At 42.2% G+C, this 119,698-nt stretch overlaps 1 protein-coding gene and 1 pseudogene across 2 annotated transcripts; both read right to left on the reverse strand.

Annotated features, from left to right (window-relative positions):
* Positions 1-47,843: 47,843 nt before the first annotated feature.
* On the reverse strand, positions 47,844-96,487 carry LOC137641591 (pleckstrin homology domain-containing family A member 3-like). 2 transcript variants are annotated; one of them, XR_011044553.1, is made up of 6 exons: positions 96,330-96,487; positions 76,854-76,975; positions 61,999-62,139; positions 61,710-61,765; positions 53,114-53,196; positions 47,844-52,061 (listed from the first exon to the last, which is right to left on the reverse strand). XR_011044553.1 is itself a non-coding variant. In XM_068374299.1 (5 exons), exons 1-5 carry the CDS (start codon positions 96,472-96,474, stop codon positions 53,184-53,186), a joined length of 477 nt encoding a protein of 158 aa, XP_068230400.1. In that variant the 5' UTR covers positions 96,475-96,487; the 3' UTR covers positions 47,844-53,183. The 2 variants fall into 2 exon arrangements, 1 of the variants encoding a protein (XP_068230400.1); XM_068374299.1 differs by having other exon boundaries at positions 47,844-53,196.
* On the reverse strand, positions 56,238-56,356 carry LOC137641741 (5S ribosomal RNA; annotated as a pseudogene).
* Positions 96,488-119,698: the final 23,211 nt, after the last annotated feature.

A 119,698-nucleotide genomic window follows, 5' to 3' on the forward strand; every position in this document is an offset into this window, starting at 1 on the left:
CTAACTCGAGTAATTTATGATTTTTATACTTTGTGAATTAGACAATATTAGTGCAGCAATGAGGGCACAGATTTTGAAACTAATCTTTTTTGAATTTTAAGAATATTATGAGGTGATAGTATATTAAATTGCAATTCCTATTTATAAAATTTGTCACAAGTTTGGATAAGAAAAGCTTGAGAGATGCCAAAGTCAGTTTTATGCTTGTGTTTCTTCATGAATTTGGTTAGTGAATTATTATCAATGAGGGTCATAATATACTGTAGAGCATAGGAACTTTCTTTTGTCTTTTTTTTTTTTTTAGGTAAAAGAAATATGTCAACACGAGGATTTTAATTTGTTTCAAAGTGATGAAAGCTGTACTTCGTAATCTTAATTACTATTACGTATTTGACTGCAAATGTATCAAAAGATGATCTGGTCTTGCAGTGTAGTAAGATGAAAAAATTTAAGATAAATTAATGCATTATCCATTGATAGTTTGCTGATAAATTTTACCTATGGTCATTATTATTATTATTATTAGTAGTAGTATTATTATTAATATTATTACCGTATTTCCCGTGTCATAAGACGCTACAAGTGGTAAGACGCACCCTTAATTCAGCAAAGCAGTTTTTGGGAAAAAATGAGGATTTTACAAACTAAGCTAGCAGCAATTCATAGGTAGTGTGATTTTTATTTGGCACAGTAAATCTTCACATTTTGGTTGCATTACTAAAGGATCAAGTTAATATTAATTAGTTGCACTCTGGTTATCCCAATTTTATCACATTTCTACATACGAAACCTCTAAACCTATCATAGTTGCCACCATAACTACACATTTAATGTTTGGTGTTTCAAGTATTGTTTACATTAATGGAGTGCTGCCAATGTTCTTAATCTACTTTTTGGTAAATAAGTGAAATTCCAGTAATATTTCCCAAATTCCTGATATAGCTTACAAATTTGCCCACAAAATTAATTATTGATCAAAGAAGTCTCTAGAAATTCCTTTATGTGGAATACTTTTGCTAATGTATGGGATTCTAGGTCTAGTTACTTTTCTTCTGACTTGGTGACACTGCACTCAACTAACAGATGTTTTTACCAAAGTTGAATTCAACAACTGTTTGTTTGTATTATTTTGGAACTCAGGCAATAAAATCGTTAACAAAATATTGCTTTATTACAAAATAAAAAAAAAAAAAATGAGAAAATAGATATATACTGCATAAACAACTAATATGACACAGCGTCGTCTGCTTATAGAAAGGGATTGGCGAGTCATCAGCTGATTACCAAAATAAACCAATAACTCTATACAAGTTTTTCTTAGTGTTAAGACACAGGGTGATTTTTCGGGGTATGTGTGTGGATAAAAGGTGCGTCTTATGACACGGGAAATACGGTATTTATTATTATTATTACTAGCGAAGCTACAACCCTAGTTGGGAAAGCAAGATGCTATTAGCCCATGGGCTCCAACAGGGAAAAATAGTCCAGTGAGGAAAGGAAATGAATAAACGATATAAGTAATGAAGATTAAAATAAAATATTTAAAAAAATTTAACAACCTTTAAACAGATATTTAATTTTAAACTATAAAAGGTGGTTTTAGAATTTGTAATTGCCTCTGGAATGTTTTTTCTGTGTGTTTTGCCCCATCTTTTTCTGGCTTGACATGGACGAATATGAACTAAATTATTGAACAGTTTACCAAAATAAATTAACTTCTATCAAAGGAAAGAACATTACGAGTAGTTTAACAAATAATGAATTGTGGAGTCGTGAGTATTTCTATGTAGGTAATAAAAGTCTGAGGAATATGTTTCTCATTTTCAAATACAGGGTAGCTATCTATTCTAGGAATAATTATATATACAGTAATCCTAAGGACATTTGTTATACTTGATGTTACTTTTTAGACATATCATTTTCTTATCTTTTGTCTTACATTTTACTGTTCTAATATTGTGTGTTGTGGAAGTTGGTAAAAATTTTATTCTACGCATAGATCGAGAGTGGCGTGCAAAAATGTCTTCCATTTCTTGTAATGGATAAATGGAGCTTCATTTCAAATAAGTTTGCACTTAGTTACATCTGAAGAGCTTAGTATAGTACAGTGGGAAATAACATGGAGTTCAGTTCCTCAAGCCACTTATAGTCTGGAACTATTTAACTGGTTGTGTTCTAGAAGTGAAAAAAAAAATAAAATAAACTTGGAATATGAAAATATATTTAAACTAAATTACCTTACTCTCCCATACATTTCATTTGTCATAGACAGTTTCTCTCTGGAACTTAACTATAATCAGTCTAAATTGCTGCTTTGGAAAACCAAAGGTAGTATTAAATATAAAAGAAGATTTAACCAAGTAGGCAAGGAAAAAGAAAACATTTGGCCATTTAATAACCCTCTATATTATTATAGGCTTATTGGTATTGTATACTTTAAAGTTTTCAGAGGTTTGCAAGGAATCGTCCCCATTTCTTAGTAATAGTAAAATTGATGCAAATTCACTTTCATGCTCATTTATTGCTACGCATGTACAAACCTTTTCTACCTTTAAAAGTTGGGGGAATATCTTTAGGGAGCTGAAACAGCTTTTGATATTGTTAATGAGGTAGTTGAAGACAGGTGATGAGCAGGGCAAGCAGCCCTGCCCACTCTCCTGTCAAAGATTAATCTTTTTGAAATTCACAATTACTGTATCCCCATGTGCCTAGTATAGGTTGTAGCATCCCATTAGGGTTGGCATATTCTTTTAGGACCAGGAAGGCCAAGTCTCCTCTAGCATCATTCTTGGCAACCCCCATGTCAGTGCCGGAGAGGCTTTTTAACACTTTGCTCTCATCATGTGCTGAGCGATGAGTTTGACTTGAGGTAGACTTGGGCTTCCTTAGGTCTTGCAGGTCCTTGATGTCATTTTTGAGGGAGCTGGTAGCCAAAGATACTAAACCTCTTGTGTCCTTATTTTAGGGACCTCCCTGTGATTTCAAGGGTGATCCCAGTGCCAATAGTGTAAGTGATCCTAGCAGTGTGCCCTAAGCCAAAGAAGCAGCTAACAGGCTGCTAATAAGGTTTGTGCCCCTGTAGAAGTTGAAGGGTGTAAGTAGGCTCTGGTGCTGGTAAAAGCTGTGTATCGCCCTGGGGCTCTTCATGTTTGAGGTTCCAGCTTCAGTGCTATTTACTCCTGTTCCTGCTATTTCTGCCCTTGCGGCTCTGACCCAAGGGACCGTGGCTCCGACATTCCCTTAACCGGTATTCCCAACCTCTGTGTCAGTTAAGAGTACCGGTGATAGGGTCTACCAATTCCCCTTGTGACTGACCCCAGTGTTGTGGATCTTGTTGGAGCAATCTCATTGAGGGGCTTCGTCATTAATGGTCACTCAGACGGCTAATTCTTTGCTTGCAGAACCTGAGGTGAAAATTAGTAAGAAGAACAGGATTCACCTCTCCTCCCCTTCCCCCTCCGATTCCGATTCTGACCCTCCTAATATGATGTTGATGTTGGAGGTCAGTTGTAGTCACAAGAATAGGGTTCTTGACCACACCACCATTTCTTATGGAGAAGTGGACAGCTCTTGGAGGCCTGCTCCCCCAGGGTTGGGTAGTTAGTAGCTGACCTCTTTACCCTGGTAGGGCCAGACATGCCAGAGATGCATGGCCCTATATTGTGCTGTGCATTTGACACTACCCAGGGTGTTTCCTATCCCCATGGGGTCCGGACCCATGCCCTCATTGGGTTGAGGCCTGGGTGGCTGGCTTGACTACCTTGTTTGCTAGCCTGGCTAAGGATGCACAGCCCAGCGCTTGGCTGTCCACTCAGTTGGCCAGGCTGGTCCATAGCCCATGTAGGCCAAGGCCAGGGTAGCTGGCTTGACTACCCTGGTAGCCAGGCTGCCTGGAGATGCAATTTTTCCATGTTGGAACCCTTGGTTTTAGAGCATCCTGCTTTTCCAACTAGGGTTGTAGCTCGTGTAGTAGTCATAATAATAATAATAATAATATTAATAATGGTAGTAATAATAATAATCCACGGACAAACCTTCGGGTGTGGCAATACCTGTGGGATGGGTATGGAAGGAGGTTTCCACTACCTTGTAGACCCCAATCAGGGACCCCTACAATTTCCAACTTGCAAGGATCCTTGGTATGCACAACCCTTTAGAGGACCACAAATTAACCTGTCAGGAAGAGAGGCAGGAAAAAGCGAAAGGGCGACACTCAAGTTGAGAGTTGCCCCTCTCATGCTGCTGTGAGAAGGGGATGCCTAGCATGTCATAGGCAACCTGGCTTAGGAAAGGGGCCAGGACATAGATAATAAGAGTCCTTTAGGACTTTTATGCAGTACCTCCCCTATCTTGCAGACTGATAGCGTTCGTATCTATCGTTCAGTATCACTGAAAGCCCTGGCATTGTTGCAAAGGTGAAAGGGGTTTTGGAGATGGTCGAGACAACTCGTCGGACTTTTGCAGTCATCTTCTTCTCTTTTCTTAACCATTTTGTACAGCAATTGGGTTCAGGATAAAAATGGTATGAACTGTATTGAGTTCCATCAGACAGGGGAAAGGTGGATCTAAAGAATGCGTACTTCCTCTCAAAAATACCCGTGGAACAGTGTACCGGTTCAAGACAATGTATTTCAGACTGTCCTGCACTCCAGTTTTTCGCTCTTAAGTGTTCTCGCTGATAGTTTAGGTCTCACTTGTATGGGATATGTCTTTGATGTTCTCTTGACAATTGGTTGATCCTGGCTTCAAAGAGGCACTTGTCACATGATTGAGACCTCTGTCTCGCCTTGAGTTGTGATAGTAGGATTGTGATGAATTAGTAGAAGTTGAATCTCATACCCATGAATTAGTTGAAATACCTGGCAATGCTGATAGACATGACAGGAGCGAGAGTCTTTCCATCTGGCAATTGCATCAGTAAGCTCAGAGAGGTAGCGCAATGCATCTGTCCAGGCAAAGCTTTCTCAACATTGGCAAGTCTTTTCGGCCACCTTTCCTCATTAGAGAAGTTCGTTACTTGGGAGTCACACGCATCTCCATCAGAGGTTCCTTCACAACCTTTTGAAGTTAGTATACCCACAAATTCTTTATTTTTTTCCCTCCCTGTGGTTGCTGCTCAAGTAGTTGGTTAGCCAGCCCATCTCTCTCAGACTGAAGCATCTTGTCTATAGTAATGTGTTCAATGCACATCTGGAGGAACGGTAGAAGGGTTAACAACTTTGCTTCTTTCCTTCACCTTGCTTTCGGATGAAGCATTCATGCAGTTATATGCAGGATCTGATGTTGATAGGGTAAGCTACATTTCTGAGCACCCTTTTTTTTTATTAGACTGGATCTATAAGAAGTATTTCTCTCCCATCCACCCATAATAAGGGGAGAAGGATGGTGGAATGAATAACAACCCGTTGCCCATCCTCTGCCAGGTATTTCATTCCGGACTCTCTCTCCCCATCAAGGGAGAAAGATTCCTTCAGCAACCAAGTACTAGGTCCATAATAAAAATGTGTGCTGCTAGGCCCTATCAACCTATTCATCCCCAAGATGGACTAATCGGAGGTTTCTGGAATAGTCATCTCCCCTGCTCCTGTACAGTACCAAGTGGGTTGGCATATTCCAGGGAAGAAAAAGAACCAAACAGTTTGATTCTAGGAGATTTCGTATTCCTCAGTCATCATATTTTATAGTACTGTACAAAAGATTTGATGTGTAGGAAAAAATATATTGTATAAGAAAATAAGATGCATTTTTTATAGCTGTACAGTACAAACCTCAGGCCTTTCAAGTTAAATCACCCTCTCATTCCTGAGTCAAAGGTGTAAAGTGAAGTCTGACAGAAGAGTGGTTGGGTCTTCAAGCCCACGCTCGTCACCTGCCGTTGACTACATTGTTGGGATTTCAACTGCTGTTCCAACTCCACTGAAGATATTCACCCATTTTAAATGACCCAAGTTTGTATAGCAAGGAAAAAAATCACTTTTAAAATGTTATATTATTTCTGTAATCGTACTTCAATTTGAAATTTAATTATGTAATGAAAAGGACTAACTTGAAAACCAATCCCAGCGAAAGGTGGTAAGGTAGTACTTTACTAGATGGTTATTGTCATAATTTAAGGACTTTTCCACCTGCAATTGCAGAATTTTGTGGTCTTATAATTTTTTATAAAAGTATCATTCATAGACATGAGTTTTGGAACTAAGTACATTATTGTTGTAATATAGAGAATAACTGTTGATGTGCAAATTGATAACATCAAATTAGTTTTCTGGGGGTTATCTACTTGTTGACAAAGTGGAAATTTTGAAGGCTTGATTTACTAACTTATGTCTTTGGAATGTTAATTTGAATGGTTTCAAGTGAAACATTCTACTTGTTTAGAGATTGTGAAGTAGTACTCTTGAATTGTACAGTGTGAACTATTGCTAGCTTGATTTTTGGTTTACAGGCTACAGCATTTTAAGATATGTACTTAGTACAGCTATTATCTATTTTATTTTACCTTGTATAATTGGAATACAGTACGTGTCTTGAATTGAACAGACTTGAGTGTGTTGCAGTAATATTTTAGATATAGCGTTTTAAGGTTATAATCAAACTTTACATGACTAGCTGTTTGGAAATTTTGTTGTAATTGGTGATGTTTAGTTACCCAGTACAGTACTTTTAAAACCAAGTAAAATTTGCTGTTTTCTAACTTTGACAGCTTTCATTATTTAATTTTTAGTGAGGTGGAGTTGTTAAAATTGACTATAGCAGGTTAGCCTTTTATTTACTGTGAAATTATTGGTCAAAATGGATTTTTTTCCCATGTCCAGGTTTTATGATAAAACATAGGACAACATTTAGTTGAGAATTATTAGAGTGCATATTTTGTAATCAATACTAATGTACCATGTCTAGTTCCAAGTGCCAACTCATTTCTTATGTTTATTTTAGCCTTCTCTAGCAATGATCCTGATAGTCTTCAAGGTCTGTTAATTATTGTATTGGGTAAGCTAGCTGCAAAGGTGGTTCATATTTTTTAACTGGTATGGAATATATAGTTGTTTGTAAAAACTTCATTTGTGATCACAACTGGTTAGTATAAGAGATGAAACTCTTTGGTTAAATTATGAATTGCCTATTGTAACTATCTTTATTAGTGTGGGTATTGATGACCCTAGAATATTTTTTTGAAATGGTTTACAAAGCCCTCTGAGAAATTAATGTTACTGAAATTATAAGGCAAAAGGCTATACTGTATATTCATACAATCCTGAAGCTAGTATCTTGCCACATAGTTATTATTTTGATGCTGGTTCGTAGATTTTTATTATCCTGTTAATGTAATTCCTTTTTTGCTGTTTTATGATTTGTGGTGCCATTATACCTTTTTGTCTTATTGATAAGATGACGCAAGGATTTGATCAAGTTTTTATGTCATTCAGGTAGGATGGAATAATCATATTCAGATACAGTATACTAAATTGTTCTGTATACAGAAAATGATAATGATTAAAATATATCGACACATGCTTTCTCCTGTGTTGGGCATTTCCAGGATGAGTTTATATGTTTGAAAAGGAAATGGAACAGGAAGAAACTTTGTTCAGAAATATTTTGAATCCATTTTGAATATTGTATAAATTATTTTTTACTATCGAGGTGGTTTCAAATTAATAGCGGCCCACTTCTGTTTTTTCTTTGGATATTACTTAATATCTTGTTAATTCATCACTAGTTGCATTTCAATTTTATTTGGAAGGAAGGGAATTCTTTTAAGTTTTTTATTTTAGTAATTTTAAGTTCTTTCATGAAAGATCTCATTTCTCCTTAATACCACATGATTTTGTAGGTTCATATTGCTTTAATGTGCAAAATTGAAGTCCTGTATGTGTATTTTAAGAGCATGTTCATCCATCTACCGAAAAAAACCATCATATGCCTGTAGTGTATCAAAGCTCTTTGATTAAATCTCTCAAGCTGCATTCACATGACCTGGCACTGCAAGTGGGCAAACATTGTTACCAGGCCATGATAGGGGACAGGATTTAGTGGCAATGGTGTCAGAATTGTAAAAAAGAAAAGTCATACATATGGCAAGAAAGTGCTGCCAGATCTAGCTTTAGCACCATAGCGTTTGTACTTGTTCACCAGCCAAAGAATGGCAGGCAAAATTGAAAACCTACACTTCCATCAAACTTTGGGCTCAAAAGTGAGGTTGTTCCAGTCCAATTACATTGCCAGGGTGAGTAGCAAGATTAAAGATTAACTAAAGAAAAGGGCATTGGGACATGAGTGCTACATTTTAAAAGCACTGCAAGGGTTATCCATGGACTGATTTTACATTTATTGTAAGATAGCTATGAATGAAACTAGAAATTCAAGTACCTCTACTGCACAGGAGAATGGACAGTTAACACTTTCAATATTATTATTTATAGAGATAATAGATCAAATTTCATTTGGCCTAAGACCAAAATAATGCCATACAGTAAACAGTTTAACAGTATTTCTAGAATCATATGTATGTTAGCGTCATTGTTCGTTTCCCAAACTACTACTAATAACACAGCAGTGAAGGTTTTTTGCCTGTTGTGTTCTCACTTCTGACATCACCTGTACTCATTGCTGCTTTCCATTGTGTTATGGTAACTATATTTGCCAGACTGGCACTGCACTGTTGTTTGGGTGCATCCTTAGGCTAGGCTTATTCTAAAGGTTACAGAACTATGTACAGTACCCTAGTAGGATGTTACCAGCAGTCTAGCTGTGAAAGTTGACGAGCTTAAGAGAAGTCAAGAACTCTCGTGTTTAGTTTTCCTTGTTCCATTACCCGATAGGTTTCCTAACATATAAGTAAATTTAAGTATGGTTAATGTTTCAGGAAGGATTTTGGAATTGTAAGAATATGTCCTCTGTATGCAGTTCTCAGCTTGTATGATTGTAGTGCATTTTGGCATAGTGATAAAGTTAATGGTCATTAAGTTGGTATTTTTTTTTAATGTAACTACAGTTGTAAATATTGTAATTTAACAGCACTGATGTAGTAAGATTGTAAATCAAATTGGTTTATGTCTTAAGATACCTAATTACATGTATGTATATAATGAACATTTACTGCTGGATATATATTACATCCAGGTAACCTGTGTATTATTAGGTCACACTTGTTAGAAATAATAACCTGAATCTTTGTGCTTGATTTGATTCTGCAAACAATAATCAGCATGAATCCCCCTAAAAGACCTGTAAAATTAAAGTTAATTTAAATGGAAGGTGAAGGAGCTTTTTACCCAAAAACATTTCAATTTTTTTTTTTTTTATTAATACTTAGGAAAATTTTAGTTATAACACAGGAGCAGATAGAGAGACTTTTTCTCTAAAATTGGAATTATGAAATCATAATTTTTTTTATTGATCTTACAGGTCATAGCCCAATTGATCTAATAATAGTTTGAGTGTTTCTCCTATGAGCCATTTATACTCCTAACATTCTTGTACCATAATACACTGAAAAACTTTGTATTCAAATTTGAAGTCATCTTTGGACATTGGTAATATTTCTCATTTTAAAGAGGTTATACATGGTTCCATGTACAGTATATATAAAATCAAAAGGTTCGACATCCTTCTTTATTTTATTTATTTATTTTTTTTCTAATAAAATAATCTCTATGTTTAATGCATTTTTATAATGAATATTTCAAAATAGGTTTTTGCTCTTTAAAGGAGTACTTAAGTGTTTTTGCTGAGCAAAGGGCTTTTAACAAAAGCTGCACATTGTTCAAAATTATGTAGAGTTAAGTTCTTAGCAATATCAGTACACTGGTGATAATACCATAGACTTGACAGCCTTTAATTTGAATTAGCTTGATTTTTGCAAGTTTCTTATTATTTATTACTTATATGGACTCAAGTTTAAAGGAAAATTCTTGCACTGAAATGTAAGAACCTTCAGGGCAGTCTTGTGATCTAGTTATGATGTGTTCGGCTTGATCCAAATTTAATTTTTGTCCTGTAGTCTTTCCAATTGAATTGGGTGTAACAATTGTATAACACTTAAGAAGTTTTGACAAGGAACGTTTTGAAGTCTACTTGATTGTGGGATCTTGAAATCTCGTTTAAGGTCTCGTGGTGCCAAGTTAAGTTCAGGTTGTTTGACCTATCGATTCAGTGGCTTGCTTCCAGCATTATCAATTGCTTTCTTGAGAACAAGAAATTACTATTTTTTTTTTCTTCAACTTCTAAGTATAAGATTCCTGTTGTAGTCACATTTTTTTATACAATACTATATTATGTATATAGAGCAGTTTTAACGGTAGTTTTCTGAATAATCAGGTCAGGGTGAATTTTTAGAACTGTATTATACACATTTCTCATCATTTGTACAGTATGCTTGCATAGGTGCAGTATTATATTAAAATTTATACTTTACTCTGCTGATATCCTGCTCGGTGGCACAATTGTAAATGGGTAAGACTGAATGGACAATTTTATTATGTCTTAAATACCAACTGTATGAAATTTTGACTTGTAAAATGGATGATTAAATTAGAATTACCATGCTGATATGGATGGGATGCAGGGCTAGAGTTTGTATGTTTATGTGATACTCTGACTCATATTTTTGTATTCCAATAAAAAAATGGTTTGCCCTCAATAGATTTTGGACTGTAATTTTCATCCTTTTGGTAATTTTGAATGTAGTTGGATGTGCCAATTTGGAAATATAACTAAAAAACAAAAGTAAAGCATAAACCATGCTTGACCATATAGTACCTAGCCCCAGGATGAATTATGGTATTAATTTTCTTTCCAGCTCTCCTGTATCTTGATTTTAAGGTTTTTCATTTTTCAGGGATAGTTTTTTCATAGAGTAATTAATTATGCCAATTATAATGGTTTCTTCATGTGTAGAAAATCTGATTATTCAAAACACTCCTTCCATTGAATTTTTTATTTTTTTAATGATGCCTGTTTGTAAAAAGAAATCCTTGTCCTATATTTTCATATTCCCAAGACTTGGTCTTTTGTTAGTGAGAATTTTCAGACTGCAATTACCTACATATGACTAACTTTTGATTTACAAGGGTTTTTACTTTTTCTCAGCTCCCATGTTATCAACACAGGTTGAGAATCAAAGGCATACCAAGTTAAGTACTGTATTTTGTGTAATTTACGAGACCTTGTCTTCAGTGATAGTGTTTTAATGTGATGACTATTCTTACCATTAAAGCATTTTTGGGAGTTGCATATCTAGTGGCAGGGAATATGTTATTTTTATTAATAAAATAAATTTTTGAATATACTTACCCGATAATCATGTAGCTGTCAACTCCGTTGCCCGACAGAATTCTATGGAGGGATACGCCAGCTATCACAATACTAGAAGGGGGTGTATTTACCAGCGCCACCTGTGGCCAGGTACTCAAGTACTTCTTGTTGACACCTCCTCAATTATTCCTCGGTCCACTGGTTCTCTATGGGGAGGAAGGGAGGGTCGATTAAATCATGATTATCGGGTAAGTATATTCAAAAATTTATTTTATTAATAAAAATAACATTTTTCAATATTAAACTTACCCGATAATCATGTAGCTGATTCACACCCAGGGGGGTGGGTGAAAAACCAGTGTACAAGACTAAAGGATAGCTAAGTATCCCGTATTTCATATAATCAGTTATCCACAATAACAATGAAATAATAAGTACCTGGTAAGGAAGTCGACTTGAACCGTTACTCTGCCTTTAATAAGATCGTCTTCCTTACTGAGCGCAGCGTTCCTCTTGGGAGGCTGAATCAACTCAAAGGTGCTAAAGTATACAGGGCTGCAACCCATACTAAAGGACCTCATCACAACCTTTAACCTTGGCGCTTCTCAAGAAAGAATTGACCACCCGCCAAATCAACAAGGATGTGGAAGGCTTCTTAGCCGACCGTACAACCCATAAAAAGTATTCAAGAGAAAGGTTAAAAAGTTATGGGATTATGGGAATGTAGTGGCTGAGCCCTCGCCTACTACTGCATTCGTTGCTACGAATGGACCCAGGGTGTAGCAGTACTCGTAAAGAGACTGGACATCTTTGAGATAGCATGATGCGAACACTGACTTGCTTCTCCAATAGGTTGCATCCATAACGCTCTGCAGAGAACGGTTCTGTTTGAAGGCCACTGAAGTAGCCACAGCTCTCACTTCATGTGTCCTTACCTTCAGCAAAGCAAGGTCTTCTTCCTTCAGATGAGAATTTGCTTCTCTAATCAGAAGCCTGATGTAGTAAGAAACTGAGTTCTTAGACATTGGTAGAGAAGGCTTCTTGATAGCACACCATAAGGCTTCTGATTGTCCTCGTAATGGTTTTGACCTTCTTAGATAGTACTTAAGAGCTCTAACTGGGCAAAGTACTCTCTCCAGTTCGTTCCCCACCATGTTGGACAGGCTTGGGATCTCGAACGACTTAGGCCAAGGACGGGAAGGAAGCTCGTTTTTAGCCAAAAAACCGAGCTGCAAGGAACATGTAGCCGTTTCAGATGTGAAACCTATGTTCCTGCTGAAGGCGTGGATCTCACTTACTCTTTTACCTGTTGCTAAGCACACGAGGAAAAGAGTTTTTAATGTGAGGTCCTTAAAAGAGGCTGATTGGAGCGGTTCAAATCCTGATGACATTAGGAACCTTAGGACCACGTCTAGATTCCAGCCTGGAGTGGACAACCGACGTTCCTTTGAGGTCTCAAAAGACCTAAGGAGGTCCTGTAGATCTTTGTTGGAGGAAAGATCCAAGCCTCTGTGGCGGAAAACCGCTGCCAACATACTTCTGTAACCCTTGATCGTAGGAGCTGATAGGGATCTTACGTTCCTTAGATGTAACAGGAAGTCAGCAATCTGGGTTACAGTGGTACTGGTTGAGGAAACTGCATTGGCCTTGCACCAGCTTCGGAAGACTTCCCATTAAGACTGATAGACTCTGAGAGTGGATGTCGTCCTTGCTCTGGCAATCGCTCTGGCTGCCTCCTTCGAAAAGCCTCTAGCTCTTGAGAGTCTTTCGATAGTCTGAAGGCAGTCAGACGAAGAGCGTGGAGGTTTGGGTGTACCTTCTTTACGTGAGGTTGACGCAGAAGGTCCACTCTAGGAGGAAGAGTCCTGGGAACGTCGACCAGCCATTGCAGTACCTCGGTGAACCATTCTCTCGCGGGCCAGAGGGGAGCAACCAACGTCAGCCGTGTCCCTTTGTGAGAGGCGAACTTCTGAAGTACCCTGTTGACAATCTTGAACGGCGGGAATGCATACAGGTCGAGATGGGACCAATCCAGCAGAAAGGCATCCACGCGAACTGCTGCTGGGTCTGGAATCGGAGAACAAAACAAGAGGAGCCTCTTGGTCATCGAGGTAGCGAATAGATCTATGGTTGGCTGACCCCACAGGGCCCAAAGTCTGCTGCAAACATTCTTGTGAAGGGTCCACTCTGTGGGGAAGACCTGACCCTTCCGGCTGAGGCGATCTGCCATGACATTCATATCGCCCTGAAAGAGCCTCGTTACCAGCGTGAGCTTTCGATCTTTTGACCAAATGAGGAGGTCCCTTGCGATCTCGAACAACTTCCTCGAATGAGTCCCTCCCTGCTTGGAGATGTAAGCCAAGGCTGTGGTGTAGTCGGAGTTCACCTCCACCACCTTGTTAAGCTGGAGGGACTTGAAGTTTATCAAGGCCAGATGAACTGCCAACAACTCCTTGCAATAGATGTGAAGTGTCCTTTGCTCCTGATTCCATGTTCCCGAGCATTCCTGTCCGTCCAGTGTCGCACCCCAGCCCGTGTCCGATGCGTCCGAGAAGAGACGGTGGTCGGGGGTCTGAACAGCCAATGGTAGACCTTCCTTGAGAAGAATGCTGTTCTTCCACCACGTTAGAGTAGACCTCATCTCTTCGGAAACAGGAACTGAACCCGTCTCTAGCGTCATGTCCTTTATCCAGTGAGCAGCTAGATGATACTGAGGTGGAGTCTCCCTAACTCGATGAACAGGGCCAGCGATGAAAGTGTCCCTGTTAGACTCATCCACTGCCTGACTAAGCATCGGTTCCTTCTCAGCATGCTCTGGATGCATTCTAGGGCTTGGAAGATCCTTGGGGCCGACGGACAAGTCCGAAAAGCTCGACTCTGAAGATCCATACCCAAGGAGACAATGGTCTGGGATGGAACGAGCTGAGACTCCTCAAAATTGACCAGGAGGCCCAGTTCCTTGGTCAGATCCATAGTCCATTTGAAAATCTCCAGACAGCGACGACTTGTGGGAGCTCTTAAAAGCCAGTCGTCTGACGGAGCCGGACACAAGATCATGATACTGCTGCACAGTCTGTAAACTGTCAATCATGGGCAAGCGAGGAAGTACAGTGACAACCCGAATCTGTCTAGACTGTCTGGGTCGTACAGACAACTCCTTAACGGGTTGCTGAGGTTGCCGCACTGCGTCACAACAAGTCCCTTCTGTTGGTTGTTGAACGTCTTCCCCGTGACACATTGACTCCGTAAACAAAAAATTCTCTAACAAGGACTAAGCTTGGACTGCATGTCATGCAACACAGCTCAAGGTCTATGGGAGCAGGTGTGGTAACAGACGGGATTAGCGGCTGAAGTGGAACCATTACCTTCCCTGTAAGCATGTTATGCTTAAATAAAAGTCCATAAGAGGTTATGCAGCTAAAGGCTCCCTCCAAATGACAGAGTCCTCAAGGGAATATCAGAAGGAGGGAGAAAAGAACTTTCTCATCTACAGGGACCTTATCCTAGAAAAGCTAAGTTCTCTGAGTGAGGGTTCACTGGTGCAAAAGCAGCAGACTAGAAGGCAACGTTATGAAACTGCTTGACAGTCTAGTGAGTTGGCAACAACCCAAGAAGTGTTGAGAAGCATGCGGTAAGGTATGCAGAGCATGATGTATGCAGAGTATGCTGTATGCAGAGCATGCTGTATGTAGAGCATGTTGTATGCAGAGCATGCTGTATGTAGAGCATGTTGTATGCAGAGCATGCTGAATGCAGAGCATGCTGTATGCAGAGCATGTTGTATGCAGAGCATGCTGAATGCAGAGCATGCTGAATGCAGAGCATGCTGTATGCTGAGCATGTAGTAAGCAGAGCCTGCTGTAAGCAGAGCCTGCTGTAAGGAAAGCAGAGCGTGTGCATGGCGTTTAACATTTCTCAGAAATTCCATGACCAGTGCTAGAGTGCTTTATGCATGCTTGCATGGGGTTTAAACCATGGCCTTAAATAAGATCGTATGAAAATGGAGGTAAGGTATGCTGAACAGCAGAGTCAGAACGAGCTGGAACAACAATAGTTGTGGTTTCCTCTTCAAGACTCCGATGAGGGAACACCTGAGGCTCAGTCTGCAAAGGCTGAATAAAAGACAAGCAGAAGGAAGGCGCATGGGTGGAGGAGGCTGACTCCTAGCATGAGTGGTTGAACCCAAGGGTTGCGCTTGCTGAGCGGTTGGCGGAAGCGGAGTAGCAAGTTCCAGTTCCTGTGGTGTGAGCGGAGCGCGATGAGGAAGAGGCTGCGCAGAACAAGGTAAATGTCTCGCAAGCTGAGGCTCCTGAGGCGCAAGGCTAAGGTGTTGTGGTGCTTGCCTTGTGGAGGGTTGAGCTCGCTGCAGCGAGAGCTGAGGAGACTGACTCATGGACGGGAGAGGTTGTTGTACCTCAACCGAGTGTTGCATCACTGGTGGAGCAGCAAGTGGAGGCGGAGGAAGAGAGGTATAATCCTCCTGATCCCAATGTAAAGGTTGCCTTAAGGAAGGCGGAGGCTGAACACCACAGGGAACAGCAAACTCAGCACGTGGCTCAACATCGTACGCCTGGCAGGTGGAACTGCTGGCAGGTGGTACTGCGATCAGGCGGAGCGAGTGTAGGTGGAGGGAGTGTAGGCGGAGGCGGAGGAGCAACACTCTCAGCCCGACACTCACCCATCAAGTCCGAAAGCTGTGCTTGCATGGACTGTAGTAGAGTCCACAACATCGTACGCCTGGCAGATGGTACTGTGATCAGGCGGAGCGAGTGTAGGTGGAGGGAGTGTAGGCGGAGGCGGAGGAGCAACACTCTCAGCCCGACACTCACGCATCAAGTCCGAAAGCTGTGCTTGCATGGACTGTAGTAGAGTTCACAACATCGTACGCCTGGCAGGTGGTACTGTGATCAGGCGGAGCGATCATAGGCGGGGGGGGAGTGTAGGCGGAGGCGGAGGCGCAACACTCTCAGCCCGACACTCACGCATCAAGACCGAAAGTTGTGACTGTATGGACTGCAGTAGAGTTAACTTGGGGTCGGCAGACACTAAGTTCTGCTGAGGTAAAGCCTTAACAGCAGAGATCTGTTGTGGCAGAACCTTACTCCTCTTAGGCGGAGTGTAATCAACTGATGACTGAGGAGAGTCAGAGCTAACCCAATGACTGCATTCGGGTTGTGAACTTTAACTTCGTACGTCTGGCATAGGTCTGAACTTAACGTTTAAGAGGTCTTGAGACCTGAGACCAGCGTTACTCTGCCTTTATTTTCTCCCCTAATCTCTTCTGCAGACGAGCAAAATAAGGGCTCAATCGTCTGCGGGTGGGAGTGACGGTCTCGGTAAGACACGCCCACAACCACCGAGAATACTTCTGTGCGCCGATCAAGGCCTGCTGAACCCTTATGCCCTTCGACATTGCTTCTCCCCTGGGCTTGGGAGCTTGCAAGAGGTCCCGGACTGGGAGGACGACTGGCGCGCACAAAAGTACCCTCACGCACTAATCACTTATCACTTTGATTTCTGTTTGCACTTATTTCACTGAACTCGAAACTTTAAGTGGTTTGTACCTGAAATACGCAATTCTATCCTTTCTCAAAGTTAGTAATTGCGAAAACAGAATTACAATGTAACAGAAAAATCTAATGAAAGATAATTCAGTGGTTGGAAAGAGACTAAACACTAGATCACTCTAGAAACGTTTAGTTTCTTCCCCTAAAGAGACTAGGGAGAAGAGCAAAAAACGATAACGACGTTACTCGTACGCCTGGCAGGCTTGAATGAAACGTTTATCCTCTCTCTCCCTCCGTCTCTATCTCTCTCTCTCTCTCTCTCTCTTGACTTAGAACCTGAGAGAAGAGCCCAATCATATATATCGTTAAAACATATTATTGTTAAAGGAAAAAACTGAAAAGTTCCTTTATTAGGATCAAAACCATTAAGTTAAGAAAGAATGAACAAAACGCTAGACACGGTTACTCTTACTGCAACGTGAAACCGTGAACATTCTTTCTCTATCGTAACGATAGAGTGCAAGTTGAACGTTCTGAACGTCAACAACTGTAGAGACAAAACAAAACGTTAGTTCAACTTTGAAAACAGTACGAGACTGTCAAAGAAAATCTTTCAAACTCTGTGGCGGAAATAGCATAATATGTTAACAGTAAAAACCGAAATGACGGGCTCAAAGTTATTAACTTCGGTAAAAGACCGCCTACTATTAGGAAGGTCGAATATAAACAAATATAAAAATTAATTTTAATGAGTTTATAATAAAAGGAAGTTAATCGAAGAGGCCTATAAGAGGCGGAGAGATATAAAATAAATCTATAACTTTTGTTAAGCAAAATTAAGAAAGAGAGTCTATACTCTCTTAGACACCAACACTTCCGTCTAAGGGAAGGGTCGGCCATTGAAAGGTGAACGAGAGTTCATACTCTCTCGTCACCATAATTAATCAAATTAATTCCAAAAGCTAACTAAGCTAATATAGAAGTTTCCAGTAAAGCGACAGCCGAAATCAAAGAGAAATACTTCACCAAAGTCGTGAAAATACTCCAAGAACATAAGCGTATCCCAGAACGTCTTGCCGGAAGCACGACAGAGGAATAATTGAGGAGGTGTCAACAAGAAGTACTTGAGTACCTGGCCACAGGTGGCGCTGGTAAATACACCCCCTTCTAGTATTGTGATAGCTGGCGTATCCCTCCATAGAATTCTGTCGGGCAACGGAGTTGACAGCTACATGATTATCGGGTAAGTTTAATATTGAAAAGTGGTAGCTTAGTGCAGTTGTCAGTGACTTTTAAAATCTGTATAATCAGTCTCGCTACTGAACCCAAAGGTCAAGAGATACTGTACTTTAACCTACTAATGGGTCTGCAGCATACCTTCATCCCCTATGTACACACTTTTTAGCCTTCTAATTTACCTCTGTTTCCTGGTTCCTCTTGATTCTTTGTCCCAATGTACTTCATAGTATAAATGGGGTCTTCTCATGGATGTACCACAATGTTGAATATCCTTTCCAGCCCCAGTGGTTTACTATGTGGCTCAAAATCTTATTTAAATATCACTAATCCTGTGAGTTAGGAATGAAGAGGTTTAAGTGGGGCGCATACCCTCAAATTTTCCATCCCAATTGTACTGATATTCATCAGTCTATCTGCTGAGTCATCAACAGCCATTGCCTAATCCTCCCGGATCCTAGCTTGGGTTGAGTAAAGGCTTGGACGCTGAGCATTAATGAATATGTTTGGGCTTTTGAATTTAACGACAGCATGATAACCTGTACCTTGCCTCTTGATTTTCAACAGCAATCTTTAGATATGAATGTAGGTTCTTTCAAGCTTTTTTCAAAGCTAAAAAGACAGGCCAGATCATGTCCAATCTTCCTCGGAGACAATCAGGGCCAACAGTGGATTGCATAATTACTCATGCTTCTTTGCAGTTTCCTCAAGAGAAGGGTGGAGTGAGTCCCATCAATGTCTCTGATGTGGTGCACTGTAGGCATTACTTGACAGTGTTTCCCGCATGCCTTCAACCCGTAGCTGCATTTGCTTTATATTGTACTGTATCCTTGTAATATACTTCACTGCCGTTCTGGTTTGTTTCGTCATTCTTGATGTCCAGCCTCTTAAATTTTACTACAAAATGCAACTCTTAGTTCTTTGCAGTTTCCTCAGAGGGGGTTGGGAAAGTGCCATCAGTGCCCCTATGTGGTGCACTGTAAGCATTACTTGACCGTTTTCTGTATTCCTTCGACCCATAGCTGTACTTGCTTTATATCCTTCTACTTTACCTGTTTTGTTTCTTCATTTTTGATATCCACCCCCTCTCAACCTTTACTACATAGTGCAATTCCTGGATTTAAACAGTTCCAGTTGAGTGCCGAGTGGCATCACGGACCCCCGTGTGGGGCTACATAGCCAAAATTCATAAGTTCAATTCAATCCTTTGGCCTCTAGCTATAGCCTACCTACTCTACTTTATAACCCTCTACTTTACCTCAATTTCTGCTTTTCTTCCATCTGGCAATTCAACTTCTTGACTTCTTGCACCTCAGAGCAGAAGAGCTTTACTGGCCCAAGCACTGACTGTTAGAAAGCTAAAAAAAAATAATTAAAGCTTGGTTGAACACCAAATACATTAGGTAAATATGTAACAATGGCAAAAATCAATGTAGTTGTTGGCTTTGGAAGAAAGGACACAATAAATAATGTACATTGAACAGTACTGCACTACAAATTCATGAAGCAATCGTGTAAAATAACTTTTAAAAGGACTTTGGTAATATTGAAATATATTACACCCCTGGGACACATTTTACTAGAAATATTAAAATACTGTTTCAAAACCTACTTTAAAATTCAAAATGTAAAAAATTTGGAAATTGGACAAATTCACCAAAATGTTCTGTAAAGACAAGGTATTTAATCAGGAATTTTATCACTAAAGGTAACCACAGTATAGGTAAAGATGCGCAAATCATTGTCCTGTAATTAATTTAACAAAACCATAGAAACTTCCATAAATTAGATCTACTGTTTCATAAACTCCTGAAGACTAATCTCCCAGGTTTCTAAAATTCCATGGTAAAATATCTAATATATCAAAATAGACTAAAAAAAATTATTCTAAAATTATCACTTATAAAAAAAGTTAAACTAAAGCATCAAGTTAAAACTTATGCCTGCCCCAAAAAATGCTGGTTTATTCCTAAGTGGATACAAACTTGCGAGTCATTTATACGGGGGTTTACTCCATGTTGATTTTGTACGACCAGACAAAAGAAATAGGTGCTTAATTAGCAACTACAATAGGGCACTGATGTGAGGCAACCTGCACTATTCTGGTCGTCATATTAAGAGGCTGTTTTCTCTTACTGCTATACGAACATGACAACACTCTATACTGGATTATCCTTACAGTGCTTTTTGCTTAATTTCTAGTATCATGTGGACTTGCCTCGGCCATGATATAGCCGTTGTGGTAACTTCATGAGTCTGGTTGAGGTAGATCTTGCATCCTCTATGCCCTTCATGTGATGGTAAATGATGTTCCACAGAATCTCCATGGGAATATTGTAGGAAGTGGCCGTCCTCCCAATGGGAGAAATGTTCCCGTCGTAAGAAAGGAGTTATAAGGGATCATTCCCCTTCCCCATCTCCTGTTGACAGTAATTAACGCTAGCTCTTTTTTGCACCGCCCGTTATTCCCCATTCTGTTCCTCCTTTTCATAGGCCCTCAGGAATGACGGCCGTGATTTACCTATACTGAGGATAATTTTGTTGCATGTATTATCGCCCCATGTGCCAAGTGATCACGAGTCACTCCCAGAGATTGATCCCCTGGCTAGAGCCTCTGCACTTCTGGTGAATGATCCAGTCACAGTGAATTTGGTGGCAGATTACTGTAACTTGCACTGATCTCTCTCACTTTCCACTAGTGAACTTAGTGGTGAGCCCTATACGTCAGTGTTTCTGCAGAATGTTTTTTGCTTCTTGAGGATTTGCCCGTGAAAGCGTTGAAAGTCTTCCCTCATTCCAATGCGAGAACGACACACTCGAGTTGAGACTGCCATTTCCACATGTACCGAGGAATCCGTGTTGGAAGATCCCTATCTTTCACCCACTTGTTCATACAAGTCTGGCTTGCCTCGTGCGCCCAGGGGTCCTTGGCATTGTTATCCTCACAAGAAGTGTCTCCCACTTCTCTTGTTGATGTTGTTCTAACCTCTCTGGTAGTGTCCACAACTCCGACTTCAGTTTGGCAGAATTGTCGAAGTACAGTACCATTGCATCCTCTTCTCCCAAACAGTTTGTACAGAATGCCAAAGCATCAACTGTCTCTTGCGTTGGCACCATGCATGTCAACAGTACATATGACGGTTCCGCTATATACTAAGGCTGACATATCTGCACATACCGCCATCCCTGAGTGTGCTGATGTCACAGAATGCATCACCATCTCAAAATATTAAAGTACATTATTCTTCCTCGCAAAGGCTATGACGCCATTTTACATCATGGAAATTCACGTCCCTAGCGTGTTCTTCCTACCCAACCACATAATTGTGTTGACACTTCTCACATATATTCCCACGTTGACCCAGGTAGCCTCTACCTCAAGAACTCTATTACCCCGTTTGGATCCTTCTTATTCAAAAAAAACCAACGTCATAACAATGACAAGTCTACTACAGTATTTTAACACAACATATGCAAACTAGTACTTTACCTACAGTTCGTACTGCTTCAGAATTTACCCGTTCTACGCAACAGCGAAGATCTTGTGTTCCCGATTTTTCTGCATTTCAGGTTTAAGATAGGAAAATGATGCTGGAGCCTTTACCCCTTTTCCTCGAGTAGTTCCCACATCCACTCAGAATGATGTTCGTTGAAAAATGCTGTAGACACGGCCTTCAGAGGCGCCCAAAGTAGCCTTCCTACTTGTCTCACTGGTCGAACTTCGAGAGAGTTCCCTTCAGATCCCTCTCATATTGTTAAAAGTAGAAAACCTTACCAAAGAAGTGAATATGATTCCTCCCAATCTTTCTCTGTTCCCACTTCTCATCATTCATGCAATGAAATACAAGTGATTAAGGACTTGTGGGGAAGAATTAAATCTTCTGGTGTGGCTCCTAAGAAGAAGCTGCCCCATACTCCTAAACAGGAGCCAATTCTGAAGAGCATGCCCTGATTACCATTGACAACTCTCCGGACCTCGTTGCATGCACAGGCCCCAGCTCTGATGATGTGGCATCCCTTGAGGTACCGGTGTCTGGGTCTGAAGATACCCCTTCTAAAGATAATGAGTCCTATTTGCCACTTGAATGGTTTGGGAGAGACTCCTCGCGTGTAATTAACAAGTAGACGTTGTGCCATTGTTTTAATATTAACTTAATTGCAGAATGCAAGTTACTGCTTTGATGTTTCCCTCTCAAACCAGATCAGTGAATTGCTTGACTTGTTCAAATACTCAGTTTTCAGCACCTGAGAATTCTCTCAAATCAAGTACCTGTAGACTCTTGAAATTGCCACCTCTGTTGCTGTCTAGCCAAAGAAAATTTTATATTGATTCCGAGGCTCATCCGAGCCCCCTACCTATTAACCCTTAATTTGCTAACCTGGTACTCAAGGTGGAAGGCGCGCCAGTTCCTTTAGATCCGCGAACCACTCTCTCTCCGGCCACCAGGGCGCTACCAAAGTCATCCACAGGTTGTCCGCTCTCCTCACCCTGTTGAGGACTTGTCTGAGCATTCCCAATGGAGGGAAGGCGTAAACGTCGAGGTTGTCCCTAGGATGCTGGAAGGCGTCCTCGAATGCCGCCCCCGGACCTGGCACAGGAGAACAAAACACGGGGAGCTGTGCGTTCAGCCTCGTGGCGAAGAGGTCTATTACTGGCGAGCCCCATTTCTGAATCAGAGTCTTGGCCACTTCTGGGTGCAAGGACCACTCGGACCCCACCACTTGACCCATTCTGCTGAGGCCGTCGACCAGGACGTTTCTCTTCCCTGGAATGAATCTGGCCAAGATCTTGATCTGCTCCATTTCGGCCCATTCCAGGAACTCCGTGAGGCCGCACAACTCCTTCGATTTTAGCCCTCCTTGCTTCTTTATGTAGGCCCCCCACCGTGACGTTGTCGCACATCAGTGCCACGGTGTTTCCCCGGAGCCTCTGAACGAACTCTAGGCACGCCCTTTGCACTGCCATCATTTCCAGTACGTTGATGTGCAGGTTTTTCTCTTCGGCTAACCACCTTCCTCTCGCTGTGCTGTCGAGGAGATGAGCACCCCAACCCTCCTTGGATGCGTCCGTGAACAGGAGCATCTCCGGAGGGTCGGCTGCGAAGGGCATCCCCTTGAGGGTGTTCGATCTGTCGTGCCACCACTCGAGGACCTCCTTTGTCTCCGGGGACATTGGGACCACCTTGTGCGGGGAGTCTCTCTGGTTCCAGGCCTCCTTCAGGTTCCATTGTACTCCTCTGAGTTTGAGTCTCCCCTGTGGGACTAACTTCTCCAATGACACGAGGTGGCCTATCAACCTCTGCCAGTACCTGGCTCTCCTGGGCTGACCCGACAGGAAGGGCCGTAGGATCTGGTCCAAGTTGTCCAGTCTCTCCGCGGAAGGGAAGGCTCTCGCCAACAGGGAGTCCAGGACCATCCCGAGGTAGGTCATCCTGGTGGAGGGTATCAGCTGGGACTTCTCCAGGTTGATGGTGATACTCAGGACATTGCAGAACTGCAGGAGCTTTGTGCCTTGCTCCCTCAGTACTTCCCTTGAGGCTGAAAGCAACAACCAGTCGTCCAGGTACCGAATCAGGCAGATGTCCTGTTTGTGTGCCCCGGCTGAGACTATCGCGAAGATCCTCTTGAAGACCTGAGGGGGTGTGGACAGACCAAAGCAGAGGGTCTTGAACTGTAACGTTTGGGTACCCCATTTTACCCTTAGGTACTTCCTGCTGGAGGGGTAGACAGGGATCTGGAAGTATGCATCCATGAGGTCTATGAACATCATTTAGTCTCCTTCCCTCAAGGCCGCTAGGACCGACTTCGGAGTGTCCATCTTGAAGTCGGTCTTGCACACGAACCTGTTGAGGGCTGAGAGGTCTATGACTGGTCTCCAGCCCCCTGTCGCTTTCTCCACCAGGAAGAGTCTGCTGTAGAACCCTGGACCTGGGTTCTTGACTAGTTCTATTGCCCCTTTCGCCAACATCGCAGAGACCTGTTCTTGTAGTGCCGTCCTTCCCAAGAGGTCCTTCGGTGCCAACCTTTCCGCCTGTAGATCTGGTATCCATGCTTGCCAAGAATTTTTGAGGCATCCCCCCACCTGAGGCTTCGGCAGGAGTAGGGGGCCTCTCTCCCTATCTCCTTCGAGAGGCGCGGCCCGAACGACCTCTTCTGGCGGCCGAATAGGAGGGCCTGAAGGCTGACTGCGCAGCCGACATTCCTCTACGGGAGGGCTGCGAAGGTTGCTGCCAGGATGTAGTAGGGGCGTCTCTCCTGGCTAGTTAGGTGAGGCGCGAGGGGGGAGAGGGACGTCAGAGGGTGTCCTTCTATGGCTGGGTCTTCTTGCTGGAGGGGGCCTGGGTTCTCCTGTGCCCTTTAGTTTCCTCACCCTCTCCACCTTCTCTTCCACCTCCTTGAGGGGGAACACTGAGTCGTCCCACAGTGGAAGGCTCCTCAGGGACCTCGCTTCTTTGTCAGGGAGCCGCCTTACTAGTCTGCTGAGCACAGTGTCCCTTTTCCTCAGTATCCAGTTGGCGGTCTGTGCTATGGATTGATAGGAAAGGAACTTCAGGGCCTTACCTCCCGAGCTAATCAGCTCCTTCAGCAAGGGCTGATTCTCCGGGATTGAAAGGTCGTGCGAGGACTGGAACCCTACCAGCGTGGAGGCCCACCAATCCAGCCACGATGACACGTGAACTAAGTCCCTGGCCAGCTCCTCCATCATGGAAGTCTCCGCCGGGGAGAAACAAACCGGGGCAGTGGTAGCCCTCTCCTCTGCGGCTCCCTGTCCCAAGATGGCGACTGCTGGTTCCACCGCACAGGGCCCCACGCGGTGTCCTTCCAGGAGGTTGAACCGGGACTGTGTCTTCATGCCCTGGAGAAGTCTAGAGGCGCTCTGGCTCTTGGGAGCTTTTGCACGGTTGGCCATGATCTTGTTAATGTGCGCCAATCCCAGCTTCACATCTTTAGCCAAAGGGAGGGCTAGCGAGGGCCTCTGTTGTACAGGCGCATCCACCAGCCTGCTGAGGCTCGAGAGCCAGACTTCGTCAGCAGAGGGCTCAGGTTCGTCCAGCCTATGGTGTCGCCTGATAAGGCCTATCACCCCCCTGTATGCTGGAACTTCCGCTGGCGAACCTTCTTCCCCGTCCTCTACATTCTCCGTTGGGCGTCCCAGTTCTCGTGACGGAGGACCTCCGACGGGGGGAGTCGTACGTGGAGGAGGTATCTTCCTGGAGTGGTCCAGTCTCCTCGCTTCAGGCAGTAGGACGGGCATCGCCACTGGAACGGAGGCCTTCGTCCTGGATTTATCTCTTCTTCCGGTGGACCAGGGGTCTGCGGGCTTGCCCGTCCAGGAAAGGAGTTTCTCTTGCTCTGGACGATGCATTGTAGATTTGAGGCCGGGACGCAGCTGCCAGATCGAAGGGTTGACTCTCTCCGCTGAGCGGATGGAGTCGTAACCTACGCGGACTTATGCCTGTCCCTTGGTGCCTGATGAGACGAGTCCCTCCGTTGGTCATACTTACTGCTGGAGACAAAACCTACCGGTGAGCGGGACCTAGGGCACCATCCCGAGGTGCCCGGGACTGCTGTAGCCCCCAGGAGTTGGCTACGGGGGATGGAGACCCGCACCCATTCTTCCTCCGGCGAAACGCTTCTCCTGAACTTTCTCCTGGGGGATCTACAACGCCTACTCACGTGGCGGGATCTTGAATGAGAACGTGAGCGAGATCGTCTCCTGCGGGACCTATCTCGCCGTCTCCTATGGTCCTTCGGGGCTCCGTCTTCCGATGAGTAGGAGTAGGCCTCAACCGAGGAGCCCGAAGACCTGTAGGACCTCGCTGAAGGGCCTGAATCGCGCCGCGTTGCTGGTGGTTCTACATGGTGTTCGGTCGGCGACGAAGGCTCCAGGAAGACGGCCGGGAACGTAGCTGAAGGCGTTGGAGGGGAGCGGGGGAGCTCCTCGCTGGGGAACCAGGTCTCAAACTCCTCTTCCATCCTCAGGGGAGATCTGAAGGGCGTCTTCGGAGGCGCCCACACGAGGGTGTCTGACGGCGGTGAGTCCTCCTTCTCGGCGGCACCCTCGGCTGCTGACGCACCTGAAAAACCTGCCCAGAGGCGGGAGAAGAGACTGCAGCAGTTTTACCCCACATTGGATCGTCCGACGAGACGGGACCTGCTTTCACCAGGGCTCCGTCCCACGAACACATACCCGCCAATCCCTAAGGCCCCCCACTTGCCTGGACCGAAGACACAATCCCACTGTCAGGTAAATCAGACTCCTGGGGAAGGACCGCAGGCTGCTTCACCGCAACAGACTTACCTCGACCCCTACACTGGGTAGGGGAAGACGGCAGAGAGACTCTATCCGACGGGGCGCCGGGCGAAGCGAGAGGCGAAGAGACGTTGGGTTTCCTAGGAGAATGTCGAGAGGCCTTCTTTTTCTTGGTGCCGTATCGCACCCACTGCACCTCATTCCAGGACTCGCACTCCGGACACGTGGCTGTAGGGGAACACACACTACCCCTACACGAAGAACACAAGGAGTGCGGGTCAACTTCGGGCTTAGAGAGGAAAGCGCCACACGATTTGCCGGCCACAGGCCCAGGGCAACGACGGGGATGCTCCATAACGCACTAGTAAGACACCGCGCGACACAGGAACACAAAGGGAAAGGATAGGGAAGCTCACAAAGGGACCATGTGGGGACCGCGTCAGACACAAAGGGTCGCACTGGGTTAAGAGAGAGTGTTGGGATGTTAACGCCGACGCGACCAAAAACTTACTGGAGATCAAGACCTGAGCAAGCATGCTCTCTGACCCCGGGTCGTTTCTGAGCGTGTATCACTCCGCCAGAGATTACCCCGCATAGAAAACGAGAGTAGGGTAAACTACACAAAATTCTGGTCGGATAGGAGGAGATCCCAGATACTCCTAAGAAAGTAGTTCGAGGTAAGTACTCCATGTTAGAACAAATTTATTTTATAATAAAAATACCATTTTTAAATATATAACTTCCCTGGTAGTTACATATATATAGCTGATTGACACCATTGGTGGTGGGTTGAAAACCTCATCCCATTGGGAATTCGTATAATTATTAATAACTAAAATTAGTAGTACTGTACTAACAATCTGGTTCTTACCTGATGAGGAAGCTGACTTCACAATTATCCTCTCTCATTTTGCCTGCATTCCTTAAGAGACTCAGCGATTCACTCGGGGCTGTAAAAGTCTGTGGGGCTGCTACAAGGTCTTTGACCTTAGCGTGGCTAGACCTCCACCCTTGCAAACCTGGCATGGCCATGGATACTGAATCTGACTACCTACTCCAAAATTTTTTAAAACACTATAAAATAAACTTACTTGGCTTGCATCCCAGACTGTGGAAGGCTGCGACAACCTTCACAGATAACCTGTGAACACAAGTACTGTACAAGAAAAAAGACAAGGGTATATATTAAGTTATAAGGAAGAGGCAGTAGACCCTTCTCCAACTACGACGCCGGAGGTAACGTACGGACCCAAGGAACAGCAATCCTCATACTGGGTCTGGACATCTTTGAGATAGTAGTCTGTGAAGATTGATTTACTTTGCCAGAACGTAGCCTCTAAAATTGACTTCATTGATTTGTTATGCTAGTAAGCCATAGAAGTTGCAACAGCTCTTAACCTCATGTGGTTTCACCTTAAGGATTGGGAAATTCCATTCCTCACAATTCTGGTGAGCTTCCCTTATCAAATCCTTGATGAAAAAATATATATAAATATATATTTGCATATATATATATATATATATATATATATATATATATATATATATATATATATATATTGCTATTTAGCAAACACTTTAAATTTCAGAAGCATGGGGCAAAAGGAAAAATTGGTTAAGCCTCTGTACAACTCCCCACATTAGTAGAAACTGACAGGCAGAGAGAGGGAGAGAGCAAATCAGTATATAAATAGATATTAATAAGTTAACTGGAGGGTAACAACCACTGAACTGTTACATTTATACAACAGTGTCAATTATTATTAGATTGATGGAAAAAAAAATCGTAAAACAATATGTTTAAATCAAAGCAACATTCAGAGAGAGAGAAAGAGAGAAGGAAAGACGTAGGGCAGGTGAGGGAAGAAAGGAGAGGGGAGGAAGAAAATGGGGGTTGGAGGTGAAGGGGGTTGTAGGCAGGCGGAGCTCTTCCAACCTGGTGTTCGTTTTCTTGCTTGGCTAATGAGTTTTGCCTCTTGGTATAGGTACAAAAGTCTTTATTATTTACAATAAATGATTCATGATACTCCTATAAATTTCCTTACTGGGTGTAATACACTAGTAAAATCTCGTACTGATACGAGTGTTCGTTACAGAATAATTGCAAAAAATCGCACTTGCACTGTCTGTGAAACCCATAGTAGGTGGGGGTTCTTCTGATACATTTAGAGCCCTTCCTGGAGTTTGGTGGCATCGTCCCACCACTCCAAGTGATTCCTGATCACCAGAGGGATCGGCATCCAATTGTCCAGACTTTTATCTCTTGTCCAAACTGAAGAGGACGTAGATGAAGTCTTCCCATGGACACGAACTGTTCGATCGATGAGAGGGTGCCCAGGAGACTCATCCAATCTCTCACTGAGCAGGACCGTAAGTCTAGAAAATGACGCACCTTTACTAAACAATCTAGAATGCGTTTCGGGGCTGGAAAAGCCCGAAAAACTGCTTTGTGAATTCTCATCCCCAGATAAATGATATTCTGTGAGGGTATTAGTTGAGACTTGGGTAGGTTTAACACCAGACCTAACTGTTGTGTTAAGGACATTGTCATTTGAAGAGCCTCCAGACACTTTACTTGTGATTCCGCTCTGAGTAGCCAGTCATTCAGGTACAAAGAAATCCTTACTCCCTTTAGGTGAAGCCAGCGAGCCATGTTGGACATCACTCGGGTAAAAACATAGGGAGCCGTGCTCAGTCCAAAACAGAGTGCTTTGAACTGATAAGTGGTCTTGAGGAACACGAACCTTAGAAATTTAATGTGGTCCGGGACTATCGGGATGTGGAAATATGAGTCCTGCAGATCCAATGACACCATACAGTCTCCCTGTCTGGTGCCTGCAAGAACTGACGCTTAAGTTTCCATGGCAAATTTTACCTTGCTGACGAACTTAGTCCAGAACAGGTCTCCATCCCCCCGAGCTTTTCGGAACTAGGAAAAGCCTGTTGTAAAACCCCTCCGAGGAGGTGTCCTCTACCACTTCTATGGCTGATTTTGACAGCATAAGGTTCACTTGCTCTTGAAAAGCTGCTGCCTTGTTCCATGAGTGGGATGTTGACAACTCTAAGGGTATTGACGACATGGGAGGTATTCTTAGGAAGGGGATCTTGTATCACTCCTTGAGGACATTGATCGTCTAGGTGTCCGCCCCCCGTTGGCTCCACTCTCAGCAAAAGTGGGAAAGCCTGGCTCCCACTGGTGTCTGGAGATAGCATGTCTCATTTCCTTGATCTGGTTTGCTGTCTTTGGAATCTGCGAGCTTGACCTCCAGCCGCAATCCTCGAGTTCCCCTTGAAGGGGCTCTCCCACAAAAAGGCTGATGAGTGGAAGGAGCCTCCTTTTGATTCTTTGCTAAAAATCTAGGTGGTAGGACTTTTTTTAGCAGTTCTAGAAATAAGATCTTGCGTAGCCTGTTGTGCCAGACTGCCGACAAGTCTTTTACTAAGTCCGGAGGGAAGAGATGATTTCCCAACGGTGCAAATAACAGTTCAGATTTCTGAACAAGGGACAAACCAGAAGATAAAAAGGAACAAAGCATAGCCCTCTTTTAAAGAACTCCTGGCGTGAAAAGGGCGGAAAGTTCGATGGAGCCATCCCTCACAGCCTTATCGAGATAGGCAATCAGATGCATCTGAGCCTCGTTCTTAGGGTCAGTGACCTCTGCGAGAGCTCCTAGAGTCCAGTCCATAAGACTAAAGACTTCTATTGTCCTAAAAATTCCCTTCAGTAGATGGTCCATTTCAGAACTGGACCACATAATCTTGGACTTGCTCATGGCTGACCTACGTGAGGAGTCTACAAGTCTGGAGAAGTCTCCCTGGGAGAAGGCAGGTACTCCCAAACCGAGAACTTTCCCAGTAAACTGAACAAGGGACAAACCAGAAGATAAAAAGGAACAAAGCATAGCCCTCTTTTAAAGAACTCCTGGCGTGAAAAGGGCGGAAAGTTCGATGGAGCCATCCCTCACAGCCTTATCGAGATAGGCAATCAGATGCATCTGAGCCTCGTTCTTAGGGTCAGTGACCTCTGCGAGAGCTCCTAGAGTCCAGTCCATAAGACTAAAGACTTCTATTGTCCTAAAAATTCCCTTCAGTAGATGGTCCATTTCAGAACTGGACCACATAATCTTGGACTTGCTCATGGCTGACCTACGTGAGGAGTCTACAAGTCTGGAGAAGTCTCCCTGGGAGAAGGCAGGTACTCCCAAACCGAGAACTTTCCCAGTCAAATACCACACACTAGATCTGGAGGCCAGTCTAGTTGGAGGAAAAGAAAAAGCGGCCTTCCCTAGATCTTTCCTCTTGGCTGTCCATTGGTTGAGAGTAGAGAAAGCTCTCTTAACTGAAGAAGCAAGAAACATTTTCTTGAAGGAGGCTGTTTTTCAGGGTCTGCTCTTTAAAAACTGAGAAGGCGGGCTCTGTGGCATAGGTTGCGTGAAGTCCTCTGGATATAGAGAAGTTAAAACTGTCAGGAGTTTCTTAAGGTAGGCTGCCTGCAGCGAATCCTGAGATTCATCCTCTAAAATCTCGGCTAAAGGAACATCGATCTCCTGAGCCGAATGGGAAGGAGACAAAACCGCGTCATCCTGTCGGTTAACGTCTTCCCTATAGAATTCATCCTGTCCTGAAGGAACATCGAGAAGGATATTATCCAATTGTGAAGAAGCATCACTTTTATGTTCTACAGGTCTCGAAGGAGAGACAGGTTCCAGTGCTTCCAGAATAAGTTCTTCATGCTGTAAGGAAGCATCAACATCATGACCCTCAAGCTGTGAGGGGAAGTTCTGCTCGCATGCGTCCAGCGTGCGTTTTAGCTGCTGTATGTCAACCGCGTGACGCGAGGAAGCGGTCGCTGCGTGTCCAGAGAGTCGCGAAGGAGACACAACTACTTGTTTATCCTGACTGTATGCGTCCAGCATGCGTCCAGATTGTTGCATGCGTCCATGTTGCCGTGAGGTTTCAGCGTGCTGCATGCGTCCCGCAAGCTGTAAGTCTACCACGAGACGCGGGGCGTTAGAATCGCGTCTAGTAAGTCGCTAGACCCGGACCTTATTGCTTCCCGCAACGCGTTCCAATCGCTGAGAGGGAGCGTTGCTGAGCGTAGGAAAAATACGCTGTCCGATAACTCCTTGTTTAACAGCAGCACCTTTCCTTGGTCTGTTGACGTCTTTAGTTTCTTTTATACGAGACTTCTCTGTTCGAGAATCGTATGCGTCAAACAGGGACGAAATCTACCTCTTTAATTCAGACAGATCAGACACAGTATGAGCGCCGTGTGCGCTAACTGAACCGTGTACTGATCGTTACGAGGGATAGTCAACCGTAGTCGGGTGACTACTAGGGGAAAGTTCCTGTGACATTTCCAGCGCGCCTTGTGCGCGATCTGAACCGTGAATCGATCGCTGTGAGAGATCGTCAACAGTATTCGGGTGGCCACCAGGGGTCAAGTACTTGCGACATTTCCCAATCTAGGGGAGGGGAAGAAGCGTGTAGACGTAAACTGAACACCTTCTTCCTCCGACGAACTATGTGTCTTGCGCGAATGTTTTGGTGCTGACACGTCGTCTTCTGACGAAAGGAAAACCTATGGCGAACACCAGTTACTGCAGGAAGGTTTATTAGGAGACATGCGTCTCTTGAGAGGTCTTGAACGCAGTGGTTGGCGCCAACCACGTCACGGTTTTGTGTCATCCGACGAAGACGCATACTTTCTAACCTTGCCTTTCCAGCGGCGAGGGTGAGCGACCTGGGGATCGTCAACATGATCGCTCGAGGGGACGTTCGTTCGCTGATCAAGGTCTGACATATCCTTTGGCCTTTCGACATTCCTTCTCCCAGGGGTTGGGGAGCATGGAAGAGGTCCCGGGCTGGGATTATGACGGACACGAACGGACACACTCTCCACTTCACTTTCACTATTCACTATTTTGCTTTGCAAGCCACGCACTGCACCCCAAATAACTTCGTTCTCTGAAGTCAGGGAACGAACCTGTGCGCCTAAGGCTGAAATAGCAGCCGTCACATCCTTTAAAGAAGGTTCACTTACCTCCGACACCATAGTAGGGTGTGGGACTACTGCTTTAGGAATAGGAATATTAGAATGTACATTAGAAGGGATAATATTATCAGAAGATCTATTTGAAAGAACACTGGTCGATTTAGACCTAATTCTATCCTTCTCCAGTCGCCTAACATAGCGTTCAAACACATTCCACTCTGAATCAGACAAAGACTTGCATTCAACACATCTGTTAATATACGTACAAACCTGACCTCTGCAACCACTGCATATTGAATGAGGATCAACAGAGGCCTTAGGCATACGAATCTTGCATCCTCTAATACTTTCTCATAGAGTCAGCCATTTTGTTAACAGAGAAAACAGTCCAGGTCAAAATCCAACAGCGTCTATTTAAATTGATAGTGAAAAGTCAAAAGAATATCCAAAAACAAGCAGCGAAAGTCATTAATAATAATCAGACAAAAGGTACTTCACCAAATTGTAGAATTATTGTAGTATTATCAGCGAAACGAATTTCCTAGGTGTTGACTCGATCAACGGCAGGGAATTTCTGAAGAATGTTGGGGATGGTTCTGGTAACCTATGAGAGATGGCGCTCATGTATGACCACGTACTGTCATGGCGGTGATTGCCGTGAAATTTGAATTTCTGCCGTGCTGCGTCGAAACGCGGGATTTAAGCTATATGTAACTACCAGGGAAGTTACATGTTTAAAATAATAAAATTAACTAAAGCTCGATATAGCCCAATAGTCTATATTACAATTTTCCCTCAAAATATCTCTTAAAGGTTTGTCCCAGAGTAAATGTGTCCTCTGAAGATTACAACCAGGACAATCCACTAAAGTATGTTTAATATCCATTGTCACTTGACATATTACAAAGAGAGGTCAGTCTCCCTTCCCCACTCTTCATTAAGTAATTGTGGGTTACATGAGTCATGGTATGACAATGAAACAATATCCAACAGATTATGTTGCCTCAGAATAATATTGGGGAGTAAAAGGGCAGGATAGGATTTTTATTATTATCATTACTTGCTAAGCTACAACCCTAGTTGGAAAATCAGAATACTATAAGACCTGGGGCCCCGACAGGGAATATAGCCCAGCGAGGAAAGATACAAGAGAAACATAATATGTTTCAAGAACAGTAACATTACATTAAATATTTCTTATATAAACTATAAAAACTTTAACAAAACATGAGGAAGAGAAATTGGATAAAATAATGTGCCCGAGTGTACACTAAAGCAAGAGAACTCTAACCCAAGACGGTGGAAGACCATGGTACAGAAGCTATGGCACTACCCAAGACTAGAGAACAATGGTTTGATTTTGGAGTGTCCTTCTCCTAGAAGAGCTGCTTACTATAGCTAAAGAATCTCTTCTACCCTTACCAAGAGGAAAGTAGCCACTGAACAATTAGTGCAGTAGTTAACTCCTTGGGTGAAGAAGAAATGTTTGGTAATCTCAGTGTTGTTAGGTGTATGAGGACACAGGAGAATATGTAAAGAATAGGAGAGAATATTTGGTGTATCTGTAGGCAAAGGGAAAGTGAACCGTAACCAGATAAAAGGATCCAATGTAGTACTGTCTGGCCAGTCAAATGACCTCATAAATCTCTAGTGGTAGTATTTCATCTAAGTTCCTTCCAGATCCCTCTCATATTGTTAAAAGTAGAAAACCTTACCAAAGGAGTGAATATGATTCCTCCCAATCTTTCTCTGTTCCCACTTCTCATTCATGCAATTATCTACAAGAGAGTAAGAACTTACGGGGAAGAATTAAATCTTCTGGTGTGGCTCCTAAGAAGCTTCGCCTTACTCCTAAAAAGGAGCCAATTCAGGAAGAGCATGCTCTGATTACCACTGACGACTTTCCGTACCTCTTTGCATGAAACTTTAAAGAGAGATTAATAAAGTGCCATATGTGGGATGGTGAGGAATAGATGGAGATGGTTTGGGCACTCTTCGCACTCCCCAAGAGAGATTAGTTCACCAACCTTTCAACTGGGCTCCATAAGGCAGTAGAAGAGTTGGAAGTCACAGGCCTTCATGGCTGAGGACTGTGGAGTGTGAAGTAGGAAGTGATGAATGAAGAAGTATTGATTCAAAACCTCAAGATAGAGACAGCTGGCAGAATCTAACCGCGGCCCTTTGCGTCAATAGGTGGAGGAGGAGATGATGATGATGACGTGTATGGCCAATATGCAGTATAGTTAAAAACTGTGTGGTCTGGGTTCTTGCACCAAGTGCAGTACCATACCTTTTCTGCAACTAAGGAGGGCTGTTCAGGGTGTGTGATAGTGGCAGGCGCACAGGTGCTGGTTTCAGGACAGGTCGGGGAGGTGTGCGCTGGTGGACACTCACAGCAGCATGGGAATGCTTGGGGGCAGCTATGGTAACCGTGTCTTCATAAGAGTTGTACCATAACTGTCCCACATGACTAATGGCCAATTCCTCTGGCTTCTGACTCCACTAGTGACTTGACTCATTGAGGACACCCAACAGGTGCAGGAGATCCTGCCATGTGGCCTGAAGACTGTCAAGAGACATTAATGGAGGCCAGGAATTTATCTAGCCAACTCGCCACTTTACTGATGACAGTTTTGAGCAGCTTTTGCCTTGGTTCATTCCCATCTAGGTTACAGCATAAATTTTCAACAGTGCCCTCCTCCAGTGTGATTGCTGAACCATGCTCGCCTCCCAGTGTCTTGTCTCTCTCGGGCTCGTTGGCACTAGTCAAGGAGGAGATCCTTTATTTTTAGGTAGGTGGTCTTGGACACCGATTAGGCTGAAAAAGCCTCCTTAATCTCCCACTTCAGGTACCTTCCAAGCTCAGTAGTCCACCGACCAGAGTATCTTGCAGTATATCTACTGGCACAGTAGGCCTCGAAATTTTTAAGGAATCGGGCAAAACTTTGGTCAGGTTTCCAATTGGAAGACCCTAGGCTTGGGGTTCTCCCTAGTCAAGGGCCCTGACCAAATCTGACTGGAGGGTCTTGGCATCCTATATAGAGTCACTGAGAAGGAGCTGGAGTTGTCACCAGAGGATAACTGTTAGAGCCTTTCTCACTGGTCGACTCCTGGTATACACGGTCTGTTATCGACCTTGTCCTGGCATCTCCATTTGGGGATGGCCCGTCTTACAGCATCCACCTCAGTCTTAGCTATTGGGACCACTTCTGGTCTGCCAGACGCTGCTTGGTCAGCCAGCTGACCCCATACTCCACCAATAGGAGTCTCTACTGGGCTAAACAGGCTGGTGATGTAAGGCGTGAGGAAGCAAGAGGCCCATACCAGGAAGGAGACTCCCTGAAACCTGGTACAGGTGGGAGTACAGTCGTGAACCCCTGGGGGATGGGGGCACGCAGATTACTGATTGGTGGACCCTCTCCAGTTATGGGATTTGCCAGACCAACGACGTTTTGCCAATCGAGGGACGTAGAAGGAGCATTAGTAGTCACTGTGGTTGTGACCCCAGAGGAAATGTGACACGATAGCGATGACCCAATGTTCTTTTGTGTTGCCAGCTAGTGCTTCAGGGGTCTTTTCTCGGTAAACATGTTAATGATAATCAACGTGATGCTCTCTAGATACCATCTAAGACTTTTGGTCTTACGGCTCTTGGTCGAAGACTATGCCACAACTAAAAATTGATTACTCTTGGGTCTGGGCATCAAAAATTATGTAGTGGTTAGCGGGCTGCTGCTGGCGACTTGTTACCGTATATTTAAATACATTGGATGGCCCAGAAATCTTGGAAAAAAAAAAAAAAAGCAATATGAACATTAGGCACCAATCCAGGATTTGGTTCTGGGCAAGAAGATTTTCTACTTGGACATTTTAGGACTTAAAAGATAAAAACACATAAAGGCTGAGGATAAAGTCAGGTAAATCATAAAAAAAATAACTTGTGAAACTAATAAAGAGAATAGACAAAACTTGATATCCTATAATGCATAAAAAAGGAAATAAAGGTTGTTTGTACAATTAATATGCCAATTTGGATTGTATGATAATAACCCACTCAAATGAAAAATCAAGATTGTCTACCAAATAAGAAACCTATTTTGCAGTTTGCAATTCTTTTAAATTACCAATCATGAAGAAATGTAAAAGTTTCTGCAAAGAAAAATGCAATGGTTACTTCTCAAAGTAATGTAAGTTCAATAGAAAATATTGCACGACTACTGTGATGTTAATTTTTCCCATCAATTTTTAAGTTCACATGTCAAGTTATATATTGTTTACAATCCCTTGCACAAAATCCCATCAATACTAAGCAATAAAAACTGTTCTATATATATCTCTCTACATAAGCAGGGACATACTTATCACCAAAGTACTAAATACTGAAGGGCTATGGTAGACACACTTCCAAAGAACAAAGATACTAAAGGACCCTCACAAAAAATAGGGCAGGGAAAACCTCCATAGTCACCTCGTGGTAACTATTTGGTAATACATAGTATAGAGTGAAGATACATCAAGCTCAAGCACTGCAGGTGAAACACCCTTTTTTTTTTTTTTTTTTTTTTGGGGTAGGATAGATGGAGCCCGTACTAAGGTAATTAAGCTTCATTCTAGGTAGTTAGCAGGTTACGAAGAAAAAATTATATTGCCTGGGCAACCATAAACTTCTTTATGAGTATCAGAAAAATGATGAATAATCAATCAAATTCTGGATATTAAGTTATGGCTTTGTTTAAATTACTATAGGGACCCTACAGGGAGTAGGTCATTATGTCAGTCTGACCCATCAAGGAAATAAATATGAAACATAAAAGAAATAAAATTTGTTAGTTAATAGATTTATATGGGTGGTTGAGGTACAGTACAACAATATTGATTAAACAAAAACAAATACTACAAATGTTAGTAATTTGTATTTTCCCCAAATATACATGGTTCTTTCTACAGTGGGAATTACCACTGGGATCATTGCGAGTCTCGCTGGCATTGTGGAAACCGTAGGTATAGTAGACTTAGCTACCAGCTCCCTCAAAAATAGTATAGAGGGCCAATTTGCAAGACCTATAGGCCAAGCCTTTCTTAGGTCAATCTTGTCATCGATGGTCTGCATGACTATAAGTTTCCAGAGCACACTGGGTTACGGCAATCACTAGAGGAACTCCACAATTCTACCAAACCCTAAAGAACTTGCTCTTGCAGATCTAAGCTCTCCCCACTACTAATGCATATTATTATCATTATTATTACTACTACTACTACTACTACTACTACTTGCTAAGCTACACCCCTCATTGAAGAAGCAGGATGCTATAAGCCCAAGGGCTCCAACAGGAAATAAATAAATTACAAGAGAAGTAATGAACAACTGAAATAAAATATTTTAAGAACTGGTTTCAGTTTCAACAGAATAGATACTCACCAGAACATCAGCCGGGCAACCATAACCCCACACTGAAGTGCCTAACCACAGCAGTGACCTCCCCAGGAAACAGCTTAAACTCGCGGTCCTGGGCGGGGATTAATATGCTGCCATGCAAATACTAGGAAAACATGTTGCCACTGTACTAGACAGGATACTAGTTTATAAACTATTAAAACTTCAAAAAAATAACATGAGAAATAAGATATAATAGTGTGCCCGAGTGTAGCTTCCCGCAAGAGAACTCTACTCCAAGACCGTGGAAGACCGTGGTACAGAGGATGGCACCACACAAGACTAGAGAACAATGGTTTGATTTTGGAGTGTTCTTTCCCTAGAAGAGCTGCTTATCATAGCTAAAGTCTCTCCTACCTTATCAATACAAAAGTAGCCACTGAATGACTACAATGCGGTTAACCCCTTTGAGCGAAGAAGAATTGTTTGATAATCTCAGTGTTGTTAGGTGTACGAGGACAGAGGAGAATGTGGAAAGAATAGGCGAGACTATTTGGTGTATGTGTAGGCAAAGGAAAAATGAGCCGTAATTAGAGAGGGATCCAATGTTGTACTATCTGGCCAGTCAAAGAACTCAATAGCCTTCTAGCGGTAGTATCTCAACGGGCGGCTGGTGCCCTGGCCAACCTACTACCTACTTTCTGGGGACTGAGCTTGGGGCATATATTTAGAAGCCGCAAAGTCAAGCGTACTCAGTGAGGAGAGAAAATTGCTTTATAGTTTCATTGGCATCATCTTGGGTGTTGTCAAGGATGATAGCGGAGAAGACTTAGCCTTCCTTTTTCTCCTCAAGGAATAAGCTTGCAAGTGAACGGAAAGCCATGATCTTCACTTGTCACATGAGAATGATTGAAAACAATCATACCCTCTATATAAGAAGTGCAGAAAGAATACAGATATACTACTGCTATAGCCACAACCGATCGCAGTTTTCGCCATTTTCCTGCATTTACGAAAATATGTTTTGCTTCAATAATTGATGTGAAACCAACAATTAACCATTCAAATTAGAAAGAAAGAGAAAAAGATCAAACAGTCTTTAATAGGACACAATGGTATATCTGTACAGCTAACCACAAAAGTGGGTAAAGCTACTCGCCCGCACTCACCCTCTGTCATTAACTACCTTGTTAATAATTCAACGACTATTCCAGCTCCACTGAAGACATTCCCTATTCTAAAGAAAGAGAGATTTGTATACAAGTAGAGACTACGTACAATTCTAAAGTTTGATCTTGACACACACATGACCTAGACAGGAAACAATGCTTACTTAAATTCCAAAAGCAAGAAGGAAATAAACTTGATGAAAAATTCATCATTTACAACTAGAGAGCTGACAGATTAACCTTGATGTTATTATACAGAATACTGGTTCTATCTATTTCAGGTTACAGAAGCCACATATGGCTCTACATGAAAAGCAGAATGGCATTGAAAGGCTTAGATTTGATTTGAAATAAAAGGACTCACAATCTGTACATACTAGAGTAATTTAGTTCTTTATGAATAAGTTCATAAAGTCCCATAAAAATTCAAGCAAGTAACTTGTCAACTTACGGCTTGTCAATCAGACATTTTCTTAAAGAATCATCTTGCATCTCCACAGCATTAAAGTAATTAGCATGGTGCAAAGGAAAGGGATAATTAAAGACATTACACTAGTCATATTTACTTCAAAATCATTAATTTCACAGTGAAAGTAACACTAGTCTAAAACTACACAACAAAAATGCACAAAAAATTTCAAACACTACGAAGTTATAAATTATATGAAAGCCTTGGTCCCATCCATGGCAACTAAATACTAAAAAATTAATTTAAATACTGTAAACAAGAAAATTGCACAACTACCAATCACTACGATAATCAATATATATAGATATATATGCTATGAGATATATAAAACTAGAATACACCCATTAGGATTAGAAAATTTACTACATTCATGTTACAAAGTATGTCTCAAAATAATTTGCTTGCTCACTGACTCCATCTACAGAGAAATAAAAAGAAAAGCATCACATCGAAATGAATGGAATGTCATCTAAGCAGACAATCTTAAAGGATTGTAGAAGCTACAAACCATTACTCAAGCCAGACACGCAAACAAACTGCAATGTCATTCATCTTTTCCAGAAAAAGATGAGTGGTTATTAGAAGTGTTCCTTCATCACTTTTAATAAAGATAAATAGATACAGTATAAAAATACATGTTTATATATGCAAAAGTCTGTAATGAATTGGTAGTACAGTAATATAAACTGGTACTAATACCAGTTCATGGAGGAAATTGTTTGGCAATACAAACATTTTCAGTATTTGTACCCTGCAATGGAACTGCAGTACTAGTTGTAAAGTACAAAAAGAGAGAGAAAAAAAAGATTTAATGTCTCTGATCACAAAAAAAAGAAAGAAAAAAAAAAGAATGAAACACATATAATTTGAAACACTTTGAATTTACTAATGCACACTGATCATTGTATGACTGATGAAGCAAGAGTTTTTCTTGTAAGAAAAGCAGCTGCATCCTTTAACCATATTAAGATAACTAAATCTACTATTTATGATAGGAAATATGCTGAAATCTGATCATTACTAATCCATTTGATATGTGACCCAAATATCAATTCAGGCAGAAAGTACTGTATGAGAAAAAATGTACTCATTACACCATCTCAATAAAGAAAAAAAATATGCGATACAGGAAAAAATCAAAACTGAATCTGAAAACTTTCTTTTCATGAAGTGAGGTCAAAGATCGTCGAAGAGCTTCTTAAGGAGCGTGACTTGGCCCCATTAAAACAATAATATTTTGGGGTTATTCAGATTCTACCTACTTTTTTGTTTCTTAACCAATTTCCTTCATTTAAAAAGTATTTGGAAGATAATTTTATATACAAAAATCTGGAGGAAATTATTATATGCATTATTTCAGTAATGTATAGAATACACTTTCAGTTGTGACTGGTTTTTATATGGAAGTTTTTTGATTTTCATAAAAATATTTTCAGTTTGTAAGAAATTAAATTCCCCATCTATTTACGTTTAAAAAGTAGATGCAATTTATTTTTCTTAAAATATAAAGTTTTGAGAAATATGCTTCAGTTTTTGGTAGAGACTGATTTAATAAACCTTAGTAAGTACTGTGTAAGTATGGGGTTAGGAGTATCTTTCCTCACTACTGGGGATCATAGGAACATATTCATTATATTTTAGGATTATTTACTAACCAGTGGAGAGCCGAGAGCCCCTTCCCTCCAATAAACAATAAACGCTACGTGTACCAAATGCATACATGACCAAGATGTGGATGTGTATTCTTTTGGGTAAATTTTACATTCTTATCCTATTTAGTTATCGTCTGACACTTTATGCAACTTTCTGCATAATTATAATTTTTTTTTTAAATATATAAACGAGCAGATAAACAAGTACGAACATACATGCAGCAGCAAATGTTTATTTACGACTGCCATATTGAATATAAAAAAATGAAAAACTAGTCCTCGGGATATCATAGAAAATTATGGAATTACTTTATTTGCGATACTAAAATTAATAGCTTTCCTTAGAATTTTGAAGCAGAAGTCATAAATACCTACCCAGGTCATAAAATGATTGCATATGGCACTGGGCACACTTGCTTGAAAAAAGGACTTTTAGCATTTAAAACATGAAATATAATTTAGTTTTTTTTTTTTAACTAAAAATGCAATACAGTACAATATAGTGATATGAATTTTCAAAATGCCAACCAGTGGTCATGAGTTGCAATTCTTAAGACCAGTATAAAGTACTAGTTGATGGTGTAAGAGTAAAACAAAAACCTTCTCAAAGGTCATCCGTATGACCTTAAGTTCCAAATGCAGTAACTGCTTCAGATAAGGAACTCTTTCCCACTGTTATCTCCAAGTCAAAAACACGGAATCCACAATATCAGTGTCATAAGTCACTATGTTGCTTATAGTATACTGGTGGCAACTATGTCAAAATGGGATAAGGAGCTTCTGTAGTAAAAATGAAAACCTTTGACTTTGCAGGAGAATACCTAGAACCAAATCCTTTCCTAACAATGTAAAGTGATCATGGGAATTAAGCACTACATCTACTGAATACCTTTATTATGGAATTTACCCTCTTCCCACGGATATAAGCTGCAAAACTTATCAGCCAAAGTAAGAGGCAACTGCTCTTATGTTTTGGCACAATCTCTGAAGCCACAAAACATCAAGTAAAATGTATGGACTTTTGACACAGAGGATGCCATCCACCACTAACCTTTCAAATGAGTAGGTATGAGGCACAGAAGCCTAATATTTCATATACATCATGACTTTGATATTCTTATGAGCTTGTCCCTGAGGAATTCCAAAATAAAAAGCTGTTACCACAAAAAGGCTGTGTTCAAGGTGTTTCAAGTATCCAGGTGACAAGGAAAATCAACAAAGATAATTTGGCAGGTAATATGCTCAATTTCTCAAGATTTGGGCCTGAAAAATCAGGCATTTCCAAAACTTCCTCTTCTTTCTCTTCCTGTTCTGGTACTGTGCACCAATACGTTTCATCCTTATACAGGCGACAGGTAATAAACGTCAACATTGAATCATAAAATTTTATAACCTTACCACAGCGTAAAATTCCCAACTTTCATAGGGCTAGACTGAAGGGTTTGTTCCAAATGAATGTTACATACATACATATACCAAGACACTTCCCCTAATTTTGGGGGGTAGCCGACATCAACCAATGGAAAAAAAAAAAAAAGGGGGGGGGGGGCCTCTACTCTCTACGTTCCTCCTGCCTAATGAATGTTAGTTTTATTTAATGTATTGCAACTCCTTCAAAAGAAAATTATTGGATAAACTTAAAAATTGAAAGATTCTGACAAATTTTGTACTAGGATTTGTTAAATGGAAGCCACAAATTAACACACTAGGCAAATAGATTCCTAATAATAATAAATCAATAAAAAAGAGAAAGTTATTAGCTAATAAGCATACACTTTAACAACAACAAAAGAAGTGTACATTTTACATAACTACCTAATAGCTTCTAAACTCAGGACAAACCTTCAAGAGATATATTGTGGGAGAATTGTAATACAGTACCCTGAACTTGAAAAAATTCATAAATGAGCTTTAAATAACTTTATTAATTTATTTTATAATCCTTTTAATCCCTCCTTATTTTACATTTAGATATTATTTTCTGAAAGTTGTGTGATTGGTTTTAGAATTTAAAATGATACCAAATGTGAGAGTACGCGTATGGTTGATTATTTGCAATACTAAGCGCCGAATGGCCTTTGATGTCCCAGTGCTTGGTTTAAGGCCTAAATTTTATATTCAATTAAATTCAATTCATTCCTATCACCTACTATTCCTGAACTAAAATGTAGCTTTACCAAAACAATTAGCAACTTTTCTAAGACTTATAAGGATATCTAAAAGTATTTGTTTTTAAAGTTAAGTCAAAATGCTGTTAAGAAATTAGGAAAACTAAGATGACTAAAAAACATGAAAATCAAAGACAAAATATGACATAGTTTAGGGACCACGGAATGCAGCATAGAAGCTTCAAATTTAACTACAGTGAACTTGCATTCACAAAAAAATTTACACGCTCTTCCCTTAGAAGCATTGGTTTCCACTTGAAAATATATATGTAGATAAAAGGACACTGACTTAATCCAGAGAAAAAATAAACTGACAATGGCACGAGCACTACAAGGAAGTGCAAACAATGGCTGTGATTTGTACCTAACCATTACTTCAAATACTGTTAAAAATTATGGTAATAAAACACGGGCAATGAAAGTTTGTGATAAAATCTATAAATTCAGTTACATTGTCAGAGGAGACGTAAATTCTTTTTATTAAGAATAACTCTCGACTACCTACGTGCCAGTAAAAATTAGCATAAATAAATTCTGAAGTTTATCTATTTTCAAGACAATATGCTTATCACAAAATTCCATTTTCTGGACTGACATCTCTGTTGTATCTATAATTTCAAGTATTTCGAAGGGCTACTTTGATGGGAATATAATTGATTTAATGAACAAAGAAAGGAACCTCGTTTGATAAACAATTTCATTTCTGTAGAAATGAAATACTTAAGAAAAATATGGGGAATTGACACTTTCTGCTAGGATTGAATCGACAGCCCCCACAAAAATGTTAACACTGTCGTAAAAATTTCATTCTTAATAGTTAAAATACTGAAATTCTCACTGATGATCATTTTAAAGTCATAAAATTTAAACAAAACAGTAAAAATACAGTACAAAATTACAATTGAAATGAAAAAAAAAAAATGAATTACTGGTAATCAGGAAGTTTTATAGCCAACTGAAAGTAATGGTGACAAAAATAAACTGATTATAAATGTTCTTAGTGATTGTGAAAATGAGAGACTGGCTGAATTCAGTCTCATGACATTACCAAACTTAAAATCTAAGCTGTGTCTAAGTCTTCAGCTTCCAAAAGTATATTTTCAATTACACAATTTAGTTAATCATATAAAATTCATAAAATATTATGATAAATTAATTCTACAATTTGCAAAAGCTGTAGATAGTTATTGCAGAAACCATAAAACAAGAGTGAGGTTGGTATACAACGTTCATTCTCCTGATAGAATACCTTAACACAAAACTTGAGGATGAACTTTAACAACATAAACTTGTAACCTCGTGCATGTATGTATGTGTTTATATATATATATATATATATATATATATATATATATATATATATATATATATATATATATATATATATATATATATATATATATATATATTTATATTTATATTTATATTTATAGATATAGTATATATATATATATATATATATATATATATATATATATATATATATATATATATCATTAATTTATTGATTATGCAAAACAAATCAATTACAGTATATAAATAAAATTTCATTGATTATATAGAATATATTTCTACAAATACCATTAACATATCCGATTGATCACAATGATATACACTTTTTATTTACAGATTTCATCTTTTGGCTTTGAATTTATAATAAAAATACCGATTCAAAATTGATGAATGATGTGGATAATTGTAACTACAATCCCTACTTCTTGACTGTAGTGAGAGTTAGTTTTACATGTACAAGGAGTACGGTATTCATTGCAAAACGAATGATTATAAAATGAATGAGTTCAATTTCTAGAGCTGTATTCTTTATATTATGGGCCATCTGACTTTAAAAGAAAAACACGGCTCAAGATAAAGAGATTTTAGAATTGATAATTATTGGGGAATATAGTACTCAGCAACTATTTATTTCTCACAAAGTTTTTAATACACAATGCAATGGACTAACAAATACAAATACAGTACTGTAACTGTCCATAACATAATGTTCTGTAATACATGTACTTTCTCAAAGGTTTAAACAGGCTATGAGTAAGAAATTGAGGACGAAGGTCACGTACCACTCTGGAGGCCTGAGGTCCCAGGGTGGGCAAAACTGTTTGAAACTCCTCACGAGCATAGACAACTCCCACGAAGAGGAGAGGTCTATACTTTTCCATCAATAGACCATGCATAAGGCTGAGCAGTAGCCTTTGATGGCAAGATCCGAGAGACGCTTCTCCTGGTGATGGAAGACGAGGAAATCCACTATCTGCGCTAGTTTTTCCAACCAGAGAAGTATTCCTTTTAAGATAGCAATTGCAGAAGATGGCCCACCCCTGGTAACACACCTCCCAAAAGAGAGCTGGTGTAGTAAGTACTTACAGCTACGACTGGCCTTCCTGGACTTCGTAGAATCAAAGTCGGAAGAGTAATTGGATGAAGAATAATTTGCATGTTTCTTTCTCTTACCAACCCTCACTTCAGGCTCTGTAAGTAGAGGTGATGCACGAGTCTGAGCGACCCAGGAACCTTGTCACAGGGGAGGAGGCAGACACACACTGAGAATTGGGATGTAGACACAGGGGTTGGGGTGAACAGATTAGGAGTGACAAGAAGCACAATTTTTTCCACAGGAGTTTATTTATGGTAAGCTTAGGAATGACACCAATTGTGCTGTAGCATTTTCTACCAGCACTGGTACTTATACCGAAGGGTGGGCCTTCAGTCCTTTTAGGCTTGGCATCACATGGGCCACCACCGTTGGGAACACCATTGGGATCACTTCTCTTACTCCCTGAATCACTAGTGTCAGTATGGGAAAACTGGCACTGGGGACACTGGAAGTAGGGGAGGTATCCTTAGCTACCAACTCCAATAACAAGGTAATAGAGGGCCTACCTGCCTGAACTAAGGAGGCCCAAGCCTTCCTTAGGTCAAACTTGTCATCGGCAGTCTGCACTGCAACAGGAGGAGAGTTTCAAACCTACAATGGTGTATGGCAATCACTGGGGAACTTCACAAACCAACAGAACCTGAAAACTTGCAGATATAGATCTCCTAGCTTTTGCCACATATTCCCCAGCAATTGAGCTAGGGGCGTATGCACAGAAGCAGTGGTAGCAGTCACACTCAAATCAGGAAAGAAAGAGGTGAAAGCCTTCATTGGTGTCCTCTTAAGTATTGCCAAACCAGGTACCAGTGAAGGTTTAGCTCCCTTCTTCCCTTTTAAAGCATAAACTTGCCACTGCACAGGAGGCTATAACTTACACTCGCCACACAAGGATAACCGAGAACAATCATGGCCCCTACAAGACAAATAAAATGATTGTGGATCTAAAGTAAGTGTTGTCATAATCAGTTGCAGTTTTCACCTTTTCCCCGGCAAGTACGAATGTCTTGCTTCCCACCCATAATCACAAGCAATAACCAGCATTTTCTTTTTGCAAAGAAAAATAAAAAGATCGAAGATTTTAGTAAGGACATAACAATACGTCCTTACTCATTGCAGCCTAAGACGAAAACGAAGAGCTTCCAACAAATGGAGGGGGGGAGAGAATCCCCTGCACTAACCACCTGTTGTTAACTGCCTCATTAACAAATTTAATGGCTGTTACAGCTCCGCTGAAGAAATTTCCCTATTTTTAAAGGACGAAAGGTTTGTATATGCGTAGATACAAATGCACAATGTATTTGGTTTAAAAAATTTATATTAAATGATCAAATTAATTTTTAAATAAAAAGATAATACATATAAAGAACTTCACTTAAATTGTCTTGAAATTCATCTATTAACACAGGTCATAATTGCAATTGATAGGCATAAAAAGGTAATGAATAAATGAAAGCAATTAATTGTAGAGTACAATTACTAGGTAAGAGTACTTATAAGGTAATTTCAGCTCTCAAAACCTACACATTTTCCCTAACTATATGTACAGAAAGTCCTCAATTTACAAACTTAATAAGGTTCCTTGAAGCTGTTTGCAAATTGAACTTTGTTGAATTTTTGCTTATGGTAGGCTTCACCTACCTCACTTGTCTACAATTTTCAGCTGCAAAGATCAACAAATAGTCCTGTTTTATATTGCAAATGTCGTCTTGCTTACTGCATTTATTTATATAGTACAGTATTGTTGGGGTAGTCCAACTGTGTTCTCTAGGGCCTGTCACGGCCCTCCCCTTTGATGAAAGGATTATCTAAATGGAAGACAGCCTGTGAATAGTGGTTTTCACACGCCCCTGTTGTATACACGACACCCACAAGGTGATCGCGCGAGGGTAGTAACCTCTGCATTCCATGCTTTTATCTTTCTCTAGTATATTTGGAAGATTTATATTAGAAAAATGTAAAGAAGGACTTCTTTCACCGGGCGACACAGGTTTCTTCCCAGAAATAGATTTTTCCTTCGTCAAAATCCCTTTATTACAGTATTTCCTTATGAAGTTTTGATACAATATCTGAAATTTATGATTTTAGTTAGATTAGTGTTTGTATCTAAGAATATTGGTAGTTGAGGACCTTCTTGTCAAGAGCATAACTAAATTCAAGTCAGGGATTCACTTATCCCTTTCTCTTGGCTTTCTTTTTAGTCGTTAGTTCATGACCATTGTCTGTAAATTAATTCTATATTGTACAATAGTGCTGACCAACCTATCTATAGACAACTAGGTGGTGAAAGAAGAATAACTTTTGTGCAAATTATCAAATGAAAGTAGAAACAAAAAGATCTACTACTGTTTAGAAACTGGATTTGGAAAGTCTCGTAATCAATAAAAAATGTAATAATATGCACTGAATTTACAGAATACAACTACTCAACTCAAGGAAATTACAAAATATGACCAACAAAACATAACTGAAAAATACCTCAACAATAGGAACAATGTTTAGAGTTGACAAAAAAGAAATAGTGAAATTAAAAAGGCAACTATAGATTTCAGTAAGTAAATTCATAATATTGAATTACAGACACTTATGATTATGCATTTTCAGAGACAGCTACTTTAGTTTCTTATTTAACATCTGTAAATCTTTTAAAGATGTTTCATTACTGCATAAAAAAAATTTAAAATCTCTACAGACATCTACATACTGAAGTCCCTAACTAATAACTTTACATTTGTACTCCATTTGATGTTACCATAAATCTGAGTGATATCTAATCACCAAACATATATAGTTAGGATAAAGTTCAAACTAAACCTCGTACTGTACAAGTGAATGAGCGATGATATACTCTAGTCTAAGGCTACCTAGAATCAGTGTAATAGAATGGTTGCAAAATAATAATTGCTAAACCTTCAACAAACATCGGTTGCATCTCATACATTCTCATCTCTCATAGGGAAGATCTATGAGTTTCTTGGAGAAAAAATAAAAAGTGAAAAAAAAATTAAATGTGGTGCAGGAGTATTTTTCTTAAACCAGAAAAAGTAGATGACAAATGTGAAGCCTTTCACAAGCTCCTAATTATATAATCCTTAATACTGACTAGTATATCATAATTATTATTTCTGGTGTCTATTTCTTTCAAAAGATTTTTTGCATTTTTGAAAAATACTATGGTCAGGAAGGTCAAGACTTTTTATAACACACTACTTAGCCCTAAACCACTTGAATGTGTATTCATAAATTCCTTGGTTGCTTTAAGCATTGATGTAAGTAAATTATACTTTTCTTTAATAAAGGTAATATAATCTTTTGCTTCTTTATTCCCTATATTTTCTCTTCCATTTATATAAATATATATATTTTTTTATGTGGAACACTATTCTAGGCTATACTGTATTATACAATCACTGTACTGTAAAGTTTTTCCCATGCTTAATTGAAATAACGATAATAATATAAATTTATTGAGGCTACCACACACTCAAGTTTTCATAGCATTCACACAAATTGCAAGGATATCTACAAGTCCCAGATTACACATCTTAATACAGTATTTAAAAAATGGTAAGCAAGTGTTTACTTTAATTCCTATCCTCCCTCCTCATAGTAGTGTGTACAGTACAATTATTGTACTGGTGTATAGCAGTGGGTCCTCACACATTCACTGTACTCACCCAACTGTATACAGTTTCCTTAATGTGAATATTAAAAATTTTAAAAGACTATCTGCATATATTTAGTGTCTCATAGTGTTCTAGTGTTTTTTAAACTTAAGAGTAATATGAAAATTATGGAATAAGGTGTTTGTACAAGCATGTTTAAAAACTAGCGCAATTAAGAACCCTGTCACTTCTCAAGTTGTGGAACACTGTGCAACTACAAATACTTTCACTTTGCTAAAGGAATGAGTACAGTAAGAGACTATTGCAGGAATGACATAAATGAATTATTGTCTCTCAAAAAATGAAGCTTCTGGTCCCTTTATAGAAATATAAAACCTCAGAGTCCAACAGGCAGAAACTGGTTGTTCCATGAAAACCCACACAAACTATAATAGTATCAAAATTAAAACTGGTCTTATATATGAAATATATAACATAAGTATTGTACTGTTTGCAAATGAGTGAGGCAAATACCTTTAAAAAAAAATTATTTTATGGAACATCAAATTTGATGGATGGAAAATAAGACTGGATATTGTTCAGCTTCCAGAAATACAAGTCTTAAATAGGAAACAGTCAAAACTAAGCACGTAATAACTCAGCAGTTCACTAATACAATAGCTTTGCTGCTCCAGCAATTGAGGAAACAGAACACAGTATATCAATGAAATGTTACAAAAGGTTCTTTTGCTTCTTCAAATTTAAATGATATAGGTTATCACTATTTCTATGGAAAAATTTTAGAGACATAAGTATATGCCTTACCATTAAGTATTTAATAAACATGTGAAATAATGGTAAAAACCGAATAGAAATTAATGACCATCTTGAAGTTTTCTATCAATTCTTAATAAATATGCAAGCTGCTATATATGGACAGCCATCACTTTGCTTGTTAATATTCTCATCCCATTTCTTGTCACTGTACAGATCAGACATAGGTTGCTCTTGTGCACTAATAAATGTCTTAGCTATCTTTTCCCCTTTTCACCATTACACTTCTTGGCTATATCTCTATCTACTAAGAAATGCTGCTGACATATGCTTGAGCTTTTTCAACTATTGATGTCCTCCTTACACCTAATAAATGAAACTAGTGTGAAGACGGACTGGTAAATTTTTGTAACAAGTTCATTCTCACATTAGCTCAAAGCCAGCACGGTACATGAAAGTTGGGCATGGCAGTCACAAGTACATGTAACTTTAAACCAAATAGTCAATAACTGTGGTAAAATTAAAGGCATCTATGTTTATGACTGGCTGACACCGCCTTAATAAACACGAATGACTTTTATTCTACGCAATACAGTAAAAATATTGAATGATTGGTGCTAATTCTGTTGACAAAATACTGTAAAATGTCTGAAACGTGAATCCATGACACAGCTCTCCCTTATAATTTCTTCACAGCTTGGTTTTACTTGAACTACCAATTAAAGCTTCACAAATAATTGCTTCAATCCGAATGATTTTCCAACTGTTCAGAAAAGTTGTTCAACAAGTACAGTACTGTAAAGTAGTCTAGAAGTATTCAAAATTTAAAATATAAAAAATATATCTACAGCACTAAATTGTGAAGAATGGTGAAAGTCTACTCTTCATTCAAATAATTTACACACCATGTTTCTACTGCAATTAGCATATATTTCAAGCAAACATATGCCACACTATCTCAAGAGACATTGTTTGCTTGAAAAACTATACTGATGAATAACTAAAAATAATTATTTTCAAAAGTTTGGCAAAGTGTTAATTCCATTCATTCAAACTTGCAAACAATGCTCACTAATCAATAAAAGATGATTTTTTTTTTGAGGTAGTATGTTAATAAAGTCTTAGAAGATCCCCAGACACTCAATTTCAATTATGTCAATGCTTTGGGATATATTCCAGTCTTTTAATCACTTTCAGGCTCTACATCTCTTAGTCTGACAGAAATTCAGCAAAATAGCATATTGCTTTAAGGCTTGCAAAAGAAATTGCTGTCATTGGAAATAAAAAATAAATGAGCATTAAACCAATCATAATCCATGTAGCAATTAGTGCCACATTTAAAGATGAAATATCCCTCAGTAAACTTAAGTACAGAAACTGCTTACATAAGTGTTAGATAGCGCTGCAAAACTTGAACTGATATGAACATTAATTACTTAAGACGAGTTGGATATTTATACAAACAATAAATCTGACCTAATTAGAACTCAAAGCCTTTTTGAAGACACAAAATAATTTATTTCTAAGCTAAATTTTAAAATACTGTCATCCTTAACAAAAATGTTTTTAGAATGATGCCAGATCTATAACTTCAATCTAGTAGAATAAACGGACTTAAAATTTTCATGGTATTTCATTCTTGAATAATATTTATATCTAACAATACATATTTTAAATTACAGAGTATGAATAAATTTTTGTTGTTAGCATTGCCAAACCAGGGCAGTTTGAAATACTTGAATACAGGGGTATACGAGATGATGAGTACAGCAATTTACCAAATATGAACAACTTTCTTAGTATCTTTACCAGGACCCATACAAAACTTGTAATGCCAGAATCCCTTTGAATTAAAAAAAAAAAATGCTTTGAGTCATAAACCCATAAATTTAGATGCGATCTAGCGGAAGTCACAAGTTTGCATTTATTTTTTTTTTCTTTCATGACTATAGATGCAAAAATATCATCATGGAAAAGATTCTTTTCTGGTTAATTTCAATAATTAGATAAAGCTTCTTTCTACAAAATGAGATTGGCATCTCCTACATAATCATAAACCAAATTTACATCTCCCAAGAAAGATATTTTGATTGAGTAAAATAAACACCAAGGAAAACTAGCCATTTCTTAAAACTTGAATAGGGATATGGATGAATACTACAAGTCCCCAAATTATCACGTCTCTGTCAGCAATCTAGTTTCTTTGGTTATAAGAACTGGAAGTGGAAACCAAGAAATATTACTTTTATGATACCTTCACTATTATTTTCTGGAACTCTCCTGCATAATTGATAAACCCCTTTGAATGTTACAGAATTTTCTATATCCAGTTGATAAAGGAAATTGTCACTTTCAGTTGCAACTTGATTTTCTTCCTTACCTTTTAGTAAAATTACTGATAAATATAAGTAAATGTTCTAAAATTAGCAAAGCTACAACTGAAAGTATAAAACATATCTAAGTACATGATCAAATTACAATATTCAAAACAGCAATTTCAGTTTATAGATAAAGTGGAAAAAACTATTCAGTATTTGCTCTTACATGGTATTACTATAGTTTTAAAAAAATGAAGAAGTGCACCATATTAGTTATTTAGTACATTACGTAAAGATTATTATTTAGTATATTACGTAAAGATTAGAGTAATCTTAAACTTCACGTTATATCTTCCTCTGCAAATGAAACTACCGTTATTTGAAAAAAAAAAATAAGACAGTGAACTACATAAAATCAATACACACAGTAATGTAAAATCAGATCTTGTTTGCTAAAACTAATGAAAACAGAATTAATTTCTTATTGAAGGAAGAAATTGCAATGACTACAGTACGATATTGGTTAACTTTCCTCGATTTTATAAATTCATATAAAAAACGAGTTGTAACACCTTAGTGACCACTAAAATAAAAAATTTATTATAAATATTTTCTCTTACTAAACCATCCATATTCAATAAACAATATCAATCTGGAAAGACAAATTTAAAGCTATACAAAATGCAGCCAGCAAGCTTAAAAAAGCACAAACTCAGTATGATTCTCTTAGATACCACAGAATACATACAAATATTGGCTTTCCTTACTACACAGAAATGGTTAAAAATCTGATTATCCAATATGGATAAGATAATTATTATCCTTTGAGTAACATCACTTCCTACTAATTCTGATATTTCATCAAAACTGCATTTATAGAAAATGTAAAATCTTTTTTCATGACAGCCCTAGTAAACTTATACAAAATCACTTCTATTTTCTATACATACGTATTCTCTTCTTTAGCAGCTGCCAGCCCTAATTCCTCTTCATGAAATAAAGGTACTATTCCAGTCAGGGCTATTCTGTTCTCCTGTGAGAGACAAAAGATAAAGAACAGTATTCAGAAAAATTGGTAATTAAAAAAGGGAAGAATTTCATATATAAATTAGTACAGGAAATAATACAAACCAAGTGCATAATAATGAGGGAATCTTCTGATCCTTACAAATTATCTAAACAAAAACAGTTTATAGAATTAAAAAAAATATGACAAATTCGTAGATAATTTGTATTTTTCCTAACCATACAAACCTTAGCTATTTACATTGGGGGGTTTACCTTTTAGCGCAGCTGAAATGGCGAGCCATTAGAATTTAACGAGGGTGTATTACCCCCGCGCTAGTTAGCGGGGGGGTAGGGGAGTGGTAGCTAGCTACTCCTCCCCCCCTCACACACAGATGAATGCTCACTTTCACTTAGAGGTAGGACTTGTCTTGGGGGACAGGGCTGGCGGGCAAATATGTGTAAATAGCTAAGGTTTGTATGGTTAGGAAAAATACAAATTATCTTCGAATTTGTCATTTGTTCCGTAAACGAAATACAAACCACGCTATTTACATTGGGTGACTTACCCCTTAGGTAGGGTGGAAAGTTCCCAGCCATACTGGCTTTGGCTTTACCCGGGGACTCAGAATCCGAGTGAGTCGCACTCGAGAAAAGGAGTCCCTGCACCTCACAAGTTCCTTGCTCCGCAAGGAACCGTGTGGCCTACATAAGCTTGTGTGTGAAGGAAGAAGTATGACCCGTCCTAGGCAGTTGACCTGGAGTTCCAGAAGGAACTCTGGGTTAGGACGTTCCCAATACCACCTCGTCAGGGTATGGGGGACGCGACAGTATTGACTCAATACTTGGAACACAAGGAAGCATGGTTTACCTGCAGAGGTTCGAGGTCAGCTATGCAGAGACCAGGATGCTGCTTCCCCGTAGAGGGGATGATGAAGAAAGAAATAAGGGCCAGACATACTTCTTTCGTTCATGCAGACTAAAACCTGATAACAATGCCCTCAACCTTCTGCTACCTGTCCAAAAAGGAGCCTGAGGTTAGACCAGCTGTTGTGTAGCCACCACAGAGCGATAGAAAACGTATCGAGACTCCTGTGGGTCACGCCCTGCAAGAAGCGGGCTGCGAAGGTCATTAGACGCTTCCAGACTCCAGCTTGTAGCACCTGCGTCACAGAGTAGTATTACTCGAAGGCGAGGGACGTTGCGATGTATCCAACATCGTGCTGTAGGGCGACGTGACGGGGGAGGGTCTGGAGACAGGTCGAGATGAATGTCCTTGAGTCCGGGCTGAAGAGGTATACTGGTGACTCTCCCCCGTGTCCTCCTTGTGCTCCCAAATCGGTTCCCAAAGCTAACCTCTCGATTCCTTTACTGGCAAGAGAGAGAAGGTCTTGGGACATCAGATAAAGAATGGAGACTCAAAATCTTGAAGGAATTGGACCGAAGGGCCGGGACCCCCAGATTCTGAGTCTAGCCAACAACTCAGGAGCGAACCTGAATGTTGCCTTCCCCTCTTCCTTAGAAAGGGCGGCGTCGTACGAGACCAAGAAGATTGCTTACACACTGGCCGTGGCCAGAGTGAGCAGGAGACCCAAGGCGGAATACAATCCGAGGCCTGTCGTAAAGGGTCTTGAGAAGATCTCTTAAGGGACTAAAAAGTCCGAGCCATGCTCCAAGTTGGAGGTCTTCCTCCGACTAGGGCAGGGACGATCGTAGCTTCGCATGAGCGAGGAAAGATCCAGCGGGCAGGAAAAGTTATTCCTTTAAGCCTGAAGGTCAGGGAGAGGCTGAGCGACAGGCTTCATTGCCGAGAGCGGAAAGGAGTTTCCTCCCGCCGAAAGGCAATAAGACCGTTATTGCTGGAGAAGAGGCCTCAAGGGAAGAGGTATATCTCCCACGGCACCAACCACCGAAGACTCTTCACTTTGCTTGGAAGACCCCTGCGGATGACTATCGCAGATGACGCGACCTCCGTACCGCGACTGTAGCGGGTTGTCTCTTCTTGAGGAGGAGGCGTAGTGTCTCCAGGCATGAAGCCGAAGCGACGCCACGGTTCGGGAGAGATGTTGCAGTGTGGTTGTTTGAGTAGTCTGCGCCGTGGGAGAAGCTCTCCCGGGAGTTCCGTCAGGGGAAGCAGAGGGTCCAGAAACCGTTCTGCGCATAGTCCCAGTGGAGCTCTCCCATTGAAAGGTTGACAGACAACCTGGTCTTGTTGAGATCCATTCTCCACAGACAAAAAGGAGGGAAGACGCAGGCGTCGAAGTTGTCCCACCATCACCGGAATGCATCTTGCCAGAGTCTCGGGGTCTGAGACTGGGGGGAAGAACAGCGGAAGCTTGAGGTTCCAAGCTGTCGCGATCAGGTCCCCCAGACCAGGACTTGCTGGTTACTCAAGGCCAAAGACCCCCAGGTACACTCTTTCTACGAGGCTCTGCTCGGATAGTCGGAGAGAAAATTCCTCTGCCTGGAATGAGAGAGCCGATGGTGGTATTGAGAGTATCTCAATCATCCCGGTATCTCTACTGCAAGACGTGAAGGTGTGAAAATGCGTCCCCTGCTGGTTAGAACACGCCAGAATCATGAAGTCGACGCGCACGGAGCGACTCGGCAGGAGCTGTAGGATCTGTAGAGGGGCCAGACTACGGCCCCTAAGCCTGCCTGAATGATGGAGAGGTATCCTTCAGGTCTTGACCATAGGCCTGGACCGGAACATGCCCCCCCCCCCTTTCTTTGACGAGTCCGAGAACAGCATCAAGAATGTGGGGAAAGGACGAGAATATCCACTACCATTGAGGTTCCATAGGTCAACACCCATTGCAGGTCTAATAGTTCCGCTGGTCCCATAGGGGCCAGGAAGTCCGGTTAATCGTTGCCTGAAACCACCGGAACTTGGACCGCCCCACATGGAACTTATCCTGAGACGACCGTTCGGACTATAGACGGGTCAATGAGGAAAGGAGAACTAGGAAACGTTCCAAGGTAGGGCTGAAAGCTCTGCTTGACTGAGAACAGGTACTGCGACTCTCCTCAGTCTTGCCACAGTCAACTGAAAGGAAGGTTCGAAGGATGTGGCAACAGAATCTGGCGTCCCCAGGTGGTCACCCATCCAAGTACCGACCAGAACCGACGTTGCTTAACCTCGCTGGACGGACGAGAAGCGGGGTTTCCAACGTGGTAAGGCCGTTGACTCAATATCATGGCCAGATACTCCAGATGTTGAGGCAGAGGAAGGGAAGGCTCCAAGCAAAATACCATGAACCCACACTCATGGTAAGCATCCGGAAGCTTGTCCCGGCGCTGAAGAAGGTCGAACCCGAGCCTACTGGAGTTGACTAGCCTTCCAAAAAGCGAAGGAGGCGGAAGCGTGCACCTGAGCGGCCATGAGGAAAGCAGGGAGAGTTCTCTGGGGAAAAAAACCTGCTATGCCACGGCGGGATCGCCACACTGCATCATAAGCAGGAATACTTGCAGTCTAGGCTGAATTCCACGAGCTCCCTGGAAGATGGATGGAATGGAAACTGAAAGTACCCGTCCTTCTGATCCAGGGTTTAAGGAGTCCTGTCGCCTCGTTACCAGTCTGATCGATTCTGCTGTTCTACGCTGACCGAAGTTTGTTCGACAAACTTGATCAGGGCTGAGAGGTCGACTACGGAACTCCCCTCTCAGATCCTTCCTTACATGAAAGGATCGACTGAAGAGGCCGGGGGTGAAGCCGTCGATGATTCTATGGAGGACCTTCGCCTAAGGTATGGATCATTCTGCCCAACCGGGCAACTCTTGCCGACGCTATGGCATAGAGGTTCAGAGACACTGAATTCGCTGACAGAGACGGCAGGCGCGATATCCTTGGCTGATCACAGAGATCGTGCGGGAATGGGCATCGGGAAGCTGTCATCCGGATGAGTAACCTTAAGCATCCTCCCAGCGTGAAACCTGCAATCCTAGAGTTCGTGAACTCTTCCGCTCCCTTTAGGACTATGCCCCCCCCCGGGGGAGCCTCCCGTGCCATCTGTTCCTGACTGCAATTGGACACCTTGTCTCAGTTGTCGTAGCCGATAACTTAGGCCGACGTGGTTGAAAGAAAAAGGCGCTGGAGCCCTGCAGAGTCTGGAAGAAAGCGCCTTGGAGGAGTGAAAACGAAAGTTGATTTCCTCCGCACAGCCGCTGTCTAAGTCTCTGTCCTTGGGCACAAACAAACTCTTCTCAAGGATGGAAGGGTGTCTGAGGTTGTCGACATCCACAGATGAGACACCCGAAGGAAGCCCTCAGTCAGCGCGTCCAGATGGTACAACATCGAGCTTGTCCGCAAGTTAGATACTTAACGACGAAACGCCAAGGTGCCTGAGCCCGAGAGGAGGACAGTACCCATGATCTTCCTGTAGCTTCCTTGAACCAAACCTCGGGCCGTAACCGAGGAGGGAAAGGACCTGGTAAGCCCCCAGAGGAAGGGGTAAGCAGTCACCCCTTGGCCGATGGAGAAATCTCGAACGGAAAGCCCCCCGCCAAAAATCCTTCCAGGGAATGACGGGGAAGGGCTAACCCAGGTTCTGGAAAGAGGAGTGTTGCTCAGACCTCCCTGAAGTTTCTTCCTATTCTTGCAAGTGCCATGCTCTGCGTTTACGGGGTGAGGCCGTGTTCTGGAAATACGCTCCAGAAGAACTCGCCAGGCTGGCCATGCTACGAAAACCCCAATGGGAAGCGTGGTCGCAATCGCCCTGGAGCTCGCGCGATGGTAATTCAAAGATTTGCGCGTGGGCGAACGTGGAAGCGCCCATGCGCGGTCACGCAGGAACGCAAACGAAGGTGAGCGAAGGAGTGCAGAAGGAGGGCGAGCGTGGTAGGAAGGGCGAGAGCTGGTGGTCGGCGAGCGATAACCCATAGACGAGCAATGGATACCGCAAGAATTAAGCCGACATTCGTGCGAAGAAACACTGTAAGTTCGAGCGACGGAACACCGTCGGTTCGCGCGACGGAACACCGTCGGTTCGCGCGACGGAACACCGTAGGTTCGCGCGACGGAACACCGTAGGTTCGCGCGACGGAACACCGTAGGTTCGCGCGACGGAACACCGTAGGTTCGCGCGACGGAACACCGTAGGTTCGCGCGACGGAACACCGTAGGTTCGCGCGACGGAACACCGTAGGTTCGCGCGACGGAACACCGTAGGTTCGCGCGACGGAACACCGTAGGTTCGCGCGACGGAACACCGTAGGTTCGCGCGACGGAACACCGTCCGTCCGCGCGACGGAACACCGTAGGTTCGCGCGACGGAACACCGTAGGTTCGCGCGACGGAACACCGTAGGTTCGCGCGACGGAACACCGTCCGTCCGCGCGACGGAACACCGTCGGTTCGCGCGCGGGCGAACATTGGAGAGCATATGCGCGGACGCGCATGAGCGTAGACGTGCAGGCACGTGGGCGTGCGAGCGAATGATCGCGCGGGCGAGCGGTCGCGAGGGTGGGCAGGTGAATGAGTGCGAGTCCGAGGCGGCGAACGCAAGCGCTTGCGTGATGGCGAGGAAATGCGCTGCCGCGTGGGCGAGGAAGACCGCTGGCGATGTGGATCAACAGGCGATCGGTGGTGAGCTGGTGATCGCTGACGCGCAGGTGGGCGATGGCGCGTCGGCAAGCGACGGCGCGTTGGCGAGCGGTGGTGCATTAACATAACGCTAGCGAGCAGATGAAGAATCGCGCGGGTGCGTAGGCGATTGCCAACGCGAGAGAGACTAGCGATGGTTAGCGCGCATCGCGCTAACAGAAGGCGCGCAGGTGCATCAGGAAGGTGAGCGCTGAAGCCAGCTGTTAATCAGGCGATCCTAGACGGTTAGAAAACCGTTGGCGCCCATTGGTGTGTGGCAAAGAAGGGCGCGCAGGCAGATCGATGGCGATCGTTGACGCGTAGGAGATCGCTGGCGAGCAGGTGAACGTTGACGCGTCTAAGGTCGCTGGCGAGCTGATGATCGCTGGCGAGCTGATGATCGCTGACGAGCGGAAGGCAACGCGTGGAAGCCTGTGCATAGAAGAAGAGTCCTTGACCCAGACCCGAACCGAAGTTCTAGATCGCGAGGGCGAACGTGGGCGCACAGGGCGCGTAACAGGAACCAACAGGAACAGCAGGGATGATCATCATGAGAGCGCTGACGAACAGGAGAGCGCTGAAGAACAGGAGAGCGCTGAAGAACAGGAGAGCGCTGGCGAACAGGAGAGTGCTAGCGATCAGGAAGCGCTGATGTAATTATGTAATTTAAAAATGAATGAACACTAAAGAAAAGAACGAAAACCCCGAAAGGAATCGTTCTACAAGCTGAAAAATAACAACTACAATTAGATTCATAAACTAATTGAGATAAACGTACGGCGTAGCAACCCCCCCACACGGAAAGGAAGCTACAAGGGCGTAGTAACACGTAGAAAAAGGGTGAACGACCTCAAGAGAGAGAGAGAGAGAGAGAGAGAGAAAGACCGAAGTCAAACTCGATCGCAACCCATAAAATTACGCCGTGGTGGCCTAACTGCCGAGGACTCCACGTAGATATCGTACACTAGACACACAACTCTGAAAAGGAAACTTACTGATTTCTATATTCAAATATATATACAAACATGAAAACATGTTTACATATATATTGAGTAAAAGAAAAGTAAGCGATTAAGTAAAGACAAAACAAACAATGGCTGCCAAGAGAGGACCAAGACAGAGATGTCTGTCGCAGTCCGAGCCAAAAGTGAAAGTGAGCATTCATCTGTGTGTGAGGGGGGGGGGGTAGCTAGCTACCACTCCCCCCCCCCGCTAACTAGCGCGGGGGTAATACACCCTCGTTAAATTCTAATGGCTGCGCTAAAAGGTAAACCCCCCAATGTAAATAGCCTGGCTTGTATTTCGGTTACGGAACAAATATAATTTTTAATCATACAAAAACCACTGCAACTAGATCTTGATGCTTTGATAAAAAAAAAGTCAGCCCGCTAGTCACCATGGCCAGATATCCTATCTTCAGCGGTTTTATGATACTACTATCTTCTCAGCTGTGAGATGTAAGAACATAAGTGGAATTGATTAAAGAGACCTTTCATTAGTAGTACAGTAGTACCTCAGTATATGAGCTTATCAGTTTCAGGAGCAACTTTGTAAAACAAAACATTTATTTTCTGTAAGAAATAACGGGAACTCATTCGATGCATTTCACACATCCATAAATACACATGTATTGTACATTTTTAAAGGTTTTTAATGTTGCATCAAGAGAAAATTATAATTTCTCACATAACAAATGAATATAAATTAATAATTCAACAAAGGATAAATATTGACAAATTAACTAGCACTTTATTTTTGTGGAGAGTTGAGGCTGGCATACGGGACACGAGAGGAAGAGGGGTTTACTGCTTGGAGGGAGAATCTTCTTCCATGAGAACTTCTCTCTCCTGATCAGCATTCACTATCAGTGACCGAGTCACTTAATTTACACTTTAAGGACACTTGGTTATCTTTTTTTTTTTACATTTTTATAAAGAATTAAATTTTGACAAGAAACCTTCTTTTTGTTAAAATTGCCCGAAAAATGGGTAAAATTCCCATGAATACAGAGGGAACAGTGTGCGTGGCTTATGAGTACTACCGGACTAATTTCCTGCTAGTCTTGTTAGTACCTATCCACAAAAAAATGCACATATAGAAGGAAATCTTTCCATGCAGACCAATAAAATGCTTGTTAAGTATACTAAATTGAAATTTCATCCTTGTGTACAAAAATGCTTAGATTCTCAATTACTCATAAACTGAGATACAGTATTACTGTAGATTTAAATGAAACCATTTCTTTTGGGTTCTATAAATTACATTTGTTTCATGATGATCCCACTTCTAGTCATTATCTTCCCCACTGTTATCCCTATAATAAGGGGTTAGTTGCCTGATGTCCCCACTCCAATGCCCACCAAACCTCTTCTCTCCATATCATCCTACACCTTATCTTGCCATCTAATTCTCAGCCTCCATCTTGATCTACTCCCCTTCACAGATTGGTCCCAAGCCCTCTTCACCCCCTCTCCACCATCCACAACACATGCCCACACCATCTCAGTCATGAAACTCTTACCATCTCTGTAATCTTTACTACTCCAGCTATATTTTTCCTTTTATAATTTTCCAATCTTTCAAAAAGATTCACCTAATCCACCTCTGCATTCTCATCTCTGTTCTCTCAAGCTTTGCTTCCACTTTTTGTCTTAAAGTTCAAGTTTCTGATCCATACATTAACATGTGCTATACATCTTAATTTTTACCTTGATTGGCATTTTCTTATCACCTACCACTCCAGCTACATCCTTCCACTTTCCCCGTGCCTCACATCCTCCCTCCTGATTTATAGCAGATCGCAAGAATCTAAAATGTTTCACTTATTTTATAACTGCTCCCTTATTTTCATGTATGGCTATCCTTTCTCAACCTTCCTTACTACTTACCATAGCTTCAGTCTATTCAACTAAAAGGTTAGGAGACCTTAATAGCTGTACAGTAATTGTAAATCATCTTACCTTTCTGTAGAATTCTGCCTTGTTGTGATAGGTGTTGAAGAGGAGGTTTTTCTTTCCTAGAATAAAAAGTAAGGGAAGGTGCATTAGAATTTTTATTATCTTTACAGGCTTTTAAAATGGCCATTTTAAGAATTAAATTTCAAATAAGAAAATAAAATGAATAACATGGAACAAAAATTATTATGCTACATTGCAGTACCATACAATAAAAAAACCAGGATAAAGCACTGAAATGTTAAATTTACAGTGTGTATTAATCTGTACATTTTTATACATTTACTCAACTAACTTTTAGGACGGTGATTGGAGCAACAGGTGGTTCGCTCAGTTGTGGAGTTGTTGATGTATTGGCTAATTTCATGCATTCTTCTAAAGTGACAATGAAGTTATCACAAGTGGCTGAAAGCAATGCAGTAGATTCATCCAATTTCTGAAAATTTAAGCAAACTAAAGGTTCAAAAGCTTATAAACTATTCACTATCACATGTACATTAATTTTAATTACATCCAAAATGTTAACGTATCCTTAATTTTAACTTATTTTCAAAGACAGTTTTTATATCTTTAATTTGTATATTTTCTAGATATACAAATAAGACATACTTAGGAATGTTCTCGGTCTGAGCTGGAAAATAGTAACTGAAGCTTTATAAAAAGGTAGTAGGTGGGTGAGCAGGCGGTACTGACCGCCTATCTTTTTGGAGACCATGCAATATTTCTTGCAGCAAAAAACTAGTTTATTGTTTTTTAGTTAAAATAAGAATACAAATCTTGGCTTTTTTTTTCTTTATGAGACTCAGCCCCTTATGTGGAAGAATTGTCTTTTGAATTAACTGGGAGAGATCTACTTCCACCAAAAACATGCTTTCCCAGTCATAAATATCTGCAGGGTAAGAATGACTTCTATAAACATCTATACAGCCTAGTATAAAAATGTTGATATAGTAGGACACTGAGCAAGAGTGCATCTTTTAAGGAAAACTTCTATGAAAACAGAAGTTTGTTCCTCCTACATAAGGTTGGCTAATGAGTTGGTATGCAGCTATATAATCAAATGAGGCCAATAAAAGTAATGGGTTTGGACCCCATCAAGAGGGTCAGACCTGGGCATCCCAGGAGTACTCAGTTTCAAAGTAAAGACCTAAATAACCACTAGAGGTAGATAAAGTGTGGCCATGCCCCCTTTGGTCTAAAGGTTAAGCAAGAGTGATGGGTAATTATGTATACTGACCTTCAAGTTTTAAGCTCTGTAATGATCCACACTTTTATCAAGACTTAGTTCAATACGTATTCAGCTTTAAAGTTGCCCCAAAGAGAGGAAGCAAGACGGTAGAAATATTCAAATCCCTCACCCATACAGCTCCATCCTTATGATCACCTTTGCACCTTAGGTGTGATGATTTTCAGACCATGTGGAGCTTGCCTTGCATCAAAACCTGTTGAGCAGCCACTACAGTTCCTGAACAGTAGGTGTCCAAAGACTTGTGGACAATAAGTAAAGATGGTCTATTGACAACAAATCCACATCGCCAACCTGTGGAACAAAGCTCCTCCAAAAAGCCAAGGACTGGGCAATTCCACTGATTTTTTCAGCTCTACCTACACTGGACAGTTATCCCCTAATCATGATTTCTAATCTAACACACAAAAAATTAAGTATTTTTCAACATTTTGAGTCTACCAGTACTAATAAATAAGCGCTGACACTCAGGTATAAGATTTTAGTTCCTATTCTCATACAAGCAAAAGACTTAAAATGCTGATGACCCTTAAAGGGGAGAGGCGGCCTGTAAATTTAGAAATTTCGCCAAAATAAGATTTTGCCATTTTCAAAGAGATAAGGGACCCTGCTGTTGCCAGACGAAAGATGAAAGCAATCCAAAGTATATTAATCATAAAAATGGCAATTTATTGTGCCCATATGACACTGTCAAATTTCGTGTTTCAGCTGTCAGACATCAGGTGACAGAGTTTTTTCTTTTCTCATTTATTGGATTTGATATTAATTTCATGGGCTACCGAACGCCATTTTTCCCGGCGGCATCGATGACGTCACAAATTGATTGTTTCTGGAAATTCTGATTATTTCTTTAGTGTGCTTCGATCAGTAAGAGAGAGGGGTATTACTTTTGTGCTTGTGAGAGATATTTCAGTGATTTTTCCTTTTTGTATCATATTTTATATTTTTACTCATAAACATCAATCATGCCTAAGAGGAAGAATTCAATGAGGCGTTTAGCTGATATCAGAAACATTCAAACGTTCAATGAAAAAAGGAAACGTGAACTTGATGAGAAGACAACACTCACTCAAACGTTTGGTACAAAGAGTAAACAGAGCCACGTGGGATTTTCATTGTTCGTCGGGACATTTTATAAAACTCCTCGAAATATTAGCGAAACAGAGGGTTTGTTTGTTGATAGTGATCATGAACTTTCATTAGTGCTATCTGATGATGAAGATTCATCTGAAATGTTATTTGAAGATGAAACTTGTCCAAGTGAAGTGCAACAAAGTGATGCAACACCTGTTGCTTTGGGTGCTGAACTGATAGGTAAACTTTTGAAAAAATACTAGTGAGATCCTTCCTGTTTTATCAGAACAAATAAGTAATGCTATATCGAGAGCAATTTGTGGTGATTGTGGCAGTAAACTAAAACTTTGTTATGAAAGAAAAAATTTAGATGTTGATTTGAAATTTAAATGTAAATGTGAGTTTCCTGAGAATTTTCATAGTTCAACTGTAAAATCAATTGAAAATGTAAAAACTGAAAATATTGGTATAGTAACTGCTTCCTTTGTTTATCAGAACATTCTGAATGGGGGTGGCTTGGCAGCAATGAACAACACAACAAATGCCTTGGGTGCCCCACCTCTTGCAAATAGCACTTACCAACGATATAAAAAATACGTTGAAACTCTTGCTGAGAAGGAATATAATGATATAATTGGTGAAGTTGATAAAGGAATCTTTCAACATTATGAAGAGATGGGATTCACACCTGATGAAGATGGCGTATTAGACGTTGAAGTGATTTATGATGGTACCTGGATGAAAAGGGGATATAAATCTCCAATAGGTATGGGTATAGTAACAGAAGCTTATACAGGGTTTGTGCTTGATGCTGAAATATATTCCAAGAACTGCAATGCTTGTAATGTTATTAATTCTAGAAAAAAGAAAAAAACAATAACTCATGAGGTACATGAGGCTAAATTAAATGAACACAAAAGTAGTGGAAATTGCAAGAAGAATTATGAAGAATACAGTATTCAGGAAAAATGGTAGTTGATACAGCTGTTCAATTATGGCAACGATCTTTAGATAGGAAATTTAGGTATCGTGTTTATGTAGGAGATGGAGATTCGAAAGGATATAAAGCAGTAGTGGGCATGAATGGAGGAACTGGACCATATGGCACTCAGTACCCAGTGTTGAAGGAAGAGTGCATCAATCATGTACAGAAAAGATTCAAATTTCTTTTGGATGAACTAAAAAAAAAGGTGTGTGAAGAAAACAGTAACAATTAAGAATGGTATTGAGAAAATTACCTTCAGGAGTACAGTAGGTGGCCTTGACAAATTGAGTAATAACAATAACTTAAATATCAGCAGATACTTTGGATGTGCAGTTAGAAGAGGTGTTAAAAATAGAAACGACCCAATTGGTGAAATAATAAAGCAAACAATGGCCATGTTCAATCATATCACAAGCACTGATATTAAACATGACCATTCACTTTGCCCAGAAGGAGAGGAAAGCTATTGCTTCTACCAGCAGGACATAGCCAAAAATGTCCAGCCTAGAAGCCGTCGCTGTCTGTCCTCGTTGCTGTCGAGTAGAGTGATGTTATTCCTGCCTCCAGCTTTGAGACAGACAATATCATACTTAGGGTGCCCTTGTCTTGATGACGGCAGCGTCGTCAGCACGAGAAGTCCTCATTGTTTTGAGGAGGGCGACATGGCCTGCTGCCGCCTCTTAAGACAATGAACTATAAGACCCTTGCCCCCTTCCCCTCTGTCGTCTTGCGACGGCGTGTCGTCACAAGATTCTTTCGCTGGTATTCTGACAATCACCCCGGCTAGCTGGGACGGTTGCGTTACCAGCAGGTGTTCTGCCAACAGCAGTTAGATCCTTCGTCTCACTGCTGCCTTCTCTCTGACTTTCCTTCCTTGATTGGAAGTTGATGAGAATGAGGGAGGGCTGAGACGTCTTATGACAGCCATCAGCATGAAACCTGATATACTTTGAAAGTCCTCAGCTCTCTCTTGAGTTGCCATTTGCATTCTTTAGCCGCTGGCTCTATTGCCGGCACCAGGACTAGTATGCAGATGGATGGGAGCCAGAATCTGCCAGATTCTTCCCCTTTCCATTGGAACTTTCACTCTAGAAGGTAGATTGTCATTAGGCATATAGTCCTCTGATACTTCCCAATATTATGTCCATTCATAATAGTGGGAAACCCTACTCCTTTAATCTTTCTCTCTTTCTTTTGGTTAGCACTGTCAGGTACTAATTTACTGCCGACGGTGACTACCGGCAGTCTGCTGAATGTAATTATACAGTAGTATATAAGTTTTCCAACATATCCTGTGTTCTCTATCGCAGACCTTTGTAGAGACCACACTCTTTTATTGCGGTTGAGTAATCCCTCAACACCCAGATGGTTTTCTTTGATCATCTGGGATTTACAATACCTGATCTGTATTAATACAGTACTACAGGTGGTGGATGTTGGTCGTCTTTTGGGTTTTCAACAAGGGGACGGGCTCCTCCATGAAGGTGTTCGACGGAGGGATCCATGCACGACGATCACCTCCACGGGCTGACTCGTCGCGGCTGCCCGTCCTCCGAGGCGACTTCCTCCGCTGGGCGGATTGAGACACCTTCAAGGGGGACCTACGCCTTTCCAACGGGGGTCTATAGTCCGAGGCTGAAGCCGACTTGCGGCTGTCGGAGGCCCTTCTAGGAGGACTGTCTCCGGTAAGCCTGACCGCAGTGCCCGTGACCGTAGTAAGGTCTTTAAGCTTACTGCGGGGTACTAGGACCCACTCCTCTTGTTCCTTCGGGGAGGCACTCCTCCTGCTCTTCTTTCGCGGGGAACGAGACCTCCTCCTGCTAGATCGAGACCTCGACGGAGAACTAGAGACAGACCGCCTTCGCCTGGATCTGTCTCTCTTCCTTCTGTGTCTCTTCCAATCTTCCTCCTCCGACGACAAAGAAGACCCAGCTGCGGACGAGTACGATAACTCTCCATAACGGGAACGCGGTACGGGTGGAGCCTTGCTCAACAGCTGTTGCGTACCTGACGATGAAAGCTGCAAAAACATGTCGGGAACCGCCGACGAAGGTGCTGGAGGCGCTGACGGTTGATCCACGAACGGAAAGAAGGAGCTCAAGACCTCCTTCGACCCTCAACGGCGACCTACACGGCGTCCTTGGTAGACTCCATCCAAGGGGATCCTTCTGCGGGGAATCTTCTCTCTCTGGGGCGCATTCCGCTGTGGAAGCGCCTGAAACGTCCACCCAAGAATCTGGGGAAGAAAAAGGAACATGTTTATTCCACATGGGGTCCCCAGCCGAGACGTGCTCCCCTTGCACAAGAGCAACGTCCCGCGGACCACCACTAAACATACCCTCAGGCCCCTCACAAACCTGAACAGATACAGACACCCCAGAATCAAGACCTTCCTGGGGAAGAAGCCCTGACTTCTTCCCCTTAACCGACTTACCTCGTCCCCTACTCTGGGTAGGGGAAGAAGAAGGGACTCTATCCGACCTTTCGCCAGCCGATGTTGCAGGAGAAGAAAGACTAGCCTTCCTGGGAGACCGCTTCGAAGACTTCTTCTTCTTAGTCCCGAACTTAACCCACTGAACCTCGCTCCACGTAACACATTCGGGACACGTGTCCGAAGGCGAGCACACTTAACCCTACACGTGGAACAAAGGGTATGCGGGTCCACCTCGGGCATCGATAAAAACGCACCACACGATTTCCCGGCCCTAGGCCCAGGACAACGGCGGGTATGCTCCATTTCGCACTAACTCAATACCGCCAGACACAGGAACGTAGCGGAAAAAGAAAGGGAACGCAAGGAAAGCACAAGGGAACACAAGCTAAAGCGCGAAGCACAAGGGAATACAAGTTAAAGCGCGAAGCACAAGGGAGAGCACAACGTAAAACACGTGGTCACACACACGGTACACAACACAAAGGGTCGCACTGAGATGTGAGGGGCGTCGAGATGATATCACGACGCGACCAGAGAACTTACTGAAATTCGCGACCCAAGGTCACATGTGGCCTGCCTCGGCATTGCCCTCAGGGCACGTATCCTTCCGCCTAGGCCTACCATTACACAAAACTCTGGCCGTTTGGGAGGAGGTTCCAGGTAACTCCTATGAAAGTAGTTCGAGGTAAGTTCCTGTGTTGGAACAAACAGTACTACAGGTGGTGAATGTTGGTATAAAATACTTACTAACACTAGTTTCTGGAGTTTCTCTCCCTTGTAACCTTCCCTAAAAGGGAAGCTTAGTATTAATAAGGACGGAGGTCTCATCAATAGTCTGGGAAGAGAATACACTCGGATATGTGTCTTTTCTTATTTCCCTTCCAGCTTACTATTCTAAGCTACCATATACAATAGTGATTGCTATTGTTATCATATAATGCATGCTTTATATATCCGTGAGATACAAGATATTGTACTCGTTGAAATTTTCTCCTTCTTGACAGGATGATCCTGGGAAGAAATGTGGAGCGATGTTCTGCAACCACAAGGGGAGAGACTTCTGTGGCCACACGAAGTGTAGGTCTCATGCCCCCTGCTGCATCATCACAGGAGTCCTGAAGTATTGGGACCCGAAAGGCTGCACCATTTGCTTGACTCTTCTAACCAATGGCTTCGGCGAAGCCCCTTCAGTTACCCTAGCGACTAGGGACACGGCGAGGGATACCCTTCACAAGTGGGTAAGGGGGTTCCAGAACTCCCGGGACTATACCTACTGAACAACTCCCTGAGGCATATGTTGTTCCCAAGGCCCTTCCTATCACGGTGGTGTCCCAAGAATAGCTTCAGTCTCCCTTCATCCAGCAAAAGGTTGACTCTGACACCAGTAGGACCGTAGAGAACATGGACATCCAGCAAGTGAGGATGTCAGAAGTGTCCTCCTGCAAAGAACAACACCTGCTGCACGGCATCCCTGAAGAGGATGAGGATCTTCCCCTCATGGAGGAAGAAGAATCCCTTTCGACGGCGACAGAAGACCCCCACTCTGCTTTGGCTGCATACCAGTCGTTACCATCGACGTCCTCTGCACCGACTCTACAACCTGTTGCTCAGGCCAGTGCGAGTGATGAGATTCTGGCGTCTCTTAAACTCATGGAGTCGTTCCAACAGGAGCAGAAGGCCATGCAGGAGTCCTTCAGACAGCAGTAAAGGACCATGCAGGAGAAGATTGACCATCTCGGGGCCGTCAAGGGCACGTCTAAGAAGCCTCTTAGTGTCCGATCTCCATTGCTCCGAAACCAATCCCTGGAAGTATGCGGAGCACATGCCCATGATGGATGGGAAACTGTTTGTTTCTGAGAAGCTGGGAGCCAGACCTATTGAAGACCTCGAGTTCTGGCCTAGCTTCTCTGCTTATCCCGAGTGCCATGTGAGACTGTGGGATGAGAGTGCAACCCGAGAAGAAACGGTCCCTAAGGAGGTCATCTTGTTTGAACACGATAAGGCGTAGGCCATCCTTTTGAAGACCCTGAAGGGATCGGACTATATCAACACTAAAGTTTCAGCGCTGAGCAAGAAGCACACTACTTTTCTTGCCCCTTCCTCAATCTCCTTTCCCTTTACAGAGAAAGCGTTCGGCTCTGTTGTCAAGGCTGCCGACGAGGGAAAACCCTGCCCAACTTTGGAAGAATGCAAGCCATTCTCCCTCACACTGCCTACTAGTGAAGGAAAGTGGAAGGATGTCCACCGAATCTTCTCCGTCTCCAAACTAGATCCAGAGATTGCTGGACAGCAGTTCTGCGAGAGCCTTCCTAGGTTGCCAGACCATCTTCTGAAGAAGGAACAGGAGTCGAAGGAGAGACTTGCGGCCTCTCTCTCTCATCAGAACTGCTTGGAACTAAGTGCGACCAAGCATAATGCCCCAGAAATCTTCCTGTTCCTGGCCAAGTCTCACATGGGTACCCTTGTGAAGGACTTTTACGTTTTCCTCAGGGCGAGGAGAGCTTGCAGAGAGTTTGTCCTGGCTGCAGCAACCATTTGGCACGAACCACGGAAGTAGATTACCTCAAGCATCTGGGGTAAAGACCTCTTTCCACAAGATCTGGTCCAAAAGGTCATTGCGAGGGCAGCAATGGAGAACATGAACCTTCTCCAAAAATGAGGTATGTCCTCGAAGAGGAAGTCTTCTACGGAGGGAGGTCCCCAACCCAAGAACAAGAGGGCAAGGAGACCTCGAAGACCTGCGCAAGTTCCTGCCATGACCATGACCACAGTGCCTCAGACCACCTTCCAGATGGTCCCTCAGCAGCTAGTAACTCAGTCACCTGTTTTCAACCCTACCTTTGAAAAGCAGTCGACTTCCTTTCATCCCAGCCAGAGAGGAAGAGGTTCCAGGAGAAGTTCTCCAAGAGGTAGTTTCTCTCGGGGCTGAGGAGGACGTGGTTGCAGAGGTAAGTCTGCAGGACCCTCCAAGCAATGAGGGGTTTCAGGTAGGGGGCAGACTCCATCATCTTCGGGATCGCTGGACCTTCAATCCCTGGACCCACAGCCTAATTACGAATGGACTCAGGTGGAAATGAAGGAAAACTCCGGAACGTTTTCCAGAATTCTTCCAACATTCCACCCCCTTGTTAGAAGAATATCTCAGAACTCTTGACCAAGAAGGTGAAAAGGAAAGCGAAGTCCATCAAGTTCCAGGGAAGGCTGTTTTGTGTTCCGAAGAAAGACTCAGACAAATTCAAAGTCATTCTAGACTTGTCTCCTCTCAAGAAGTTCATCGAGAACAACAACACATAAGGACCCTTCTGCCAAAAGGGGCGTTCACAATCTCAATAGACCTGGCAGATGCTTACTGGCATCTCCCGATGAGTCGCCTCTCCCCCCCCTACCTAGGATTCAGACTACAGAAGAAGTAGTTTGTCTTCAGAGCAATGCCCTTTGGACTGAACACAGCCCCAAGGATATTCACCAAGCTAGCAGATACAGTCGTTCAACAGCTACGTACCGAAAGTGTTCAAGTGGTAGCTTACTTTGACGATTGGTTGGTATGGGCAGCATTCAAGATTACTTGTCTGCAGGCAGCTCAAAAAGTGATCCAGTTTCTGGAACATTTAGGCTTCAAGATCAACCGCTTCACTCCAGCTCAACAGTTCCAGTGGTTGGGAATCCAATGGAACTTAAAAGTCACACCACCTCTCCATTCCATCCAAGAGGAGAGAGATAGCGGGGTCTGTCAGGAGACTAATCCGTTACAAGATGACTTCAGGACGCCAACAGGAGAGAGTCTTGGGCTCTCTACAGTTCGCAGCAGTGACAGACCCAGTGCTAAAGGCACGTTTAAAAGATGAATCAGGTGTCTGGAGGAAATACGCATCGAACGCTGGAAGAGATAAACTAAGGTTCACTCCAGCCTTGTTGTGCAGACAATTAAAGCCGTGGTCCACAGCCAAGAGTCTGGCGCGGATAGTTCCACTGCACCCACCACAACCATCGGTAGTGATCCATACAGATGCCTCCTTGGAAGGATGGCGAGGTCATTCTCACGACAGGAAGGTGCAAGGGACTTGGTTGCGCCAGTTCAGAAAATTTCATAACATTTTGGAAGCTATGGCAGTGTTCCTGACATTGAAGAGACCATCTCCTCGCAGATCAACCCACATCAGGTTGGTCCTGGACAACGAGGTGATAGTAAAGTGTCTAAATCGACAAGGCTCGAGATCACCTCACATCAACCATGTGATGTTAGCCATCCTCTACCTGGCAAGGAAGAAGAGATGGCACTTATCAGCAGTTCATCTACAAGGGATCCGCAATGTGACGGCGGACGCTCTATCCAGGTGAAAGCCCACAGAGACAGAATAGTCCCTGGACGCAGACTCATTCTCCATCTTGGGAAAAGTCCCAGAACTGCAGATCGACCTCTTCGCAACGAGCAACAACAAGAAACTATCTCGTTACGTAGCCCCTTACCTGGACCCTCAAGCAGAAGCGATGGATGCCATGTCTCTAGAGTGGAACAGGTGGAATTACATCTACCTGTTTCCACCAACCAATCTCCTGCTAAAAGTCCTCGACAAGCTAAGATCCTTCAGAGGGACGGCAGCGGTGGTAGCCCCCAAGTGGCCCAAGAGCAATTGGTTGTCTCTAGTCCTAGAGTTGAATCTGAAGTTGTTCCCACTGCCGAATCCAGTGCTGTCCCAACTGGTCCAGAAGTCGACTGTCTACGCTTCATCCTCGAGCCAGCAACCTGCATCTCATGATTTTCTCGCCTTAGCGGCGAGCTAAAAGTATGGAATCTCAAGGGATAAAGTTGACTTCATTGAAGAGTACAAGTCATGTTCTACTAGGAGACAGTACAAATCATCATGGAAGAAATGGGTGACCTTTGTGAAAGAAAGGAAACCGACAGAAATGTCGATAGACTTCTGTCTTGCATTCTTCATACACCTCCACGAGCAAGGTCTGGCCTCTACTACAATTACCTCTTGTAAGTCGGCCCTGGCTAGACCACTTCTGTATGCTTTCGAGGTGGACCTCTCAGGTGAAATCTTTAATAAGATTCCGAAAGCATGTGCTGGATTCAAGCCTACAGCCCCACCAAAGCCCATCACGGGGTCTTTGGACAAAGTCTTGCACTATGCTTCGAACCTGGATAATATTCCCATTGAAGGAAGATGCCTCTCTGTGTCCAGTAGTGTCTTAAGGTCTATCTTCGAAGAACTTTAAACTTCAAGGAGTGACAGCTCTTCAGAGGCGAAACCTCAGGATCGAACCTGTCTTTAAAACAACTGAGAGCGAAGCTCACCTGCTTTATTCGCAAGGCGGATCCTGACAGTACACCAGCGGGTCACGATCCGAGGAAAGTTGCTTCTTTGCTGAACTTCTTTCAGCATATGGACTTTGAGAGACTTTGCTCGTACACTGGGTGGAAGTCATCCAGGGTCTTCTATAAACATTACGCAAAACAAATACAAGAAATAAAACATTTTGTGGTGGTGGCTGGTAGTGTGATTAAACCTGCCGTCTAGTGCTGCGATTGAACAGTGGACTGTTTTGGGACTTTACAGTGCTTCGGGTGTGTGGGTATACGTACCCACTTGTGCAGATCACAACTATGGTTGACGCACTGTTCTGAGTAGGTGCATATCTGATCGAGACACCAGTGCCGAGTGAACGTTTGCGTTACGGTGTTTTATGCATTTCCGAACATCTGACTATGTCAGATATATTTGGTTTTCACATCTTCAATTGTGCGGCATTATTTTGATAATGTATTTTTAATTTTTCTATATGAGAAAATATGTGTTTGATGTGTTGTATGCTGGATCAGATACATACTTTGTTGTGACTACATTTTGATAATCTAGTTGCCTAATAAAATACTTAAACTGTATTTGTGTCTTATTACTGCTCCCTCAATTATAAGCTAATAAAGTATGTTAGAGTTTTACTAAACCTTTTATGGTGTTTAGGTTCTTGAAGTCATAATTTTATTTTCCTAAAGGTATCATGACCTTAGGTACTTAAGGTAAGTTAACAGGGTACCTTTCAAACTCTACCCTTTTTGTTCCGATGGGAAATACAAACCTTGAATCCTTATTGTTGACATCGACATTTCCCTGCTGGGGGGCAGGATGCACTAAGCCGGCTTCAGGTTTGGTATGCCAGAGAGATCATTGGATTTCCACATATAAGTCTAGTAGACCAGATAAGGAGAATCTATTCAAGGTAGAAGGCACTTACACAAACCCACATCTAATAGTAATTTCAAGACATTTCTCTAGCATACTTCCATCAGCACGACATGGCCTGAGCCCAAAAAAGGGATTTTGACGAAGGAAAAATCTATTTCTGGGCTCTACCTGTGCCGCTCCGTGAAATGCTCCTATTACATCATTTCTAAGGTAAAAACTGCTATGAATTTACCAGAGTAAAAAGTTGCATAGGAATGCCAGGTTGAACCCAGTTCGCTCACCTAATAAGGTGTCGGTATAATAATACTGGGGCGTGATAAATCACAACCAGAGGTCTCGTACCATTTAGATATCTCCTCTTCAATATCCCTGTTACAGCGAGGTGCCGTTCAACACCCACCTCCGAACTCCACTACCAACAACCCAACCCACGCCAGTGACGTCACTCCTTTTTCATAGCACTTGCAGTTCACTCTTGTGTTATTCTCTGCGGTGTTTTCGGTGTTTCCCTCAGGATTTTGTGCACGATGTCGGATTCTAATGTCTCCCCATCTAAGTTAAGTACTAGATCTATGAGTTTTGAGTCTTTGGGGGTAGCCTTGCCCTTATTTTTATTTCTATCACAGTTTTTTGTTATTCACCATTCATCGGCCCCGCTTCGCGACCGCCATGTTGGCTGGCTACCTCCTTTCACTCGTTCTTAACGCCTTACAATTAGTCTTCTATACTGATTGTTTTTCGTTTCGAACCTTTTCGCTGGGTATTATCACCGATCACACCCTGTTTTATATTATTATATTTTTATATCATATGTTATTATATTATGCTACGTATCATAGTTTTGAACTTATGTTGACATGCCTGCTCGCCTTCGGGCACTTCCTAGTTGGTTTACTTCGCATTATAGCGTTTTTACCCAGTGTTTTTTATCTTTACCACCTAGTTATTTTGCTTTAGTTTGAGTGGGACTCTCGCGAGGCAGTTTTAGTTTTAATTATTTGTGTTATCCTACTGATCGGCATCTACCCGATATAGTGTTATGTTGGCCCCCCGGTCCAGCTCGGTACTTACCCGCGCTGGAGGGCTCGGCTTAACCGATTTTGATCAAAGTGTAAAATCTATTTTTGAATGAGAAGGCCATGTGGTCCTGATGGAACCAACCCTTTTGCTGATTCCTCCCAAAATTACTTTATCTGTGGCCATTTTTGCTTAACGGAAAGAATAGGAATGGAGTCACAGTAGTAGTCGGAAAGGGGATCCACCGGGTACCTAGAACGGCACCCCTTCCTTTTTGCCACTCTTCCCCCCTTACAGCGAAGTGTTAAATCTATCCAGGGTGAAGATTGCCATGTGTCGTATCTAAAAATACATCCCCTGATGTTATACGATATCCTTTATTGGATACTCATGCCAGGAATTGGAATCCTGGAGACCTTTGGTTTTAATTTTATGGAAGTATCACTGTAGCAAATATCCCTTAGAAGGCTACCTATAGCAACCCTTCCATCAACACGACATGGCCTAAGCCCAAAAAACATGATTAACTTAGCCTACATCATTGACACCAAAAACTTGTGAAATACCAAATCAACTCATAAAGAAATAAAAAATACTGAAATTGGCACTAATTGATCACTGGTGGTAACAATATTCTCTATAAAATAAGTAAAGATAATTACTGTACTTTAAACAATCCAGTAAAAGACAGCTATGCTGGTGAAGATGATTGATCTGCTAATTGAGCTACACATTAGTTCACTTAACACCTAATTACTTACGAAAGTGAACAGATGAAAAGGTATGAATACAATGATTCATTGATTTTCAAAAATATTTTAGTCTATCTTGCAGTGAAAGTACATGGGGGTATTCTGTTAAGGAAAGTGACTCAGCCCCAATAATACATTATTATTTTGGGGTTACATCAAGCACCTACTACTTTTTGTTTTTCAACTTATTTTTTTTTTTTTAAACTATTTAAAAAATTATATACACTAAGTTGAACACTGAAAATTTTATTGGCATTCTAATTTTTTATACTGTATGTATTATTTTATCAATGTATAGAACTCACTTCTAAAAGTGACTATTTTTCTTATGGAAATTTTTATATTTTTCTTAAAGTGAATGTAAAGATTTTATATTTGGAGAAATCGGCCTTCGGGGAATTTTAGTAAAAATTTATTAAATAGATTTTGCTATGTAAAGTATAGTATGAGCTTTTAGCAGTGATTCTCCTCACCACTAGAAATCATAAGGAGATAATCATCAAATTTCGCGGTTATTTACACTAAGCAGTGGCCAATCCTTCCATCAAATTCCAAAATATCATTCCTCTCACACAAATATATAGTGTATGCCTAAATGCACCTATGCGCACACATGTGCACGACATGGCTACTAAAACATAATTCTTGTCTATGCATTTTTCTGGGTAAATATTGTACTTTTGGCATATTTACCAAAGCTATTGTCACTGACACTTTATGCATCTTCAACATACTGTAATCATAACATGAAAATTGTAAATATAAAAATGAGCACATGAAGAAATACAAAGAACATACTGTAAAGAGACATGCAGCAAATGTTTATTTACAAATACATCTACCATAAAGAATATAAGAAAACTGACAATCCATTCCACAGAAAATTATAGAAAATTGTGGAATTACTGCATAAGGATACAGTACTAAAATAGATAGCTTTCCCTGGATTTAGAAAAAATAAAATTAATAAATATGTACCTAGGTCAGAAATGTGTACGGCACCAGACAAGCTTACATAAATACAGTCTTTTTAGCAATAAAACAAATTATCTTCATAAAAAAAAAAAAAAAAAATTGAAATAGACATTCTCCTAGCCAATAACGCAATTATCCGAATTTCCAAAAATACCAAGCCAGAGTTAGTGATTCCACACCCCTTAACCTGTTGGAAATACTGCAGAACTATGAAAAATGAATTAGTCCTCTGAAGTTGACCTGTGGCTCCAGGTGTCATATACGCACATGTGTCTTAGATAACAGACTTTCATGTCTAAGACATTTGAAGATCATAAATTTGGATTATACAGTATATAAGTGATAGGTTAGTAGTGAAACCAAGTACTGTACTACAATATCAGATAATCATGTTTTCAAGAAATGGAATAATTTAGCTACTAAGCAAGAACTGAGCAGTGTGCTTATGTTACATTTAAAATACTCAAATATCAAACCTCAAGATCTGGTCCATCAGGATTATTAGCTGCAGTCTTCACACTGTAAACTTGTTTCATTAAAAGGTCGCAAGTCAATCGTAGTTCCGACTTTTTTGCTTTTACAGTGTCCCGTTCTTGTTCTGTAAAGATATAAATTACTCGAATAAAACAACCATAAATATCATAAAATATATTTAATTACTTAACATACACACACTCAAGGAGAGTTAAAATCAAAAACATACCGGGCTACTTCATTTTGAGTAACATGCATAAGAGTTGTGTATATAACTACAGTACTGAACGCAATATATACTGTACTGTACTTGGGTTATTTATAACATTTTATGCTCTAAGAAAAATTCTTCTAACTTTGGTATATTAATACATCAGTATTGTAAACAGAATGTTGACTACTGCTATTTTAACCCTTTTGAGTACAATTGCATATATTCTATGTCTGGAAATTTTTAATTCTGTCTTCGATATGAATGTATAGTAATCTACGTCTAGGTAAAGTATAAATTTTCTTTCTTTTACTAAATTCACAATTCTACAGGACATAGTTAGTGAACGTTCTGGGTATGAGCGAGCGTGTTGGTGGTTGAGGGGCGTAAGAGTGGGAAAGAAAATTAGCGGCATGAGAAAAGGGAGACAATGGGTTTCAGTTTTCAGGAAGTTCCACTAGTGTCAAAAAATGTGACTGACAGTACAAGCCTTTTATCTATTGTCTCAAGTGAATTTATTTCAGTTAGCTTCTTAGTTTCTTGAGCTTTTCCTGGTGATCTGGAATACAGGAGGTGTCCCAGAAAACTGGGGAAAAGACCTAATATGCCCAAATTTTGAAAAAAGGAGACTAACCCCAAACTCCATGACAGAGGGTTTTATTCGTGTAAGAAATAATATACATACATATCTGCTTGCAGAAACCCATGATAAAATAGGGCTGCAATACAATATAGATTTACAAATGACTAATAAAATAATTCACAATGTACTGATAGCATGATAGGTGAACCACAATATAGCGTGGGATTACTATACAGTAGTTACTCAACTTACAAACATTCAGATACAAAAATAAATCCAACTGAAATCCTAAATCTCAGATATTGTATCAAAACTTAATAATGAAATACTTTAACAAAACAATATCATGACAAATTCGTAGATAATTTGTATTTTTCCTAACTATAAAAACCTTAGCTATTTAATAGGGGTATTACTTTCAGCGTAGCTGAAATGACGAGCCATTAATTTCTAACGAGGGTTAACTACCCACAGCTTGCTACCGCTCCCCCTTACACACCTGTGATTGAGCTCACTTTGCTTGGAGGTAGGACTTAAAGGGGGATAGGGCTGGCAGGCAAGTTTGGTTAAATAACTAAGGTTTGTATAGTTAGGATAAACACAAATTATCTACGAATGTCATTTGTTCCATAACTGGAATACAAACCACGCTATTTAATAGGGGTGACTCGCCCATTAGGAGGGGTGGACGTCCCAGCCAGTCAGGCTTTTTGGCTTTGCCCGGGGGCTCCTTATCTGAGTGTTAGCACTCAAGAAATAAGGAGCCCCTGCACCTCTCTGAAACCTTGTTATGCAAGATCTGCGGCCTATGCAAGCTGTGTGTGAAGGTATGTAGAAGTGTGACTCGTCCTAGAAAGCTGTTCCGAAGTTCTTTAGGTCGAAAACTGTGCACTAGGACTTTCCCAATACCACCTTGTCAGGATATGGGGATGTAACAGTATTAATCTTAATACTAGGAACACAAGGGAGCATGGTTTACCTGCAGTGGTTTGAGGTCAGCTATGCAGAGAACCCAGGATGCTACTGGGGGGATGATGAAGAAAAGAATAATGGCCAGTCAAACCTTTTCATTCATGCAGACTAAAACTGGGTAACAATGTCCTCAACCTTCTGCTACTTGTCCAATAAGGAGTTTGAGGTTTTAAAGCAGCTGTTGTGCAGCCACCACAGGACCGATAGAAAACGTATCGAGCCTCCTGTGGGTCATGTCTTGCAGGTAGTGGGATGTGAACGTGTTCTGACGTTTCCACACCCCTGCTTGGAGAACCTGTGTCACTGAATAATTTTATTTTTGAATGCCAGGGTCGTAGCTATGTCCCTGACATCATGTGCTGTGGGGCGATGTGACAGAGGAGGGTCTGTATTCAGTGCAAGGTCAATGACCCTGCAAATCCATGATGAGATGGTGTTCTTGGTGACCCTCCTCTTAGTCCTTCCTGTGCTGACAAATAGTGCTGGCACACGAGGACAGGCTGTGGCTGTTCTCTTGAGGTACAGCCTCAAGCTCCTTACTGGGCATAGTAAGAGATGGTCTGGGTCATCTGTTACAGTACGGAGACTAGAAATACGAAAGGAGTCGAATCGAGGATCCACTACTCCCGGGTTCTGAGTCTTAGCAATAAACTCAGGGACGAAGCTGAACGTTACCTCTCCCCATCCCCTTGAATGGGCGACGTCATATGAGAGACCATGAAGTTCGCCAAAGGTAGCAGGAACACTGTCTTCCAAGTCAGGTGGCGATCTGTTGCCTGGCATAATGGTTCATAGGGAGGTCTCTTAAGAGATCTGAGAACTTGAACCACGTTAAATGGGGGAGGTCTCACTTCCGACTGGGGGCAGGTAAGTTCATAACTCCGTATGAGTAGAGAAAGTTCTAGCGATGAAATAAAGTCCATTCCTTTCAGTCTGAAGGCGAGGCTTAAGGCTGAGCGATAGCCTTTCACTGCTGAGACTGATAGGCGCATTTCTTCACACAAATACACGAGGAACTCCGCTAATACTGGAATAGTGGCATCGAGTGGAGAGATACCCCTTCCACGACACCAACCACAAAAGACTTTCCACTTTGCCTGGTAGACTGCTGCTGATGATTTCCGCGGATGTCCATACATCCTAATCGCAACTTGTTGCGAAAATCCTCTCTCGGGGAGGAGATGCTGGATAGTCTCCAGACATGAAGTCGTAGCGAAGCTACGACTTTGTGGAAGATGTTGGCGTGTGGTTTTTTGAGTAGATTGTGACGTGGAGGAAGTTTTCTTGGTGGCTCCGTTAGAAATTGCAGAAGATTCGGGAACCTTTCAGCATGAAGCCATAGCGGAGCTATGAGGGTCATTGAAAGATTGACCGATGTTCTGATCTTGTTGAGTACCCTCCTCATCAGACAGAACGGGGGAAAGGCGCAAACGTCGATGTTGTCCCACAGTTATTGGAAAGCATCTTGCCAGAGAGCCTTGGGGTCTGGGACTGGGGAACAGTACAGCGGGAGCCTGAAGTTCAGGGCCGTTGCGAAGAGGTCCACAGTTGGAGAACCTCACAAAGTCAGGACTTTGTTGGCTACTAGATGATCCAAAGACCACTCGGTACTCACTATCTGAGATGCTCTGCTGCACATTCCTTTTGCCTGGAATGAAGCATGCCAAATAGTGGTATTGAGTGGATTTTGGCCCATCTCAGTATCTCTACTGTTAAATGGGATAGTTGCTGCAAAAAAGTACCTCCTTGTTTGTTGATGTAGGCCACTACTGTGGTGTTGTCGCTCATCACCACCAAAGAATGACTTGACAGGTACTGTTGGAGCTGTTGAAGGGCTAGAAAGACAGCCTTCATCTCTAGGAGATTTATGTGGAGGTACTTTTCTGACTCTGACCAGAGGCCTGAGGTCGTGTGGTGCAGCACGTGGGCCCCCCACCCCTTTTTTGAAGTGTCTGAAAACAGCATCAAATCCGGGGGGAGGACGAGAAGATCCACTCCCTTTCGTATATTCTTGTCTGTCACCCACCACTGGAGGTCTGTCAGTTCCGCAGGTCCCATGGAGATCTGGATGTCCGGGGAGTTGTATGCTTGATTCCACCGGGACTTGAGTCGCCACTGGAGGGATCTCATCCTGAGGCGGCCATTGGGAACCAGACGGGCAGCGATGAAAGGTGACCGAGGAGATGTAGCCACGATTGGGCTGGAACTTCTTCTCGTCTGAGAAAAAGGTCTTGCGACCTTTCTCAGCCTTGCTATCCTGTCGTCTGATGGGAAGGCTTTGTGGAGAATGGTGTCTATAATCATGCTCAAGTATACCAGTCTTTGAGTGGGAAGCAGAGAGGACTTCTCGAGATTTACCATGATCCCCAGATCCTGGCAAAGTCTCAGAAGTTTGTCTCGGTGTTGAAGAAGGGTTGACACCGAGTCTGCTATGATTAACCAGTCGTCCAGATAACGGAGGAGACGGATGCCAATCCTGTGTGCCCAAGATGATATAAAGACCGAAGCACAGCACCTTGAACTAGTATATTCTGTTATCCAGGCTGAATCTTGAGTACTTCCTTGAAGATGGATGGACTGGGATCTGGAAGTACGTCTCTTTCAGGTCCAGTGTGCACATGAAGTCTTGCGGTCTTACTGCTAGTCTGACCGTGTCTGCTGTCTACATGCTGAACGGAGTTTGTTTGACAAACGTGTTCAGAGCTGAGAGGTCGATGACTGGTCTCCAACCTCCAGACGCCTTTTTTACAAGAAAGAGTCGACTGCAGAAGCCTGGGGATCCGTCGAAGACCTCTTGGAGAGCGCCCTTCTTCAACAAGGTCTGGACTTCTGCCCGAAGGGCTTGCCCCCTTGCCAATCCCATGGCAAGGGAGTTCAATGACACTGGATTCCTAGTTAGGGGAGGTAGAGATGTTATGAACGGGACGCCATATCCTAGACTGATCACGGAGATTGTCCAGGAATCGGCCCCGAGTTGCTTCCACCTGTTTGCGCAACTCTGTAGGCATCCCCCCACTGGTGGAAATGCAGGGGGACTGCCTATCCTAGCGTTTGCAGCCTCGGCTGCTCTCTCTAGGATTTTTACCTCCCCTGGAGGACTTTTTGCCTGAGCTTAGACACCGTTGTCTTTACTGCAGTTGTCGTCGTAGTGGTCTTGGTTGGACGGGACTGCTGTGATGCTGGAGGTTTATAGGGCTTAGATGTTAAAGCTCTATGGAGGAGGGACTCTTGATAGGACTTTCTCCAACTCTTAGCAGCTTGTTCCACATCCTTAGGCTCAAACAGAACAGACCCCTCTATGGAGGAATGTCTGAGCCTATTGATCTCGGCGCTAGGGACCTTGTGATGGAATCTCTCAGCTACTGCATTCCGACGTTTCAGGATGGTATTTGCCCACAAGTTTGAGACTTGGTGTGCAAGAAACTCGACCATGCGAGTACCTGAGAGAACTACCACGAACTAGTTTGCATAGCACACTTCGCGACCTTCTCCTGGTTGAGGATCTCAACTGCCGGTTGGTGAAGCGGAAGAGCTGAACAAGGCTCCTCCAGGATCTCGAAGTACCTCCCCTGGTGTACGCGAGGGGGTGGGAGGAGCTTGTTTGTGGTACCGGAACAGTTGGAGGAGGACATCTCGGAGAGCTGCTGGGTGATCTTGTCCCTGGTACTATTTACCCCTCGGAGGATGGTCAGGAACAGGGGAAACTAAGCCGTCAGCTACCGTAGAGTCTGGAGTGGCAGAGGAGATGGGTGACGCCACATGAGACACCTCTGACACAACGTCGACAAGTGTCAGGGGATCTATCTCTGACGGTGACGACGACTGCTTGACAGAAGCACCCAGGGGGATGTAATCAAGCAAAACCTCCTTGGAGGGCGCGCCCGTGAGCCCCAAGTAGGACCAAATCTGGAAAAGGGAAGTTAGTGACATGGCCTCCCCCGGGGAGGAGAGGTGGTGCTGCTTCGCTAGGGGAAGGAACGTCATCTCTCGAGACCTGAGGTTGGACAGAAATAATTTGGGCTACGTTACTACTCGATGGTCTCTTGAAAGAGACCGACTGAGTAGAAGCTTCGGAGGAGGTTTGGGCGATGGAAGAAGAGGCCTTGGGTTTTTCTTCCTTCAAAGCAACCTTCGAAAGAGAAACATCCCGCTTGGATTTCTTCCGCCGTCACAAAAACCTCTCCCACTGGGAGAAAGACCACTCCTTACACTCACTACACTTGTTGACACTATCACACCGTTGGCCCCTGCAAGAAGGACAAAGGGCTTGAGGATCGGTCTCGACCATCGACATGAATGTTCCACAGGGGCGGTCGGGAAGACCAGGGCAGGTGCGCATGGTCGCAGAGGCCAACTTCACGTACACAGTCTAAGAAAAAAGAAAAGAACAAAAAGCATTAATGGCTGCCAATTGTCAGCGAGGATGAGAGCAGCAACGTCCCATCAGCATCTGAGCCAAAAGCAAAGTGAGCTCAATCACAGGTGTGTGAGGGGGAGCGGTAGCAAGCTACCCTCCCTACCCCCGCTAATTAGCGGTGTGGGTAGTTAACCCTTGTTAAAAATTAATGGGTTGTCATTTCAGCTACGCCGAAAGTAATACCCCTATTAAATAGCGTGGTTTGTATTCCAGTTACGGAACAAATATAATTTAATATAGTAAGAGAAATGACATTTCCAATATCTATTGACTTTTGCAGCTTAAAATCGTAGGCATGCGAGTTCGGTGAAGCCTATCTAAGGCCAAAATATAGCAAAATTAAACTTACAAACAGCTTCTTGGAACCTATTAGGTTTGTAAGTTGATGGCTTTCTATATACTGTAAGCAAATGCGATTTTTTCTCAAGTTATAGCACACATGTCCATCTGCTTTATTAGCAATATCCCTGTCTGGTAATCTATCTTGAAAATTTATTGTAATGTCTGAACCTCACCATCCTTTTGAGCTAGGGATGGAGCATATAAGGGAGCCTATATGTCTACCTGCTGAGTCATCAACAGCAATTGCCTAGCCCTCCCTGGTCCTAACTTGATGGGTTTGGGCACTGATAATATGCATACAGTATATGGCCAGTCTCTAGGGCATTGTCACTGTCCCTTGCCTCTGTCATTCATAAGCAACCTTTAAACTAGTGACCTGCTTCATGGAGACTTCAAGAAGGCAAGTTCCATAACAATCTAGTTAAGTAGTATATGTTCCTGGAAATGCATGACAGAAAACAACCTTGCTCTTCATTGTGACCTTCCACCCAAACGTCTGCAATACAACACAATTTACAGTATGCCAATTTAATTAGTAGTAAAAATATCCCCAAAGCAATGGAAAAATCAGCAAGAACAATAATAAAATTTACTACATTAGGAAGATATACATAAAACGTGCAGTAAGGGCACAAAGCTTGGGTAAAGTCAAGAATGAGAAAAAAAAGACTTTCTCACAGAACTCCAATGATATTGAAGGAATTAAAGACTTCCTGTTTGCATGGATCATCTGCACTGTATACTGTGTAGTTGTATGTAATAATCAGTCATTCTGCTTTCCTAGGTAAGGTTGCAGCTTGCCATATGATAACTTAACTATAATAACCTATAATGTGGTAATTAGTGATATAGTCCCAGAGCTCGGAGGGTTTTTTTTATGTTTTTGAGTGCAAAAGGTCCGTTAGTTGTTTCTATAGTAGAATTTTCTCAGGAATTAAAAAATCTATATCTTACAAACACAGCGGTAGCCGTTTTTTCAGAAACTGACGTTAAAGATGGGTACCCCTTGTGAAAAAGAGCTATCTCCATACATATTAATTGAAATGCGCATTTCCCAAATTTAAATGTATATAATGCCTCCAAATAATTATTTTATGTTAAGAATACCTTATTATGCTTCATTTGGTGTGGATAATGTTAGATTGTTTTGATTTTAATTCTTTAAGATAAGCCTAGATGTCGCCAAAAGTTGTCGCGAACAAGTGAATGGTAATGGTGGTGGTAATGGTGATGGTGATGTCGCATAAATATTATTTGTGCTTTCAGGTTATTAGTGTAGTGTAGAAAATGGCAAATAAGATCTCTTGTATTCTCCATACCACTGGAAAATGCATGGAAGAGGTAAAGACTTTTGATCCAGATTCATAGGAGAAAGTCAAACATGCTAATGGTGCACGGCGAAAATTATTCAAAGATTCAAAATACTTTTCAGTTAAGCTTCCTGACTATTATGGTGATACATATGGGTATCACTTTCAATGTTATAAAAGTTTCACTGCTGTTCGTCAGACCATACCAGACAATTTACATGCAAAGGCAAATACATCTGAAAAAAAACTTACGATCCAGCATTGAACGTAACTCAGCATCTAGCACAGGGATTTTCCCAAAACTATGCTTGTTCTGTTACTGGAGTGAAAAGTCAGCGGGAAAAAACAAGCCAAAAGACAGACTAGGCAACTGTGAAACCATTGCGAGTATCCAAAGTATCCAAACTGCAGCATAGACACTGTGTGATGGACAGCTTTTAGCAAAAATTACTGGTATTGACCTCATCTCTAAAGAGGTCAAATATTACCACTCCTGCAGAAAATTTTACCTTCAACGTACTCAGAGAGAACTGGTGACATCCAATCATGCATCCAAAAAATCACAAGCCCACAAGACTGTTTTCATTGAGCTAAAACAATACATTGACAAAACATTAATTGAAAACGAAGGTGCTGAACTGCTTACCTCAATACATGGCAGGTATATATCAAGCTTGGAATCTGATGAATCAACATATTCTGCCCAGTCACTTTGCCAGATAATATAGAACACTTATCCAACACTGAAGCAGACAAAGCAGAGCAATAAGTCTGGCACAATAATTTATAGTCGCACTCTCACACCAGATTCTGCAATACGTCTGGCAACATTTGATGAGCGCAACATCAAGGAAGCAGCATTGTATTCAGTGCCAAGACCAAACAGAAAAACCTACCAGATCCACTGACTGCTGAAGCTCTAGCAGAAGATCAAATAGACACTCCTACATCGCTTCTGACATTCTTTCAAATCCTCTTTACAGGCTCTGACAATCCAGCAGAGCATATCAAAAGGCAAGCACAGTCTTTGGCTGATAATGTTAATGATATGAAGGTTATTGAATTGAAGGGCACCAAAGATTTGTTTGGAAGTCTTTTCTACCTTAGTACCACACAGAATATTGACCTAGAGCTAGTCTTTACCTACCCTCTCACACCCGTACCCATATCATTGGCACATGACGACGGAAGCATCAACAAAACAGATAAGGCCAGGCTCCTTCACAAGATTGAAGGCATGGTAGACAGCACACCCCCTCCTAGTGAAACGGACATTACCATCATCGGCGCCATGTTCTTGTTGCATACACTGCAGAATTTACCACCAACATTTGGGGCATTGGCTCAGCTGATCATCTGTCGGTTGTGCTAGAAGCCGTCTCATCGAATAGATTTGGTTTGTGACACCTACATCACTCCTATTAAATATGTGGAACACTCAAGACGTAGAAATGACAATGCAACATACACCATAGCAGGGCCAAAGCAGAAGTATCCAAAAGACTGGCAGAAGGCATTGTGGTCATCAGCTTTCAAGACAGCATTTTTTCAGTTCCTCCTGACAGATTGGACTGAACACACATATGAATATCTTGGCTGGTCACACAGCCTATCTCGCTCTTGACTAAACCTGCTACACCTTCAATACCAGGGACGGAAAACTCCACAGAGAAGAGATCCCACAGCTTAGATGTCTCCATGAAGAAGCTGATACACGGATTATGTACCATCTACATCACATCCTGGAAAAGAACAGATGTTCTTCAGTAGTCATCAGAAGTTCGGACAAAGATGTGTTTATTTTGCTCCTGTATCACATTGAAATCATACGAATGGCAGCAGTTTCACTATTTGGATGGACGCTGGCCTTAGTAGTAACAACACAAGGAGACACATTAACATCTCACTGCTGGTGGATCATATGGATCGAGCCATGATTGATGCTTTACCAGCATTGCATGCCTTCACTGGTTCAGACTACACATCATCATTTATGAGCAAAGGAAAGCTGAAAGCCTTGCAGTTGATTTTGAAGCATGACAATTTTAAGGAAGCTTTTGCAAACCTTGCGGTTAATGCTGTAGTCACTCCTGAAGGTTTGGCTGCTATTGAAAAGTTCACTTGTGCATTGTATGGTTTGCCCAAACTCAACAGCATCAATGATGCTAGATTTGCTCTTTTCCAACAGAAGTATGCACCAAAGAGGGATGAAAATTCTTTAGAAAAAATTCAAGGAATTAATCCTAGCAGCATGCCACCATGTCAGAAAGTCCTGCTCAATAAAATCCACAATACCAACTATGTTGCTGCCATGTGGAAAAATGCCAAACGTCCTCAACCGTGCACAACTCCAGCCGAGGAACACGGATGGAAGCTGGTCGGCAACTCATTTGTTATTGACTGGTTCAATGGAAACCAACTTCCACAGTGTGGGGTACGTCATCTTAGTCATGATACAGAAGGTGACATCAACATAGATGTGACTGATAATCAAACTCAGTTTGACTCTAGTGATGAATCTGACTTTGATGATGGACAGTAAACTTTGTGTCATCATGAAATGAATGATTTGATTAGGATACATAGAGAACAGTTTGCTGCCAGCATGATAGCATTAAAAATGTTATTTTTATTAGTAAAATAAATTTTTGAATATACTTACCCGATAATCATGTAGCTGTCAACTCCGTTGCCCGACAGAATTCTATGGAGGGATACGCCAGCTATCACAATACTAGAAGGGGGTGTACTTACCAGCGCCACCTGTGGCCAGGTACTCAAGTACTTCTTGTTGACACCTCCTCAATTATTCCTCGGTCCACTGGTTCTCTATGGGGAGGAAGGGAGGGTCGATTAAATCATGATTATCGGGTAAGTATATTCAAAAATTTATTTTACTAATAAAAATAACATTTTTCAATATTAAACTTACCCGATAATCATGTAGCTGATTCACACCCAGGGGGGTGGGTGAAAACCAGTGTACAAGATTAAAGGATAGCTAAGTATCCCGTATTTCATATAATCAGTTATCCACAATAACAATGAAATAATAAGTACCTGGTAAGGAAGTCGACTTGAACCGTTACTCTGCCTTTAATAAGATCGTCTTCCTTACTGAGCGCAGCGTTCCTCTTGGGAGGCTGAATCAACTCAAAGGTGCTAAAGTATACAGGGCTGCAACCCATACTAAAGGACCTCATCACAACCTTTAACCTCGGCGCTTCTCAAGAAAGAATTGACCACCCGCCAAATCAACAAGGATGTGGAAGGCTTCTTAGCCGACCGTACAACCCATAAAAAGTATTCAAGAGAAAGGTTAAAAGGTTATGGGATTATGGGAATGTAGTGGCTGAGCCCTCGCCTACTACTGCATTCGTTGCTACGAATGGTCCCAGGGTGTAGCAGTACTCGTAAAGAGACTGGACATCTTTGAGATAGAATGATGCGAACACTGACTTGCTTCTCCAATAGGTTGCATCCATAACACTCTGCAGAGAATGGCTCTGTTTGAAGGCCACTGAAGTAGCCACAGCTCCCACTTCATGTGTCCTTACCTTCAGCAAAGCAAGGTCTTCTTCCTTCAGATGAGAATGTGTTTCTCTAATCAGAAGCCTGAATAGTAAGAAACTGAGTTCTTAGAACTTGGAAAAGAAGGTTTCTTGATAGCACACTATAAGGCTTCTGATTGTCCTTGTAAAGGTTAAGACCTTTTTAGATAGTACCTAAGAGCTCTAACTGGGCAAAGTACTCTCTTCAGATCATTCCCCACCAAGTTGGACAGGCTTGGGATCTCGAACGACTTAGGCCAAGGACGTGAAGGAAGCTCGTTTAGCAAAAACCGAGCTGCAAGGAACATGTAGCCGTTTCAGATGTGAAAACAATGATCCTGCTGAAGGCGTGGATCTCACTTACTCTTTTAGCTGTTGTCAAGCACACGAGGAAAAGAGTTTTTAATGTGAGGTCCTAAAAAGAGGCTGATTGGAGAGGTTCAAATCTTGATGACATAAGGAACCTTAGGACCACGTCTAGATTCCAGCCTGGAGTGGACAACCGACGTTCCTTTGAGGTCTCAAAAGACCTAGGGAGGTCCTGTAGATCTTTGTTGGTGGAAAGATCCAAGCCTCTGTGGCGGAAAACCGCTGCCAACATACTTCTGTAACCCTTGATCGTAGAAGCTGAAAGGGATCTTACTTTCCTTAGATATAACAGGAAGTCAGCAATCTGGGTTACAGTGGTACTGGTTGAGGAAACTGCATTGGTCTTGTACCAGCTACGGAAGACTTCCCCTATAGACTGATAGATTCTGAGAGTGGATGTTCTCCTTGCTTTGGCAATCGCTCTGGCTGCCTCCTTCGAAAAGTCCCTAGCTCTTGAGAGTCTTTCGAAAGTCTGAAGGCAGTCAGACGAAGAGCGTGGAGGATTGGGTGTACCTTCTTTACGTGAGGTAGACTTAGAAGGTTCACTCTTAGAGGAAGAGTCCTGGGAATGTCGACCAGCCATTGCAGTACCTCTAAGAACCATTCTCTCGCGGGCCAGAGCGGAGCCAACCAACGTCAGCCGTGTCCCTTTGTGAGAGGAGAACTTCTGAAGTACCCTGTTGACAATCTTGAACGGCGGGAATGCATACAGGTCGAGATGGAACCAATCCAGCAGAAAAGCATCCACGTGAACTGCTGCTGGGTCTGGAATCGGAGAACAATACAACAGGAGTCTCTAGGTTATCGAGGTAGTGAACAGATCTATGGTTGGCTGACCCCACAGGGCCCAAAGTCTGCTGCAAACATTCTTGAGAAGGGTCCACTCTGTGGGGATGACCTGACCCTTCCGTCTGAGGTGATCTGCCATGACATTCATACCGCCCTGAATGAACCTCGTTACCAGTTAGCTTTCGATCTTTAGACCAGATGAGTAGGTCCCTTGCGATCTAGAACAACTTCCACGAAAGAGTCCCTCCCTGCTTGAAGATATAAGCCAGGGCTGTGGTGTTGTCAGAGTCCACCTCCACCACTTTGTTAAGCTGGAGGGACTTGAAGTTTATCAAGGCCAGAATAACCGCCAACAACTCCTTGCAATTGATGTGAAGTGTCCTTTGCTCCTGATTCCATGTTCCCGAGCATTCTTGTCCGTCCAAAGTCGCACCCCAGCCCGTGTCTGATGCGTCCGAGAGGAGACGGCGGTCGTGTTTCTGAACAGCCAAAGGTAGACTTCCTTGAGAAGAAAGCTGTTCTTACACCACGCGAGAGAAGACCTCCTCTCTTCGGAAACAGGAACTGAGACCGTCTCTAGCGTCATGTCCTTTATCCAGTGAGCAGCTAGATGATACTGAAGGGGGGGGAGGTGGAGTCTCCCTAACACGATGAACAGGGCCAGCGATGAAAGTGTCCCTGTTAGACTCATCCACTACCTGACTGAGCATCGGTTCCTTCTCAGCATGCTCTGGATGCATTCTAGGGCTTGGAAGATCCTTGGGGCCGACGGAAAAGTCCGAAAAGCTCGACTCTGAAGATCCATACCCAAGGAGACAATGGTCTGGGATGGGACGAGCTGAGACTCCTCAAAATTGACCAGGAGGCCCAGTTCCTTGGTCAGATCCATAGTCCATTTGAAAATCTCCAGACAGCGACGACTTGTGGGAGCTCTTAAAAGCCAGTCGTCTGACGGAGCCGGACACAAGATCATGGTACTGCTGCACAGTCTGTGAACTGTCAATCATGGGCAAGCGAGGAAGTACAGTGACAACCCGAATCTGTCTAGACTGTCTGGGTCGTACAGACAAACTCCTTATCGGGTTGCTGAGGTTGCCGCACTGCGTCACAACAAGTCACTTCTGTTGGTTGTTGAACATCTTCCCCGTGACACATTGACTCCGTAAACAAAAAATCCTCTAACAAGGACTAAGCTTGGACTGCATGTCTTGTAACACAGCTCAAGGTCTATGGGAGCAGGTGTGGTAACAGACGGGATTAGCGACTGAAGTGGAACCATTACCTTCCCTGGAAGCATGTTATGCTTAAATAAAAGTCCATAGGAGGCTATGCAGCTAAAGGCTCCCTCCAAATGACAGAGTCCTCAAGGGAATATCAGAAGGAGGGAGAAAAGAACTTTCTCATCTACAGGGACCATATCCTAGAAAAGCTAAGTTCTCTCAGTGAGGGTTCACTGGTGCAAAAGCAGCAGACTAGAAGGCAACGTTATGAAACTGCTTGACAGTCTAGTGAGTTGGCAACAACCAAAGATGTGTGACTGAGAAGCATGCGGTAAGGTATGCAGAGCATGTTGTATGCAGAGTATGCTGTATGCAGAGCATGCTGTATGTAGAGCATGTTGTATGCAGAGCATGCTGAATGCAGAGCATGCTGTATGCAGAGCATGTTGTATGCAGAGCATGCTGAATGCAGAGCATGCTGTATGCAGAGCATGTTGTATGCAGAGCATGCTGTATGCAGAGCATGCTGTATGTAGAGCATGTTGTATGCAGAGCATGCTGAATGCAGAGCATGCTGTATGCAGAGCATGTAGTATGCAGAGCATGCTGTAAGCAGAGCATGTAAGGTAAGCAGAGCGTGTGCATGGCGTTTAACATTTCTCAGAAATTCCATGACCAGTGCTAGAGTGCTTTATGCATGCTTGCATGGGGTTTTAATATCAACATAATATATACCTTACATTCATAACTCATGATTCATATTTTTGCCATATTTTGCGATATTGTTAAAAATATATTGCCAGGAATACAAATATATTTTTATAAGTAATACAAATAACCTCCATTATCATAAGGTTTGAAAATGGAGGTAAGGTATGCTGAACAGCAGAGTCAGAACGAGCTGGAACAACAATAGTTGTGGTTTCCTCTTCAAGACTCTGTTGAGGGAACACCTGAGGCTCAGTCTGCAAAGGCTGATCAAAGGAAGTAGCAGAAGGTAGGCGCATGGGTGGAGGAGGCTGACTCCTGGCATGAGTGGCTGAACTCAAGGGTTGCGCTTGCTGAGTGGTTGGCGGATGCGCAGTAGCAAGTTCCTGAGGAACGAGTTGAGGTTCCTGCGGTGTGAGCTGAGAGCGAAAAGGTAGTGGCTGCGCAGAACGCAGTAAAAATCTCGCAAGTTGAGGCTCCTGAGGCGCAAGGCTAAGGTGTTGAGGTGCTTGCCTTGAGGAGGGTTGAGCTCGCTGCAGCGAGAGCTGAGGAGACTGACTCATGGACGGGAGAGGTTGTTGTACCTCAACCGAGTGTTGCATCACTGGTGGAGCAGCAAGTGGAGGCGGAGGAAGAGAGGTATAATCCTCCTGATCCCATTGTAAAGGTTGCCTTAAGGAAGGCGGAGGCTGAACACCACTGGGAACAGCAAACTCAGAACGTGGCTCAACATCGTACGCCTGGCAGGTGGTACTGCGATCAGGCGGAGCGAGCGCAGGCGGAGCGAGCGCAGGCGGAGCGAGCGCAGGCGGAGCGAGCGCAGGCGGAGGGAGTGTAGGCGGAGGCGGAGGCGCAACACTCTCAGCCCGACACTCACGCATCAAGTCCGAAAGCTGTGCTTGCATGGACTGTAGTAGAGTCCACTTGGGGTCGGCAGAAACTACAGTAGGCTGAGGTAAAGCCTTAACAGTCGAGCTCTGTTGTGGCAGAACCTTACTCCTCTTAGGCGGAGTGCATTCAACTGATGACTGAGGAGAGTCAGAGCTAACCCAAAGACTGCATCCGGGTTGTTGAACTCTAACTACGTACGTCTGGCATAGGTCTGGACTTTACGTTTAAGAGGTCTTGAGACCTGAGACCAGCGTTTTCTCCCCTAAATTTCTTCTGCAGACGAGCAAAATAAGGGCTCAATCGTCTGCGGGTGGGAGTGACGGTCTCGGTAAGACACGCCCACAACCACCGAGGATACTTCTGTGCGCCGATCAAGGCCTGCTGAACCCTTCTGCCCTTCGACATTGCTTCTCCCCTGGGCTTGGGAGCTTGCAAGAGGTCCCGGACTGGGAGGACGACTGGCGCGCACAGAAGTACCCTCACGCACAACACTGACACACTTTGCGCTAATCACTTATCACTTAGATTTTCTGTTTGCACTTATTTCACTGAACTCGAAACTTTAAGTGGTTTGTACCTGAAACACGCAATTCTATCCTTTCTCAAAAGTTAGTAATTGCGAAAACAGAATTACAATGTAACAGAAAAATCTAATGAAAGATAAATAATTCAGTGGCTGGAAAGAGACTAAACACTAGATCACTCTAGAAACGTTTACCTTCTTCCCCTAAAGAGACTAGGGAGAAGAGCAAAAACGATAACAACGTTACTCGCTTGAATGAAACGTTTATCCTCCTCTTTCTCCCTCCGTCTCTATCTCTCTCTCTCTCTCTCTCTCTCTTGACTTAGAACCTGAGAGAAGAGCCCAATCATATATATCGTTAAAACATATTATTGTTAAAGGAAAAAACTGAAATATTTCCCAAAATGAAAAGTTCCTTTATTAGGATTAAAACCATTAAGTTAAGAAAGAATGAACAAAACGCTAGACACGGTTACTCTTACTGCAACGTGAAACCGTGAAAATTCTTTCTCTATCGTAACGATAGAGCGCAAGTTGAACGTTCTGAACGTCAACAACTGCAGAGACAAAACAAAACGTTAGTTCAACTTTGAAAACAGTACGAGACTATCAAAGAAATTCTTTCAAAGACATTAAAATAGCATAATATGTTAACAGGTAAAACCAAAATGACGGGCTCAATGTTAATTAACTTCGGTACAAGAAAAGACCGCCTACTATTAGGAAGGTCGAATATAAACAAATATAAAAATTAATTTTAATAAGTTTATAATAAAAGGAAGTTAATCGAAGAGGCCTATAAGAGGCGGAGAGATATAAAATAAATCTATAACTTTTGTTAAGCAAAATTAAGAAAGAGAGTCTATACTCTCTTAGACACCAACACTTCCGTCTAAGGGAAGGGTCGGCCATTTAAAGGTGAAAGAGAGTTCATACTCTCTTCGTCACCATAATTAATCAAATTAATTCCAAAAGCTAACTAAGCTAATATAGAAGTTTCCAGTAAAGCGACAGCCGAAATCAAAGAGAAATACTTCACCAAAGTCGTGAAAATACTCCAAGAACATAAGCGTATCCCAGAACGTCTTGCCGGAAGCACGACAGAGGAATAATTGAGGAGGTGTCAACAAGAAGTACTTGAGTACCTGGCCACAGGTGGCGCTGGTAAGTACACCCCCTTCTAGTATTGTGATAGCTGGCGTATCCCTCCATAGAATTCTGTCGGGCAACGGAGTTGACAGCTACATGATTATCGGGTAAGTTTAATATTGAAAATATATATATACTACTATGCCCATGGGCCATGACCTTTGCATATTTAACTATTTCATTGCAACACCAAAAGTAATGCTATAGTGTAATTTAAATTATCATCCACTTCTTGGTATAATTCAAAACGCAATTATTTGTTTGTGTACACATCTAATTTGCATTACAAACAATTGAAAGCTATAATATGTTAATGTTCAAAATAAACATACTTTGAGACATTAGAAAGAATAAGTTATTTCAATTGCATGTAGAACAATATATTGGCCTTTGATTGGTAGAAAATCCGAAAGAGAAAATTACAAAATGCCACTTATTCACAATAACTTTCCGTGACATCTTTGATAATCTGAAATTTAAAAAACTACAACGAAATAATCCTACATTAGTCACATCAAATGAATCATAGAAAGGTATCGTTACTAAAAAATAATTATTTGGAGGCACTTTATACATTAACATTTGGCAAATGAACATTTAAATTGAAATGTATAACATTGGGAGGCGCCATAGAGAAAGTTAATTTTCAAAAGGGGTACCCATATTCAATGCGCATTTCTGAAAAAACGGCTACCGCTGTGTTTGTAAGAAATAGATTTTTGAATTCTTGAGAAAATTCTACTATAGAACCAACTGACAGACCTTTTGCACTCAAAAACATAAATAAAAACCCCCGAACTCTGGGACTAATAGGGGCAATCCACAAGTGACAGGTCACTTATCTGTATCTAAGCTAAGTCAAACAGTAGTTTCTTAATAATATTTGCAAGTATTTTGAAGCTAAATGGTCTTGTGCAATCAAGGGTTCTGAATGAGCAGACCACGACCCCAATCCAGATGAAATACCCGAGAGGTTAGCAGTAACTGTATCTAACCCAAGAAAACAGATAAACATTTATCAATTTAGGTTCAGTGCCCATATGCAATGGGGTGGAACACAGTTTTTGCAGTAGGAAGGAGAAGTTAAGAGGCTCGACAGCACGATAGAAAAAAAGAAGTGAGAACTGAGGCAGCGTAGAAGGCTAAAAAACAAGTGCAGCTAGCAGCCAAAAGGATGCTGCAAAGACCTTCAGTAATGCAGTAATGCCTACAAAGCATTGAAACTGACACCACTGCTCCTCTATGGGGAAGAAAATACACACTAAATCAGGAATCATTGACATTGCACATCCTCTTTTATATGTTTAAGCAACGACTGTAGAGAGAGCTACTGAAAGGGCATAAAAAAGCAACCCTGTCACTGTACATGGAAATCTTGAATGTCATCCAACTTTTATAATGGGAAAACTGGCAAACAGTGCAGGTCACAATAAAAATAATGGAATGAAATTGTACAAAACCAATGGACACAATGAAAATATTGAATGACTTTGAGCTTCAAACTTCCACAATTACTCTTATATGGCAGATTTTGAACTTTAAACTCACACAGCTGTTCACATATTGTTATTTTCTCTAGCAACTAAGATTAAAAGGAGGAAAAGCTATTTCAAATCATGATCATATTATGCAAATGTCTACCAAATGCTCTAATTCCAAATCCCCAGCCTCTGATGCTGCAAACATGCTTTGAAGGATATTTCCTTGAAAGAATGGATGTAATTTGTCGTTATAACCATAATAACATAAAAGATATTGACACTATCACCATGGCTGAATAAACACTATAAAAAAATTTGTCTGGATACAGAAATGACTTCAGCTAAGTTATGTACTGTCTTTAATAGTACTGTATGCATAAATTAAAAAAAAATTGCTGTAAGATATCTTACAGCCTGAGTGTAAGCAGGCTCTAGGCAGAGACTAATCAAATCTGAGATTGAGCCAAAGGACACCCCTGAACCTAAATCTTCTGCTACAAACATTGGGGAGGATACTGATAAATTATCAGCAGATGAATTTACTAAGATGATAACAGATTACATCAAAATGCATGAAAACCAGATTTTCAATTTGGGTGAGACTTGATAGAAAATTTGTTAGGGAAGAGAAGAGGAGAATGCCAGGCTTCAAAACTTAATGGCAGTGCATTATATATAGTCCATGTATATATGCATTTCTTTAGTTATAAGCAGAAGTTAGAGACATATCATTGCTTTAAAAATGTCAACAGTTGAAAACTTCCCAGTCTGTTACTATGATGAGAAAAAATAAAAAGGCTGGATGACATCTCGTGCCTGGACTCCTACAGAAGATCACTCTTCTTTTGTGAACAAAAGAAATATTAAATAGGAATGATTTTCTTCACGGAAAACTGGGAATATAAAGCACTTCTAAATATTCACTAAGGAAATGCATCAAAGACTTTATAGATTTAACATACCTTTTTCAATTTTTGTTTGAGGAATGGCAGGGGGGATACCTGCTTTGGCACTTCCTAGGGCTACAAGCCATGCATGTCGCTCATGTGGAGAGGGAGCTTTTAAATAAAAATGCTGCTCATATGGAATAACGATGTCCACTCGCATTGTATCTGTGGGGTGTACTGTGAGGAAAAAAGAAAAAGTATAAGAGCAAATCTGCAAATCAAAATTACTTGTGTACAAAAAATTTCCTAAACAACTTGGAGTGTAATGGTCACCAAAAATTGATAGATACCCCTCAAGTTGAAAATCTAAACAAATCCTTCAAACATATTTACAAACCAAACATGCATTACGAAAGCAAAAACCAATCCCTTATATTAGCCATCATATAAGAAACAAAAAGTCATACAGCACTTCTCATATACCGCACATACATCATCTCGTTTTCACACTAGCCCCTAATATATGACACCATCTAATCTATTCTATCCTTACTACCTGAACTAATTTATGCCACCATCTTATCTATTCTATCCTTACTACCTGAACTAATTTATGACACCATCTTATCTATTCTATCCTTAATACCTGAACTAATTTATGACACCATCTTATCTATTCTATCCTTAATACCTGAACTAATTTATGGCACCATCTTATCTATTCTATCCTTAATACCTGAACTAATTTATGACACCATCTTATCTATTCTATCCTTAATACCTGAACTAATTTATGACACCATCTTAGCTATTCTATCCTTAATACCTGAACTAATTTATGACACCATCTTATCTATTCTATCCTTAATACCTGAACTAATTTATGACACCATCTTATCTATTTTATCCTTAATACCTGAACTGCATCTCATTCTAGTAGCTTTTTGGTATTTTATTCATCTAACTAATAATTCCTCACTTCCAGTAACCTTTTATCTAATGACATGTGCAAACCAATCTTTAAGATTTCCTTATCTTGTTACCAGTGATGCTCAATCCAACCAAGGCTTTTGCTTAATCACATACTGGAGTTTTTTCCCCAATATTTCATGTTAACCATACTAATTATCTATTGAAACAAATAGATTAGATTACTTAAAAAAAAGTTTCCACATTTTTTCTTCGATATACTATAGTGCAAATGTAATATTGAGAGTAGTACTATAAAATTTGTACAGTAGTTTTACACAAGGCAATGAAAATGTATCCTCTTTTGTCAGAAGTTGGACCTCATCCATCCTGACAAAAATGAAGGTTAGAACTGTACAGTACACAACTGGTTATCATTATACTTTAGAAAATGATAGAAAATTATTTTGTCTGAAACATCACCAATTTCAAAAGTATTTGTATTTTTCCTAGCTATACAAACCTCAGTCCTTTAGTAGGATTAAGATTCGGGTGAAAACTGGTAACGGCCAATGAAGAATTATCAAGGTTCTGACAACCAGCACCTACTAATAGGCAACAGAATGGTTCTTTCTGGAAACTAAAGTTGTACCAATCGCTGTAACTTTACGATTTCTGGAAGGGCTGAGGCCAATGGCTCTTGCCATTATTCTCTGTAGGCTCTACTGATGACATTGCGAAGCCAGAATGAGATGGTATTTCTAGAGAGATTTTCTTCTTCGCCCTCCCTGTGCTAATGAAGAGACTGTAAGTGGGGAAGTATGAGGCTTAGTTGGAGGAGGAGCAGGAAATTGTGAAGAAGCTACTCTTGCTAACCTTCTCCCACTCCTCAGCGGCTGCGGCAACCTCTACAGACGAGAACAGTCAGATGTTAAGTAATGGTCACGCATAAGGCTACTAAGTATCTATTTGCCATCTAACGCACAAATTTACTAACGATTGCATCCCTGCATTTAAGAATGCAGTTGCCCCAGGGAAAGGCACACTGATGAAACAAGAATTCCAGGGCCTTACCTCCGAAGCGAAAAAAGTTTCTGTACTATATTGTTTTTGTATAGTAGGGTCTGACAGGATTTGTTTAACAGCCTAAAAGGACACTGTTCTTGACCAGTGGTCCTGGTAGGAGCAAACCTGGAATACCAACATAAAAGGCATCTAAAGGTTATTTAGTTCAGTAACAAAGGAAGCATCAGATAGCTGAGCTAGCCATTCACTAGTTTTTAAACGATGTTAAGCTGGCCTCTGACACTCCAAATGAATCCTGTAACTATATGGCATTATTAAGAAAGTCACTTTTCCTTTTGAGCCTCGCCTCTGGCTCCAGAATCTCGGAATTGTCAGCTTTGGCTAGAGACCCAGGTCATATAGAGTTTCTCTCTTCAGGTGAGGTCCTTCTCTCCCCTAACAAAGTGTTCCTGGCTAAAAATGAGGATCCCCAGAACAGGTGGTCCCCCTGGAAGATTGTTCCACTTCCTAGGGATCCATCCCTGTGCCCAGTTACCACCCTGAAATCCTACTTAAGTAGAACTTCCACTACAACCAAAGGGCCCTTATTTATTAGAGAGCACGGAGGAACTATTACCCTTAAGGGAATCAGGCAACAAATTCTTTTTTTTATTAAACAAGCTAATCCTGAATCATTCCCACATGTCCATGATATCCGAGCTGTGGCTACCTCAATTAATTTTTTCCACCATATGAAATTTGATGAGCTCTCAAAATATACGGGCTGAAAGTCCCCTAAAGTTTTCAAACGCCACTACCTAAAACCTTTAGAAGCTCTTAGATTTGCCACAGTAGCTGCGGGGAATGTAGTTCCTCCAGAGGGTACCGAGTCCTAATCACAACGTCTTGCTCTGTCCTCTTTCCCTCCTGCCTGGCTTACCTGTTGTTCCTACCCGTTTTATTTACCATGATGTATTATTTATTATTCAACTGATTGATTTCACGAATTATTTTGATCTCACTTGTTTTTGGAATCCCCGAGCTGATGTTCCTTTGTTATGTTAATTATTTATATCTATGATTGTATGCTTTACTGCATTTTGCTTACCAAGCTGTATTAACATTATTCATACCTGTTGACTTTCCCTTCGGCTTTCATTTTGATTATGTATCATGTCTAATTGTCTCTTGTCATTTACGTGTTGATCTATTTTGCGGGTTTCCATATCCCTCTTTTTTTATATTAAAATTCATCAGCTATATTAATTTTGTGTTATTCCCTTCAGGTAGTTAGCCTTATTGGGTCCCCATTCTCTGGTACGATTTCACTGGGCGACACGGGTCGGAGCCCAGAAAAGGGATTTTGACGAAGGAAAAATCTATTTCTGGGCGAGAGACCCGTGTCACCCAGTGAACCCACCCGTCCCTCCCTAATTGGGCCCCAATCTGGGGTGCTATAAGGAGTGACGTCACTGGCGTGGGTTGTCTAGTAGTAGTACGAGGTAGAACGGCACCTCGCTGTTCGGGGATTTTGACAGGAGACATCTAAATGGTGCGAGGCCTCTAGTTGTGATTTATCGCGCCCCAGTATTATACCGACACCTTATACAGGTGAGCGAGCTGGGTTCAACCTGGCATTCCCATGCAATTTTTTCTCTGGTAATATATAGCAGTTATATACCTTAGAAATGGTGCTTTAGGAGGATTTCACTGGGCGACACGGGTCGGAGCCCAGAAATAGATTTTTCCTTCGTCAAAATCCCTTATTTATCACTTTCACCATGCGCGTTAAATGCCTTCATTTGTTTATTACGATCGAAGATGGAGCGGTTTCAGGCGGCGTCATAAAGAAAAACATTTCATTTGGAAGTCCTAAGAAAAATTAAGTAAAACATTGGTAATAAAAAAATCAACATACTGTATAATCAATATAATCGATGCAAAAATAACCTATACACAGATGTGTACACTAAATGCATTTGTTTCTTTATTATGATCAGAGATTGACGTAAACAAAACATTGGTTGCCATTTTTTATCGTGCTTTTTGGCGTGTTTAGGAAACGCATGATATAAAATCGCCTTTAATATTTGTACCTGTTTTAGTTTAGGGTACTGTAGTACATGCATTAAGTGTTCTGTACATTAAAGGGTAGTTTGTTAACAGTACTACGTACAAGGGAAGGTTTTATAAGTCTGAATATACATGTTAAATAAATACGTAAATATGGTGTCACTACTTAGCGGATTTTCACCTATCGCGGTCGGGTCTGGAACCTATCTACCGCGAGAAACGAGGGATCACTGTAAGTGTATTCAAAGAAAAAATAAGCTGTAACCAGAGAGAGGGATCCAATGCATTACTATCTGGCCAGTCAAAGGATCCAATAACTCTCTAGTGGTAGTATCTCAATAGATGGCTGGTGCCTTGGCCAACCTACTACCTTCTCTTGTAATATCACTCACAGAAGTATTATATAGTAAGAAGCTGCCCGAAGGAACTTCCATCAGGACGACATGGCTATCTCACCCAAAAATAGTTTTCCCACGTCAAAATCCGTTTATTGGCATAAAGGAAATGTGTTTGTACTAAATAATACATCCTTACAATACCCATACAAAAGGTAACATTAGGGGAACATAAAAAACATGACATAAAACACCGTAGGAATCTTATGACAAAATAAAAAAAAAAGTTCCACCAAGGAGGAAATACCTACTCCCTTCAGTTTACAGGCAAGACTCAAGGCTGAGCTGTAGCCTTTGACTGCCAAAACTGAGAGGACCATTTCTTCCCGAAGATATACAAGGAACTCTGCTATTGATGGAATAGAGGCATCAAGGGGAGTGATACCCCTTCCACAATACCAAGCTCAGAAAACAATTGTTGGAATAGAGGCATCAAGGGGAATGATACCCCTTCCACAATACCAAGCTCAGAAAACAATTAGTTGGAATAGAGGCATCAAGGGGAGTGATACCCCTTCCACAATACCAAGCTCAGAAAAAAAATGTTGGAATAGAGGCATCAAGGGGAGTGATACCCCTTCCACAATACCAAGCTCAGAAAACAAATGTTGGAATAGAGGCATCAAGGGGAGTGATACCCCTTCCACAATACCAAGCTCAGAAAACAATTGTTGGAATAGAGGCATCAAGGGGAATGATACCCCTTCCACAATACCAAGCTCAGAAAACAATTAGTTGGAATAGAGGCATCAAGGGGAGTGATACCCCTTCCACAATACCAAGCTCAGAAAACAATTAGTTGGAATAGAGGCATCAAGGGGAGTGATACCCCTTCCACAATACCAAGCTCAGAAAACAAATGTTGGAATAGAGGCATCAAGGGGAATGATACCCCTTCCACAATACCAAGCTCAGAAAACAATTAGTTGGAATAGAGACATCAAGGGGAGTGATACCCCTTCCACAATACCAAGCTCAGAAAACAATTAGTTGGAATAGAGGCATCAAGGGGAGTGATACCCCTTTCACAATACCAAGCTCAGAAAACAAATGTTGGAATAGAGGCATCAAGGGGAGTGATACCCCTTCCACAATACCAAGCTCAGAAAACAAATGTTGGAATAGAGGCATCAAGGGGAGTGATACCCCTTCCACAATACCAAGCTCAGAAAACAAATGTTGGAATAGAGGCATCAAGGGGAGTGATACCCCTTCCACAATACCAAGCTCAGAAAACAATTAGTTGGAATAGAGGCATCAAGGGGAGTGATACCCCTTTCACAATACCAAGCTCAGAAAACAAATGTTGGAATAGAGGCATCAAGGGGAGTGATACCCCTTCCACAATACCAAGCTCAGAAAACAAATGTTGGAATAGAGGCATCAAGGGGAGTGATACCCCTTCCACAATACCAAGCTCAGAAAACAAATGTTGGAATAGAGGCATCAAGGGGAGTGATACCCCTTCCACAATACCAAGCTCAGAAAACAAATGTTGGAATAGAGGCATCAAGGGGAGTGATACCCCTTCCACAATACCAAGCTCAGAAAACAATTAGTTGGAATAGAGGCATCAAGGGGAGTGATACCCCTTTCACAATACCAAGCTCAGAAAACAAATGTTGGAATAGAGGCATCAAGGGGAGTGATACCCCTTCCACAATACCAAGCTCAGAAAACAAATGTTGGAATAGAGGCATCAAGGGGAGTGATACCCCTTCCACAATACCAAGCTCAGAAAACAAATGTTGGAATAGAGGCATCAAGGGGAGTGATACCCCTTCCACAATACCAAGCTCAGAAAACAAATGTTGGAATAGAGGCATCAAGGGGAGTGATACCCCTTCCACAATACCAAGCTCAGAAAACAATTAGTTGGAATAGAGGCATCAAGGGGAGTGATACCCCTTTCACAATACCAAGCTCAGAAAACAAATGTTGGAATAGAGGCATCAAGGGGAGTGATACCCCTTCCACAATACCAAGCTCAGAAAACAAATGTTGGAATAGAGGCATCAAGGGGAGTGATACCCCTTCCACAATACCAAGCTCAGAAAACAAATGTTGGAATAGAGGCATCAAGGGGAGTGATACCCCTTCCACAATACCAAGCTCAGAAAACAAATGTTGGAATAGAGGCATCAAGGGGAGTGATACCCCTTCCACAATACCAAGCTCAGAAAACAAATGTTGGAATAGAGGCATCAAGGGGAGTGATACCCCTTCCACAATACCAAGCTCAGAAAACAAATGTTAGAATAGAGGCATCAAGGGGAGTGATACCCCTTCCACAATACCAAGCTCAGAAAACAAATGTTGGAATAGAAGCATCAAGGGGAGTGATACCCCTTCCACAATACCAAGCTCAGAAAACAATTAGTTGGAATAGAGGCATCAAGGGGAGTGATACCCCTTCCACAATACCAAGCTCAGAAAACAAATGTTGGAATAGAGGCATCAAGGGGAGTGATACCCCTTCCACAATACCAAGCTCAGAAAAAAATTAGTTGGAATAGAGGCATCAAGGGGAGTGATACCCCTTCCACAATACCAAGTTCAGAAAACAATTAGTTGGAATAGAGGCATCAAGGGGAGTGATACCCCTTCCACAATACCAAGCTCAGAAAAAAATTAGTTGGAATAGAGGCATCAAGGGGAGTGATACCCCTTCCACAATACCAAGCTCAGAAAAAAATTAGTTGGAATAGAGGCATCAAGGAGAGTGATACCCTTTCCACAATACCAAGCTCAGAAAAAAATTAGTTGCAATAGAGGCATCAAGGGGAGTGATACCCCTTCCACAATACCAAGCTCAGAAAACAAATGTTGGAATAGAGGCATCAAGGGGAGTGATACCCCTTCCACAATACCAAGCTCAGAAAACAAATGTTGGAATAGAGGCATCAAGGGGAGTGATACCCCTTCCACAATACCAAGCTCAGAAAACAATTAGTTGGAATAGAGGCATCAAGGAGAGTGATACCCTTTCCACAATACCAAGCTCAGAAAACAATTAGTTGGAATAGAGGCATCAAGGAGAGTGATACCCTTCCACAATACCAAGCTCAGAAAACAATTAGTTGGAATAGAGGCATCAAGGGGAGTGATACCCCTTCCACAATACCAAGCTCAGAAAACAATTAGTTGGAATAGAGGCATCAAGGGGAGTGATACCCCTTCCACAATACCAAGCTCAGAAAACAATTAGTTGGAATAGAGGCATCAAGGGGAGTGATACCCCTTCCACAATACCAAGCTCAGAAAACAAATGTTGGAATAGAGGCATCAAGGGGAGTGATACCCCTTCCACAATACCAAGCTCAGAAAACAATTAGTTGGAATAGAGGCATCAAGGGGAGTGATACCCCTTCCACAATACCAAGCTCAGAAAACAATTAGTTGGAATAGAGGCATCAAGGGGAGTGATACCCCTTCCACAATACCAAGCTCAGAAAACAAATGTTGGAATAGAGGCATCAAGGGGAGTGATACCCCTTCCACAATACCAAGCTCAGAAAACAATTAGTTGGAATAGAGGCATCAAGGGGAGTGATACCCCTTCCACAATACCAAGCTCAGAAAACAAATGTTGGAATAGAGGCATCAAGGGGAGTGATACCCCTTCCACAATACCAAGCTCAGAAAACAATTAGTTGGAATAGAGGCATCAAGGGGAGTGATACCCCTTCCACAATACCAAGCTCAGAAAACAATTAGTTGGAATAGAGGCATCAAGGGGAGTGATACCCCTTCCACAATACCAAGCTCAGAAAACAATTAGTTGGAATAGAGGCATCAAGGGGAGTGATACCCCTTCCACAATACCAAGCTCAGAAAACAATTAGTTGGAATAGAGGCATCAAGGGGAGTGATACCCCTTCCACAATACCAAGCTCAGAAAACAATTAGTTGGAATAGAGGCATCAAGGGGAGTGATACCCCTTCCACAATACCAAGCTCAGAAAACAATTGTTGGAATAGAGGCATCAAGGGGAGTGATACCCCTTCCACAATACCAAGCTCAGAAAACAATTAGTTGGAATAGAGGCATCAAGGGGAGTGATACCCCTTCCACAATACCAAGCTCAGAAAACAAATGTTGGAATAGAGGCATCAAGGGGAGTGATACCCCTTCCACAATACCAAGCTCAGAAAACAATTAGTTGGAATAGAGGCATCAAGGGGAGTGATACCCCTTCCACAATACCAAGCTCAGAAAACAAATGTTGGAATAGAGGCATCAAGGGGAGTGATACCCCTTCCACAATACCAAGCTCAGAAAACAAATTAGTTGGAATAGAGGCATCAAGGGGAGTGATACCCCTTCCACAATACCAAGCTCAGAAAACAAATGTTGGAATAGAGGCATCAAGGGGAGTGATACCCCTTCCACAATACCAAGCTCAGAAAACAAATGTTGGAATAGAGGCATCAAGGGGAGTGATACCCCTTCCACAATACCAAGCTCAGAAAACAAATGTTGGAATAGAGGCATCAAGGGGAGTGATACCCCTTCCACAATACCAAGCTCAGAAAACAAATGTTGGAATAGAGGCATCAAGGGGAGTGATACCCCTTCCACAATACCAAGCTCAGAAAACAATTAGTTGGAATAGAGGCATCAAGGGGAGTGATACCCCTTCCACAATACCAAGCTCAGAAAACAATTAGTTGGAATAGAGGCATCAAGGGGAGTGATACCCCTTCCACAATACCAAGCTCAGAAAACAATTAGTTGGAATAGAGGCATCAAGGAGAGTGATACCCCTTCCACAATACCAAGCTCAGAAAACAATTAGTTGGAATAGAGGCATCAAGGGGAGTGATACCCCTTCCACAATACCAAGCTCAGAAAACAATTAGTTGGAATAGAGGCATCAAGGGGAGTGATACCCCTTCCACAATACCAAGCTCAGAAAACAATTAGTTGGAATAGAGGCATCAAGGGGAGTGATACCCCTTCCACAATACCAAGCTCAGAAAACAATTAGTTGGAATAGAGGCATCAAGGGGAGTGATACCCCTTCCACAATACCAAGCTCAGAAAACAATTAGTTGGAATAGAGGCATCAAGGGGAGTGATACCCCTTCCACAATACCAAGCTCAGAAAACAATTAGTTGGAATAGAGGCATCAAGGGGAGTGATACCCCTTCCACAATACCAAGCTCAGAAAACAATTAGTTGGAATAGAGGCATCAAGGGGAGTGATACCCCTTCCACAATACCAAGCTCAGAAAACAATTGTTGGAATAGAGGCATCAAGGGGAGTGATACCCCTTCCACAATACCAAGCTCAGAAAACAATTAGTTGGAATAGAGGCATCAAGGGGAGTGATACCCCTTCCACAATACCAAGCTCAGAAAACAATTAGTTGGAATAGAGGCATCAAGGGGAGTGATACCCCTTCCACAATACCAAGCTCAGAAAACAATTAGTTGGAATAGAGGCATCAAGGGGAGTGATACCCCTTCCACAATACCAAGCTCAGAAAACAATTAGTTGGAATAGAGGCATCAAGGGGAGTGATACCCCTTCCACAATACCAAGCTCAGAAAACAATTAGTTGGAATAGAGGCATCAAGGGGAGTGATACCCCTTCCACAATACCAAGCTCAGAAAACAATTAGTTGGAATAGAGGCATCAAGGGGAGTGATACCCCTTCCACAATACCAAGCTCAGAAAACAATTAGTTGGAATAGAGGCATCAAGGGGAGTGATACCCCTTCCACAATACCAAGCTCAGAAAACAATTAGTTGGAATAGAGGCATCAAGGGGAGTGATACCCCTTCCACAATACCAAGCTCAGAAAACAATTAGTTGGAATAGAGGCATCAAGGGGAGTGATACCCCTTCCACAATACCAAGCTCAGAAAACAATTGTTGGAATAGAGGCATCAAGGGGAGTGATACCCCTTCCACAATACCAAGCTCAGAAAACAATTAGTTGGAATAGAGGCATCAAGGAGAGTGATACCCCTTCCACAATACCAAGCTCAGAAAACAATTAGTTGGAATAGAGGCATCAAGGGGAGTGATACCCCTTCCACAATACCAAGCTCAGAAAACAATTAGTTGGAATAGAGGCATCAAGGGGAGTGATACCCCTTCCACAATACCAAGCTCAGAAAACAAATGTTGGAATAGAGGCATCAAGGGGAGTGATACCCCTTCCACAATACCAAGCTCAGAAAACAATTAGTTGGAATAGAGGCATCAAGGGGAGTGATACCCCTTCCACAATACCAAGCTCAGAAAACAATTAGTTGGAATAGAGGCATCAAGGGGAAGTGATACCCCTTCCACAATACCAAGCTCAGAAAACAATTAGTTGGAATAGAGGCATCAAGGGGAGTGATACCCCTTCCACAATACCAAGCTCAGAAAACAATTAGTTGGAATAGAGGCATCAAGGGGAGTGATACCCCTTCCACAATACCAAGCTCAGAAAACAATTAGTTGGAATAGAGGCATCAAGGGGAGTGATACCCCTTCCACAATACCAAGCTCAGAAAACAATTAGTTGGAATAGAGGCATCAAGGGGAGTGATACCCCTTCCACAATACCAAGCTCAGAAAACAATTAGTTGGAATAGAGGCATCAAGGGGAGTGATACCCCTTCCACAATACCAAGCTCAGAAAACAATTAGTTGGAATAGAGGCATCAAGGGGAGTGATACCCCTTCCACAATACCAAGCTCAGAAAACAATTAGTTGGAATAGAGGCATCAAGGGGAGTGATACCCCTTCCACAATACCAAGCTCAGAAAACAATTAGTTGGAATAGAGGCATCAAGGGGAGTGATACCCCTTCCACAATACCAAGCTCAGAAAACAATTAGTTGGAATAGAGGCATCAAGGGGAGTGATACCCCTTCCACAATACCAAGCTCAGAAAACAAATGTTGGAATAGAGGCATCAAGGGGAGTGATACCCCTTCCACAATACCAAGCTCAGAAAACAATTAGTTGGAATAGAGGCATCAAGGGGAGTGATACCCCTTCCACAATACCAAGCTCAGAAAACAAATGTTGGAATAGAGGCATCAAGGGGAGTGATACCCCTTCCACAATACCAAGCTCAGAAAACAATTGTTGGAATAGAGGCATCAAGGGGAAGTGATACCCCTTCCACAATACCAAGCTCAGAAAACAATTAGTTGGAATAGAGGCATCAAGGGGAGTGATACCCCTTCCACAATACCAAGCTCAGAAAACAATTAGTTGGAATAGAGGCATCAAGGGGAGTGATACCCCTTCCACAATACCAAGCTCAGAAAACAATTAGTTGGAATAGAGGCATCAAGGGGAGTGATACCCCTTCCACAATACCAAGCTCAGAAAACAATTAGTTGGAATAGAGGCATCAAGGGGAGTGATACCCCTTCCACAATACCAAGCTCAGAAAACAATTGTTGGAATAGAGGCATCAAGGGGAGTGATACCCCTTCCACAATACCAAGCTCAGAAAACAATTGTTGGAATAGAGGCATCAAGGGGAGTGATACCCCTTCCACAATACCAAGCTCAGAAAACAATTAGTTGGAATAGAGGCATCAAGGGGAATGATACCCCTTCCACAATACCAAGCTCAGAAAACAATTAGTTGGAATAGAGGCATCAAGGGGAGATGATACCCCTTCCACAATACCAAGCTCAGAAAACAATTAGTTGGAATAGAGGCATCAAGGGGAGATGATACCCCTTCCACAATACCAAGCTCAGAAAACAATTAGTTGGAATAGAGGCATCAAGGGGAGTGATACCCCTTCCACAATACCAAGCTCAGAAAACAATTAGTTGGAATAGAGGCATCAAGGGGAGTGATACCCCTTCCACAATACCAAGCTCAGAAAACAATTAGTTGGAATAGAGGCATCAAGGGGAGTGATACCCCTTCCACAATACCAAGCTCAGAAAACAATTAGTTGGAATAGAGGCATCAAGGGGAGTGATACCCCTTCCACAATACCAAGCTCAGAAAACAATTAGTTGGAATAGAGGCATCAAGGGGAGTGATACCCCTTCCACAATACCAAGCTCAGAAAACAATTGTTGGAATAGAGGCATCAAGGGGAGTGATACCCCTTCCACAATACCAAGCTCAGAAAACAATTAGTTGGAATAGAGGCATCAAGGGGAGTGATACCCCTTCCACAATACCAAGCTCAGAAAACAATTAGTTGGAATAGAGGCATCAAGGGGAGTGATACCCCTTCCACAATACCAAGCTCAGAAAACAATTAGTTGGAATAGAGGCATCAAGGGGAGTGATACCCCTTCCACAATACCAAGCTCAGAAAACAATTAGTTGGAATAGAGGCATCAAGGGGAGTGATACCCCTTCCACAATACCAAGCTCAGAAAACAATTGTTGGAATAGAGGCATCAAGGGGAGTGATACCCCTTCCACAATACCAAGCTCAGAAAACAATTAGTTGGAATAGAGGCATCAAGGGGAGTGATACCCCTTCCACAATACCAAGCTCAGAAAACAATTGTTGGAATAGAGGCATCAAGGGGAGTGATACCCCTTCCACAATACCAAGCTCAGAAAACAAATGTTGGAATAGAGGCATCAAGGGGAGTGATACCCCTTCCACAATACCAAGCTCAGAAAACAATTGTTGGAATAGAGGCATCAAGGGGAGTGATACCCCTTCCACAATACCAAGCTCAGAAAACAATTAGTTGGAATAGAGGCATCAAGGGGAGTGATACCCCTTCCACAATACCAAGCTCAGAAAACAATTAGTTGGAATAGAGGCATCAAGGGGAGTGATACCCCTTCCACAATACCAAGCTCAGAAAACAATTAGTTGGAATAGAGGCATCAAGGGGAGTGATACCCCTTCCACAATACCAAGCTCAGAAAACAATTGTTGGAATAGAGGCATCAAGGGGAGTGATACCCCTTCCACAATACCAAGCTCAGAAAACAATTAGTTGAAATAGAGGCATCAAGGGGAGTGATACCCCTTCCACAATACCAAGCTCAGAAAACAATTGTTGGAATAGAGGCATCAAGGGGAATGATACCCCTTCCACAATACCAAGCTCAGAAAACAATTAGTTGGAATAGAGGCATCAAGGGAGAGTGATACCCCTTCCACAATACCAAGCTCAGAAAACAATTAGTTGGAATAGAGGCATCAAGGGGAGTGATACCCCTTCCACAATACCAAGCTCAGAAAACAATTAGTTGGAATAGAGGCATCAAGGGGAATGATACCCCTTCCACAATACCAAGCTCAGAAAACAATTAGTTGGAATAGAGGCATCAAGGGGAGTGATACCCCTTCCACAATACCAAGCTCAGAAAACAATTAGTTGGAATAGAGGCATCAAGGGGAGTGATACCCCTTCCACAATACCAAGCTCAGAAAACAATTAGTTGGAATAGAGGCATCAAGGGGAGTGATACCCCTTCCACAATACCAAGCTCAGAAAACAATTAGTTGGAATAGAGGCATCAAGGGGAGTGATACCCCTTCCACAATACCAAGCTCAGAAAACAATTAGTTGGAATAGAGGCATCAAGGGGAGTGATACCCCTTCCACAATACCAAGCTCAGAAAACAATTAGTTGGAATAGAGGCATCAAGGGGAGTGATACCCCTTCCACAATACCAAGCTCAGAAAACAATTAGTTGGAATAGAGGCATCAAGGGGAAGTGATACCCCTTCCACAATACCAAGCTCAGAAAACAATTAGTTGGAATAGAGGCATCAAGGGGAGTGATACCCCTTCCACAATACCAAGCTCAGAAAACAATTAGTTGAATAGAGGCATCAAGGGGAGTGATACCCCTTCCACAATACCAAGCTCAGAAAACAATTAGTTGGAATAGAGGCATCAAGGGGAGTGATACCCCTTCCACAATACCAAGCTCAGAAAACAATTGTTGGAATAGAGGCATCAAGGGGAGTGATACCCCTTCCACAATACCAAGCTCAGAAAACAATTAGTTGGAATAGAGGCATCAAGGGGAAGTGATACCCCTTCCACAATACCAAGCTCAGAAAACAATTGTTGGAATAGAGGCATCAAGGGGAGTGATACCCCTTCCACAATACCAAGCTCAGAAAACAATTGTTGGAATAGAGGCATCAAGGGAGAGTGATACCCCTTCCACAATACCAAGCTCAGAAAACAATTAGTTGGAATAGAGGCATCAAGGGGAAGTGATACCCCTTCCACAATACCAAGCTCAGAAAACAATTAGTTGGAATAGAGGCATCAAGGGGAAGTGATACCCCTTCCACAATACCAAGCTCAGAAAACAATTGTTGGAATAGAGGCATCAAGGGGAAGTGATACCCCTTCCACAATACCAAGCTCAGAAAACAATTAGTTGGAATAGAGGCATCAAGGGGAGTGATACCCCTTCCACAATACCAAGCTCAGAAAACAATTGTTGGAATAGAGGCATCAAGGGGAGTGATACCCCTTCCACAATACCAAGCTCAGAAAACAATTAGTTGGAATAGAGGCATCAAGGGGAAGTGATACCCCTTCCACAATACCAAGCTCAGAAAACAATTAGTTGGAATAGAGGCATCAAGGGGAAGTGATACCCCTTCCACAATACCAAGCTCAGAAAACAATTAGTTGGAATAGAGGCATCAAGGGGAGTGATACCCCTTCCACAATACCAAGCTCAGAAAACAATTAGTTGGAATAGAGGCATCAAGGGGAGTGATACCCCTTCCACAATACCAAGCTCAGAAAACAATTAGTTGGAATAGAGGCATCAAGGGGAGTGATACCCCTTCCACAATACCAAGCTCAGAAAACAATTAGTTGGAATAGAGGCATCAAGGGGAGTGATACCCCTTCCACAATACCAAGCTCAGAAAACAATTAGTTGGAATAGAGGCATCAAGGGGAGTGATACCCCTTCCACAATACCAAGCTCAGAAAACAATTAGTTGGAATAGAGGCATCAAGGGGAGTGATACCCCTTCCACAATACCAAGCTCAGAAAACAATTAGTTGGAATAGAGGCATCAAGGGGAGTGATACCCCTTCCACAATACCAAGCTCAGAAAACAATTAGTTGGAATAGAGGCATCAAGGGGAGTGATACCCCTTCCACAATACCAAGCTCAGAAAACAATTAGTTGGAATAGAGGCATCAAGGGGAGTGATACCCCTTCCACAATACCAAGCTCAGAAAACAATTAGTTGGAATAGAGGCATCAAGGGGAGTGATACCCCTTCCACAATACCAAGCTCAGAAAACAATTAGTTGGAATAGAGGCATCAAGGGGAGTGATACCCCTTCCACAATACCAAGCTCAGAAAACAATTAGTTGGAATAGAGGCATCAAGGGGAGTGATACCCCTTCCACAATACCAAGCTCAGAAAACAATTGTTGGAATAGAGGCATCAAGGGGAATGATACCCCTTCCACAATACCAAGCTCAGAAAACAATTAGTTGGAATAGAGGCATCAAGGGGAGTGATACCCCTTCCACAATACCAAGCTCAGAAAACAATTAGTTGGAATAGAGGCATCAAGGGGAGTGATACCCCTTCCACAATACCAAGCTCAGAAAACAATTAGTTGGAATAGAGGCATCAAGGGGAGTGATACCCCTTCCACAATACCAAGCTCAGAAAACAATTAGTTGGAATAGAGGCATCAAGGGGAGTGATACCCCTTCCACAATACCAAGCTCAGAAAACAATTAGTTGGAATAGAGGCATCAAGGGGAGTGATACCCCTTCCACAATACCAAGCTCAGAAAACAATTAGTTGGAATAGAGGCATCAAGGGGAGTGATACCCCTTCCACAATACCAAGCTCAGAAAACAATTGTTGGAATAGAGGCATCAAGGGGAGTGATACCCCTTCCACAATACCAAGCTCAGAAAACAATTAGTTGGAATAGAGGCATCAAGGGGAGTGATACCCCTTCCACAATACCAAGCTCAGAAAACAATTAGTTGGAATAGAGGCATCAAGGGGAGTGATACCCCTTCCACAATACCAAGCTCAGAAAACAATTAGTTGGAATAGAGGCATCAAGGGGAGTGATACCCCTTCCACAATACCAAGCTCAGAAAACAATTAGTTGGAATAGAGGCATCAAGGGGAGTGATACCCCTTCCACAATACCAAGCTCAGAAAACAATTGTTGGAATAGAGGCATCAAGGGGAGTGATACCCCTTCCACAATACCAAGCTCAGAAAACAATTAGTTGGAATAGAGGCATCAAGGGGAGTGATACCCCTTCCACAATACCAAGCTCAGAAAACAATTAGTTGGAATAGAGGCATCAAGGGGAGTGATACCCCTTCCACAATACCAAGCTCAGAAAACAATTAGTTGGAATAGAGGCATCAAGGGGAGTGATACCCCTTCCACAATACCAAGCTCAGAAAACAATTAGTTGGAATAGAGGCATCAAGGGGAGTGATACCCCTTCCACAATACCAAGCTCAGAAAACAATTAGTTGGAATAGAGGCATCAAGGGGAGTGATACCCCTTCCACAATACCAAGCTCAGAAAACAATTAGTTGGAATAGAGGCATCAAGGGGAGTGATACCCCTTCCACAATACCAAGCTCAGAAAACAATTAGTTGGAATAGAGGCATCAAGGGGAGTGATACCCCTTCCACAATACCAAGCTCAGAAAACAATTAGTTGGAATAGAGGCATCAAGGGGAGTGATACCCCTTCCACAATACCAAGCTCAGAAAACAATTAGTTGGAATAGAGGCATCAAGGGGAGTGATACCCCTTCCACAATACCAAGCTCAGAAAACAATTAGTTGGAATAGAGGCATCAAGGGGAATGATACCCCTTCCACAATACCAAGCTCAGAAAACAATTGTTGGAATAGAGGCATCAAGGGGAGTGATACCCCTTCCACAATACCAAGCTCAGAAAACAATTGTTGGAATAGAGGCATCAAGGGGAGTGATACCCCTTCCACAATACCAAGCTCAGAAAACAATTAGTTGGAATAGAGGCATCAAGGGAGAGTGATACCCCTTCCACAATACCAAGCTCAGAAAACAATTAGTTGGAATAGAGGCATCAAGGGGAGTGATACCCCTTCCACAATACCAAGCTCAGAAAACAATTAGTTGGAATAGAGGCATCAAGGGGAATGATACCCCTTCCACAATACCAAGCTCAGAAAACAATTGTTGGAATAGAGGCATCAAGGGGAATGATACCCCTTCCACAATACCAAGCTCAGAAAACAATTGTTGGAATAGAGGCATCAAGGGGAAGTGATACCCCTTCCACAATACCAAGCTCAGAAAACAATTAGTTGGAATAGAGGCATCAAGGGAAGTGATACCCCTTCCACAATACCAAGCTCAGAAAACAATTAGTTGGAATAGAGGCATCAAGGGGAGTGATACCCCTTCCACAATACCAAGCTCAGAAAACAATTAGTTGGAATAGAGGCATCAAGGGGAGTGATACCCCTTCCACAATACCAAGCTCAGAAAACAATTAGTTGGAATAGAGGCATCAAGGGGAGTGATACCCCTTCCACAATACCAAGCTCAGAAAACAATTAGTTGGAATAGAGGCATCAAGGGGAGTGATACCCCTTCCACAATACCAAGCTCAGAAAACAATTAGTTGGAATAGAGGCATCAAGGGGAGTGATACCCCTTCCACAATACCAAGCTCAGAAAACAATTAGTTGGAATAGAGGCATCAAGGGGAGTGATACCCCTTCCACAATACCAAGCTCAGAAAACAATTAGTTGGAATAGAGGCATCAAGGGGAGTGATACCCCTTCCACAATACCAAGCTCAGAAAACAATTAGTTGGAATAGAGGCATCAAGGGGAGTGATACCCCTTCCACAATACCAAGCTCAGAAAACAATTAGTTGGAATAGAGGCATCAAGGGGAGTGATACCCCTTCCACAATACCAAGCTCAGAAAACAATTAGTTGGAATAGAGGCATCAAGGGGAGTGATACCCCTTCCACAATACCAAGCTCAGAAAACAATTGTTGGAATAGAGGCATCAAGGGGAGTGATACCCCTTCCACAATACCAAGCTCAGAAAACAATTAGTTGGAATAGAGGCATCAAGGGGAGTGATACCCCTTCCACAATACCAAGCTCAGAAAACAATTGTTGGAATAGAGGCATCAAGGGGAGTGATACCCCTTCCACAATACCAAGCTCAGAAAACAATTAGTTGGAATAGAGGCATCAAGGGGAATGATACCCCTTCCACAATACCAAGCTCAGAAAACAATTAGTTGGAATAGAGGCATCAAGGGGAGTGATACCCCTTCCACAATACCAAGCTCAGAAAACAATTAGTTGGAATAGAGGCATCAAGGGGAGTGATACCCCTTCCACAATACCAAGCTCAGAAAACAATTGTTGGAATAGAGGCATCAAGGGGAGTGATACCCCTTCCACAATACCAAGCTCAGAAAACAATTAGTTGGAATAGAGGCATCAAGGGGAGTGATACCCCTTCCACAATACCAAGCTCAGAAAACAATTAGTTGGAATAGAGGCATCAAGGGGAGTGATACCCCTTCCACAATACCAAGCTCAGAAAACAATTAGTTGGAATAGAGGCATCAAGGGGAGTGATACCCCTTCCACAATACCAAGCTCAGAAAACAATTGTTGGAATAGAGGCATCAAGGGGAGTGATACCCCTTCCACAATACCAAGCTCAGAAAACAATTAGTTGGAATAGAGGCATCAAGGGGAGTGATACCCCTTCCACAATACCAAGCTCAGAAAACAATTAGTTGGAATAGAGGCATCAAGGGGAGTGATACCCCTTCCACAATACCAAGCTCAGAAAACAATTAGTTGGAATAGAGGCATCAAGGGGAGTGATACCCCTTCCACAATACCAAGCTCAGAAAACAATTAGTTGGAATAGAGGCATCAAGGGGAGTGATACCCCTTCCACAATACCAAGCTCAGAAAACAATTAGTTGGAATAGAGGCATCAAGGGGAGTGATACCCCTTCCACAATACCAAGCTCAGAAAACAATTAGTTGGAATAGAGGCATCAAGGGGAGTGATACCCCTTCCACAATACCAAGCTCAGAAAACAATTAGTTGGAATAGAGGCATCAAGGGGAGTGATACCCCTTCCACAATACCAAGCTCAGAAAACAATTAGTTGGAATAGAGGCATCAAGGGGAGTGATACCCCTTCCACAATACCAAGCTCAGAAAACAATTAGTTGGAATAGAGGCATCAAGGGGAGTGATACCCCTTCCACAATACCAAGCTCAGAAAACAATTAGTTGGAATAGAGGCATCAAGGGGAGTGATACCCCTTCCACAATACCAAGCTCAGAAAACAATTAGTTGGAATAGAGGCATCAAGGGGAGTGATACCCCTTCCACAATACCAAGCTCAGAAAACAATTAGTTGGAATAGAGGCATCAAGGGGAGTGATACCCCTTCCACAATACCAAGCTCAGAAAACAATTAGTTGGAATAGAGGCATCAAGGGGAGTGATACCCCTTCCACAATACCAAGCTCAGAAAACAATTAGTTGGAATAGAGGCATCAAGGGGAGTGATACCCCTTCCACAATACCAAGCTCAGAAAACAATTAGTTGGAATAGAGGCATCAAGGGGAGTGATACCCCTTCCACAATACCAAGCTCAGAAAACAATTAGTTGGAATAGAGGCATCAAGGGGAGTGATACCCCTTCCACAATACCAAGCTCAGAAAACAATTAGTTGGAATAGAGGCATCAAGGGGAGTGATACCCCTTCCACAATACCAAGCTCAGAAAACAATTAGTTGGAATAGAGGCATCAAGGGGAGTGATACCCCTTCCACAATACCAAGCTCAGAAAAAAATTAGTTGGAATAGAGGCATCAAGGGGAGTGATACCCCTTCCACAATACCAAGCTCAGAAAACAATTAGTTGGAATAGAGGCATCAAGGGGAATGATACCCCTTCCACAATACCAAGCTCAGAAAACAATTGTTGGAATAGAGGCATCAAGGGGAGTGATACCCCTTCCACAATACCAAGCTCAGAAAACAATTAGTTGGAATAGAGGCATCAAGGGGAGTGATACCCCTTCCACAATACCAAGCTCAGAAAACAATTAGTTGGAATAGAGGCATCAAGGGGAGTGATACCCCTTCCACAATACCAAGCTCAGAAAACAATTAGTTGGAATAGAGGCATCAAGGGGAGTGATACCCCTTCCACAATACCAAGCTCAGAAAACAATTAGTTGGAATAGAGGCATCAAGGGGAGTGATACCCCTTCCACAATACCAAGCTCAGAAAACAATTAGTTGGAATAGAGGCATCAAGGGGAGTGATACCCCTTCCACAATACCAAGCTCAGAAAACAATTAGTTGGAATAGAGGCATCAAGGGGAGTGATACCCCTTCCACAATACCAAGCTCAGAAAACAATTAGTTGGAATAGAGGCATCAAGGGGAGTGATACCCCTTCCACAATACCAAGCTCAGAAAACAATTAGTTGGAATAGAGGCATCAAGGGGAGTGATACCCCTTCCACAATACCAAGCTCAGAAAACAATTAGTTGGAATAGAGGCATCAAGGGGAGTGATACCCCTTCCACAATACCAAGCTCAGAAAACAATTAGTTGGAATAGAGGCATCAAGGGGAGTGATACCCCTTCCACAATACCAAGCTCAGAAAACAATTAGTTGGAATAGAGGCATCAAGGGGAGTGATACCCCTTCCACAATACCAAGCTCAGAAAACAATTAGTTGGAATAGAGGCATCAAGGGGAGATGATACCCCTTCCACAATACCAAGCTCAGAAAACAATTAGTTGGAATAGAGGCATCAAGGGGAGTGATACCCCTTCCACAATACCAAGCTCAGAAAACAATTAGTTGGAATAGAGGCATCAAGGGGAATGATACCCCTTCCACAATACCAAGCTCAGAAAACAATTAGTTGGAATAGAGGCATCAAGGGGAGTGATACCCCTTCCACAATACCAAGCTCAGAAAACAATTAGTTGGAATAGAGGCATCAAGGGGAATGATACCCCTTCCACAATACCAAGCTCAGAAAACAATTAGTTGGAATAGAGGCATCAAGGGGAGTGATACCCCTTCCACAATACCAAGCTCAGAAAACAATTAGTTGGAATAGAGGCATCAAGGGGAGTGATACCCCTTCCACAATACCAAGCTCAGAAAACAATTAGTTGGAATAGAGGCATCAAGGGGATGATACCCCTTCCACAATACCAAGCTCAGAAAACAATTAGTTGGAATAGAGGCATCAAGGGGAGTGATACCCCTTCCACAATACCAAGCTCAGAAAACAATTAGTTGGAATAGAGGCATCAAGGGGAATGATACCCCTTCCACAATACCAAGCTCAGAAAACAATTGTTGGAATAGAGGCATCAAGGGGAGTGATACCCCTTCCACAATACCAAGCTCAGAAAACAATTAGTTGGAATAGAGGCATCAAGGGGAGTGATACCCCTTCCACAATACCAAGCTCAGAAAACAATTAGTTGGAATAGAGGCATCAAGGGGAAGTGATACCCCTTCCACAATACCAAGCTCAGAAAACAATTAGTTGGAATAGAGGCATCAAGGGGAATGATACCCCTTCCACAATACCAAGCTCAGAAAACAATTGTTGGAATAGAGGCATCAAGGGGAATGATACCCCTTCCACAATACCAAGCTCAGAAAACAATTAGTTGGAATAGAGGCATCAAGGGGAGTGATACCCCTTCCACAATACCAAGCTCAGAAAACAATTAGTTGGAATAGAGGCATCAAGGGGAGTGATACCCCTTCCACAATACCAAGCTCAGAAAACAATTAGTTGGAATAGAGGCATCAAGGGGAAGTGATACCCCTTCCACAATACCAAGCTCAGAAAACAATTAGTTGGAATAGAGGCATCAAGGGGAGTGATACCCCTTCCACAATACCAAGCTCAGAAAACAATTAGTTGGAATAGAGGCATCAAGGGGAGTGATACCCCTTCCACAATACCAAGCTCAGAAAACAATTAGTTGGAATAGAGGCATCAAGGGGAGTGATACCCCTTCCACAATACCAAGCTCAGAAAACAATTAGTTGGAATAGAGGCATCAAGGGGAGTGATACCCCTTCCACAATACCAAGCTCAGAAAACAATTAGTTGGAATAGAGGCATCAAGGGGAGTGATACCCCTTCCACAATACCAAGCTCAGAAAACAATTAGTTGGAATAGAGGCATCAAGGGGAGTGATACCCCTTCCACAATACCAAGCTCAGAAAACAATTAGTTGGAATAGAGGCATCAAGGGGAGTGATACCCCTTCCACAATACCAAGCTCAGAAAACAATTAGTTGGAATAGAGGCATCAAGGGGAGTGATACCCCTTCCACAATACCAAGCTCAGAAAACAATTAGTTGGAATAGAGGCATCAAGGGGAGTGATACCCCTTCCACAATACCAAGCTCAGAAAACAATTAGTTGGAATAGAGGCATCAAGGGGAGTGATACCCCTTCCACAATACCAAGCTCAGAAAACAATTAGTTGGAATAGAGGCATCAAGGGGAGTGATACCCCTTCCACAATACCAAGCTCAGAAAACAATTAGTTGGAATAGAGGCATCAAGGGGAGTGATACCCCTTCCACAATACCAAGCTCAGAAAACAATTAGTTGGAATAGAGGCATCAAGGGGAGTGATACCCCTTCCACAATACCAAGCTCAGAAAACAATTAGTTGGAATAGAGGCATCAAGGGGAGTGATACCCCTTCCACAATACCAAGCTCAGAAAACAATTAGTTGGAATAGAGGCATCAAGGGGAGTGATACCCCTTCCACAATACCAAGCTCAGAAAACAATTAGTTGGAATAGAGGCATCAAGGGGAGTGATACCCCTTCCACAATACCAAGCTCAGAAAACAATTAGTTGGAATAGAGGCATCAAGGGGAGTGATACCCCTTCCACAATACCAAGCTCAGAAAACAATTAGTTGGAATAGAGGCATCAAGGGGAGTGATACCCCTTCCACAATACCAAGCTCAGAAAACAATTAGTTGGAATAG

Source organism: Palaemon carinicauda, chromosome 5 (assembly GCF_036898095.1).
Source record: "Palaemon carinicauda isolate YSFRI2023 chromosome 5, ASM3689809v2, whole genome shotgun sequence".
NCBI lineage: Eukaryota > Metazoa > Arthropoda > Malacostraca > Decapoda > Palaemonidae > Palaemon > Palaemon carinicauda.

What these genes read in the sequence shown, in the direction of transcription:
- LOC137641591 (XM_068374299.1), bottom strand. Translation starts at nt 96,474, where the DNA reads ATGCGAGTGGACATCGTTATTCCATATGAGCAGCATTTTTATTTAAAA. An exon ending in TCAAACAAAAATTGAAAAAG is followed by an intron (nt 76,976 to 96,329) that starts GTATGTTAAATC and finishes ATATCTTTACAG; the next exon opens with AACAAGAACGGGACACTGTA. An exon ending in CTGATGGACCAGATCTTGAG is followed by an intron (nt 62,140 to 76,853) that starts GTTTGATATTTG and finishes TTAAATTTTCAG; the next exon opens with AAATTGGATGAATCTACTGC.